Raw genomic sequence first — 144179 nt, forward strand, 5'->3', positions numbered from 1 at the left:
ATTATGGAACATCCACACATCTTATTACTTACAGCTAAGAAGAAATGAGTAAACTCTGTATACATCATTATGTGCACCTCTAGAAAATTTATTAAAGTAGCTGATTATAAAATTAACATGCACAAAGTATAAGAAAGCAATAAGTAAAAAAATCTCTGATGTGCTAACAATTATCTAAGAATGGAAGAACACTATAATATATTTTATAACTTTATAATTTAAAAATTCATGGAGAAAATATAAAGTTAAAAAAGTTATCCTTAAGTCAGAGAGGAAGAGAGAAAGATAGCGGGTAGAGAGTAGCTAAACTTATTTAGTAAAGTCTTTGTATACTTCACTCTGAGAGTTTAAATTGCTTACAAAACATCTCTAAGTTTTAGAACTGAGTTTAAAGAATTTATATCTAAAGTCATTTTCAAGTCTGGAAATTCTAACTCAACTTTTGTTAAAATAACATTAAATTATTTTCTACAGTTACTCATACATAACAGATATTTTGGCAAGTGTGAAAGCACAGTATATATGGACTATATTTGTCACTGTGATAGGTGCTCCCATTATATAGTGAAGAAGGAGATTGAGTCTGGTGGAAAGTTTCTCAGTTGAAAATCAGGTTATCAACCAAAACTAAAAAGAGTTCTTTAAAAATAAAAACCTCAAGGGACGCTTGGGTGGCTCAGTTGGTGAGGCATCCGACTTGATTTTGGTTGAGATCATGATCTTGGGGTCATGAGACTGAGCGCTTTATAGGGCTCTGTGCTGGGCATGGAACTTACTGGGGATTCTCTCTACCCACCCTTTGGTCTCTCAAAATGAATAAATAAACCAAAACTTCAATTGTTAATAATTATATAAGAAGATAAAAATATAGTTGAGCTTTATTCTCTTAATGGCTATCATCTCATTTATATAATCAAATACAAATATCCTGATATACCTCTCAGTTTGGCTTATCATTGAACTACTAATATGACTTTAACATACAATTGACTTTTTTCTAGCACTCATTATCATCTGACTAATAAATTAGTCATAAACAATTTTTTCTCTCTCCAACTGCCCCCTACTCTTCTTCCCTCCTTCCCTCTAGAATGTAAGCTCCATTAACACAGGGACTTGTTCATTCTTTTATCCTAGTATCTGGTTTCCATGTCTGTCATATACAAGTTGCCTAATAAATATTTTTAAATAAATGAATGTGTAAATGTTATGGTCAAAATTCTATCCAAGATTTGATATGGTCTTAGAGTGTTTGACCATGGGTATAAACCCAGGTTTATGATGAACAGCACAATCTCTAGGCTTTCTTTTTTTTTTTTTTTTAATCTCTAGGCTTTCAATGGCATTGGTATACATGAGATCAACAGCAGAATGTAGCGGCGAAAGAAAAGAGCCTCTGAAGTCCTTCACTCCACCTTCTCACAGAGCCTACTTTACTCACTTGTATAGAAAGATTCATGATAGTACCTATCTCATAAGGTTATTCCAGGTAAATAACCTATCACAGTATCTAGAATACAGTAGGTTCCCAGGAAATGTCTTATTCATACTTACATGCTGTGAAAAGAGATTAAGAAAGAAGACTGAAGGAATTTAATCCCTAACATCTAACTTCCGCAAGTCTCTGTCCTACTATTTTTCATACAGGTGATCATTGTTAAGTTGTTGAAATAATTTGAGCTTCAGTTTCAGATTCAATAGTATCTTCTGACTTTAACATTTGGCTGCTGGTACCTACATGTAAACATGGAAGAGATTTTTTTTCATAAAGAACACATCTCTGACTTCAAAATTCTTTCTCATTTTCCATTTTCCCCCAGCAATTCCCTTTCTTGTCTCTTCTGGTTGTGCTCATCTAAAATATGGGAGTCCAAAACCTATTATAGTTCTGGGAAATAATAAAAGTAGAATAAAGTCACTTATTGCCCCCAGAGAAAACACTTGATTTCTCCTTGAGGCAAAGTGCCATACTCTTCCCCACACTTCAGGCCTGCGAATGTGAAACTTGTACTTGAGTACAAGTCTCAGAAATACTACTATGCCCAGTATAGTCTGATAACCTTTCATTTTGTGTTTCATACATCCCTGGAAAAATAAAGTATTTTCTACTTGAGTGCAAGACTCGCCCGTCCTTAGATCCATCATTAAGCTCTTTTCCCAGGCAACTACTCCCACCCCATTAATATATCTTTCCTCTTTGTGAACATGGATTGTCTCCCCCCACAAATTTTTTTCCTTATATTGCCACTTTTCTAACTATATGACCTTCTTATTTGGTCCAGTTTATTGGTTTCCCTTCCCTTTGTACAGGTGTCTATACCCCTTTCATGGAGCATCACCGAGCTCAAATATAAATTCATACCCTAAAAAAAATCCCCCTTTATGCTTTGATCTTTCCTTAAAATATTTAATATATGTAAGACTGACATTTTCTAAGGTAGTTTACAGGTAATATGACAGTAAATTAAATGTTTTTTTAAAAGCTAAGCACTCTATTAAAAAAAATAAAAAAATAAAGCTGAGCCCTCTAGAACATAAATGAAAGTACTTATTCATGTTGTCATTTTGTAAGATTATATCTCTAGAAAAGCTTCCTATTTCAAGAACTAATCTTAAAATTACCTTTAAAAAAGCGTATAAACCAAATTTTTAAAAAATTCCATCTCCATACTCAAAGGCTAACCACCTTATTTTAAACCCAAAATAAAATGATATAAGCACAACACATAAATTTGCCCTAAACAACTTTTTTATTATGTTAGGAAATCAATCTTAACCTCAAAGAAGGAAGACTCTAACATTTGCACCTATATTAAAGGATACATTAATAACTATAAGAAAGCACAGTTCCAGGTCAGATTTTCTATCTAGATGAGATGGGCTGTTATTGATAATTCTGAAGGCTCCTAGCAGGGAATGTATGGAGAGATCAATTCTCATTTATATTTATATTCAAAACTGTTCCTGTAAACATTCAGAGTATACCTGACATATTGTACCCTTCTCAAAGTTTACCCATGCTATCCAGTATTTATTTACATTTAAGAAGGTATGTTAACGTATATGCAAGGAAGTATAAATCCTAGCTTTTGCTCTTGAGGTTCTTTAAACTTGCTTAAGAAAATAAGTTGATAGGTACTACAGAGACACCAGGATTTTAGGAATTTTCACTTATGCTGAGAAAAAGTCTAAAAATTCAAAATAGGACTATGCCTGGTTCCTTTAAGAATTAAAATTTTTTTATTAGGAGTGTATTATCAAATATGAGCTTGGAAGTGCTAGTTTGCCTGAATCAAAAGTCTTCCTGTCTGCCTAGACTCTTCCAAGAGAAGTGTGGTGAAAAGTAAAATTATAAGCTAAAAATAAAAGGAAAATAGTGTTAATCAAACATATGTACTCAGTTTTCCCCTCACAAATTTGTTTTTAGTAAAGTAAATTCTGGGATATTTTCCTCGCAGGATTTGGGAAGTACAGAGAGATTGGACAAGAGGTTTGGGGTTATACACATTGTCTTACCTCAAATTTTGTGCAATCTGTTCCCTGAAAAGAAGGAAAATTATATGAAGATCAGAAAGATCCAGAGTTAAAAACAACTTTAAAAATATATGTATTGTTTTCATTGTTCCTGTAGAAAACAGGCCATGGAAAAGACAAAAATAAAAAATAGGGCAAAATTATATTAACATATCTCTGAATCTTCAAATGGATGCACATGAAGACTACAATAGGTAATCCAAGGTAATGGTCAGAAATTACAGCCACAAAGAATACAAGTGTAACTTTATGGTTATCATAGAAGTTTGTTTTAGTTTTATATTAAAAGCAATAAGAAAAAAGAAATAAAAGAAAAATCTATGATAGTTTAATCCCATCAAAGCTCTGTGATAGTTTATATTTCTTTTTTAAAAATATTTTATTTATTTATTCATGAAGAGACACAGAAAGAGAGAGGCAGAGACACAGAGGGAGAAACAGGCTCCATGCAGGGAGTCCGATCTGGAACTCGATCCCGGGTCTCCAGGATCAGGCCCTAGGCTGAAGGCGGCACTAAAATGCTGAGCCACCTGGACTGTTCTATATATCTTTAAATCCTATTTCAAAACCCTAGTACCTTAATGTTAATATAAAAATATTGGCATTTAGACAATTTTACATTGTTATTTTACTAAAGGTCTTTAAGGGGAATATGACCAATCAGTTGTCAGGCACAAGTGCATTAAGTTCTGAAATACTCTGCTCCATATGCCTCAAATGCATCTAACCATTGAGTCTTCACCACTTTCCTACCAATCAGTTGTTACAGGATGTTTACTAAGGTTTTGCTGTATTCCATCACTGTGCCAGTCTGCATGGTTAAACAGGGCTAAAACAGCACCTTACAGTCAGTCAACAAATACTTATTAAACACGTCGTGTGTATCAGAGAGGTAAATGATCTAAATAGAGAGACAAGAAGGAGTATGGCAAGTACAAGGAACTATAAGTTGTTCAGTATTCGCAGGGAGCAAAGTGCAAATAGTGAGTACCCCAGAGATGAAGCTAAAATGATTTATCCTGAAGGACTGTATGTAACAGGAAATTCAACTTTATCCTATTAATAATGGGAAGCCAACAAACAAGATCAGTAGCAGCACAGTCAGATTTTCATTTCAACATCTCCTTTTGAAAGCACTGTGTAAGGTGAATGCATAGAGAGAAAGAGAGGGCAGTTAAGAATTTACTATTTAGGGGCGCCTTGCCTGGGTTGCTCAGTCAGTTAAGTGTTTGCCTTTGGCTCAGGTGATGATCACAGGGTCCTGGGATCAAGCCCCACATTGAGCCTCACATCAGGTTCTCTGCTCAGCAGGGAGCTTGCTTCTCCCTCTCCTGCTTGTGTGGTCTCTCTCTGTCAAATAAATAAATAAAAGATTTTCTTAAAATTTACTATTTAACTCTAAAGGAGTAATAAAAGCCTGAACTAGAAGACTGATAGCAAGAATGAGAAGCAATTTAAGGTAGACTCAGCAATCACTATCACTGAATATGGAGATAAAAAGGAGTGGGAGCAGGCTATGAATTTATTTGACAAATATTTATATCATGTTTACACATGCCAAAGACTCTTGTAAGTGCTTTTGTTAAAAATAACTCATGCAATACCCATACAAGCTCTATTAGGAGCTCAATTTTATAGATGACAACACTGGCTATCAGCCAGTTAAGTAAATTGTCCATAGTGGCAATGGCTTGTTTGTGGTGAAAATAGGATGTTACCAATAAAAGAGGCACCAGAGTTCACACTTTTAACCACTACATGCTGCCCATCTAGAATGGCTGCCAGGTTTCTCAGTTGGAAGACACAGGGAATGAATGAAACCAGTAAGAGAAGTATGTTTGTGTTGTATGGTGAAAATACTTTGGACATACGGCATTTCCAGTACCCATGAGTTGTTCAAGTGGAAAAGTCTATCAAACATTAGAATCTGAAGCCTTACATAAAGGTCAGAGCTGGAGATGCAAATTGATTGGGTCCATCAGTGTACAGGTTAAAATCAAAAGTGATTTGATATTACTTTGGAAAAGCATGTTGAGAAGGTTATTAGAGGGAATGCTTAAAAATACCAACATTTAAGGAACAAGTAGAGGAGGAAGGATGATTAAAGTAAATGAAATGGTATGATCAGAGTGATAGGATAATCAAGAAATAGAGTTGAGGAGAGACACTAAAGACTATCAGGAAGAGAAATTATGTAAGACTAAAAATGCTAGTAGGTAAGCTTTATGAAAGTCCCTAATGTCCTTAGAAATGAAGGCCAGATTTTTAAGTGTGAAAGAGTCCATGAGGCTATGAGAAAAGAAAGGAAAGGTAAAGGCAGGGCTTGGGTTAGAGATAAAAACATGAAAAAGTGCCATTTTAATGAGAATGGAATGGCCTGATTTTATTAACGCCAAATTAAGAGTCTTTTGTACAAAGGCAGATGTATAATGGTTTGAATGCAGAATTAACATGCTAGGAAAAAGCTGCCACCATTACTTTCTATGTGATCTGTGAAGCATGGAAGTTCAAAGAGGGAAAAAATGAGGAAATGAATTAAGAAAAAGGAAACAGAATAATGTATAGATAAGGATACAGGTTAATAAAGTTGGTTTAGGTGAATCATTAAAAGCTATGGTACAAAGGAATGATTTGCTCAAGGAATGATTTTAAGATTTATATGGCACCGACACATGTTCAGTAGATTGACAGAAAATAAAAGCAGAGAACAGTAAATATTTATAAAAGTCTAAACCAGTAGTTATGAAAGTGTGGTCTAGAGATTCCTGGGAGTCTCTAAGACTCTTTCAAGGGATCCATGAAGTCAAAACTGTCTTTAAAATAGGGCAGCCCTGGTGGCTCAGCAGTTTAGCGCTGCCTTCAGCCCAGGGTGTGATCCTGGAGACCTGGGATTGAGACCTGCGATCGAGTCCCACGCTGGGCTCTCTGCATGGAGCCTGCTTCTCCCTCTGCCTATGTCTCTGCCTCTCTGTGTCTCTCATGAATAAATTAAGAAAAAAACTTTTTAAAAAACTGTCTTTAAAATAACCCTAGAAAGTTATACTGCTTTTTCATTGTGTTGAAATTTACATCGATAGTACAAAAGAAATGATGTATTGAAACTACTGGCACTTTATGAGAAATCAAGGCAGTGACACAAAACTCTGTCACTGTAATTTTTCACAAATACACATTCACAGAAAGGAAAAAAGATTCATTTTCAAAAAGTCATTGATGGATCAATAAAAATAATTAATTTTATTAACTCTTGACCCTTGAGTACATGGCTTTTTGATATTTCAAATGATAAAATGGGGAGTACATATAAAGCATTTCTGCCACATATTAGAGTAGCACTTCTGTGATGTAAGAGTGACCTGAACTTTTCCATGGACTACTATTATATTTAAAATATGACTAAAGATAAACTACATGTATTCAGAATTATATATTTGATAAACATTTTCCTAAAGTTGAAGGAAGTGAGCCTGTCACTTCAAGGAAAACTGAAGATATTTCTTACCACTGAAAAAATCCAGTCTTTCAAGCAAAATTGGAAATTAGAAAAATTTGTCTTCCATTGCAGCTTGACAACATCAAAACAATCTGAAGAAATTTCCTATAATACCAGCAGTGACATTAACAAATGTGATTTTTTAATGTTATACAGTAGACTGTTACAGCATTTTGAAAATTGACATAACCCAGAAATTCAACATTTTTAAAATGATCAATACATGATTTACAAAATCATGCATGAGTAGCAGATCCATCTGAAGTGGAAGTTATGGGGCACCTGGGTGGCTCAGTTGGTTAAGCATCTGCTTTAGGCTCAGGTCATGATCTCAGGGTCCTGGGATGATCAAGCTCTGTTGGGGAGCCTGCTTCTCCCTCTCCCTCTGCCTGCCTCTCCCCCTGCTTGTTCTCTCTCTCTCTCAAATAAATAAATAAAATACTTTAAAAAATGGAAAATAAACCAATGGATTTTAATGTAACAGAACACATGAAAAAATCATTACTTCAATTTTCACATTCCAACTAATCTTTAAGTTAACTAGCACTTGTTAAGCTTGTGTTTGTATCAAAGAAAAATATCCACAATTATCTGTAAAGGCCACTGAAATATTCTTCCCCTTTCCAACTATGTATTTGTGTAAAGCTATAGCTTCTTCATGTCCTTCAACCAAACAACATAATGCAAATGATTGCATAAGGAAGCAGATATGAGAATCCAAATGTCTTCTTCTAAACCAGACATTAAAAATAATTGCATAATGTAAAACAATGTCACTCTCCTCATTAAATATTTTCTTACCTGGAAAATACAGTGTTTTTTTCCCTAAAAAAAAATGTTTACCTGGGGATCCCTGGGTGGCTCAGCGGTTTGGTGCCTGCCTTTGGTCCAGGGTGTGATCCTGGGGTTCCGGGATCAGGTTCCGTGGGCTCCCTGCATGGAACCTGCTTCTCCTCTGCCTGTGTTTCTGCCTCTCTTCTCTCTCTCTCTCTCTCTCTCTCTCTCTCTCTCTCTATGTCTATCATGAATAAATAAATAAAATCTTTAGGAAAAAAAAGTTTACCTATAATAAGTTTACTGTTGTTATCTTAAATGAATGAATAAATGCTTTTAAATGTTTTATCTTAATTTTTAACATTATAAATTGTGATAAAGGGATGCCTGGGTGGCTGTTGGGCATCTGCCTTTGGCTCAGGGCATGATCCCAGGATCCAGGATCAAGTGGCACATCAGGCTCCTGCGGGGAGCCTGTTTCTCCCTCTGCCTATGTCTCTGCCTCTCTCTCTGTGTGTGTGTCTCTCATGAATAAATAAATAAATCTAAAATAAATAAATAAATTGTGATAAAGTATAACCTAATAAACCAAAGTTTCTATGAATCCTCAATAATTTTTAAATGTGTAGAGTCCTAAGACAAAAAGAATCTGACAATTTTTTTTGTCTAAATATAAAGTGGTAAAAGACTATGATAGAGTAATGGCAGTCTTCTGTAACTGGAAATCAAAGAGAAAGACTCAAATAGAAATGAGGTTTCAGATTTTATGAAAGATATTTAGGCCTATGAATCATTAAACTATCTGCTTTTGTGAATTATTCAAAAGAGTTAACGGAGTTGGACTCATAGATATCATCTTCAAGTCCTTAAAGGAATCAGGCCCTTTAAGGTCAATTTTGTACGATTAAATATTGTGTAATATTTGTGTAACTCTTCTTGCTAGTCTTTAAGCCACATACAACAAGACATAAAATTCCAAAAAGTGAAGGATACTTTTACATGCAATGGATCATTACTCAGCCATAAAAAGGAATGAAACCTTGTCATTTGTGATAAAATGGGTGGACTTAGAGGGTTTTATGCTACATGAAATAAGTTGGAGAAAGACAAATGCTGCATGATTCACTTAGGTGTGTTCCATTAACAGTCAGTCTCCAAAAATCAGGAGTAAGCTATTAAAATATGTGTAGGATAATGGTAATTATATGAATAACTAAATAATATATACATTATATGTATATTTATATATTTTGAAATGAAGGAAGAAGAGTGGCTTTTAGCACTTGTCTAGAATCCATTCTATTACTAAATGCATTGCTTTGAAACATAGTTTTATGAAAAAATGTTTTATTTTAGGGATTTGATATCAATGTTAAATCTTGACTGGTAGGTAAGTTTTTCTTTTTTCAGAGAGAAAATCTAGGCTAAACAAGAAATACTAACAAAAAAGCAAATATTCCTATTATACAGATAACTTACTAAGGCTTAGGAAATTAAAGATTATATGGTTAGAATCGATGTTACATAAAATATTTAGGCATGTACTAAATTAACTTATGTATTTACATTTCACCTCCTTTTACAAGAGACCTGAGACTTAAGACCACTCTGGTAGATGAGACACCAGGGTAGCTCAGTCAGTGAAGTGGATGCCTCTGGCTCAGGTCATGATCTCAGGGTCCTGGAATCCAGGCCCACATCGGTCTCCCTGTTCTGTAGGGAGCCGCTTCTCCCCCTCCCCCCGGGCCTCCCCCCAAGTGCTCTCTCCCCCACTCTCTCTCAAATAAATAAATAAAGTCTTAAAAAAAAAAAAGACCACTCTGCTGGGAAACATGCAATTAGAAGAAAAAGGAGAACACCCCACAGGGCAACTAAGATATAATAGAATCTGGAACTTGAGGTCCTTTTACACTATATATTAAGTGGTATCAATTTTTTATTTCTATAACAGCTCTTCCCTGAGTTTCTCAAGGCTATCCTATGATATTTGAAATAGAAATTAAGTTTGTCCTACATTTCTCAAATTGTATATTGACTATATGGGAGATACTGAGATACAGATGTTAATATAATTTAAGGAAAGACTTGCATTGATGTTCAGAAAATTCTGCTTTCAAAACGGAAAAATAATTTCCTAATGAAACTTGAGAAAGAATAATAGAAAAGGAAAACATCAAATTTCAGTTAAAACTATATACTTGAAGCCAGAGTTCAAATATCTACTACCTAGAAAAATTGTATATTTATAAAATAGAATGAAAAACAAATGTTTCTAGAGAAGGACAATGGGAATTTTTAGTCTATGACAGTAATTCTAAGAGAAAAGTCCCATGATTTTTAATGACTTTATAATGTCAGTCCCATTATATATGTAGATATACTATGTATTTAATATTTAGAGAGCTAAAGAGCCTATGACACATTAAATACTGTGTAGTGATCAGACTTGCCCTCAGGAATCATATTATACATATTATACAGCCTCTTTTATAAAGCCAGGAGGATAATTGAATATATAAAGTAGGAAGTAGACATACAAAACTTGACAGAATCACAATTCCAGAAGATTTTGTTAGATTTGAATCATGAACTAGATCTAAGATGTAATTTAAAAATTAAAAATCTATTTGTTATACTCAGATCCCTCTAAACAACTATAAATTTGTGAGAGGAAAAATATAACTTACGAGGTATAAGAAGTCAGCTCCTGTGTTCAGAAATAATTAAATCTATCTTTTAAAACTCCAGCACCTGACCCACAGTAGGTCTTTAATAAGTATCTATTGAACTCTTTTGGATCATGTTTAGAGGATGCTATCAATACTAAACCTAAGGAATGTCAAGAAAGCATTGTGACTTCAAAAACAAAAATGTAATGGGATCTTCTAATACCTGTATTGTTAGAAAGAAAAGTTTATAATCTTTCTCAGTTTTTATTGGTCAGGTCAAACTTAGGGCACTGTTTTTAGCTCTAGAGCTGTACCTTAAGAACAGACATGCAGTACAATACAAGATGATAAAATAATAAAATTATATATATATATATAAAACAGACGTACAAACTATAATGTGAATAGAAAAAAGGGAAGGCTACTGAGAAAAGCCAAAACTACATTTTATAAAAAAAAGTTAATATTTAACTTGTGGAAAAGACTACTTAGCTATTTTCAAAAATATTAAATGGAATAATAAAAATAAGCTATCATTATTAAATAACTACTATTGTATATCTCATTTAATCCTGCTAACAGACTGATGAGGTATTATTAACATTTTTTTTACAAGAAAACTGTTAGTGAAATAAAGTTACATGTTCAAACTTATGCAGCTTAAAAGTTATAAATCCAAAACTCACAAAATGATATGAGTCCAAGGCCAGGGCTTATTACATTGTGCTTATTTGTCTTTCACATAAAGCAAGTTCTGTGTTTTCAAAAGACTAAATAATGCCAGAGACATTTCAGGTCCATGTGTGTGAATTGTATACTAGTTCATATGAGCATATGTGGTAAATGTTTTTTACTCATCCTTAGGAGATCTCTATGAACTTTTATCACTGAAATTATACCCTCTAGTGTAAAAGGATAAAAATAATATTAAATATTGGCAAAGTAACCTATGGAGTTTAATGGTGTTTACCTATGAGTTACCTGTTTTCAAGAAAATGATAATATTGGAATTAAACATTTTTTCAAGCTCCCTAAGCCACTCCTCTCCCTGTTCCCCAAGAGTGTTGCTTTCTACAACCAGCTGGGTATATCTAATATCAATCTTTATTGCTAAAAAATATATACCGGGCAGCCCTGGTGGCTCAGCGGTTTAGCACCACCTTCAGCCAGGGGTGTGATCCTGGAGACCTGGGATAGAGTCCCACATCAGGCTCCCTGCATGAAGCCTGCTTCTCCCTCTGCCTCTGTCTCTGCCTCTGTGTGTGTGTGTCTCTCTCGTGAATAAATAAATAAAATCTTTAAAATATATATACATAACACAAATACACACATACAGTTATGGGAATTACTTCAGGATTAGTATTAATTTACCAAAAAGCAAACAAATAAATAATAACAAAAATATCTTACCCCTGGTTGATTTACACATGTATTTCTAAAATAGAAATATTTAGGGTCTTGGAAGTTAGGTATCAAATTTAAAATGTATCAATATTCCTCAACCTTTTGTCAGCCACTCCAGTTCCAGATGTCTATGAAATTCCTCCTGGAATCTCTACACTGGAAAACAGACTGATATAATGCAAATGTTTGATTTTGACAACCTCCCACTGAGAAGCACATGTTCATGTAGCAATTCTGGCAATAAAAGAGATAATAAATAATTCTAAACGAATCTATGAGATCTAAGATGTGGGGGATCACCAATATCTTTCGTTGCTTTCCCAGATGCCACCACCCTCTGATTTCTATAACATGTTCTTGTGCCTTGTCCCCACCAGGGTAGAAATCAGTGTAACTAGAGCTTCTACTTTAAGAGAAATTGGGGACATATGGAGTAAAAGGAATAGATTTCCTAGACAAAAGTTTGCTTCTCACTTCTTTTTCAGAGAAAAGACCACGTTTGTTTTAAAAAGCTTTGTAGGTCTGAAAATTTTCATTTACTGATGTAAAAAAACACGGTTAGTTTTGTGTGGACATGAAGGACTGAGCTAAGGAGGACTAAGGAAAAGGAGTTTGTGAACCCTGTCCCGAATGATTTCAGCAGACTGGAGGGCTGGAGGCGCGCTGGGGTGTAAGGATTGTCCGGGTTGTACCAGGCCAATGTCTTTCCTTTCGTATTATACAGAGAAAACGGAGCTGGGAAAACAGACTGACGTCAGCCCCCTTTCTTATGTTTTCCTGCTGCCAAGAACTCACTCTCTGTCTCCCCCATCCCTTCCCCATTCTGCCGCTCCTTAGGTATGCTTGCACCGACGAGTGCCTTTTGGGAGACAGACCAACTCGTTGGATCGCTTTGCGCAAAATCCACCCCTTCTCTCTCCTCCCTCCCCTTCAGCCTCCGGATCCCGCACAGCCCTCCCTCCCCTCCCCACAGCGGTGTGGGGTTGAGGATGCATCTCTACTACTAAGGCGGAAGGGGGCTGCAAGCAGAAGATTATGTCAGATGCCCAGCTCTCCCCTTCTACCTGACGCTCCTCTCTGGCTGCACCAGGGCTGGTCTCTGTAAGAAATAGCAGGAACTGTGGCAGCGGCGAGAGGAGGCGGCCGAGACGCGTGGAACCTGAAAAAGTCTAGGTGCTCGCGTTCACCTCGTAGCGAAGTCCCAGACAGCCGTCAGCACCATGGACAGCAGCTCCGTCCCCACCAACGCCAGCAATTGCACTGATCCCTATACGCACGCTTCAAGTTGCTCCCCAGCACCTAGCCCGGGTTCCTGGGTCAACTTCTCCCACCTAGATGGCAACCTGTCCGACCCATGCGGTCCGAACCGCACCGAGCTGGGCGGGAGCGACAGCTCGTGCCCTCCGACCGGCAGCCCTTCCATGATCACGGCCATCACCATCATGGCCCTATACTCCATCGTGTGCGTGGTGGGTCTCTTCGGAAACTTCCTGGTCATGTATGTGATCGTCAGGTAAGGAAGGCGCCAGGGCTCCCACCAGAGACTTCAGCAGCTAATAGGGGCGTAAAGGGACACCTGATCCCCCAGGCAGCGTTTGGCGGGAGGATAAGAGAAGGGAGGTAAACAGGGGAGAATATGGGGGCGACGGTAGGTAGAGTGGTTGTTGTGAGTGCAAAAATCTACTTTTCTATTTTTCCCTCCATTGTTAAAGAACCAAAAATTTCAGAAACAGATAAGTTGCTTTAGTGGAAGATGTAAAGCTCTGCGGGGGGTGGGGGGATGTTCTGTCTTAGAGCTCACTTTCACTGAGCCAAGAGGGTTCTTGGACTCAGAATCCTACAGTCCCTTCCACAGGAGCTGTGGAAACAATAATTTGTGAATGATGGAAGAGAAATTCTAGTTAGTTTTCCTGATGAAGGGAAATCTCCTTTTCATGTCTGAAGTTGAACTTGAACATGCAACTTCCCTATCCCTGCTGGCTTCCAGGTACTTTGCTGCACCACAGCACCCCCCTCCATTCCCTTGTCACACTTGTCCTTGCCCCACTGTTCCTTCCATCCTGAGGCCACACTCATTGAGAAAGTTTTCTGTGGTAAACAGTGTTGCTTTGCAGGAACAAATATGACTGTTGTGTTGCCTAGACCATTTGGCAGTTGGCAGCTGCAGATCTGCTAGGGGAGTCACAAACTGAATTGAGAATAGATTAGTGTGGTTCAGGAGATCTGTAGGGCATGACTGTTTTCCAAATCCTCTGAAAGTGGGAACCAACTAGAAGTGACCTTAAACATCATAATTCTGGATTATAACTATCTTTAGGAACTTACAGTGGTTTCTCTGAAGGGAAAAAAGTGTCTTAATCAGTGAAATTTTTTGAAAAGAGTTTGTGGCTCATTTTCTTTCTACCTAGATACTCCAGGTTTATTTGGCAAAGAATGTGCAAGCTTTCAATATTAATTGAGATTAATGTAGATTGTGTTAGTGTTGGTGTGCATATTCAAATCCTACTTCTAATATGGAATACTATATATTCATTTTTGTTAAAGTAGAAAAATATTTTAACACTTTAAAATGGTTTCTAATTTGGGGTCTTCTTCCTACTACAGATTATATGTATGTAGTGAACATAGTATTTTCATATTTAGTTACAATATTCACTTCATCTATTCAGCAAGTACTGCAGGTTGTAATGGAGTTCCTTAATCATTTAACAATCATTTTTCCCCTTATGCTTTCCTGACCACGGTGCTGCAAGCTGCTTGTAATCGATTATTTCTCATATGTCTGATTTCCTTAATTAATAATTGTTAAAGAATAAAACTAATTTCTCTAATCTTTTGATGAGGAATAAGATAAGTAGTGTCTCTGAGAAAAGAGCACCATCTATTGAGAAGAAGGCTAACAACAGAAAGGAAAATGTAGGAAGGAAATCAATGGAGAATTTATTTTTGAAAACATTTACCGTGTATAATGAAATACAAAGACTCATATCAAAGATAAAAACCATGTCTCACATATTTACAGTTATGACAATAAAAATCATAATTAAAGGGTGACCTTATGAGAAGAAAATATATTTCTCATTTGTCCTAAGAAAATTCATAGAATCATAAGCTGATAGGGCTAGAAAGGACCCTAGAGTTTACCTATACCAGATGAGTAAACTGAGGCACAGAAAATATTAATGATTTCTTCAAGGATGGATAGTCATTAGTTCAATAACTGTATTAGTTCAATATAATATCTATCTTAGCCAGTATAATTTTCTTTTTATTAGAGTGGCAAATCATGATTTGAGTTAGTCCAACTAAAATAATAACAGAGTAGATTTAATTAGAAGTAATAATGTGGAAATAATAAAGTACCCTAAATTTATGTCTGAAATCCTGGAAAATAAATGATGAAGAGAAATTACCAAAGTGTGTAGAAATCCTGCTGTCTGAAACATAATCCTGTATTCCTTTTTATTGCTTCTTTTGGTATTTTCCTTCCTTGTTTTTTCTCCCTCCTAGTTTTATGCTTTTCTATAAAGAGAGTCAATAAAGCAGCAACTGGCTGTGAAATAAAAAGATTGGTCTTATTTCAGTGTTTAAGAGATTGCTGGTTGGGTGAGTTTATTTTAAAGGCATTACCTCTGACCTCTTAATGACTTGGAGGATAGTGACATTGCATCTTAGTGGGAACATGATATTATGCTTTTACTTCTCTGTACTGAAAGTTCTAACAAAATGCAGTATGATTTGAAAGGTCACCCAAACATATACCTATGGCACATTTGGTGTATAATTCCATACTTATGTAACCTTATGGTAATATGACAGTGACACAGAAAAATGAACAGTTTAGTGAACAATAAAGTGACGAAGAAAGCATTTGGAGATTGAGAATATATGTTTATTTAGCTTAGAATATTTAACTGGACTCCAAGCTGTGATGTTTTCACTACAAAATGATAGTTCAGAGATACTATTGCCTCTGTTTAAAAGATAAGTATAATGCTACATCTATTAAATTATTGAGGTGAAATGCTCACTTTCTGCTATTATTTAAAATTCAACAAATATTTTTGAATGGTCAAGTGCAGTTTATGGTCAAGTTACAGTTTTCTATCCAGATTAAGGTGATATTTATTAGAATGCTTTAATACCTCAAGTAAATTATGAATCTCAGATGACTATAGCAACCAAAACAACAAAGGTAACTGGTAATACAGATGCCATGATTAATACTTTTCTGCTCTGTGTCTCAACCCCATCATCATCATACCTTCATGAACAACATCATTAAATAGTATAAACTTAAATAGTATTCTTACACAGTGCTGTTCTAAGGAAATAAGGGAGGGAAAGAGATACCATCATATGATCTAAAGATTTAAAATCTAGATGTTAAATGATAAAAAATGTTGTAACTATTCATCACATGAAAACCTTTTCGATTTTAAAGAAAAAAATTACTTGCAAGATAATTATATAAAAATTACCACAGATTCTGAAAAGTATTGTGGTCAAATATTATAAAATGTTGCAATTATTTAAAAGGAGAGGACACTTTATTATTGTCAAGAATGTTTTCTAGGGGCACCTGACTGGCTCAGTGAGGAACATGCAACTCTTGATCTTGGGGTTGTGAGTTCAAGACCCATGTTGAGTGTGGAGATTACTCAAAAATCAAATCTTTAAAAAAAAAAGTTTTTTTAAAAAAATTAACCACAATGGTACACAAAGTTATGGCTACCAGGAATGTTTCACTTTTGAGAACACTTGACCAAATTGTAGAATTAACCATAAATATAAAAACTGATATCGTCCCACATGTATTTATTTTGGGAGATTTTTTTTCCAAAAAGACTTGTCCATATAGTCATGAACATGTTCTATGCACACATTGTTTAAAAAAAATAGAGAGAGTTGGAAACTGTTAGATCTTTATGAGCTGTGTAAACCATCCTTCCCATAAATTTTCAATGAATAGTGCCAAATGATACCTCCTTCATTTTTCAGATTATTTCTTAATTTGACTAGATGAATTCTCAATATGACTATCAGACCAGAGTATTTAAATATATGCAAGATGTTATTGTTATTTTTCTTTCACTAAAAGGTATCTCTGATTTTAAAGCCTTGCTCTATATACTAAATATTTGATTTGGGTTTAAATTACAAAATGATCAGTCATGCCTGATTGGAACAAAGCATAAGATTTTTTATTTCTTGTATAAGTAGCTGAGAAAATAAAGAATAACAATATTTTATCTAATTTAAGGTTATATATATATATGTATGTATCTACAAATACATATATACATGTAAATTAATTTCAATGCATATGCCCCTGAATATGGTCACTAGTAATTTTCATTAAAAGAATGTTTATTCACAAAGTTCAAATACTAATAAAGTTCATTTTCTTTTTTCAAAACGAAAATATTCTAGTGAGAGAATGGATTTAAAGGGGAAAAAAATCTTGCTAAATAAAATCTGTCCTTAACATAATGGTATACATGAAAACATTAGAATTTAATTGTATTCCTTTCCCTGCACAATGGAGAGCTTCTAGTGCCATCTATTACAATTTCAACTTTAACTACTATTTCCCATACAGGTGCTAATTCTGTCAGAATAGTCTTCTTCAGTGCATCCCAAAAACAAAAGTTGTTTTTCATTGCCTCTGTTGTAAGTTGTGTCTCTGACATTTGTATAGTGTTATCACTGAGTTTCTTTTATTTTTTTCCTTTCTTTTAGAATGAACTATCTTATATTTCATGAAATATTTTCAACATTAAGGAATGCATAGAGAGTAACAGAAAATCCTTCACCTTTAAAAATTATATATAATTATAATAATTATAAATACTTCTAGTAATATATATTATACATAATAATATATATTGTTTATATACAATATATAATTATAATACATACGTTATATAATTATATATTATACAAAATAATTATATATAATAATATGTAATTTATAAATCATATTACATATATATAATATATATAAGAAACTTCCTCTCTTCTCTATTACACTGTCTTCCAGAGACTATTACTATTGTAAATTCAGTGGTTTTCTCTATTCACATACATATTTTTAAACTTTTATTTCTGATGTGTTTCCACAAACAAAATATAATATTTAAATATGTTCTTCAAACTTAACATATTAAACATTTATATTTTACATTAATGTTAGCAAACACAATTTCGCTATTTTCACAGAGTTGTTCTAGTTCCAGCAGATCAATGATAGAAACAAGATGCAAAACAAAAAAATAACTCTCCTTAATATTTTAACTTTTCTCTTAATCTCTGTTAAAAATTATTGTAAATATTTCTTTGCAAGTATTTTCCTGAACTAATATTTTCATTAATACTTAACTGCAATATTTGGGGAAAAACTTCTGGCAACTGCTACAGTAAGTTAATCTGTTCATAAATAAAGCTTAGGTATAATTCCTGTACTTCTACAAAGGAAATAAAAGTAATTGGTTCCTGACTACTTCAATATGTCATTCAAGTGATAAGTGCTAACAGTACTTACTTTGTTCAGTATTTTGAATATCTTAGAGAACTTTTTATAAATAAAAATCGAAAATAGGGATCCCTGGGTGGTGCAGCGGTTTGGCGCCTGCTTTTGGCCCAGGGCGCGATCCTGGAGACCCGGGATCGAATCCCACGTCGGACTCCCGGTGCATGGAGCCTGCTTCTCCCTCTGCCTGTGTCTCTGCCTCTCTCTCTCTCTCTGTTACTATCATAAATAAATAAATAAAAATTTAAAAAAAATCGAAAATATTATTTCTTCTAATATTCCACTTTAGATATTAATTGAAATAAAATTATTTTGGTCAGCAGGTGCAGATATATTGGTTTCCATAAATAATGTAAAACAACATAACATTTTAAAATATTTTAATGATAAATACCAAGACTAAATGTTGTGTGAAATTTTAAAATATGAGAATTTCATATTTTTAACCTTCATAAAGTTTAATGTCTATGAACTAAAATAATGATTTATGACAGTAGTCTCCAAACTTGTTTATAGACATAGACATTTACTTCAAGAACTCGTAAGCCAATATATAAAAGAGATCAAAGGAGCAATTCAGGATTAATCACCTGCTGGGACCGAAGAGTGCTTCTCAACTGTCACCCCCATCCTAACCACCATGCTGTCCCCAAGGTACCTTCATGGAATTTCTAGAGCTCCCTCATGCAATAGTTTAAAGCAATGGTTTTCATATTGTTTCAGACCTATGTTGTATCTCACCTCTCATCCTGCAGCTCACCTTTTACTTCAGTGATTGGTATGGCAGTCAGTTTTGCCTGGATATAACTTATTAACTCTCCACCCGAGCTAGCTCCTCCCTTGCCTTCAGCCCTGGAACTTCTCTGATTCCACCACTCTCCACAGAAACCAGCCTGGTACTAACGATTCAGAAAGTGTGAGGAAGTTACCACCCCATGAAACAACCCTTGACTGAGAAAGTGAGAGACTGGACAAATAGTCCCCTAAGCTTCCTTCTACCCTTGAGTATACAGTTCCAAGAAGCAGACCACAAAACACATTAGAAGCTCTGGTCCACGTTGTGTCCATTTCAAGAACATTATTTTCTTTCTTTCCTATTTCACTTCCCCATTTCACTTTCTATTACCCCAAAATGATTCACCTTCATACCTCTACTTCAAAATGATACACCTTCACACCAATTTCTGTTATTTTATAATCAGCTACAATGTGTTGGCACAGTAAAATCTGACTAATAAATGAGGCTTTACATACTCATAGAGTACAGATTTTTCTTAATAATTAAAAGTTCTTCTGAAAAATTTGCATAAGTAACCCATATTAAAACAATGAAGACAGTTCATGAGTCAAGCTTCTCCTTTTATTTGTTTTCCTGCCTCAGTATTCAGGAAAGTCTTTAGTACATTGTTACTTAATGGACAGGGAGTAGGCAACAGTCATGTGTAGTGTTCAGATTACTTCTTGAGTTCAAAGTGATGGTGGCAGTAGACTCTGATATGTAAAAGAAATAAAGCCTCCTGTGCCTTCTAACAAATTATTGGAAGACAAAAACTACCACCCCCCTCTCCACTGATTACAAGTTGTATAATAACTATAAGAGTTCTTATAATAACTAGGCTCAAAAAAATTTCAGGATCCTCAAAAAGAGCTGAAACAACAGATACAAGAAACCTCATATAATGAGTTTGTTCTAGTATCTCCTTTTCCTTAGCCATCTGTTCTTCCTTCAGTCCACTTTATTTGTTTCCCCATTAATTCTTCAGGTGAGGGTCCTTGAACCAATATAGACATCTAGAATGGAAAAGTCACATGTAAAAAGAATTGCTTTAGCTCAGGACCCCAAAAGTCAATTGTGGCTAAACTTCAAATTGTTCTGTGCCTCATTCTTCTCATCTGTAAAATGTGAGAATTAAACTAAAAATCTTGGAGTACTTTCTAGTACTAAGAATTCCTATGGCAACTTCAAGGACTATTTCTCCATAATTTATGCAGCTATATTATGTAGAGACAAAAGTAATGATTTACCAAATTAAATACTCTTAGTTTCAATTCCATCTTACTCTCTTGGATTCTAAATAAGTTCAAATGGATTCTGTCAGAGAGAAAATGCTGAGCTGCCAGTTTTGTGTTGGTCAGTTTATACCATGAACCAAACTGAAATCAAGAATCAAGCCTTTATTCACTTATGAGAGTATAAGCAAGACAGGAAACAGGAAAACGGTATCATCCCCCTAGTGTTCCATTTTTTCCCACAGAAAGGCACCAGGTTACATGTATGAGTATAGATGTGGCAAGGGGAAAGAGAGTAATCATCTTGCTGTACAGAGAGCTCCAAACAAACATATTTCATGGACCTGGGTTGAGAAGGAGGGAGAGGTGAAGGGATAGGAATGGGAAAGTATTGAGTCAGAGAGGAGAGGAGTTTCTTCAAGAACTCCTGATGAGTTCTCAGAAGAGTCACCTGGAAATAACCCCATCAAGGGCTCCTCAATAAGGATGCTCCAAATGCAGGCAGGTGGACTAGCAATGCATATTCATCTAAGAGCATGGTTGTTGAGGTGGAAGAGGGGCATGAGTCCTTGATTACAGCTCCCTCCAGACTATGTACCAAGTATGTTGTGAGGAGGGCAGCTTCTCCCCATGAAGTCTGCCAGGTAAGCCTTTGTAATTGCCTACGGTTGGGCCTCAAAGATCACACATAGGTTTTTGCCTGAATTCAGACCTCTCAGATTCAGCTTAAACCCTGACACCTCACTCCTCTCCTCTCCACTTATCTTTCTCTTTCTTCCCATCTAACTCCTCTCTCTTCCTGCCCCCTCCCTCTTTCTCATTCTTTTTTTAATTCTTTAAAGATTGTTTTAATATTTTCTTTCAGAAATTAATTATATTCTAGATGTTACATTATAAAGTAGAGTGGATAGGGCTCTCATACATGATGAAACCCTGGATGGGTCTGAATGAGAGAGAGATTATTCAGTTCTGGATATAAGTTTCTGCTCAGACAAGAATATTGTCAAGTACAGTTGTATGTTTTTTTTTAATTCAATCATGAGTTATCTTATTAGTTATATATAAGCAGGTGTCCTAAAGTGATTTAAATGGTAATCATTCATACTTACTAAAAATTATTCTTTATAATTTAAATTAATGTACAAATAAATTAAACCTGGGGCACCTAGGTGGCCCAGTCAGTTAAGCATCCAACTTTTGGTTTGGGATCAGGTTGTGATCTCAGGGTCATGGGATCCAGCCCTGCATCAGGCTCCACACTGAGCATGGAGTCTGTTTGAGTTTCTCTCCCACTCCCTTTGCTCCTCCTGCTGGTGCTTATTCTCTAAATAAATCAATCTTTTTAAAAAATAAAAAAGGGGGCACCTGGGTGGAGCAGTTGGTTAAGCATCTACCTTCAGCTCAAGTCATGATCCCAGGATTCTGGGATCAACCCCCGCATCAGGCTCCCTGCTGCCTGTTGGGGAGTCTGCTTCTCCCTCTCTCTCTCTCTGCCCATCCCTCTGCATGTGCTCCCTCACGCTCTGTCTCTCTGTGTCAAATAAATAAATAAAATCTTTTAAAAATTAAAATAATAAAAAGAAATAAATCAAACCAACCTAATACATCCACTGTCTTCAAATATGCTACATATTAACTTTTTCTATAGCTTTTTCTTTACTTTTTCTATTTTCTCCTATCTACTTTTTCTATTGAAATCCTTCTTATTCTTTGAGTCTAAATTTATGTACTTAAGCCACGTACTTTTCTTTGCAGCCTCCCCATGGTACTTCTACAACCAAGTTCCCTAAAGTGTAACCCATGATAAAGTCTCCGATTGTGAAAAATCTGGGCATTTTCTCATGCCTTTACAAAATGTCACTTCATAATCCTTGAAGACTTGATGTACAACTCTCTGTGGTAACTAGGAAATTAGAATATCTCAACAGAACCATGCATCTTTGAAGTATTTTGCAATTCAAAGTTTTCAGCATTTCAAGTTTACCTCAAAGTATTCAGATGTAAATTATCATTCAGACAATCCTCTGAATTCACTGCTTTGTTCATGGGTATTTAGCTTTTGTAACTTTAGTCATGAAAATTGATCTGTAGCAATGGATTAATATCAACAGATCATAAATTCACACACATATACACAAATAAATAAATAAATAAATAAATTCACATACATACATAGATAGATTGATAGGTAATAGATATGTAAGTCCAAAAACTTTAAATAGGAAATAGATTGAACACTTATGATTGAAATACAGAAAGTAAAATTTTAAAGAGAAAAAAAATAAGAAGTGAATACAGTCAATTCTCATTATTCGTGGTAGTTATGTTCTATAAAGTCATTGTGATTAGTAAATTAGAGAAAACTGAATATTTGCCTCTATGGGAGATGCAGAGTTAGGTTTCTATGATCCTCTAGTCTCATTTTCATCAATTAATAAAAACATAACTATCTGTTATTTGTGGTTCTGTTTAAAGGCAACTATTTAAATGTATATTATTGATTCATTAACAATGAATGCATGATCAAGAGTATTATAATTAATGCCTGCATAAAGCACATCTAAGATATCTACTTTCTCCATCAGACATCACTACTGTCTTGTACTTAGAAACATCAGACAGTACTTCAGCACTCTATTTGGGATCCATTTTAAACAATGAGATCACACACAAAAAAAAACACCCACAAAAATGCTCTAAATGTTTCATTAAATAAGAGGATTCCCCTTTACCCACATCCTTGCCAAAATCTCTCATTTCCTGACTTGTTAATTTTATCCATTCTGACTGATATAAGGTGGTAGTTCATTGTGGTTTTCATTTGTATTCCCCTGATATGGAGTGATATTGAACATTTTTTCATGCATCTGCTGCCCATTTATGTCCTCTTTGGAGAAGTGTCTGTTTATGTCTCCTGCCATGTCTTGACCAGATTATTTGTTTCTTGAGTGTTGAGTGTGATAAGTTCTTTATAGGTTTTGGATACTAGCCCTTTATCTCATAAGACATTTGCAAATATCTTCTCCCATTCAGTAGAATGTCTTTTGGTTTTGTCAACTTTTCCTTTGCTGTGCAAAAGCATATCTTGTGAAGTCTCAATAGTTCATTTTTGCTTTTGTTTCTCTTGCCTTTGAAGACATGCTACACTGCTAGTGGGAATGCATACTAATAGAATCACTGTGGAAAAAAAAGTATGGAGGTTTGTCTAAAAGTTAAAAATAGAGCAATCCTATTGACCCAGTAATTATACTACCTGGTATTTACTGAAGGCTACGAACATAATGGTATGAAAGGACACTAGATAACATTATACAGTTATATAATTATATATAGCAGCCATGGTTATATATACAACAATATTATATATATATATATATATATTTCTCAGCCATCAAAAAGGATGAAATCTTACCATTTGCAATGACATGGATGGAACTAGAGGTATTATGCTAAGTGAAATAAGTCAATCATAGAAAGAGAATTATCATATGATTCCACTCATATGTGGAATTTATGAAACAAAATAGAGGATCATAGGGGAAGGGAGGGAAAAATAAAATAAGATAAAATCAGAGAGGGAGACAAACCATAAGAAACTCTTAACTGTAGGAAACAAAAGGAAGGTTGCTGTAGGGGAGGTGGGAGGAAGAATAGATTGGGTGGTATGCATTAAAGATGGCACTTGATGTAATGAGCACTGGGTATTATACGCAGGTGAATGAATCACTAAGCTCTACCTCTGAAAGCAATAATACACTATATGTTAATTCAATTTAAATTTAAAAAATAATTTAAAAATTTTAAAAATAATTAATAATTAAAAATAAATAAATAAATAAATAAATAAATAAATAAATAAATAATAGAAAAATAAATAGACCTCAGAAAGGAGACATTTCCAGTCTGAGAGCCAAAATGGGAGAGCAGAGTATTGCTTTGACCTCAGCTGAGAACTTGCCCATCAGTGTAACTCAAATTTTTCATCACTGTACGTATTTACAAATGACCACAAAAGCCCATGAGTATAGATTTTTAGGGTTAAAATAGATTTAGCATATAAGTTTGTTTGCAAATACAGAATCCACTTATAATAAGGATTGACTATAGATGCAAATGTTTTCTAAGGAAATATTTTAAAAACTGTATTTCCATTTTCATTTGTCTCCAGGTATCTTTCTTTTCTCCTTTGATTTCTCTGCTGACCAATTGGTTATTGAGTAGCATGTTACTTAATATCCACATATTTAATTTTTTTTCTAGTTTTTTTTTCCTGTAAATGATTTCTAGTTTCAAACCATTGTGGTCAGAAAATATACTTGATAATTATTTCAATCATTTTAAATTTATTGAGACTGTTTTGTTGCCTAACATATCTATCCTCAAGAATGTTCCATGTGCACTAGTATTCTACTGCTTTTGAATGGAATATTCTGTATGTATTTATTAAGTCCATCTGGTCTAATATATCATTTAAAGCTAATTTTTTCTTACTGATTTCTGTCTGAATGATCTATTCATTGATATAAGTGAAATAAAGTCACCTACTATTATTATATTGCTTCCATGCTCTCCTTTTTTTGTCTGTTAATATTTGCTTTATATATTTAGGTGTTCCTATGTTGAGTGCATAAATATTTACAACGTTGTATCCTCTTGTTGGATTGACCTCTTTATCATTATGTAATGCCCTTCTTTTTCTGTTACTTCAGTCTTTTTTAAAAGTCTATTTTTCCTGGTTTAGGTATAGCTACACCAACTTTCTTTTTGCTCCCATTTGCATGAGTCATTTTTTTTTATCTTTTTTTTTATTTATTTATTTATGATAGTCACAGAGAGAGAGAGAGAGAGAGAGAGAGAGGCAGAGACACAGGCAGAGGGAGAAGCAGGCTCCATGCACCGGGAGCCCGATGTGGGATTCGATCCCGGGTCTCCAGGATCCCGCCCTGGGCCAAAGGCAGGCGCCAAACCGCTGCGCCACCCAGGGATCCCCGAGTCATTTTTTTCCATCCCTTCACTTTCAGTCTCAGTATATCCTTTGATCTGAAGTGAGTCTCTCAGGCAGCCCAGGTAGCTCAGTGGTTTAGCACCGCCTTCAGCTGGAGGCCTGACCCTGGCGACCCAGATCAAGTCCCACCTCAGGCTCCCTGCATGGAGCCTGTTTCTCCCTCTTCCTGTGTCTTTGCCTCTCTCTCTGTGTGTGTCTCTCACGAATAAATAAAGTTCTTAAAAAAAATGAAGTGAATCTCCTATAGGCAACATAAAGATGAGTTTAATTTTCCTTATCCATTCAGCCACTCTATGTCTTTTGATTGGAAAATTTAATCTATCTACATTTAAAATAATTATTGATAGGCATATGCTTTTGCCAATGTAGTTGATTGTTTTCTGATTATTTTGTAATTCCTCTCTATTTCTTTTCTACTTGTTTCCCTTGTGATTTAGTGAGTTTCTCTAATGTTATGTCTATATTTTTTCTCACTTTTTATGGTGTATCTACTATAGATTTTTGCTTTGTGGCTCACATATTACATCCTAAATATTTAACAGTCTACTTCAAGCTAGTAGCATTTTAAGTCTGAGCATATTCTAAAAATTCTATATTTTTACTCTCCCCCTATGTGTACTGTTTTTAATACCACATTTTGCATCTTTTATTTTGCATATCCTTTAAGTATTATAATTATACTACTTTTTTTCTATTTACCTCCATGTTAGCTTTGTAAGTGGTTAATCTACTACATTTACTCTATATTTGCATTTACCAGTGAGATTTTTACTTTCATATATTCTCTTGTTACTAATTAGGGCATTTTCTTTTCAGCTTAAAGAAATATCTTTGACATTTCTTGTAAGGTCAGGTTAGCGTTGACAAACTCCTTGAGTATTTGTCTGGAGAACTCTTTATCTCTCCTTTGGTTCTGAATAATAACCTTGCTGGGTAGAATATTCTTGGTTGGAAGCTTCTTCTTGTCAGCACTTTGAACATATCATGCCACTCTCTTCTGGCCTGCAAAATTTCCACTGAGAAATAATTGATAGTCTTATGGGTGTTCCCTTGTATATAACAAGTTGTTTTTCTCCTGATGCTGTTATATTTCTTTATATATATTGTTGACATTCTAATTAAAATGTGTTTTAATGTGATCACTTTGGGTTCATCCTATTTGGAACTCTTTTTGCTTCCTGGACCTGGATGTCTATTTCCTTCACCAAGGAACTTTTCAGCCATTATTTCTTTAAAAAACTTTCTACCTCTTTCTCTCTCTTCTCCATCTGGGACCTCTGTATGCAGATATTATTTTTCTTGGTATATCCCATGGGTCCTCTAAACTGTTTTCACTTTGTTTATTTTTTTTCCTTTTACTTTAAACCTCTGATCAGATGATTTCCACTATCTTCCAGGTTGCTGATCCATTCTTCTTTTTCATCTAGTCTGCTGTTGCACCCCTCCAGTTTATTTTTCAGTTCAGTAATTGCATTCTTCAGCCCTATGACCTTTGTCTGATATCTTGTTATATTTTCTATATCTTTATTGAAGTTCTCGTTGTGTTCATCTATTCTTCCCCTAAGTTCGGTGAGAATTTTTATGACCATTACTTAGAACTTTTTATTGTGTAGATAACCTATCTTTATTTAATTAAGTTTTTTTGAGGTTTTTATCTTATTCTTTCATTTGCAACATATTCTTCTGTGTCTTCATTTTGCTCAGTTCTCTGTTTCTATTTATTAAATGAATAAATGCTGCCCTCAAGTCTTGAAAGAGTGCCTTGTATAGGAGATGAACTTTATCATTCAACCGTGGCCTTGGTTTTGGTTGTTTCTAAGACATCTTTGATTATCTAAGAAGTCTGATTTGCTTTTGATGAGCCCCAGTTTTTGACAGTGTGCCAAGACCTGTCAGTGTTCCAAAGGGATGGATCTCACATGGTGCCTCATTTTAGGCTAATTGCAAGCCAGATCATCAGATAGCAGCTTTTAAGATAGATAGATAGATAGATAGATAGATAGATGATAGATAGATAGATAGATAGATAGATAGATAGATAGATAGAGTCTTGTGGATCCGATCATAAATCTTGTTGACTTCTAGACCAGGAGATCTGGATGTGTCTCCTTACCAACATTTTCAAAAAATGTGGCTTTAGTCATTGTATAAGCTCATTTCAGGGATGCATCAGTGAGCTGTGGCAAGGCCAAGGGAGGGCTCTAATATGGTATATCCCTGCCCACAATCCCTGGGAACACATCTGTAGCATCTGGATCTGTGGCAAACCTGAAGTCTGCCCCTCAGGCTGAAGCTCCAGGACAAAATAAAGGCATTTTTTTCCATAAAGACTGGGAATGTGTGTCAGTCTGCTGTTTATGCATTACCCTAGAGATGGTAGCCTGCCAAGGACTGTCTCCCTGATTATTTCAGACCCATAAGGCACAGAAACAAAATCCTCATTGGTCACCAGAGCCCACCATTTAAGGGGCATGCCCTATGTGGGCTGTGCTTATCCATAACCTATAGTGAGGCAGACTGTGGTTGTGACACATGGAGACTGGAGCAAGAAGCCCACAGTTCAGGTGCAATGTGAGGTACTTGACTGCCCAGCTGTGGTGCATGAGGGCAAGTCACTCAGCAACTATGGTGTGGTGTGAAGGGATGGGGCACTCACACCGGACCTAGAAGGCCAGGAGACAAGTGTGAAAAATGATAACCACTAGCCCCAGTATCAATAAGGCAGAAGGTGAATGCAAAAATGGCACCTGCCAGCACCTCCATCCCTAGAGAGACTCCCAACAGGTTCTCACCTGTCTAGAAGATGCTTTAAGGTTAACAAATAAGTCTCCTCATATGGTTTAATCACCTTTCAAATTGTTGCTTTTGTACTGAGTTTCCATGTGAGTGGGTCTGTGCTGGCCCTATACCCTATGGTTCTCCAGGAGGCAGGCCCTTTTTGTTTTTAAGGCCAAACTCTTTGAGGGCTAATTTGGTGCACTTCCCATGGGTTAAGTTGCCTGGTTTGGGATACAAACCCCCCAATCCTTGGAGATAAGCTCTGTATTATGAGATCCCTCCTGACTGCAGGTCACCACACCTGGAGTGGGGTTTCTTGCAAGACCGTGTCTCTGCCTCTCCCACCCATATTGATGTGTTCTCTTTATCTTTTGTTGAGGAGTCAGCTAGCTAGTTCAGCTAGCTTTCAGGTCCTTTTCGGAGGTAATTGCTCCATATATAGCTGTGGGTTTGTTTTATTTGTGGGAGGAGGTGAGTTCAGGATCTTCCTATGCCACCCTCTTGAGCCCTCCTTCCCCTAGACAATTGGCAATATTCATTACCACCCTTAGCCAGTGATTAGGGAGTAAGTGCTTAGAAAATAGCATTGCTGGAAAGTTTCCCTCAATTGGACATGCTTTGTGGTTATCTTAAATCAGTGCAATTTTCTAGGCTTTCTCACAGTATTTTCATCTTCAACTATTTGAAGCTTTCAGGAAAAATTGAAACTGTCATCCATAAATTCATATTAACTTCTTAGCAAATACAAAATCTTCCCTCAAAGACACCTAAGGCTGCACACCAGACACTACACCCACCCCCATGCACCCAGCTGGTGACTGGCAGCTTCATTTCACTCACCCTCTCACTATGCCCTTTCAAGTACAAAAGCTCATTGCTTGGATTTTTTCTTTTCTTTTCTTTCTAATTTATGTAACTTGCTCATTTAAAAAAAATTGCTTTCTACAGTTTGCAAAGTTTACCTTGAAAGATGTTATCCCTTGGATTTTGGTATTCAGACTTGCTAGCCAGATAAAAAGAAACACCAGTTAGGCCAAACTATTCTGTGGTGTTTGTAATCCCATGGTTTCTTGTCCATGGTTTTGCTCAATGATTTTTTTTTCTCAATGATTTTCTAAAGATTCACGGAACTCTCTTGTCTGCCTGACACATATTTAATACAGTCCCCATATGTCTCCAAACTCTACGTTGAAGAGTTGTTCTCAGAGAAAACTTTCTGGCATGTACAGGAATTCTTTAGATTAGCCAGATAGCCACTGGGTATAAGTTTGCAAGGGCAGCAAAGTTGAGAGATTTAACTGGGTGATATACAGTCCAGCTAAAAAATTCTGTAGTTCCAAGAACCACTTATGTGAGAATTAGATCTATATTCTACTGAGAAACTCAGGTTAAAATAAATAATAACATGTGAGTTTCCTTCCAATTAACTCGTGGAACATTGGAACTATTGCATACATCTTTGCAAGATGCTTAGACATGTAGAAGAAGACCTCCCAAATCATCCATTCCAGTGGTGCTCAATCTTGGTTACACATCAGCACCACCTAGGAAGCCTTAAAAAAAAGGAAGCCCACCTCCAGCTAAGATCAAGGTTAATTAAATCAGAATCTCTGGGGGTGTTTTGGACATAGGCCTTTTAATGTCCAGCCAAGATTAAGAGGCACAGATCTGGTCCAACCTATTCATTTAATGTATGGGAAAACTGAAGCTTATTTGTCTAGGAGGCTTCAGGGGTTTGTACATATGCCTTAATTCTCTGAACTTTAAGAAGCTATTTATAGAGTAAGTAGTATGTTAAATTACCTCTCAGAAAAGCTAAAGCTTGAGGTGTTTTCAAAATTTCCTTAAAATTAACCAATTGGCTCTCTTCATTATAGGTATAGTGGAGTGGACAGAGTGCTGAACCTGGAATGAGAAGACTCATGTTTGAATATCTTCCCCTTGCCAATTAACATTCAGCATTCAACCTCCTTAAATCTTATTAGCTAACCTTTACTAAAGAAATAGTAACCATATTCAATCTCACATGGATTTTAGGCCCAAATTAGACAAGATATATAGAAGTGTGTGATAAACACTAAAAGTGCTATATGAGAGTAAAAAATTTTGTTTTTGTTCCTCTTGTACTGTGAATTCATCTTTCTTCCCACTAGGCTCACACCATGAGCATGTGGGATCTCAACAATCAGTCCTTTCCTTTCTCATAGGTCAAATATATTACCCACTATATTTTGAAATACAGTTTATCTTTTTGGAATCAGAATTTCTGCAGAGGCAAAGCAAGGCATTGCATGAGTGTCACTATTGTCATTCCTTTCTTCATTCCAATAAACTCCTTCCCAATGCTGGATCATTCCAAAATCATCTTGTTGATTATCATGATGATGCTAAGAAAATTTTAAAAACAGAGAAGTGCAATTTACTTGGTTCTTTATTGATAAGTCTTTTTACATTGTCCGTTGAATAAATTCAGTGGGTAAAAAATACGCAAACAAATTATTTTGAGAAGAAAATAGCTATTTTGTTACTTAAATTGGTATTATAGCCAAAGCATCTAAAGCAGAATTTAAGTCTAAATCCTGATTGCATGTGATGAAACTCCTCTTTAGTCAGCAGCATTGTTTATTTGAATTAGAAGAAATAATTTACAATAATGGTGTTCTCGAACACTAACTTTGGAAATTTAGACATTTAGAATTCCATCTCTGGGAAGAGAGTACTAGCTTCTTTTATGAGTCTGACTCACTAATCACAGTAAAATTGGTCAAAAAGGTGGAGTTCTTCATGATGAATGTATTAATGATACAGTGAGTTTGTATGTCTATTGCTAACACCTTCATAATGTATTTTTTCAGAACTTGCAAAGCAATGCCTGTAAATGTCCTAAGGGTAGTAAATTGTATAAACAAGCAACCACAGGTACAAAAACAATATCCATGGGACTTAGTGTCCCTGAGAATTAAGACTATTCCAAGTATAAAAGCTGTGAGAAACAAGATCAATGAAAGGGAAGGTCTTCTTTGTTTCTGAGCATTTATCCACTGAAACACTGGGTTCAGTGCCAATGAGAGATTGAGCATTTTGCGGGGGAGTATTAAATGTTAATTGGAAAATGCTGCCAGCAGTATAACCTGAACATCAGAACCTGATTGTGCCTGCCAAGAACAAGGGAAATTATTATAGACATTATAATTTCATACTTATCCAGCCCCCATTGCCTATGAAAAGGCAAACACATGAGTTGAATGAAATTAAGTATGAATGTGCTTCTGACGATGCTGGTGATGATCCAGGGCCACCAAAATAAGAGGTCGTGTTAAAATCAGACAGGGTAAATTGAAATCCCACAGTCTTTCCTTCTGAAAACAAAAGAAAGCTTATTTAACTTCTTCATAAAATAAACAAAACATATATATATATAATAAAGATTATACTTTATAATTTTAAGAGATCTTAATTTTTTTCATTACATTGGCTGATTTGAATTTCATAAAGTTTTTGCAACCATAAACAGGGAAAAAATTGTTAACTAGATTAATACTAAAGAGGATGAAATTAGGGCTCATGGATTTATTTGCTATGCTTGTGGGACACCAACCATGTAAAAAGAACTCTCCTAGGGACTCCAGATATATCAGTGAGAAAATTGATATAGTCTTCCCTGTCCCGAAAAGTACAGTCTAGTGGAGAAGAAAATTAAACCATTTCACCATTTGATAAATGCCAAGGATAGGACTATAACAACTAACCTATCTATGTTCTTCAACCTCACTATCAGGCAAACACTATTCCCAAGCTTATTAACAATCAATTAGTATAGTTCTTTATCACCAAGCCCAGCAATGTAGTAACTCCTGATTTGAGTGTTTATTCACTTTTCCAAATTTTTTAAAGTATTATTTATGTCTCAGAGACAAGATAGAGAAATGTGAGTGGACAGGGCCCCTGGTTAATTTAAGAAAACTATGAAAGAGAATCTTATTAACCATAATTTATAAGTATTTCTTTAAGCAGGTATTGTAAACATTTTACAAATAATAAGGACAGCGCAGTGGAACAATAGAGTCCTGAATGAATAGATTGCAGAGGAAGAAAAAAAATCTCAAGAATCATTGCTTTAGGAGATTCACTACTGTCACTGGACTATAACTATGGCCAGTCTCCTTCTGAATATCCTGTAACATGCACACAGGCAGTGGAAAGCTCAAACTGGAAGTCAGAAAGGAAGCTTCTGTTCTTTAAAATTACTATCTTTTTTGCGAAATTTAGGATATATGTTTCAAAGGAAAAATTGATGCCATCCTTTGAAAAGGATTATTTCTCTGAACAAAGCAGATATTTCCTGCATGAAAATAAATAGGTCACATTTCCACAAAAGACGTTACTACGTGAGTCGATGCCAAAAGTATACATTAAAATACATGAACCACACTAATGATCATTTCCACAAGAGTACTGTTTCCTCAACAATTTAGAAACTCGAAATAATAATACATGAACAAATGAATTAACATGCCATCTACACACTCTTGGTTTGATTGTCTCTTACAATATATATCTTGTATAAAGTTATATGCCTTCTGCTCTACCAAAAATTTAATTCTGGTACAGTGATAGAAATCATGCTTTGGTGTAATTGAGATGTTTTGTTCACATAGTTGTTTGAAGTTAAGCTTATACATAAAACATAATATACTAGTCAGCCTTCTAGCTAAAATAGATGATGTCATGAAACTTAACAAGCTAAAACATTCTGGAGAGATATAACTGGTATATAAAAAAGAAAGAATATAGTTGTGTCTTATTAGATTAATCATCGGTCAGGATGCATCTTTAGCACACATGAGAAATACTACAAACAATGTTAGTATAAGCAAAAGAGAAGTAACACTTTTATGAACATTTACCAGTATCTTATCAGAGAATAGTATCAGCCTCATTAAATTCAAAACCCACAAGCAGCATACCCATCCTTGTAGCTAACATTTGTTGAAAGTTACTACCCGTTAGACTCCATGTTAACAATCCTTAAATGAACCATTTTTTTAAATTTTCATCATTAAGCCATCTAAGGAAGTTACTAATTATATTCCAAGTTTTACAAAAGAGAAAAATAGAACTAAGAAAATGTATATAAGAAGTCCAGATTTGTCCAGCTAATAATGATAGAACCAAGATCTGAATCAAGATCTATATGATCCTAAAACTTAACTTTCAAAATTGTTATGTTTAATTGCATCAAGACAAGATTTTCAAGCCAGTTATGGAGGCTTCATCAGGATGGCTGATTAGTCTTTTATTCTACATCATATTTCCAACAGCATCTCCTAATTGACAAGCTAGTCATGATTTTCCCTTGGTGGATAGGCTGTGCCCCCATTGAAATGGAAATGAAGCAAAGAGAAAACTTGTGTCCTTAAGGGTCTAAATCTGGAGTTTCTCCTTAATATTGGGCTATGACACATTGAAGTGAACTTATACATTTGGACTAACTGAATCTAGGTCTCTGAGTCTACCTTTCAACAGAAAGCTTTCAACTGAAAGGTAGACTGATTAGTTCTGATTAATAGAATCCATTATTTGTGAAACTTTCAATTACAAAAACTCAATTGCGATCTAAAGATGTTGTCATATTGGGAACAGATCCCCAATAACATGATTTTATGCTGTGACAAGTGGATGCTAATAATTCAGAGCGACACACTGATCAGTTTGTATGCCAGACTCAGTGCTGACAGCTACAGATCAAGCTTGGCTTTGATCTGGTATCTAGCCAAACACCATGCCATTTTTATATTTCCATTTACATTAGTGATCCCTTCCTACATATTTGGAAAAAGGAAATATTCAATTTGGAAAATGTAAGCTCCTTGAGGATCAACTGTATATTTTTTCATTTTTTTATCCTGAAGCAAAAAGAGTAAGAATTGGTTATATGGTGCTAGTGTTGCTGGAATGTTTCAGTACATTGAATTGATTATACTGTTATATTAGTGCCAGATTTATTTCAATCCTCTAGATCTAAGTGTCCTGTTTCTGGTTTGTAAAAATAATAACTTTTGTGTCTTTGCTCCTCTGGGAGTTAATGGTTGAAATAAACTTAGAATTCCTAAAAGTAAAATTCTTATAAAAGTGGTAGCTACTCTTTAATATAGGAGCAAAGATACTTTCCAGGGTTGTTTTCCAAATTCAAGAAGAGAACTTGAGTCCATGCATTCTTCAGCTTCCTTCTTCCAACTCACTCTTCCAAAGAACCCAAATGGAATAAAGGCTGTAAGGAGATAATAGTGAATGAGAAAATTGAATATAGAAAAATTATTTCTAGAAGAATCTGAGAAGAATTTCTGCAAGGATACATAGGTCTTTATTCAGGATTTTGCTAAAGATTCACCTAATTAAATTCAAAAAAAAGCATTCTATTCCATGCTCTTATCTTCCTGGTGAGCAAAACACCAGATGGACAGGCTGGAGGCAAGTTAGCTGGAATTACTCCAGATGAAAGTAGCAAGGCATGTTGGTGCTACTCCAGAGAGCTTAAATAAAGTAAATAGAAATCTTCCCTTCTCACTAGTGGCTCTTACCTGTGACACTTTTTTTTTTTTTAACTCAAATGGCTTATGGGGCCACTTTTGAAAAGTATGGAAACCTACCCTGTCCAACTCCTATGCCAAATTCTTTCCATACACTCTACTTCCCATGCCATGAAAACAGGTATATGAAGTATCCCAGGAGATTACAAGTAAATGGAATTCTGCTTCTTGTATAAACATGATAGACCAAACACTGAAAAACATTAGAATTCTTAGCGAGATTTTTTTCCCCCTGAAAAGCCAATGGACTACACCTCTCCAGGAAAAGAAAGATGAGATGACAATACCCATAATAACAAAGGAAATTAGGAGTGGGGTTCTTCCTCAGGAAATGGAAAGAAATAAATTATAAGACAATGTATGATGAAGAAATCCAGATTCATCTTATTGATGTATCCACATGATGGACTAACCATTTCACAGACATTTAAAACTACAAAGTTTAGGTTAAGGAAAAGAAGTCAGAATTCACACAGAGAAAATAAACTGGCAATAAAATTTTGATAATTATTATCAGTAAAATTTGCCAACTTAAATGCATTTAACAGAATTTCTGGAAAGCATACATAATAGACTAATTGGAAAAACCATATTTACTTTTATTTCTAGAAAACAGATAATAGATCACTTATTTGGGGCCAACCCTCTACTAATCCCTTCCTACCACCATCAGAGACAAAATCCTCAGCAGCATAGATCAGGCATATGACTCCAAGAAACAAATTTGATATTTTCATGGATACTCCCCGGGTAATGAAACAAATTTTGAATAATTGCAACATTTCTGACACTAAATGAAGGTTAGATCTCCTCTCAACATTGCCACACCACCCCCACTTTGTCATAATATCTAACATACTAGTTGAAATCACTCAGTTCTGATACCTTACCAGACTGTAGATCCCTTCAAGGTAAGAGGGTCATGTCTCAGTTGATAACCATTACCTACCACAGAACTTGGTGAAAAGAAAAGTGAAAAGATGTTAAATTAATGGATGTTTGATTTAATATTGACACTTTGAGGATTTTATGGTTAAAAAGTAATTATGAAAATATAATAATCATACGATCCTCTCAATAGCTGCAGAAAAAGCATTTGACAAAGTGCAGCATCCATTCTTGATAAAAACCCTCAACAAAGCAGGGATAGAGGGAATATACCTCAACATAATAAAAGCCATATATGAAAGACCCACAGCTAATACCATCCTCAATAGGGAAAAATTGAGAACTTTCCCCTATAGTCAAGAAAAAGAAAGGGATGCCCACTCTCACCAATGTTATTTCAGCAATCAGACAACACAAAGAAATAAAAGGCATCCAAATCAGCAAGGGAGAAGTCAAATTTTATTCACAGATGACATGATACTCTAAGTAGTAAACCTGAAAGACTCCACCAAAAAATTGCTAGGCTGATACATAAATTTAGTAAAGTCACAGGATATAAAATCAATGTATAGAAATATGTGGCATTTCTATACACCAATAATGAAGTGGCAGAAAGAGAAATCAAGGAATCAATCCCATTTACAAATGCGCAAAAACCATAAGATACCTAAGAATAAACCTAACCAAAGAGGTAAAAGATCTGTAACCTGAAAACTATAGAACACTTATGAAAGAAGTTGAAGAGGACACAAAGAAATAGAAAGACATTCCAGGCCCATAAGTTGGAAGAACATGTGGATCCCTGCGTGACTGGGTGGTTTAGCGCCTGCCTTTGGCCCAGGGCCTGATCCTGGGCTCCCGGGATCAATTCCTGCATCAGGCTCCCTGCATGGAGCCTGCTTCTCCCTCTGCCTGTGTCTCTGCCTTTCTCTCTCTCTGTGTCTCTCTCATGAATAAATAAATAAAATCTTTAAAAAAAATAAGTTGGAAGAATTAATATTGTCAGAATATCTCTACTAACCAAAGCAATCTACACATTTAATGCAATCCTTATAAAAAATACCAACAGCATTTTTTATAGCTAAAACAAACAATTCTAAAATTTGTATGGAATCACAAAAGACACCAAATAGCCAAAGTAATCTTGGGGGGAGAAAAGCAAAGTTGGAGACATCACAGTTCCAGACTTCAAGTTATATTACAAAGCTATAGTGATCAAAACCATATGTCACTGGCACAAAAACAGACACATAGATCCATAGAACTGAACAGGAAACCCAGAAATAGTCCCACAACTATATGGCCAATTATTCATTGACAAAGCAGGAAAAATATCTAATGGAAAAAAAGACAGTCTCTTCAACAACTGGTGTTGAGAAAACTGGACAGCAACATACAAAAAAATGAAACTGGCTTACTTTCTTACACCATACACAAAAATAAGTTCAAAATGGATGAAAGACCTAAATGTGAGACAGGAAAACATCAAAATCCTAGCGGAGAATGCACCCAACCTCTTCAACATTGGCTATAGCAACTTCTTACTAGATATGTCTCTAGGGGCAAGGAAAACAAAGCAAAAAGAAACTATTGGGACTTCATCAAGATAAAATCAACAAAACTAAAAGCAACCTTCCGAATGGGAGAAGATACTTGTAAATGATATATCTGATAAAGGGGTTAGTATCCAAATCCACAAAGAACTGATCAAACTCAACACCCAAAAAACAAATAATCTAGTTAAAAAATGGGCAGAAGACATGAATAGACATTTTTCCAAAGAAGACATACAGATGGTTAACAGACTCATGAAAAGATGTTCACATTACTCATCATCAGGGACATACAAATCAAAACTGTGTATAGTGAGATACCACCTCACACCTGTCAGAATGGCTAAAATTAATGACATAGGAAGCAACAGATGTTGGCAAGGATGCCAAGAAAGGAAAACTTTCTTACACTATTGGCTGGAATACAAACTGGTGCAGTCACTTTAGAAAACAGTATGGAAGTTCTTCAGAAAGTTAAAAATAGAACTACCCTATAACACAGCAATTGTACTTCTAAGTATTTGCCCAAAGGATACAAAAATACTAATCTGAAGGGATTCATGCACCCCAATAGTAATAGCAGCATTATCAACAATAACCAAATTATGAAAAGAGCCCAAATGTCCATTAACTGATGAATAAATAAAGAAGATGTGGTATTGGTACACCTGGGTGAATCAGTGACTGAGCAAATGCCTTTGGCTCTGGTGGTGGTCCCAGGATCCTGGGATCAAGTCCCACATAGGATCCTGGCGAGGAGCCTACCTCTCCCTCTGCCTATGTCTCTGCCTCTCTCTGTGTGTCGCATGAATAAATAAACAAAATCTTTAAAAAAATAAGATGTGGTATATATATATATGTATATATATACATATATATATATAATCTTGCCATTTGCAAGACCCATTTCATATGGATGAAACTAAAATGTATTATGCTAAGCAAAATAAGTCAGTCAGAGAAAGACAACCACATGATTTCACTAATATGTGCAATTTAGGAAATGAAACAGATGAACATAGAGAAAGGGGGAAAAAAGAGAGAGGCAAACTATAAAATAGACTTTTAACTGTAGAGAACAAACTGAAGGTTGCTGGAAAAGTGGTGAGTGGAGGAGGGGTTAAATGGATGATGGATATTAAAGAATTCACTTGTGATGAGCACTGGATGTTCTATGTAAGTGATGAATCACAAAATTCTACTTCTGAAACTAATATTACACTACATGTTAACAAACAAAAGCTTAAAATAAAAAAATATATAATATACAAAAATAAATAAAGTTATTTTCATAAAAAAGAAAGTATAAATGTTTTCTATGAAAATTAAATGCATGCCTATAATTCTTCAGATGGTTCTATTTCATAACGTAAAGGCAAAGAAATGTGAAGTGTATAACTTTGATACAAAATTAGACTATTTAATATAACAAAACATTATGAGAATTTGTCTCTACATGTTAAGCTTATGATGATTTGTGTTTCACTTTTTATATTCTTCATATTTTTGCAATGGATATGTAATGGTATAATGAAGAAAAACACAATAGTATGAAAATAAAAGGAGAGAAATGTTTTTTAAAGTAATAGATGATCTTGAAAAGCAATTAAATATTCATCAGAAGGCTTTTTCACTAAAATACAAGTCGAGATCATGTTTGAAGTTTTCCTATTAAGAGTACAGTTACATATATTAATTTCTGACTAAAAATGTTGAGCGTGCCAAAGGAGTCCACTCCAATTTGGAAGACAACTCCATGGTGATTTAATAACTCTTATCATACCCTAAGTCTAAATGTTCACATTTTAAAAACTAATGGGACTTATTTGCCTTGCCAAATTACTGATTTATGAATCTTTTTTTTTCCTCCTAACAAGTGCTATTGAATTCTCCGCAGGGGAAGGGAAATACCTTCCAAAAAATCTCTCCGCCTGAAAATACTTAGGAAAAAAATCTCAATAAACTGACTTCTGTTTCCTAGAAAAATCCCAGGTCAGCATGATCATTAAGTTATAAAGAATTTATAATTCTTGGATGGAAAACTGTCATCATAAACAGACTACTTTACATAAGCAAAGATTTAGAGGAATTAATTTTATCACTTTTATTTCTCCTTCAGTTGGTCCTGAAAGAATTTGGACAGCTATTTTTGCAGGAATTAATTGAATGCCAAAATATTTACATATCAGCAGGTTCTATGACACATTAGAAGAGGTAGACAGGGAATGTTCATCAACAGTTTGACAAATGGAATTTGAAATTGAGTCTTTGTGTATCTTAATTAAATCTCTCTGTTGCAAAACTCAGGAGCAATGAGAACATTCTTATTTCAACTCCTTACACAGTATCTTGATGTATGATTCTCTCCAACATGCTATGCTGTTGTTAAACACTGGCAATAGTTATTTCTACAGGACACACACACACAAAGCCACATGCAAAACATCTAAATTATACAGGTGTTTTGTTTGTTGCTATGCAAACAAAACACCCAGGTATTTCAAATGTATAATGCTAGACAAGTTTTTCCCGGACACTGCTCCAAATTGTAGTTCTCTTTAAAATGGGGACCATAGTTGCTTCAGCTACCAATAACCATAGTTGTTCCAACTACCAATAGAACTTTTGTGAGCACTGGTTTACACAAATGTTATACAAATACGCAAATTTGTGTTACACAAATGCACAAATGTGTAAGTGTTTATAAACCTTACTGCACTTTTTAGAAGTTAGTATTTATTATATATATGGTTATATTGCATGATGTGTGTTGTAGCAGTGCCATGTAATAGTGAAGAGTAAACCATAATAGATATGGGCTTAAATTCTGCCTCTGCCACTGTTATTACTGAGCAAGTTATTTAACCTCCATGAACCTTGGTTTATTCATCTACAAAAAGAAGTGATAATATGCAACCCATAAATCTATTATGAAGATTGAGCAAGAAAATCCAAGTAAACTGCTTAGAGTAGGGCTCCCTTATCTGTGGCTTCACCTTCCAGAATTTCAATTACCAGTTCTCTAAAGGAAAATGACTCTTTTTCTAAAACAGCATCTGAAAAACAATAGACTAATGCTGTGTCACAATGTCTATCATTCACCTCACATCATCTCATCACACGGGCATTTTATCATCTCACATCAGCACAAGAAGGATAAGGACAGTACAATAAGACATTTTGATGGAGCGAGACCACACTCACATAACATTTTATTACAGTATATTTTTATAATCGCTCTATTTTATTATTAGTTATTGTGGTTAAAATCTTATTGTGCCTAATTTAAACATGAAGCTTTATCATAGGTATAGATGTATAAGAAAGAACGTAGTATACACAGGCTTTGATACTACCCATGGTTTCAGGCATCCTTGGGACTGTATCCCCTGCAGATAAGTGGGAATGCTGTATAGCAATGCCTGGCACAAAGCATTCAATAAATGTTCGCCATGGTTATAATAATTAAAAATAGCACATGTCACCATCATCATTTAATTTGTTCTAATGATAATTTTTAGAGGTATTATAATCACCTCTACAGTTTGTAAAAATTGAAGTTGGACCACCTGGCCAATATCACAAGACACAGCACTCAGAATGTGTTCTAATTCTAAACTGAGTGTTCTTCCTTCTAGATTAGGTGGGACCATTTTACTCCTAACTTGATGAAGAAGTTAAATTGGGGGAAAATTAACAAAATCAAAGTAATTTTAGTTATTCAGTGTTCTATGGGTTCACAGCATCTAAACGAGACTGGCCTTGCTCTTCAGAGTAAGTAAAGTTTGTATGAGAATTGCCAGGAATGCTTCTACCCTAAAAGGTAAGATTTTTGTTGCTTAATCTCCTAACACTTCAGATTTTAATTAAGGAAATATCAGATGGTCATTTTAAAGTCTGAAATATCTCTAGAAGATATTGAAAAGAAACACTATAAATACAAAACATATGTCTACAATTGAGCAAGTTTTTTGCTTCCATGACGCCAAGACCTAAAGACCACATTCAACTAGTACTTGAAGGAATGCAATACATAATAGGTGAAGAGAGTTACCTAGGGCATGGGGAGGATCCAGCTAATGGCTCAGTGCATGGTTGTGGGCTTGGAAAGAAGGGAGCATCCCTGAAAAGCATCCCTGAAAATCTTTTTTTCAGAAATTTTCAAAAGAAAATTTCTTTTCTTTTCTGAAAAGAAAGATGACATGGTATCCAATATAAACCACAACCACCTCCAATGCAGTACCATCTGGAAAAGTTTCTAACTGCTACAGACAGATATTAAATGAATACATTTGCCAAGGTTCCAGTGGTGCAGGCAGCTGTTGTAGCTACGATGCCCTCTAAGTAGCCTGTACCCATCTGTGGACATCACTGGAAAATTCCTAATGCTCCCTCCAATTGCTGATTGCTGTTGGCCCTGCTGGTGCTGATACAATGTCCTGAGCCAAGTACACTCTACTATCAATGCTCACCAGCTGAAAACCACGGGGAATACATCTGGAGCCAAACAAAATTTACATTTATTAAACTTGCTACAGTGAAAGAGACAGTACACCACAGGAACTTCAGTCCTTGCTTGATGATTTAAGATAGGATTCAAGGAGCATAGGTCTATCTGGACGGGGTGCTGTCTCAAAGCAAGAGTAATCTGATGTATGAGCATCAGATATTTTTTATCTAGGACACAGAATAAACAAAGTAGGGCTGGAGTCATTATTGAATAAGAAGCAGCAGTCAATGTTAACCAGGAGAGGTGAGATGTTTGGCATTTTTAAGCTGTGAGTGACCTGGGGTTTATCTCTGTTTAGTCATGTTTGTTTGTTACTTGTTTCCGTCTTGTTGCATTACAGCCATTAAGAGTTCTCCTATGATGTTAATATTCTATAGAATTATGTTCCCCCCCCCCAAAAAAAAAAACACAGCCTGGCTTTAGCAACTAGGCTAGCTCCCTGAAGGCTGGCAGAGACTTTTTCCTTCATATTCCTCAGCCTCTCTACCATTACATGTCATCCCTTGCTCTCCTCTGATGATAGAGGAGGGATAAAAATGGAGATCAATGTAGGAGTGATAAGATGACAATGAATGAGAAAGTATGATTTATTTCTATTTGGATAGAGAAAATTCCTTAAGAATATGAGATGAACAGGAATGTCACATTTAAAGAGATATCACAGTATGGGCAAAAGGTTTAGTCAAGAGAATTCATCATGTTGCTCAGGCAAGCAGACAGTAGAGTAGAGATTGAGTACAGTCCCTATACTCCAGAAGCTTACAGACCAAATGATAAAATAGCTAATTCTAATATAATTACCACATATGTTAAACAGCACTAAGATTTCATGTGCAAGCATGCAAAAGGTTGAAATTTATTCTCAAATTCATTAATAGAACAAGATTTGTCTTACTTGAATTTTCAAATATTTGTTGAGAGTAAATACCATAAAGGTTTCATTTTCAGATTGATTGAAAACAAGCACAGCACTCCACTCTCAGCCTCTAAACTCTAGAACAACTTTTAGAAATTTTTTTTTAAGATTTTATTTACTTATTCAAGAAACAGAGAGAGAGAGGTAGAGACACAGGCAGAGGGAGAAACCGGCTCCATGCAGGAAGCCCTATGCAGGACTCGATTCCTGGTCTCCAGGATCATGCCCTGGGCTGAAGGTGGCGCTAAACCGCTGAGCCACCCGGGCTGCCCTAGAAATTATTTTTTTTTAGCTTTTATGTATTTAAGTAATCTCTACACCCAACATGGGGTTCAAACTCACTACCTGGAGATCAACAGACAGATGCCCCAGAAATTATTTTTTAAATAGCATAAATTAGAGCAATATATTACTGAATAGACACAAATTTATGAAAATTATGGGAAAATTCTTGGTAGGCAATGTTGGATGTTTAAAGGAGCCTATAAAAAGCCATGCCTACTTACTTTGTCAATGTTTGAACCAACTGAGAGATAAGATGAAATGAATCAGTGAATGGAGAAAAAAATATCAGCTTTATTAGGACAATTACTTTGATGTATAATATGCAGTGTTAGTACTTTCCTAATTCTAAATTCAAAATGAAATACACTAACCCACTTAATCATAGTCCTGGACCACTGGTGACCTCCTCATTTGGACATCAAATTTTTAAAATTTACAATCTGAAGTAGTTAGATATAACATGCATTTCCTTTGAGCATCTGAGTCTCAAATAAGAGATAGGAGAAGGGGCAGAGCTATACGTATCCAATTTTTACCCTAAACATATAAACCAGATATGTCATTCTTCCTCCTTTTGAAACAAGTGAATGATGCTACAGATAGAGATTGAATGCTAGAGTCATTGGTGACTTTACTCATGAAATATGAATTCAGAAGAAAGAAGATTCTTTCACATTAGATAAACTAAAACACTGAACAAAAATCTGAGACAAAAAAAAAAAAACAGATAATCTGGGCTTTAGGTTGTGAAGGGCACCCCAGAGGGAATTTCATAACAGAGTGGATTTCCACAGTGTTGGCAGCCATGTTAGTTGACTTTTGTGTGTTTTCCAGGCCACAGACTAGGCAAAAGCAACAATGTCCACTTTAAAACTGACGCAGTGCTTGGGGAAGAGATATTAGGCTGTACCTGGGAGACCAGCAATGCTCTAAAAATTAGAAGGCAGCCACCAATGGACTACTTAAGCTCACCTCCACCAAAAGCTTTTTTAGAAAACTTTGGTAGAAGAGGCTCAGGAGCAGATTCCAACCTCTGCCCCCCAGCCAGACTGCACAGCAGAAGTGTGAACAATCTGCCAAGGGATATTTATTTCAAAGAGCCTCTCAAAATCAATAATCATCGTATTGTTAATGAATGACAGTGCCATGAAAGAGATGGTGTCTGGGGGACAACACAACAAGCAAAAGAATTTACACTCGAGGAAACCATTAAAAAGCAATCACACAAGGACTTTAAAATGTTAATATCTTCAGAGGAAGGAAAAAGAATAGTGTGCTCATGAAACAAGAAGAAGTAATTAGGAAATAAGAAATGGTTATTAATAAAAAAAGGATGGCCATTAAGGTCCCAAATAACCTGAGCTCAAATCCTCAAATCCAACTAGCAATTGCTAGTTGGGAGCCTCTAAGGCAATTTATTTAGCCACTCTATGTTTAGTTTTTGCACCTGTATAACGGAGATAATTATAATACCTACCTAATTATTTAATGTTTGTAAAGCACTCAAAGCAATACTGACACTTAAGTGTTCGTGAGATATAAAAACAAATTTGAAATCCTGAGATTAATGGCCATAATTTTTCATTCAAGACTCTGCGTGACCTAAAAAAAAGGAATGAAGGGAGGTGAAGAGTCTATCATTGAGCTGGAAGAACATAGTAAATGGGAGGAGTAGAGAGTGAAAAAGCAAATTAGGTACCAGAGGGAAGCCAGGATAGCTAAGATAACTCTGTTAGAAGCAGAGAACAGAAGGAATGGAAGAGAAGCCATATTTGAAGAAGTAATAGCCCTAAATTTCCCACGCCTAAAGAAAGTGATAAGATTTTAAACTGGAAGGGTTCTCTGAATGCTGAGCACAATAAATCTTTAAAAAAGAAATTCTCACATTGTAATGAAGTTCAAGAGCATAAAAGATGGAGGTAAAATTGCAAAGAAAGAGAGGAGGAAACAGTATGTTGTAAGGGAATAAAATCAGTCCTCATCAACACCTTTGGAGTAAAGAGAAAGATGATGGAATGGTGTTTCAAGATGAGTAAAAACTACTTTGAATGACAAACAAAACTAGATATTTTAGAGGTTGCATTCTATACATACGCTAGAAACATGTAATTTACCGATGTTGACATAAACAGTAAAATAACCCATTTCAAGCACTAAAATTGATCACATGAGCAATAGGAATGAGACAGAATAAGAGAAACTGTCATCTTATGAGATTTCTTCAAAAAGATTAAGTGTATTTTTTAAGCAACCAAATAAAATAAGCACTTTTGAGTGCCTACTATGAGCTTCATGGAAGAGTATTAAAACTCAAACTCTGACTCTAAGGGACTTTTTATTTGTTGGGGGGCGCGGGATATAGAGCAGTGAACAGATGAGGGGTTATCCCAGTTCTGTCACTCACTGGCTTTACAATCTTGGGTAAGACTGCCAATCTCTGAGCCTAGTTTGCTCATCTGTACAATGAGGATGATAAAGCCTGTCCCAACAATTTTGTAAATTTTTTGGTGCAATAACAGGCATGTGGCCAGTATTAATAAACGTTATTATTCTCATGTATGATACAGTAGCCAAATTTCCTCTCTCCAGGGGCTAGAGTTTTAGTTTTATTTTATTCTTTGTACTTTCCTGTACTATTTTATGTTTACATTAGGCATATATATTTTTAAGCTAAAAATGCATTCAAAAAATTTTTAATTATTGAAAGGAAATTTTATAGACAATTTTTAGTAGTCTCTGAAATAGAATGAAAGAGGCCTTTGTGAAAAATGTGCACACACACACACACACACACTAAAGGAAGTTAAAATTTGATACATCTAAGGGACCAAAACCCCACAAATAACATAAAGAGTAGCAGTCTGAGAGGAAATATTTGCAACATATATTTTTAACCTCTTGGAAATCAATAAGAAAGAGATAACCCAACAAAAATGTGCAAAAATGAAAACATGTTAATGGAATAGGCAATACAATTCATCGTGAAATATATGAAATGATTTTCAACCTCTAAAGTAATCAGTAAAGTGTTAACTAAAATTATAATGATATAGTATATATCATTCATAAGACTGATACATATTTTGAAGTTTTTTAACTCCAAATATGGGAAGAGACTGTCTCATGCTACAAGTGGTAGCACAGCCCCTTTGCCACATGATTAGGGAGGCACTCTCTCAACAGAAAACGTGCATTGTCCATGACCCAGCATACAAGCCCAGAGGCAGATTTGCACATGGGCATAAGGGGCTAAAACACAGAATATCCATACAGTCTTATTAATAATATCGAAGAAGTTAACAATACAAATGCCAATCAGCTAAAAGGATATGTAAAAAGAAGCGTTTTCATATGAAATACTGCTAGAAACAGTTTAAAAGAATGAATTAGGTCTCAGGTATTAAAATGGAGAGACCTCAAAATAATATTGCTGACTGAAAAACTACAGAAATTCAAAGATGGTACAGACAGCATGGTACTTCTTGAATTAAGAAAATAATGCAGCATTGCACATTTTCTCAGGGTACCTGTCTATGCATATAATTATTGTAAAAGCTTATAATAGACCAAAGCCATAAGAGTGCTTGGGGAAAAGACAGCCTTTTGATATTGGAGTTGAGACCTAAAGAGGTCTTTAGTTTTATCTGGAACTTGTGTATAATTTGTGTTATCATAAAGAAATTTGAATTAATTTAAAGATTGAAGAGAACAAAAGACAAGTTTGACACAATATCTGTTTTAAAGGGTAACGTGCTACAGAAGATAGCACAAATGCACAACTGCATGCAAACCATATTAACTGGAGAAGGAGAAGCAGGAAAAAGAAGAAAGAGGACGAAGGGGAAGAGAAGAAAGCAGAAAAACAACAGAAAGAGTAAGGACAAGAAGAGTGCATAGTAGTAGTAGAAGCCACACTGCAACAGTAGTCATTATGAGAAGAGTCTAGATCACACCATGAGAAGGGCAAGAGGCATTGTGAAGGATGGTGTTTAAATTGGGATTACTGGTGATATTTTATTCTAGGCTGATTTTAGTCTCATTTTCCATAGTCACACCCTACAACTATTCATCAACAACTCCAAAATCTTCCCCTTTAAGGACTCTTAGTCCCTTCAGACTATACTCTTAATTCAGACCCTGAATCTGGTGCTGCCTTAAAACTGAGCCTTCCCATCTGTCATTCTAACCACTTGTTTTGCAAACTACAAATCTCAGGTGGGTGCCCACCACTGCCAAACAAATGTTTCTTTGCTGAATTTACTTTCCTACTCTCCTCTCTGCCAGATCTCCCACCTTCCTTGCTCCCACCTTTGTTCATTGATGCCCCAGACTTTTACTTCATTTATTCATTTAACAAATATTTATTGTGTGCCTACACAGTAGAATTGAAGACAGTGAACATGAATTCTTTTTTTCTAGAAGCTTAGTGAAATAAAAAAACACAAATGGAAACTACAAAATAGAAAATGAGGTCAAGAGAAGGATTTTACTGGAAAAATATGAGCAAGCAAAAAAAGTCTTCAATGAGTCTGCAAGCCTTTTTGTATCTGTCCTCCTACATTTCTTCTTGCTGCTAGTAATAATCAAGAAGGGACCAACCACTCATGTGTGCTATGATTCCTATCTCCTTTCAGTTTCTCAAAGACATTGCCTGCACTAGTATCCCCTTTTTCCCCCGATACATGAAATTTCATTAAGACATGATTCCATAGCACACACACACACACACATTCTCTGATATATCAGATCAAGTTTTCTAAAAATCCTTTCTTGAACTCACACTCCTGTCTGTTCTGTACAGCACAACATCGCCAAAGTATTCTTACATCCTCTTCTCAATTTCTTCCCATTTGCTTTTTAAACTCTTATCTACATATCTTCCAGCCCCACCACTCCACTGCACTTGTCCAGACCATTAATAATGTGCATTTTGCTAAAGCCAACAAACATAATATCTCTGTCCTCATTTTATTTAAACTCTGCAGCATTTGATGAATTTGACCTACTACAGACTTCATGACATTCATTCCTTTCTTGGTCTCTTTAACCCCACTCTGGGTTTCCTCTTTAAATCCTGGCTATTCCTTACTTCTCCATCTTTATCAGGGCTTTAACCTGAGCCCTTTTCTCTTCCTTATACAGACTTTCTTCTCAAGTGGTCTTCCATGGCCCCAGGCTTATATACTACACAAATGTTAACTTCTCCCAAATTCACACTTTCAGTGTGTCTTCTCTTCTAGACTCCGTACTCCAACTATCTATTTAATTTTTTCACCAGATATCTAACAGGTATTTGGCAAAACAATAAACTAAAATGCTATCTATTCCTTTTCAATAATTCCTTTTTAATATTTAAAACCAAACTATGGGGCTGAACTTTATTTTCCCAGAGAAGAGGAGGCTATGAAAGAACCCAGGGAAGATGGAGAAAGTTAAGCTCTTGACTGTAAGTTCCATTATACAGTTTTGAAAGCCTTAGCTTTAAAATGCAACATAAGGTAGACAAAAAGGGAAAATGTTTTGAATGAACTCTAAAAGTTCAATCAATCACTCTGATTATAGAAAGCTCAGCCTAAAGAACTGGGAGAATAGAGTTTATATAATAAACCATAGATTAGGACAGAAAGGTAGCAAAAATTGTGATTTTCCTGACACACTGAGAGGAGAGAAAACTTTCTGGACTGGAGGAAGTCCATCTGAAAGTTAGGAAAAAGAGAACAGAAAGGTCAACTCTTTATTTGGGGCCCTACCCTTATCACTTGCCCACCTCACTATCTTACTCCAGGGACCAACTCATTATGGGAATATAAATCACAAATCTGTGAATATAAAACAGTAAAAGATTTGACTTCATAACTGGCTGGAATTCTGGAACAAGGTGCCTCACAGAACATCTCATGGTACAACTGGGTAGTGATGGTGGAATAAAATGGGCAAGGCAGAGAGAAGAACTGAGATAGTCTTGCATTATAGGGAGGAAATCCAAAAATAGGATGTAGGAGATTATTGGAATTGAGAATACTTGTGCCATCCAGAGGCACCCCTGCCACATGCAGTAAGTGAGCCCTCTAGTTAACTTGTGTGGCAGAAAGCCCAGGGCAGAAACCAGAGATATCACGGATTGAATCTCAGGAAGTGCCCTGTGTGTGGGAGCTGAGAAGTAGGCAGGGAGAGGCTCAAAATATGTGAGGTAGGGCTCAAAGCTCATATACTTTGGAATTTCAAATTCAAATTAATTATATTGAATTAAATTTAAATTAATTAGAAATTAAAACAAAGGGATACCTGGGTGGCTTAGTGGTTTAGCGTTTGCCTTTGGCTCAGGGCGTGATCCCAAGGTTCTGGGATGAGTCCTGCATTGGGCCCCCCACAGGGAGCCTCCTTCTCCCTCTGCCTATGTCTCTGCCTCTCTCTTTGTCTCTATCACGAATTAAAAAAAGAAAAAGAAAATAAATTAAAACAAATAATTATGTTGAAAAATCAATGAAAATACAATTTTTTTTAGGGACGCCTGGGTGGCTCAGTGGTTGAGCACCCGCCCCTGGCTCAGGGTGTGATCCCGTGGTCTCAGGATCGAGTTCCACATCAGTCTCCTTGCCTGGAGCCTGCTTCTCCCTCTGCCTATGTCTTTGCCTTTCTCTCTGTGTGTCTTTCATGAATAAATAAATAAAATCTTTTAAAAAATTTTTAAGCTGATAAATACCACAAACATCACAAAATCCATAATAATAATATTTTTATTAGTTATCCCCCTGCCATGCTTCTGTAATACTTTCCTAAATTTTAGGCTGTATAGTTTTTAAATGCTTCATCATTTTATACAACTTTGTATTATCATTTTCTACGGAAAAAAGAAAATTATTTTAATTTTCCTCTAGCACAGTTGATCAAAATTTATTTTTATTGATTCTTTAGAAAGATTTCTTTCCTTTACAGATTGATAGTGGAATTGTATAAATTTTCAAATTGTCAAATTTGGGGAAATATCTATCAAATTTCTTATGTGACCTATAAGATTTATCAGAAAAACATTTATCAAATAAGTAATATATGAGTTAATATGTTAGGATGCCTAAAATAAGCAATTTCACATATAGACATACTAATGGCTGTAGGACTGCTACAAATTCATGCTTTCAAAAGCAAGAATTCTGATAAATTCTATTTCAAACAATTGTCCTCAAGAGTTTTATTATCCCTGAATAATTGTATTTTGTACTTTACAATTAAATATAGTCATAATAGGAAAGAAATATTTAGATTGAATATTTATAAAAGTCAAACCCCCCTTACAAAAAAAGTATGTCTGGTGATTAAAAGACTTGTGCCCACATTCTAGCTCTGACATTTCAAAGCTCATTTCCTTCCCACTCATTCTGATGCATCCCCTGTAACACATTCATATTCTTTCTCTCTCTCTCTCCTTTTCCTTTATCTCCTTCTTTCTCTATCCTTTTCTGAAACATTGTCCTTCTCTGCCTTAACACTGTTCACATTTTGGATCTTACCATAAGATCTCATCCTCTTACATGATCAGAATTATCATCCAGAGGCTGATGATTTATAAATGAATTGCTCCAGCTGAAATTCAAATATAATCATTCTTCCTTTGTCCTACAACATAACAGGCTCAAAATCAAACTATCAATACCAAATTTGCTTTTCCTCTCTTCCTTCCCTGTTAGATAATGGTATTACCACCTGTCTATTCTTCAATACTAGAATTTGGGACCCATATTATGCCCTTCCTCCTTTATTTCCTATTTCTTGAAAGTAATTAAATCTGTTGATCCTTCTTCCTAATTATCTCAATTCACCATTTGTTACATCTTTTTAAGTGATGTTACTGATTATCTTGCAGTTGGTAATTGTGTAAGTCACTCTCACTACATTTGGGAAATATTGCATTTGAGAAGCCAATAGCAAGTGCAGATGTTCAAAAGAGAGCTGGAAAGGTAGCGATGGAACTTGAGAGAGAGGTTGTGTGTCAACTACATAGAATTGATAGAGGATTGTGAGAAAATAAAGCAAAAGATATGAACTCAGCTCTTCTTTAAAAACTATGATTCTATTATAACATTCAATATAATAAGAAAATGTCTCAAGATTTCCAAGATGTTCCCAGCATAATCATATTGAGAAGATTAAAAAGCTTTGCATGCCTACCATGTTTTAGCTAGTGAGCCAAATATTACTGGGGCAATGCTAATTGCTAGTGAGCCAATGTTTTAGCTAGTGAGCCAAATATTACTCTACAATGTTATCAGCAATGCACTCCCAGAAATGTACATAGCCCACATTATAGTACAGAAGACACATTGTACCTTTAGGTGAAGCCTAAGGAAATAGGGGGAAAAAATCCCACACATTTGTACATCTCTCCATGCTTTGGACTCTTCTACCATAAAACAAGGTGATCAGATAAACTGGTTTGGAAAGCCCCTATCAGTACCTACTTATCATTACATGACCTTTTTGGCCAAAGTTCTTTTCATTTTTTTTTAATAATAAATTAATTTTTATTTGTGTTCAATTTGCCAACATACAGAATAACACCAGTGCTCATCCCATCAAGTGCCCCCCTCAGTGCCCGTCACCCACTCACCCCCACCCCCCCGCCCTCCTCCCCTTCCACCACCCCTAGTTCATTTCCCAGAGTTAGGAGTCTTTATGTTCTGTCTCCCTTTCTGATATTTCCTACCCATTTCTTCTCCCTTCCCTTCTATTCCCTTTCACCAATATGAATGAGAACATACAATGTTTGTCCTTCTCCGATTGACTTACTTCACTCAGCATAATACCCTCCAGTTCCATCCACGTCGAAGCAAATGGTGGGTATTTGTCATTTCTAATGGCTGAGGAATATTCCATTGTATACATAAACCACATCTTCTTTATCCATTCATCTTTCGATGGACACCGAGGCTCCTTTCACAGTTTGGCTATTGTGGACATTGCTGCTATAAACATCGGGGTGCAGGTGTCCCGGCGTTTCATTGCATCTGTATCTTTGGGGTAAATCCCCAGCAGTGCAATTGCTGAGTCGTAGAGCAGATCTATTTTTAACTGTTTTTTTGTAATTTGACAATGAACTGACAGGAAAAAAAGAATATTCTCTCTTCACTTTTACTTTAAAAACTGTTGGTTCTCTAAAAAAAAAAAAAAAGTTTGGCTATCTTACTATATTAAAATAAAATAACCCACATCCTTCTTCCTATATTTAATTCCATTCAACAAGCATTTACTGGTGCCTATCTTGTGCTAAGTTCTGTGCTGAATGGATAAATCTTCTTTTTTATTTCTTTTAATTTTTCCATTTGTGTTATCTTTCATATTTTAGTTATAGTGAGCAATTATATGCACATCATCATCAAAAGTATAAATGAAGTCTTTGTTGTATTTGTTGTATTAAGTATAATAGGTAATAATTTTACAGGCAGACTATGCCTTCTAAAAATGTATAATCTATAGCATATGTTTGAGCTTCAGAAAGTAATTTTCTAATACTGGTATTGGTAGAATTGTTTTGTCATATATTGAAGTTGTGTTCTTCTCTTTTGTTCCTTCATTTTTAAATAAATACCTAGGGATATAGCATTATTTGAAATTGGTAGTAATGTACTTGATTATTTTTTATGTACAAAACTTTCAGATTCTAAAATAGAAGACATTTCTTTTTCTCTTAGACCTTCCAAATTTGAAATCTAAGATATTTCTAAGTTCTAAAAACTAGTTCTTTAAAATAAAAGCAAAGAATTGTTATCTATGAACCAAAAAGCTCTAGCTCTGAGGTAGATGTTCTCATGCTGTTTCTGAAGTCAGTGGTCTGAGATGAGATTTTCCTGCAAACAAAAATCTAAAGCTACAGACAAGAATATTTCAACCGGTTATACTGGTTAAATATATCAGTGGATTTAGCATAGTAATATTTTCTATGATATATAAACATTATTTATCACAGAATTTAGCATCAAGTAGGCAAGACATAATTTTATATAAATTTCTGATGAAATAAATGCTATTTATGTCCCAAAGTAAAATTTTCAGAAACAAAATAAAGCAGGAAATAAGCACTTCCAAAAAAGCATACCCCCCTCTCGCCCCCCCCCCCCAAAAATGGTTAAGCAAAATCTCTTGGCCATAATGGAAGTATCTCACTTTTTTCCTCTGACCAGAGGAGTAGTGCATTGACAGGTAGCCATGTATTCACTCCATCCTCCACTTCAGTTCCATTTCCATAAGGAGAACTTCAAGAATCTTACAAAAATGCATACAATAAAATAAGAGAAATAAAGATGAAAATAGGCAAAGAAGAAACCAATAGAGAATGAAATGATGAGATCAGCAGTAAAGATATGATAGAAATGTATTCATTTTTAATGTCATTAAGATTCTACACTGATTAAGAGGAAACACAGATTTTACTTTGATTTTTCCGAGCCACAAATGCAAAAATATAATCACTTATTCATTTCACATTTTCTATCTAAAAGGTCCATCAGTTCAATCTACTTCAAAAAAGCAGATTTTTCCCTTGCTCTGTGTGAAAGATATTTTTCTCACGAATTATCATTAATGGGAGGAGAATGAAACTAAGAATAAAAAGAGAGAACAAAAAATGAAGCGGGTGTGAATAAAGAGAGAGTAACACTCAACCGAAAAGTCCCTGATGGTCATCACATTCTGGTGACACAGAGACCGAAAAAGCCAATTAACCCCTGGAAGGAAGTTTCCTCTTTGTTTAATTTCCTATAAGCCTTTCTCTGTGCTTCTTTTTTGAGCCAAACTGGTAGGCAATAGTCACTTTCTTGTCCACAAGACTCAGAGGTCTGAGGTTTATTATTCTGTCCTTTTATAAGTATAAGCTATTAGAAATTTGGTCATCAAACACATAAAACTACTTTGAAATAATTGTAAGTGAAATATTTTAAAACATTCTAGATAGCAAAGTGAGTAATCCCCTGTTCCCACTTCCATTAATAGAGAACGTAACAGAAAATAACAAGTTAGTATGTGGTCTCTTTCTATGTTAATACTCAATGAGAGTATCATCACGGACTTTGACTTTGGTTCTTGTTTTAGATCTCAAATCTCTCTTTCTCTCTCTCTCTCTCTTTCACACATACACACACACACACACACACAAACACACACACGCTTGCCTGAAATATCAGAATGAAATGGACAATGAGAAATTTAAGTAGATAGTCATATGACCACTTTGCTCATTAATTAATAACTTATTTTCTCTATTAAAAGTGTGAATTTTTTATATGAGGGTGAGTAGACATAAAAGTCAGAGCAGATGGAAGAAAAGTATCTTTACAAGAAAAGTGCTAGAAAGGGTTCATTGAATCCTTACTAGATTAGGTATATTTCTACTTCACTGGGATTAGCAAACAGGAAAAAAGGGAGAAAAAAAATCCGTTTGGTAAAAACAAAGAGAGCAGAAAATTAGTTCAAAAAGAGGTGAAAGTCTTCTGCACATCCCAATTGGCTCTGCTGTGAATTTCTAGCAGAGCAATGTGAAGGGCTTGACATGGTACGAAACTGACAAACTGGATTCTAGAATATGTTCTTCCTCTTTTCAAGCTTCCTTGGTCATTTTTTTTCTGGCCAGAGACAAGGCCATCACAATTCAAAAATTAACTCAAATTAAACAATAACAACAAAAGGTTTGCAAAGCCCATTGGGTACACACAAGTAATTGATTCAGTGTGGCTTCATTTAACATAAGTTGGTCAAAATCAATGATGTTTTGGCAACTAGTAGTAATTGCAAAAATGACATCAAGAATGGGTCTGAAAATAAATAGGAATTCTTTCATAAACACAAAGAAAGGAAGGGCATTTATAAACAAAAAGTGTATATGAAATCCAGGAGAATATTTGAGATGCTAATGAAATGGAATTCATACTGCCTCTTCCCCCAACACAGCATCTAGAAGCTCCATAAATGGGTCAAACCCTGAAGGTCCTGAGAATATAATTTTTCAAAAATAATTATTGTATAGTTATATATTTGGATTTATATAGCAAATAAGCTACTCAACCACATAGAACAGACTTTAAAAAATACATACTAGGAAAATTTCAATGGAGATAATTAAAAAGAAAAAAATAGCTTGAGCCTCTGCCTAGAGGAAATGCCCCAATTCAGTGGGCATGATGAAACCAGTCAAGGTCAGAAAGACCCTGGGAGTTCAGGAGAGACACTCCAAGGAGATGCCATGTATCCCTCCTATGTCACTTTGTCCATTTTGTCACCAAATTCATTGATGGCACAGTAAGAAGGAATAGGCACAAAGGATGTTTTGAAACAGGCTTGTACAGTGTTAATATCCAGGGGCTCTACTCAGATCCACTCAGGTAAACTGAACAAGCAAGGATGGTCCTTCCTTTAGCTCACCTCTTCAGCATGTTTGCTAACACTGGTTTATATTCTTCTATGATTTACAGTGTGACTCTGATTGTTCATGTAACTTTTCTGGGGCAGCATTCATACCACTGCATCAGAACAGAACAGAATGAAAAGCCCGTGTTTGTTGGACTGTATGATCCCTTTTCTGATCAGACTGTCCCTTTAGATTAAAGCCTTTAGAGATATGCTAGAGGCAACTAGAATTCTCAAACCTTTGGTCTTGTATAATTGTCTGACATATATTTAGGAAATTGCTAAGCCCTCTTTTGTATGTTGCTGTGACTCAAAGTGTGAGTAATTGGGGTAAGAACATCGGCTATCTTTAGAGAAAGGCTCTTTGGATAAATTGAGAAAATTCAAACAGCTTTATTCCTGTAAAATGCCAATTGAAACAGCTTCTGTAGATATTCACTTTTCCTCTTGTGATGTAGGACCCTAGCCTAATTTTGTTTCACAAACATCTCGTCCCGGGGCAGGAAAATTTTTCAGCTGAAATAAACATATATCAATAAATACCTAGTGCTAAGATGAGCCTGAAGAAAAGGTTAAAGGTATGATGAGTCATAAAACTGACAGTAAAGAACCTAATTATTTAACATAATACACTCTTAAAGATAAGATGTGAAATGTAAGGTTAGCTGGGTGAGAAAGTGACTAATGTAGTTAGGCATGCTTTTATATCATGCAGATCTGTTATCAGTGGTGTAGCTAACACAGTTGAGGTTTTTTTTTTTCCTTCTTTGTGGGAGAAATTTATTTTTGTAAGTATCAAAAATTTTTAAACTTCTTGAGCATCCAAGTCACTTATTCTAAAATCTTTAAAGTCATACTTTTAATCTTGTTTTTATTTGTTTGTTGTTGGACTTTGGAGGATCTTGTCTAAACTAACCTTTTTATGTTTGCCACATTTAAAGTCCTCACTAAAATCAAATTGCTTTACCTCCTCAAGTTGATGACTTTCTCTACCTTTTCCTTTATAAATCTTTTAGAGGATTCAAACTTCTAAAGCAATTCAAAAGGCCCCAGATCTGACTTTCTGGCATTAATGCAACATCTGCAATTTTAACAGACAAGATGGGGCATCAGAATTTTAGAGCTCAAATAAACAATTCGAGCCTGTTGACCCTAAGAGGGTTCATGGAATCCTCCATTAAAACTGCAGCTTCCAAAAAAAAAAAAAAAAAACTGCAGCTTCCGGGGATCCCTGGGTGGCGCAGTGGTTTGGCACCTGCCTTTGGCCCAGGGAGCGATCCTGGAGACCCGGGATCGAATCCCACATCGGGCTCCCGGTGCATGGAGCCTGCTTCTCCCTCTGCCTGTGTCTCTGCCTCTCTCTCTCTCTCTCTCTCTCTGTGACTATCATAAATAAATAAATTTAAAAAAAAACTGCAGCTTCCCAGTGCTTATTGAAACCAAACAAACTTTCCTGAACACTGATTTAGGGCCCTAAAAAAATGAGTCCATAACACTACCTCCTCCAACCAACAGCCATCTTGGACTAAAAGAGTTAGCTTCTTAATTTCATGTGACTGAAAAATATACACATGCTAAAGTTTAAAGAGAATTTATTGCACCATGTAAACAAAAAGTCCAAAGCTCAGGTAGATGTTCCTCTCTTGCTCTCTTAAATTCACACCCTCTGTGTTGGATCCACTTTCAGACAGACCCTTCCAAGAACCTTACATTCTCTCAGGTTTAATTATCTAAAAATAGTTTATTCTTTCTCCAGAAGTCCCCCCCAAATCTTATTGGCTCTGGTTGAAACATGAGACCATCCCTGAACATTCATTCACCAAGGCCCCAATCACTTTACATGTTGATGCCTTAAACTAGTAATAGAGCCCAATATAAAACCTTCAGACTAAGAGTGGAAAAAGAGTGATTTCCCAGAGTGATAGTGAGTACTATTCCTAACATTAAGGCAAATAGATGTGGAATGTCAAATACCTCTCACAATTTGACAATACATTAGCAAGATATTCTTCCAACATCATATATAATTTATTAGCGTTGTCAATATACCTGCTTCTCTCTTCTAAATTCTAATTTCTGTGGCTTTGAAAACATAACACTCCTAGGTACTTACACAGGGGAAAGAAAACCATATGTTCATGCAAAGATATAATTAATGTTCATAACAGCTCATTTTCAGTATCTAAAAACTAGCTGCAACTCAATTGCCATTAATAGATGAGTAGATAAACAAGTTTAGCATATCCACACAATGATATCTATATCCATACTCAGTAATAATAATATCCATACTTACTAATAAAAAAGAATGCATTATTGACACATGCAACAAGATGTAGATGAATCTCAAAATAATTATGCAGAGTGTAAGAAGCTAGACAAAAAAAGAGTACACACTGAATGATTCTATTTACATAAAATTCTAGAAACTGAAAAGTAACCTAAAATGACAGAAAGCAGATCAAGATCAGGGGTCAAGGCAGGGAAGAGAATATGGAAAGATTAAGGACCTGCACAAGGAAACTTCTAGGGGTGATGGGTATGTTCATTATCTTGATCAAGAGTTGTCATTTTTTGCTGTAAAGGGTAAGATAGTAAATATTTTAGGCATTGAAGGCCACATGGTCTCTGTCACAACTACTTGACTCTGCCACTGCATCATCAAAACAGCTAAAGATAAGAAGTAATTAAGTGAATGCGAGTGTGTTCCAACCAAATAGGCAGCAGCCCAACCAGGTCTGCAGGCTGCAGTTTGCCAATTCCTGATCTTAATTAAGATGATTGTTCCGCAAGTGTGTACATATGTCAAAACTTATCAAATTGTACACTTTAATTACATGCCATTTATTGTATGTCAATTATGCCTCAATAAAGCTATTAAAAAATAAAAACAAAACAAACAGCCTTAGCTTCCTCGCCATGGATTGGATAAAGTTCAATCTTGCCACGGCATACAAATCCCTCCAAGAACCAGCCTCTGTGTTCCTACCGTTTCAGATTTGTTGCCATTCTCTGGTGGGATTTTACCTTTTGGGAGAGCCAAAACACATGCATTGAGCCATTTCAACTCATGACTTTGTTTAGGTGGTCTACCTATCTAGAAAAACCTACTCTTACCAATGTAAGATTAAACTTGCATATCTACCATTCCGAGATACTTTCCTTCTTCCCTTATCTTACCCCTTCTATTCCCTTCATTTCTTCCTTCTGCCACCATAATAATCTGTGTGTGTGTATACAGATATATGTTTACATGTGCATATAAACACACTTGCACCATTACATTGATATATATATATACAAACCCATTCTTGTATGATTACACTTTTCCATACTTTTAACTATATATATCTAAAATTTTCCTTTACATATTTAGAGTTAAAATGAATTATTATTCATTTTATAGTCATTTCATGAATATCAGTAAGACTTGGATATGTGACTGAGAGCTCTCTGTGTCTATTACATCTATCACAGTGCCTGGCACATTTTTTAAAACGTGATAAATCAGTATGGCAGCTGTTATTATAACGATTTTATAGATTATAAGACTGATAGGTAGAGAAACTGTACTTAGCTCATAGCAACATGGTTATAAGGAGCCAATCTAGTATTAGAAAAGAGTCCTTCCATATCTAATCTCAAGTGCTTCCACTAACTCTTGCAATATCTTTTATTATTGGAAGCTGATCTATATTTCACATTGGTCTTCTTCTGACTTTGCCACCACTCCTCCTTCATCTCCTAGATACACCAAAATGAAGACTGCTACCAACATCTACATTTTCAACCTTGCTCTAGCAGATGCCTTAGCAACCAGTACCCTGCCCTTCCAGAGTGTCAATTACCTAATGGGAACATGGCCATTTGGAACCATCCTCTGCAAGATTGTGATCTCCATAGATTACTATAATATGTTCACCAGCATCTTTACCCTCTGTACCATGAGTGTTGATCGCTACATCGCAGTCTGCCATCCCGTCAAGGCTCTGGATTTCCGTACTCCCCGCAATGCCAAAATAGTCAATGTTTGCAACTGGATCCTCTCTTCAGCCATTGGTTTGCCTGTAATGTTTATGGCAACAACAAAGTACAGGCATGGTAAGTTGCAGGAATAAGGGATAATGGACTTATAGACTGACATGCTGATAAAGTCATGAGCCAAGTATGGAGTGGTCCAACATATTAGATTGTAATTTGAGCGATTTTTTCTAGCAAAATGCCTTTGAATTTTTTGTAGTAGGAATTTTTCCCTAAATTTTAAGCCCACTAAACATGTTAAAGAAAATATAATCTAGTGTTTCCTGATTTCTCTGCATCATCAAAATGATAGGAAAATAAGAATATAGCTCTTCCAAGAGTAATTAGAACTTAAATTCCAAAAAACTTAGGTGGAGACTTGTTTTAAAATTTCAAGTGCCTGCCCATATGACAAATACATATTTCTAGTCCTCATATCAGAATGATGAACCACCCATCAAAAAGTGGAATGAAAATATCCATTAGCTTGTACCTCCTCTAGCCTTTGGACTGTAATTATATTTTTATGTCAACATAGACTCCACAGAGGATCTAGCTCACAGTGAAAAGTTCTACAATTATTGACTGAATGAAAGCTTAAAGTGATTAAAATGGAAAAAAAAATGAGATATTAAGGAAAAAAATCTAAAAACTAACTCCCCCTAAAAATCAACAGAGAGCTGAGTTTCTCCCTCAATTTCTTTAAACCTTCCATTGTTGACTTCCCTTAATGGGTTTAAGTTAGCTCTGGTCAAAGCTATAATGAGATGCTGTTGCTAATTCTTCCTTATAATTATTGTTTTCTAGGTTCCATAGATTGTACACTCACATTCTCTCACCCAACCTGGTACTGGGAAAACCTGCTGAAAATCTGCGTTTTCATCTTTGCCTTTATCATGCCTGTCCTCATCATTACAGTGTGTTATGGACTGATGATCTTACGCCTCAAGAGCGTCCGTATGCTCTCTGGCTCCAAAGAAAAAGACAGGAATCTGCGAAGAATCACCAGGATGGTGCTGGTAGTTGTGGCTGTGTTCATTGTCTGCTGGACTCCCATTCACATTTACGTCATCATTAAAGCCTTGATCACAATCCCAGAAACTACATTCCAGACTGTTTCCTGGCACTTCTGCATTGCTCTAGGTTACACAAACAGCTGCCTGAACCCAGTCCTTTATGCATTTCTGGATGAAAACTTCAAACGATGCTTCAGAGAGTTCTGTATCCCAACCTCCTCCACCTTTGAGCAACAAAACTCCACTCGAATCCGTCAGAACACTAGAGACCACCCCTCCACGGCCAATACAGTGGATAGGACTAACCATCAGGTATGCAGCTTCTAGAATTGGGCACACCTACTGGGGATGACATAAAAATTAGTTTGTACCAATCCAAAGTTTTAATCCATTAGAAGTGGATCCGTAACGAATGGATGGAGGTTCCTACCATGAGGACTGAGGGAGGAGAGGAGCAAAATTATGGTCATTGTGACAGAGAGATACTTCATTATATAATTTGTATATATTTAGTTATATAGAGAGATATGCCAACTAGAAATTCATCAAGCTGCTAAAAATCAGTATCTTCACAGCTGTTGCTTCTATGCAAAATTAATGATGTTAGCACATTGAGGAAGTGATGCTAAATTCTTCTCATTTTCTTTAATGTTATATGTTTCATGCATATCATTCCAATATCCCTGTCACTTCTCAAAAGTCAGTCCTGTTCTGGTTCTGTGGTTAAACAGAAAGGGTCATCACTTCATTCACTGTGGTGATGGGTGCCAGATGTTTCCAGCAAATCACTGTCATAGCAAAGGAAAAAAGACAAAAAAAAAAAAAAAAGCCAGCCTAACTTGTTCAGCCATCGGTTTGTCAATTTTTATACCTGAACTCTAGAGAGAACAGCAAACATATTACTTAATTATTAGAACTAACTCAGTTTTAGAACAGTCATCGCCAGTCAGGATTAATATGGTGAGGAGTGATGATTTTTTGTAAGATATATTCTTATGCACAGAGTACAGAGTGTGGCCTGCACCAAAGAGTCAAGATTTATACACGGTATGATCATCAGATGAGAATCAAAAAGAGAAAAAATTGTCTCTAAGTTCATATGACCTTGATAAGCCACTGATGATGCAAAATTTGGAATCCAACCTAGACGGTAAATTAAACATACACGTCACTACTAATATTAATTTAAATAAGTAAATTTGCAAATCATAGTGCCAACATCAGAAAATCACAGCCTCTGTAATTTTATAACACAGAATTCAAATTCCAACTTGCCGTGAAGGAAATCCTTGAGTCAGAGCCATCAACTTCATAGGGTCAGGGGCCAGGACTGTGAGAACAGATGCCTCCGTAAAAGTGACTAGGAAGCCTAACCAGAGGAGGCAGAGGGAAAGCCTTACAGTACAGAGCGGCTGCTTGCTCTCAGTTTTCTTTTCCCCATGCCTCACTCTGCTTCCCCCTATCCCCACTGCCGTGCCCCAGGCTCACCTAGGCTCACCCTTTCCTACTGACCACAGGCCTAGCCTAAGGAGGCCCAAATGATCATCCCTCCGGGATGCTAATCCTCACAGTGCTGATATTAATGCTGAAAGGAACTTGGGAACTTGGGCCTAGACAGTATAAGATAATGATGGCAGACCCACTGCCAACCAAAGGGAAATTACTAATTTACCATGTGTCCCTTCTAATTCCATTTCAGGCTGGGTAAAAGCCAGAAAGAAATGTTTTTCTACTCTGCTTCTTTTCTCTGTATTTTTTTCCACATCAAGCCCTCTAAACCTGCCTCTTCTACTAAACAGCTCTCCCCCTCAGCAGCTATCAAAGGCTTGTGAGTACCTTAAAACGGGTAGGGATCCAAATAGATTTCCTCCGACCTGAGGATAATACATTGCAGAATGCAATTTAAAACTCTCAATCCTAAACCAAGGTTAACACATTTTGCAGTGGAACAAAGTACTTCCGTTCAAGCACAGGGATGGAGCGCTATCAAGTATTGACTCTATCTCAGTCGGGGCGTGCCCCACCTTCCCTCTCTTGCGGGCACGCTGGGGTGTGGCTGTGGGTAGCCTTACCCAGGACCACTGCTGGGGCCTCTTGTCCCATCGAATCTTCTGAGCGTGCTTCCCTCACCTGCTCTCCGGGAAACACAGCTCCCAGCCTGCCTGGCGGAGAGCTTCTCCTGTTCAGCATGATTGTCCTGCAGTTGCCCCGACCCTGCTCTTGACTCCCGTCCAGATGCAGCATTTTCACATTAGTGTGGTTCCTGCATAGCCAGAGAGAGGAGAAAGGAAGCTAATTGAGGAAGCTCTGTTCTAAGTAACTAAAAGGTTTGCTTTAAAAATACATCCAATTAGGGCTTATCTTCATTGCTGCCTCTATGAAGCAGCGTCAGTGTCAGATAACAGCAGAAACACATTAGCCCTGGAATTGGCTGCTTTCCCAAAATGCCCAGCTGGGAGGGCTGGACAGAGAAGAGCCACTGCCAGGAAAAGAGGAAAAGACACTCTGACATATTTGAAAATTAAGATAAATCAAAGATCTCTTTCACTCATCTCCACTGATGTGTCATTGTTAGAATCAAGGCCGTTCCACAGACATCTGGAAGGAGACTTTGGTGAGAGTTTTGATAATGTATCAAAATAATGAAATTACTTGAAGGAAAAATCAGAGACTTTATGGCTGTGTCTATAGGACATAGTTGATCAATCATACAAATTCAGAATCTGACAGGTTTTGGGGGTTTTTTGTTCGTTTGTTTGTTCTTTCATGTTTTTTGTTTTTACACCATGAGCCATTCTTTTGGGAAACAAGGCTAATTGGATTTGCATGAACTTTTTAACTGCTTGTTTGGAGTTGGTGCTGTGGTAGATGTTTATGTCCTGCCTGTGTATTTGTATTTTCTCGAAGAAATATATTCTATATGTCACATTTCAAGCGCACTAGTCAACTTCATATTCTGCAGATCAGAGATCCAATATCAAACCTTCCCAGGGTGTCTGTATTCTGACAACTATACACTGAGACCATGTCCCTACAGCGCAAAATGAAGAGTTGGCAGTTATTAAGGTAATTTGATAAGCCATATGAGAAAATTCTGTGCCCAAAATAAATTTTGAATCATATTTACATAGTTAAGGGTTACTTGGTCAGCTTTTGCTATGTAACAAATCATTCCAAAACATAGTGGCTTAAAGCAACAATTTATGTAGTTTGTGCTTCCATATATGAGTAGTTTGAGCAGGTCTGGGCTAGAAGATTCTTCAGTCTTAGGTGGGCTCAATGCAGGGGCAGCAGCAGCTGCCAGAACTGCTGTCAGCTAGCCGGTCTGGGATGACCTCTGCAAGAATGGCAAGGTCCTGATGGAACCTCATCTTCCAGCATGTTAGCCCCTGCTTTCCTCATGGTGGTCACAAGTTCAAGGAGTAGAAAACAGACCTTACCTCTTGATGGTAGAAGCTGCAGTTATATTGCAAAGGGGTGTAGATATAGGGAGGGAAATCATTGTGGGCCCTTTTGCCAACTATCTACAGTAGGCGATGCTGCACTGGACAAGCATAGCTTCCTGAGGGCGTGAACCACATCTGCCTTGCTCCTTCTTCTTCTTCCAGTAGCTACCTAAACAGTGTCTGACATATTAATAAGTACTCTAAAAATATCTATTGAACGAGTGAATGATCAAAGGGCTCATGATATTTCAGGAGATATGGAGGACAGTAGGAATGACCCCTTTCTTATGTTACTAATTGATGACCTCAATGCTTACGTAACACTCTGCCATTATTCCAGGCTCACTCTTCAGTAACTGGAAAATATTCATGGAAGGGGTTCTTCGTTTTCTTTTCTTGAGTCCTCTGATCAAAAGTTCTACTGTCAAAAAAAAAAAAATTGTTACATGTGTGCTGGTCTTCTAATTTTATTTTTAGCAAGTGCTATTGATGAGCAGGCCAAGAACTGGATTCCAGGCCCTAAAGAGGTCTTGCTCTGGCTAAGTATAAAAATAAAATAAAATAAAATAAAATAAAATAAAATAAAATAAAATAAAATAAAATAAAATAAAATAAAAATGTCCTCCTCTCCTTTGTGCATTCTAGGACTCAGCTTCCTGCTCCAGCTGCAGGACTCCATGCCTGATTTATGGCCAGCTCATAGTCTTTATGACTTCTAGAGTTTATTAGGTAGACTCAGGCATAGACATTCATTTTCTATCTGCTGTACATGTAGCAGCCAGTGGTTGTCATGGGACTCCACCTTGCTTCAGAGCACTTTCCCCATTTGCTCAGATCAATTCAGATCAGCTCAGACCTGAGATGCTGACCACTCTAACTTGCCTTCACTGCTTCATGTCCCACCCTGATTTGCATTCCATAATGCATTTTTTATTTTGATACCAAGACTATGTCCTTTAATGTTTAACATTATATGGGAAAAGAAACAACTCTATTAGACAGTTGGATTATTATTTAAAGAGTTTGTATTAAACATAACTGTCATAATAATGCTATCTTACATTTGTATCACAGCACAGATTAAAAGTGCTTTCATGTGCACTATCACACTGGCTTCCTGTAACAACCCTGACGGGTAAACATAAACAAATAAATGCTCAGGGAGGCTCAATGGTTATAAAAGATCAAACCATCAATAAGAAGCAGAACCCCGAAAAAACACCTGGGCCTCTAGTATTAATCCAAAACTCTCCTTTGCTTCCTACACAATGCCACTTTATAGTCAAATATTATTACATGGTCTCAGCCAGAGGTTCTCAAATCTTATTATAAGTTTTGAGAAATTCCTCTAAGAAATTCTGGTTCACTGGGTCAAGGTCAAGGAAGGGTCCAAGAATCTGCATTTTGAATAAAACATGAAATTGAAACTGGTTAAAAGAAATTGATACTGGTTAAAGCTGTAACTTTATCCAAATGTATAAAAGTTACCGTTTTGTCTAATCTGACTACTATTTTAGTCAAGCTGATTGGTAAGAATGTTTTCACCAAATGAATCTTATATTTAGCAAAATAATGCAGCTATAGGTGGACAAAGCTTTAATTTTCTAATATAACTATCAATGAGTCTTTAGGGCATTGATAAAACTAATATTATGGTAACCTCTGCCAACTTCTTCTCATTGATATGACAAGTCCAGCTCTAAGCCCTGTGGTTACCATTTTTAAAGCATTTTCTTAGCATTTTAATCAAAGTACCATGTCAAGAAATTAGGAGATGCTTTGCAATTTTATTAACTACAAAGTTATATTATCCCCAGCTAAACTAAAAGCAGTAGCCTAATTTTTTAAATCAACCACATCACTCTCAAAAACTAGATCTTGATGTTTTTTTATAAAACATCTGTGGAGAGATCATTTGAGAAGGAAAAGCATTTCAATTCCATCACAAAAAGCCCCAAAGGAATAGTTCACAAAAATTACAGAGCTTGACCACATTAATGCATATTTTGTGAATAAAACAAAAATGGATATTCTTTCAACTAGAGGATTTAAAAGAAAATGGATCCAGTTATGAGTGTGTGTGTATGCACATATGTGCATGTGCATAATATTGGTGTGCCTCTTTATGCATGTGTAGTACTAGAGTATATTTATATTAAAAATGAATAGTATCTTTAATAAATAACAATAAGAATTTCATGTTTGTATAACTTGGCCATTATCTGGGAGGATAAAATATTATTTAACTGAAAATATGATTATTCACAGAAAATATTTGGCTTTAAGACTATTAGAAAATGTCACTTATTGACCAGTTTGTGTCCCAGTATAACTTATTTAGTCATATGCGGTATGAATTATTATCTCTACAGTTGAGAAAGCCAATGTTTACAGAATTACTTGCCCAAGGTCATATTTACAAAATTAGTGGCTGAGGAACAAATCCAATTGAATTTGAATCTATGTGCCCTACTGCCCCACCAGTTGGTTGTCACTCTTCTCCAATGGGTAGCTCCTAGAACTAAATTGTAGCATTTACATATGAACAATTCAAATTCCACAAGGTCTTTATGTAGGGCTTGTTTATATGTATTCATATCATATCTGTGTATAAAGATAAACATCTAGATGGATTAATGAATAACATGAGGAATTAGAAATTTAATAATGAGGATTTTGCTTATCATTCCATGAGTTATTTGAACTAAAATCTTTTGCAATCATTAAAGTCGTGTTGATTCTCACTAAAATGATAACATTTGCTTTTCCACAAGTTAAAATTTTTTCATTCATGTCAGAGAGGCTGAGTTAGCATTTTTATTTTTTTTTTAAGATTTTATTTATTTATTCATGAGAGACACACAGAGAAAGAGGCAGAGACACAGGCAGAGGAGAGAAGCAGGCTCCAAGCAGGGAGCCGGATGTGGGACCGGATCCTGGGACTCCAGGGTCCACGTCCTGGGCCAAAGGCAGGCGCTAAAACCACTGAGACACCCAGGGATCCCCCCTAGTTAACATTTTTATAAATTCACATTTATCCTACTAGAGAAGGCAGCTTGTTGGGTGGTGGTGCCAGAGGATACCAGGATGGGGAGAAGAGTGAATGCTGTAGTTGTCATGCTGTGCCTGTCCAACATGTGATGGAGCAAGCAACCTCTTCATCTTATACGAGTTCAGTTTTTTCAACTTGCATATAAGAGGGTTTTAAGCACAAGATTATATGTATATCAGAACCATACAGTGACTCTGAGGCATGAATTAGCTAACATTCTTCTTGAATGGAATTTTCTCATCTTTCAGGGAGGTTAAGTTTTAAAGATTAGATTACTAATTAATTACACAGCAGCAATTTTCCTGTGCTTGTTGTTTCAATTGATGTAACTGATAATATACAGCAACACATTCATCCTTTTAAAAAGTAACTTTAAATGAGATGTTACCTTATTCGGCTAACCTCAAGTGGGAGAATTGTTATTTTCCTAATTATTTAACATGAACAATTCTCACATTGAGCTTTCGTGTTTTGAGACAGGGTTGTGTTTATTTGTTATCTATATTTATTGCTGGGAGCTAAGTACAAAATGTAGATATTTTGCTCTTTTAAACTTTCTACAACTCATTTATTCTTCCTTCTACCTCTATGAATTTGAAATGCAGGTTACATAGTATTTTTTTTGCTTTTGTGTTTTTTTTCCTCATACCAAACAAACTGATCATCTGAATGAAGATGACCAATTACAAACCGGTCATTTAATTTTTGAATGTCATTCGAGTGCTATATCTTTGGGTAGGTTGCATAAATATTTGGATATCACTACCATTTTACAAATGACAAAAATTATTTTGGGGATGACATTATGAGAACTACAAGTTTCTAAAATAGAACATGTCTCAATTTTTTCCTTTCTAATAATATTTGCATAGAAATCAAGAACCTAGAGTCACAACTTTTGTTGCCCTTCTCCTTCTACACTAAGGAATTTCGTTCTTATATAATGGAGTTCCTGGCTTTGAAGTGAGTAGAAAGTGGGGTAAGGAGAAGCTACTAACAGGATTCATTTTTGGCGCTAAAAACTGTGATAGTACTTTTTCAAAACATGAATGGTTTTCATGATCCCAAAGATTATAATGCCAGTTCTCAAGACCTCATATGAGTTTGATCTTCTGCATTATCAGTTATGTATGCTGAAGGAATGAATACCCATAAATATTATTTTACTAACCATACCTGGGTGGGAGGTAATTTAAATTTAATTTAATGTTTGTTGCTTTATTGTTTGTGAATGAAAGGAATGAACTACTTTTCCTTCCATAATAACTGAACTTATTAGGAACATAAGCAAATAAAAAATTAGCTCCATATAGTTATCAAATATTAAAGATAAGCTGAAAGTTTCACTGCGATTTAAAATAATAGTTCTGTCAGTCCAAGAATGAATATGGGGGAAAATAATTCATATCATTTATCTATAAGCATAGTATTTATAAGGAAAGAAGAAAGGAAAGAAGGGACGGATGGAGATAAGAGTACATATTGTGTTTGAAATTAGCCACATTCTTCCTACTATTCTGTTTTCCATACAGATACCAGGAATCCTGGGGATGTCAGAATCTAGGAACTCTGTGAAGCTACCTAATTGTTTCCCCATTTTTTCTACCCATATTGTCAAATCTTCATAAAGATCAAAAGAGATAGGTAGACATAGAGATGATTCAGAATCACAAAATGTTAATGTGGTATGCTTAAGTCCCTAAAGCATAACAAATGGGGATGCCTGGGTGGCTCAGTGGTTGAGCATCTGCCATCAGCTCAGGTCATGATCCCGAGGTCTTGAGATTGAGTTCTGCATCAGGCTCCCTATAGGGAGCCTGCTTCTCCCCCTGCCTATGTCTCTGCTTCTTTCTCTGTATCTGTCATGAATAAATAAATAAAATCTTTTTAAAAAATCAAGCATAACAAATTAATAACTTTTGCTTATAGTGATGAAATATTTATCTCCAAGACACCTGATAGAAAAGCAAAAAAGTAAAGGCTATGGAAAATGGCATTAAGAAATAAGAATATTTTACTCAAGAAAAACCAAAGTATTAAAAAAAAAACCCTTAAGAAAATGCAGTGCATAGGGGATGTAGAAGGGAATGTAGTCATTATATATTTGGCATTATGAACACTTATTTAACCCATCCTACAGTTTACCAATTTAGCAAGAATATTTCACTCTTATTGTTCTTTCCTCTTCTCTGTCATGTTACCCAAAATGTCCTTATATTCAAAAATCCCCAAATATATATCAGTTCATTCAAATTCAAAACATCAACTTAAAAAATGCTTTCTCTGACCTACCCTTAGGAAATAGAAGAGATACATGTCACTCACAGAACTTTACCATGCTGTTTACCTTGGAGGCTTACAGTATGACTACCATATACATATGTCAAGCATATGCAAAATATTTACAATTCTTAGGTGATTGGAACTGGAAAGAAAACACTAAAGTTCATCCAGTCCAAACTGCCTTATCCTACAAATGAGGAGTATAGGCCAAATATGTACTTTTTAAATTTGTGCTTTTTTTCTAAATATAAAAGATGTTAGTGAGAATCTTTTCAAATATCTGGTTTTCAAGTACAGTTTAAGAAAACTTTTACGACTAAAGAAAAAGTCAGGTAATTTTATATTATTTATACTCTATGTAAATTTAATTTAAAAATTCAGGTAAGGAAACACTTTATAATTATGTAAAAATAGAAGATGTAATATAAAATCCTAAAAGTTTAGGTGGCTCATTTATTTTTCCAGATGCTACCACTGCCCAACTAAATGCTCCTAAGTAACTCCATCCAGCTTCAAATGCTACGTCTGTGAGAATGATGATAACTGTAGTAGGCAGCACTTAGTTTTGACTTGAATGTGATGAATTATAGGCCACATACTTTGCCAGGCAATTGGCTAACACTATTCTAAGCCACTCAATGAGGCTTTACACTTTTCATCTCCTTCCTTCTCTTTTCCCCAAGAAACTGAATTACAGCTCTTGTAAAGAAAATTCAAAAGGAATAAAATAAATGGTGCTGAAAGGAATCATAAGTTTGATCCTAGCCAAGGCTTCTCAACCTTGGCACTGATGACATTTTAGACCACCTAATTCTTGTTGCAGTAGACTGTGCATTGTAATGTTTAACAGCATCACTGGCCTCTGTCCACTAGATGCAAGCAGCACTCACTCATCCCTAGTTGTGACAGCCAAAATGTCTCCAGCCATTGCCAAATGTCCCCTAGGGTGAGAAGATGGGGGTGGATGTGGTGGGGGGAAGGAATATGCTGAGAACCACTGATCTAACCTGACAACCACATTTAATTGATGAAAAAAATTAGTTATGACGTCTTTAATATAGTCCTCGAAAGTAGGAGCTAGACCCCAGGTGTCCTATGAGATAACTGATTTCTCAAAAGAATGCTTCCTTCTGCACTGCTAACCAGTTGCAAAGATTAAGATTCAATATTAATGAAGATAAGAGGAAAGCACAATTCTTCAGTCATTATTTTATTTCAAGCTTCTCTTTCAGAGAAAAAAAAAAACTTCAGCCTAAAACATTATTGTTAAAGGGTACTGGGAAACTCAGAATGAGGTCAAGCCTCCTGGATATTGTGAAACATTAAGAGAACTTGTAAATGAAACGTAAATAATAACCTCAGAAGCAAAGAAGGATGGGAGACATTTCCTGGAAAACTGAGGGAAAGAAATAGAGTCACAGTTTTAATAGTAACTTTGTAGCAACTAAAGACCATATTGAATATTTAGCTTTGCATTAACTGTTTTTAGGACCTAGATCAAATCATTAAAACATACTTTGAGGACACTTAGAAAGGAAGCAATAACCTGTAGGAGGCAATATAAGCTCTCTAAGAATTTGTTATAGTAAAAGGAATCTTGTTTTCTTAGCAGACAGAGAAATCAGGTAAACACTGTATCAATAGTGTTTTTTGGCAAGAGATTTGACCAGTTCTTGGAGTGTTATAATACTATAGTATGTTTTAGTGATGGTTACTGATTATCTTGGCAGTTGGTAATTGTGTAAGTCAACTCTCACGTCGCATTTGGGAAATTACTTGCATTGCGAGTAAGCCAATAGCAAGTGCGCAGATGTTCGACAAGAGAGCTGGAAAGGTAGCCTGATGGAACTTGAGAGAGAGCGTTGTTGTTTCAACTACATAGAATTGATATAGGATTGTAGACGGAAAATAAAAGCATACAAGATATGAACTCGGCTCCTTTCTTTTAACAACTATGATATCTATTATAACTTCAATATAACTATAGAAAAATGTCTCCAGATTTCCAAGATGTTTTTCCCAGCATAATCAAATTTGAGAAGATAAAAAGCTTTGCAATGCCCTACCATGTTTAGCAGTGAGCCAAATATTCACGGGGCAATGGCATAATTGCTAGTGAGCCAATTCTTTTTTTAGCCTTAGTCGAGCACCAAATATTATACTACACGAATGTTATCATGCACATGCCCTCCCAGTGAAATTGTACATAATCCCGAAATTACAGGTACAGAAGTACACCGGTACCCTTTAGGTGAAGCCTCAAGAAATGAGGGGGAAAAAATCCACGACTTTGTTCATCTCTCCCTGCCTGTTGGACTCTCTATCCATAACACAACGGTGACCTGCAGATAAACTGGTTGGAAAGCCCCTATCATCACCTACCTTATCAGGTATACAATGACCACTCTTTTGCGGCCAAAGTATCGCTTTTCATTTTGCTTTTTTAATGAAGAAACTTCTAATTTTACTCTTGTGTTCAATTTGCCAAACATACAGAAACACCCAGTGCTTCTCCCATCAAGTGCCCCCTCAGTGCCCCGTTTCACCCCCACTCACGCGCCCACCCCTCCGCCCTCCCTCCCCTCCTTTCCACCACCCCTCAGTTCTTTCCCAGATTAGGGTCTTATGTCTTCTCTTTCTGATATTTTCCCTACCCCTTTCTTCTTCCCTTCTCCCTTCTATGTGTGCCGCTTTCACCACTCTGAATGAGAACTACACATGTGTTGGTCCTTCTCCGGATTGAACTTGCTTTCACTCAGCATATACCCTCCGTTTCATCCACGTCGAACCAATGGTGTGTACATTTGTCATTTCTAATGTTCTGACGCAATATCCATTGTATACATAACCACCATCTCTCTTATCCCATTCATTCTTTCGTGGACAACGAGGCTCCTGTCACAGTTTGGCTATTGTGGACATTCCTGCTATAAACATCGGGGTGCAGGTTCCCTCGTTTCATTGCATCTTTATCTTTGTGGGTAAATCCCCACAGTCGACAATCCCTGTTGGCCGACTCATCCGTACGAGGCAGATCCTATTTTTCCACTGTTTTTTTTTGTAATTTTGACAAATGCAACGACAGGAAAAAAAGAATACATTCTCCGTCTTCACTTTTACTTTAAAAAACCTAAAAACTGTTGGTGTTCTCGTAAAAAAAAAAAAAAAAGTTTGGCTATTCCTTACTATTATTAACATAAAATAAACCCAGCCTTCTTCCTATATGATCTGATACAATTCCATTCAACCCGCATTTCGGTGCTACGCTTGGTTCTAATGTTCTGTGCTGAAGTGGAATAAATCTTCTTTGTTTTATTTCTTTTTAATCCTTTTCCATTTTGTGTTTATCTTTTTCATATTTTAGTCTATACGTCGAGCAATTATCAACTGCACACTCATCAAATTTATAGAATGAAACTGCTTCTTGTGTTGTATTTTTTTGTATTAAGTATAAGTAGGTTATAATTGAGTTATTAGGCAGACTTAATTCTGACCTTTTCTTCAACAATGCTATAAATCTACTATCAAAATATTTTGGACAGCGTTCAAAATGTAATTTCTTAATACACTGGTCCAATTGGTAGAATTGTTTTGTCCAAGACATGTTGGAAGTTGTGTTCTTCTCTTTTGTTTATCCTTTCATTTTAATAACTCCTCGGTATAAGCATTATTTGAATGGTAGTTAATGTAGCTATGATTATTTTTAGTACAAAACTTCTTCAGAGTTCTACAGAAATAGAACGACATCTTGCCTCCTCTTCCTCTTGGAGACTCGTGGCACCCACTTCCAAATCTATGAAGACTCATAAGTATATTATCTAATTTGCCTACAAACATAGTTCTTTAAAAATAAAAGCAAAGAACTTGTTATCTATAAGTATACCACAACATAGCTCCTAGCCTCCTGAGTGAGTAAACTGCTGATCCTCATCGTCGCTGATTTTTTCCGAATGTCAGTGGTCTAGAGGACTGATATTTTTGCGCATGCAAACAAAACAATCGTAATCAGCTACATACAGTCAAGAAATATTCTCACAAGTGTGCCAACAGGCGATCCCACACCACGGTTATACTTCGTGTTTACAGATACGGCTAATCAGTCAGAGATACATATAGCATAGTATATCCTTATTACCTTATGATATCATAAACATATTTATGCACAGAATTTTCTAAGCCAATCAAGAGTAGGTGCGAATGCTGAGACACACATAACAGTTTGACTATAATAATACCGTTTGCTGCAGTGAAACCTAAGACAATGTCTGTATTCTGTAATTGACCCATAACGGTATATAATTCTTCCCAGAAACTAAAGACACAACATTACACCAAGCAACACAGGGTAACTAGCACTCAGCATCACTCATAAAAATGCATAAAATCCACCCTCTGGCAACCCATAGCCTCGCCCGCAACCCCTCCCCTCAAAAATGGGGTTAACGCCAAATCTCTTGGCCAGTTAATGTGTAAGTATCGTTCTCACGTTGTTTGCCTCCGGTACCGAGGATGTGAGTTGTCTTGACAGGTTAGCCATGTATTTCACGTACATCCTCCACTTCAGTTCCATTTCCGCCTACAGGAGAATCTTCAAGATCTTTATCAAAAATGTGCATACAATAAAGATAAGAGACAATAATATGAAATAGCAAAGAAGAACCACATATAAACCAGACAAATGATGGAGTCTATCACAGTACTAAGATATGTATACAGTGAATCTTTAATTCAATTTTGGTCAATGTCACTTAAGACTTCACACTGAATCTCTAATGATGAAGATAACACCGATTCTCATTACTTCTGATTGTTTTACCGAGCACGAATGCACAACAATATAATTCACGCTTATTCACTTTCACATTTTCGTTCTATCTTAAATGGGTCCATCAGTTCAATCTACTTCAAAAAAAGCAAGTATGTTCTCCCTTCCTCCTCTTGCTCTGGTGTGAAAGACTATTCCTTTCTCTCTTCACGAATTACTTCATTCATCGGTGGAGGAGAATGAAAGACTAAGGAATAACAATAGGAGAGAACAATAAAATGAAGCGGGGTGTGGAAATAAAGAGAGAGTACACGCAACCGGAAAAGTTCCCTGATGGTATCACATTCTGGTGACCCAGACGACCGAAAAAGCCAATTATCCCCTGGCTAGGACCAGTTTCCTCTTTTTGTTTAAATTTCTAAGAGCCTTTCTCTGTGCTCTTTTTTGAGCCCAAACTGTTGGCAATAGTGACTTTCTTTTTCTCCAAGACTCATAGGTGCTGAGGTTTATTATTCTTTCCTTTTATAAGTATAAGCTATTCGACATTTTGGTCATCACACACATACAACTACTTTTGAAATAATTGTAAGTTAAATATTTTAAACTTCTAGATAGCAAAGTGAGAATACCCCTTGTTCCCACTTCCATTAATAGAGAACGTAACAGAAAATACAAGTTAGTATGGTGGTCTCTTTTCTATGTTTAATACTCAATGAAGTATCATCACGGACATTTGACTTTGGTTCTTGTTTTAGATCTCAAATCTCTCTTTCTCTCATCTCCTCTCTTTTCACACATACCACCACACACACACACCAAAACCACAACTTTTGTTTATACTCTTGCCTAGTAATATCCATGAAGATGAAATGGACACCATGAAGGAAATTTAAGTACGATCAGTCATATGACCACGTTTTGCTCATATATTATACACACAACTTATTTTCTCTATTAATAGTGTGAATTTTTTATATGCAGGTGAGTAGACATAAAATCCTAGAAGCACGGATGGTGAAGAAAGTATCTTTTACAACGAAAAGTTGCCTCAGAAGGGTTCATTGAATACCTTACTAGATTACAGGTTATATTCTACTTCATGGGAGAAGCAAAAGGACAAAAGGAGAAAAAAAATCTCGTTGTACAAACAAAGAGAGCAGAACCATTTAGTTCACAAGATTAAGTCTTCTTGCAACATCCCAATTGCTCTGCTGTGAATTTCTAAGCCAAGCATATGTGAAGGCGGCTTGAATGGTACGAAACTGCAAACTGGATTCGTAGAATATGTTCTTTTCCTTTTTCAAGCTCCTCTTGGTACATTTTGTTTTCTCTGGCCAAACAGGCCATCAAACAATACTCGCAAAATTAACTTCAAATAAACATAAAACCAACAAAGGTTTGCAAGCCCATTGGTATCACACAAGTAATTGACTTCAGTGTGGCTTCATTTAACATAATTGGTTCAAAATCAATGATGTTTTCGGCAACTATAGTAAATTATGCAAAAATGACATCAAGGAAGGGTCTGAAATACATAGGAACTTCTTTCATAAACACAAAGAAAGGAATGGCATTATACACAAAAAGTGTAATTCAGTCCAGGAGAATATTTGAGATGCTAATGAAATGGAATTCATACTGCCTCTATATCTCCCCCAACACAGCATCTAGAAGCTCCATAAATGGGCTCAAACCTGAAGTCCCTGAGAAATATATTTTTCAAAAAGAAATAATCTATTGTATAGTATATATGGATTATATATAGCAAATCAGCTACTGCAACCACATAGACACAGACTTTAAAAAAATACATACGAGGAAAATGTCAATGGAGATATTAAAAAGAAAAAAATAGCTTGAGCCCTGCCTGAGGAATGCCCCTCATTCAGTGGGCATGATGAAACCAGTCAAGGATCAATAAGACCCTGGAGCTTCAGGAGAGACACTCCAAGGAGATGGCCAATGTATCCCTCCTATGTCCACTTTGTCCATTTGTCACCAAACATTCCTTGATAGGCACAGTAAGAAAGGAATAGGCACAAAGGATGTTTGAACAGGCTTGTACATGGTTAATAGCCAGGGGTCTCCCTACCTCAGATCCACTCAGTAAACTGAACCAGCAAGGATTGGTCCTTCCCTTTAGAGCTCACATCTTCAGCGCATGTTTGCTAACCTGCTTTTATATTGTCTTCTATATTTACAACTGTGACTCTATTGTTCATGTTAAGCTTTTCTGGTGCAGCATTCAACCCCGGCATCAAACAGAACAGAATGAAAGCCCGTGTTTTGTTGGACGTATGATCCCTTTCCTGATCAGACTGTCCCCTTAGTTAAGCCTTTAAGAGTATGCTAGAGGCAACTAGATTCCAAACCTTTGGTCTGTATAATTGTCTGACCATATATTAGGAAATGGCTAAGCCCCTCTTTTGAATGTTTCTGTGACTCAATTGTGGAGTAATTGGGGTAAGAACATCGGCTATCTTTAGAGAAAGGCTCTTTTGGATAATTGAGAAAATTCAAACAGCTTTATTATTCCTGTAAAATAAATGCCAATTGAAACAGCTTCTGTAAGATAGTCCCTTTTCCTCTTGTGATGTAGGCCCTAGCCAAATTTTTGTTTCACCAACATCTCGTCCCGGGGAGAAAATTTTTCAGCTTGAAAATAAACATATATCAATAAATCCCTAGTGCTAAATGAGCCTTGAAGAAAAGGTTAAAAGGTATGATGAGTCTAAAACTGACGTAAAACCTAAATTATTTAACATAACTACACTCTTAAATAATATGTGAAACTGTAAGGTACGCTGGTTGAGAAAGTGATAATGTGTTAGGCATGCTTTTAGGTAATCATACAATCTGTTATCTGGTGTAGCTAACACATTGGAGTTTTTTTTTTTTCCTTCCTTTGTGGGAAGAAATTTATTTTTGTAAGTATCAAGAATTTTTAAACTTCTTCGAGCTCCAGTTCACCTATTTCTAAAATCTTTAAGTCATCATACTTCTTAATCTTGTGTTTATTTTGTTTTGTTGTTGGAACTTTGGAGGATCTTGTCTACACCTACCTTTTATGTTTGCCACATTTAAGGTCCTCAACTAAAATTCAATTTTTGCCCTTTACCAGTCCTCAAAGTTGAATGACTTTCTCTTACCTTTTCCTTTATAAAATCCCTTTTAAGAGGATTCAACTTCTAAAGCAATTCAAAAGGCCCAGATCTGACCTTTCGGGCATTACGATGCAACATCTGCAATTGTTCACCAACAGACCCCAAAAAAGCAAAGACATGGGGCATCAGAATTTTAGAAGCTTCAAATAAAACCATCGAGCCTGTTTACCCTAAGAGGGGTCATGGAATCCTCCATTCCCAACTGCAGCTTCCAAAAAAAAAACAAAAAACTGGCATCTGCCGGGGATCCCTTGGCTGCGCAGTGGTTGGCACCTGCTTTGGGCCCAGGGAGCGATCCTGCTGACCCGGGAATCGAACATCCCACATCGGGTGCTCCCGGTGCAGGGAGCCTGCTTCTTCCCTCTGCCTGTGTCTCTGCCTCTCTCTCGATCCTTCCTCCCTCTGTTGACTATCATAATAAATAAAATTTTAAAAAAAAACTGCAGCTTCCCCCATGCTTATATGAAACCCAACAATGGCAACCTTTCCTGCACACTGATTTTAGGGCCCTAAAAAATGAGTCCATAACACTACCTTCGTGGGACCTCCTCCAACCACACCATCTTTGGACTAAAAGTTAGCTTCTTATTTCATGTGACTGAAAAATATACACATGCTAAAGTTAAGAGAATTTATTGCACCACCCCAATTGTTAAACCAAAAAGTCCAAAGCTCCGGTAAGATGTTCCTCTCTTCTCCTTAAATTCACACCCTCTGTGTTGGATCCACTTTCAACAGACCCTTCCAAGCACCCTTACTATTCTCATCATGTTTATATCGTTAAAAATAGTTTGTTTAATTATTCTGTCTCCAGAATTCCCCCCCAATCTTTATTGGCTCTGGTTAACATGATACCATCCCGAACATCTCATATTCACCAAGGGCCCAATGCGTGCTTACGTCGGGTGTTAAGTGATTTCGGGGACGCCTTAAACGTAGTTAATGAGAGCCCAATATAAAACCTTCAGACTAAGAATGGAAAAAGAGTGATTTCTCCAGCAGTTGATAGTTATACTATTCCTAACATTAAGGAAGCGCAAATAGATGTGGAAATGGTCACAATACCTCGCAAACAATTTGACAAACATTACAAGATATTCTTCCAACATCATATATAATTTATAGGCCCCCGTTTTTTTGTCAATTACCTTCTTCTTCTCTCTCTAAATCACTCTAATTTCTGTGGCTTTGAAAACAATAACACTCCTGGTAATTACACAGGGGAAAGAAAATCCATATGTTCATCAAAGATATAATTAATTTTCATGAACAGCTCAATTGTTTCAGTAGCTAAAAAACTACCTGCAACTCATTGCCATTATACGTGTCTGTGAGTAGATACAGTTTATAGCCTATCCCGGGACGAATGATATCTATATCCACTACTCATATAATAATATCCAACTTACTAATAAAAAATATGCATTAGACACATGCAAACAAGATGTAGCAATAATCGGTCAAAATATCTAGCAAGTGTAATAAGCTAGACAACAAACATAGTACGACACTGACTGATTCTATTTACATTAAATTCTAGTAACTGAAGTAACCTAAACTTGACCGAAACAGATCAAGATCAGTCCAAGAAGGCAGGGAAGAGAACTATGGGAAAGATTAAGGACGCCTGCACTAAGGAACTTCTAGGGGTGTGATGGGTATGTTTCATTATCTTGATCAGAGGTGTCATTTTTTGCTGTAAGGGTAGGATGTAAATATTTTAGAGGCATTGAAGGCCACATGGTCTCTTCACAACCTTGACACTCTGCCACTGCATCATGATCAAACAGCTAAAGATAAGAAGTAATTATTGAATGCTATGGTAGGTGTTTCACCAAATAGGCAGCGACATCCCAACCAGGTCTGCATGCTGCAGTTTGCAATTCCTGATCTTAATTAAGATGATTGTTCCGCAAGTGTGTACATATTTCAAAACTTACAAATTGTACCTTTTAATTACATGCCTTATTGTATGTCAATTATATGCCTCAATAAGCCTTTAAAAAATAAAAACAAAACAAACAGCCTTAGCTTCCTCGCCATGGATTGGAATAAGTTCAATCGTGCCACGGCATACACATCCCTCCAAGAACCAGCCTCTGTGTTCCTACCCTTTCAGATTGTTGCCATTCTCTGGTGGGATTTTAACCTTTTGGGAGAGCCAAAACACATGCAGTGAGCCATTTCAACTCATGACTTTGTTTTAAGGTGGCTACCTATCTAAAACAACTACTCTACCAATGTAAGATGAAACTTGCATATCTACCATTCCGAGATACTTTCCTTCTTCCTTATCTTACCCCTTCTATCCCTCATTCTTTTTCTTTTCCTTCTGCCACCATAATAATCTTGTGTGTGTGTATACAGATATATGTTTACATGTGGCATATAAACACATTTCTCCATTACATTGATATATATATATACAAACCCATTCTTGTATGATTACACTTTTCCATACTTTTAAACAGATATAGCTAAAATTTTCCTTTACATATTTAGAGTTAAAGAATTATTATTCATTTTATAGTCATTTCATGATATCAGACGACTTTTGGATATTGACCGGAGCGCTCTCTCTTTGCTATTACATCTATCACAGTGCTTGGCACATTTTTTTAAAACGTGTAAATCAGTATGGCAGCTTGTTATTAATAACGATTTATAGATTTATACGACTGATAGGTAGAGAAACTGTACTTAGCTCAAGCAAACGATTGTTATAAGGAGCCAATCTAGTCTTAGAAAAGAGTCCTTACCATATCTACTCTCAAGTGCTTCCATAACTCTTGCATATCTTTATTTTGGAAGCCTGATCTAATATTTCACATTGGTCTCTTCTGACTTGCCACCACTCTCCTCCTTCATCTCCTAGATCCAAATGAAGAGCTGCTACCACATCCTCATTTTTCACCTGCTCTAGCAGATTCCTTTAGCTACCAGTACCCTGTCCCTTCCCGATGTCAATTACCTATGGGAACATGCCATTTGGATGGAACCAGCCCTCTGCAAATTGTGATCTCCATAGATTACTATAATATTTCCCCATCATCTTTACCCTCTGTAAAACCATGAGTGTTTGATCGCTACATCTCAGTCTTGCCATCCGTCAAGGCTCTGGATTTCCTCTCCCCGCATGCCAAAATAGTCGCCAAATGTTTGCAACTGGATCCTCTCTTCAGCCAGTGTTTGCCTGTAAGTTTATGGCCACAACAAAGACAGGCTGGTAAGGTTCAGGAATAAGGGATAATGGACTTTAGACTGTAGCCGTGCTGCAAAAAAAGTCATGAGCCAAGTATGGAGGGGTCCAACTTTAAGATTGTAATTTGAGCGATTTTTTCTAGCAAAATCCTTTGGATTTTTTGTATATGAATTTTTCCCTAAATTTTAAGCCCAACAAACGTGTTAAAAGAATATAATCTAGTGTTTTCCTGATTTCTCTGCATCATCAAAATGAAGAAAATAAGAATATAAGCTCTTCCAATAATTAGAACTTAAATTCCAACAAACTTAGGTGGGACTTGTTTTAAAATTTCAAGTGCCTGCCCATATGACAAATACATATTTTCTAGTCCTCATATCCGAAATGATGAACCACCCATCAAAAAGGGAAGAAAAATATCCATAGCTTGGTAACCTCCTCTAGCCTTTGGACTGTAATATATTTTATGGTCAACATAGACTCCAAGAGGAATCTAGCTCACAGTGAAAAGTTCTACAATTATTGCTGAATGAAAGCTTAAAGTGATTAAAATGTAAAAAAAAATGAGATATTGGGCAAAAAATCTAAAAACTAACTCCCCCTAAAATCACGAGAGCTGAGTTTTTCCTCCTCATTTCTTTAACCTTCCATTGTGAACTTCCCTTAATGGGTTTAAGTTAGCTCTGGTCAAAGCTATAATGATGCTGTTGCTAATGTCTTCCTTATAATATTGTTTTCAGGTTTTCATAGATTGTAACACTCACATTCTCTCACACCCAACCTGGTACTGGGAAAACCTCTAAAATCTGCGTTTTCATCTTTGCCTTTATCATGCGTCCTCACATTCAGTGTGTTATGGACATGATCTTACGCCTCAAGACGTCCGTAGCTCTCGGGGCTCCAAAGAAAAAGACAGGATCTGCGAATAATCACCAGGATGGTGCTGGTAGTTGTGGCTGTGTCATTGTCTTGCTGGACCTCCTTCACATTTACGTCATCATTAAAACCTTGATCACAAGCCCAGAAACTACATTCCAGACTGTTGTCCTGGCACTTCTGCATTGCGCTAGGGTACACAAACAGCTGGCCTGAACCCCGTCTTTATTGCATTTCTGGAATGAAAAACCTTCAAACGATTCTTCAGAGAGTTCTTATCCCAACCTCCTCCACCCTTGGGCAACAAAACTCACTCGAATCTCGATCCGTCAGAACCTAGAGAACCAACCCCTCCCACGGCCAATACAGTGGATAGACTAACATCAAGTATGCAGCTTCTAGAATTGGGCACCCTACTGGGGATGACTAAAACTTAAGTTTGTATCCAATCCGGAAGTTTTTAATCCTTAGAAGTTGATCCGTAACGAATGGATGGAGGTTCCTAACCATAGGCTGGAGGGAGGAGAGGAGCAAAATTATGTCATCGTGACAGAGAATACTTCATTAATATAATTTGTATATATTTAGTTTTATAGAAGATATGCCAACTAGAAATTCATCAAGCTGTCTAAAAATCAGTATCTTCACACTGTTGCTTCTTGCAACATTAAAAATGATGTAGCACATTGAGTAAAGTGATGCTACATTGCTTCTCATTTTCTTTAATTTATAATGTTCATCATATCATTCCATATCCCTGTCACTTCTCAAAGTCAGTCCCTGTTCTGGTTTGTGTTACACAGAAAGGGTCATCACTTCATCACTTGGTGATGGGCCAGATGTTCAACAGCAAATCACTGTCATAGCAAAGGAAAAGACAAAAAAAAAAAAACAGGAGAAAAGGCCAGCCTAACTTGTTCATCCATCGGTTTGGTCAATTTTTTTATACCTAACTCTAGAGAGAAAGCAAACATATTACGTAATTATTAGAACTAACTCAGTTTTATACAGTCATTACCAGTCAGGATTAATATGGTGAGGAGTGTATTTTTTGTAAGATAATTTCTTATGCACAGAGTACAGAGTTTGGCCTGCACCAAGAGTCAGATTTATACACGGTATGATCATCAGATGAGAATCAAAAAAGAGAAAAATTGTCTCTAAGTTCATATGACCTTGATAAGCCATGCTGATGCCAAAATTTGGGAACCACCTAGACGGTAACTTAAACATGCCGTCCCTAACTAATATTAATTAAATAATAATTGCAAATCATAGTGCCAACTCAAAAATTACAACCGCTCTTTAATTTTATAACACAGATTCAAATTCCAACTTGCCGTGAATGAAATCCTTGAGTCAGAGCCATCAATTCATAGGGTCAGGGGCCAGGACTGTGAGAACAGATGCCTCCGTAAGTGACTCGGAACCTAACCAGAAGAGGCCAGAGGAAAGCCTTACAGTGACCAGATGCGCTGCTTGCTCTCAGTTGTCTTTTCCCCATCTCACTCTGCTTCCCCCTATTCCCCACGCCCGTGCCCCAGGCTCACCTCGGCCTCCCCCTTTTCTTACTGACCACAGGCCTAGCCTAAGGAGCCCCAAATATCATCCCCTCCGTGATGCTAATCCTCACAGTGCTGATATTAATGCTGAAAGGAACTTGGGAACTTGGGCCCCCCTAAAAAGACCGTAATAAGATATGATGGCAAGACCCACTGCCACCAAAGGGCAAATTACTCATTTACCTGTGTCCCTTCTAATTTCCATTTCATGCTGGGTAAAAGCCAGAAGAAATGTTTTGTTCCTATTCCTACTCTGCTTCTTTTCTCCTGTATTTTTTTTTCCACATCAAGCCCCTAAACTGCCCTCTTCTACTAAACAGCTCTCCCCTCAGCAGCTATCAAAGCTTTGTGATTCACCTTAAACGGGTAAGGGATCCGAATAGATTTCCTCCGACCTGAGGATAAACATTGCCAGATCAATTTAAAATCCTCCTCTCATCCTAAACCAAGTTAACAACATTTTGGCAGGGAATCAAGTACTCTTCCGTTCAACACATGGATGGAGCGCTATCAGTATTGACTCTATCTCAAGTCGGACGCGTGCCCCACCTTCCCTCTCTTGCGGGCACGCTGGGGGTGTGGCTTGTGGGTAGCCTTACCCGGGCCACTTGCTGGGGGGCCCTCTTGTCCCATCGAATGTTCTGAGCGTGCTTCCCTCACCTCTCTCCCGGAAACCAGCTCCCAGCCTGCCTGCGGAGAGCTTCTCCTGTTCACATGATTGTCCTGCAGTTGCCCCGACCCTGCTCTTGATCCCGTCCAGAATGCAGCATTTTCACATTAGTGTGGTTCCCTGCATAGCAAGAGAGAGAGAAAGGAGCTAATTGAGGAAGCTCTGTTTTCTAAGTAACTAAAAGGTTTCTTTAAAAAATACATCCAATTAGGCTTATCTTCTTTCTGCCTCTATGAGCAGCGTCAGTGTCAGATAACAGCAGAAACCACTTAAGCCCTGGAAAATTGGCTGCTTTCCCAAAATTCCCAGCTGGGAAGGCTGGACGAGAAATCCACTGCCAGGAAAATAGGAAAAGACCACTCTGAATAGTTGAAAATTAAAAAAATCAAAGATCTCTTTCTTCACCATCTCCACGATGTGTCATTGTTAGAATCAAGGCCGTTCCACAACATCTGAAGAGACTTTGGGAGAGTTTTTTGATAATGTATCAAAATAATGAACTTACTTGAAGAAAAATCAGAGCCTTAGGCTGTGTCTATAGACATAGTTGTCATCATACAATTCAGAAATCTGACAGGTTGGGGGTTTTTTGTTCGTTTGTTTGTTCTTTCATTCATGTTTTTGTTTTTACTCCATGAGCCATTCTTTTGGGAAACCAGGCTATTGTATTTGCATGAACTTTTAACTCTTGTTTGAGTTTGGTTTGCTGTGGTAGATGTTATGTCCGCCGTGGTATTTGTATTTTTCTTGAAGAAATATTTCTATATGTCACATTTTTCAAGCGCCCTAGTCAACTTCATAATTCTGCAGATCAGAGATCCAATATCAAATCCCTTCCCGGGGTGTCTGTAATTCTGACAACTATACCTGATACCTGTCCCTACAAGCGCAAAATGAAGAGTTGGCAGTTATAGGTAATTTGATAAGCCATATGGAAATTCTGTGCCCAAAATAAATTTGAATCATAGTTAGGCGATAGTTTAAGGGTGACTGTGGTTCCGCTTTTGCTATGTTGAACACATCACATCCAAAACATAGTGCTGTAAAGCAACAATTAATGTATGTTGTGCTGTTCCAATATATGATGTTTGAGCAGAGTGGCTGGGCTAGAAGAATTCTCAGTCTTAGGTGGGCTCAATGCAGGGGTGCAGCAGCGCTCCAGAACTGCTGTCCAGCTAGCCGGTCGGGATGACCTCTGCAAGAGGCAAGGTCCTGTGGAAACTCATCTTCCAGCATTTTAGCCCCTGCTTTCCTCATGTGGTCACAGTTCAAGGAGTAGAAAACAGACCTTACCTCTTGATGGTAGAAGCTGGCAGTTATTCTTGCAAAGGGTGTAGATATAGGGAGGGAATCATTGTGGGCCCTTTTTCCAACTATCTCAGTAAGGCGATGCGCACTGACAAGCATAGCTTCTGAGGGCGTGAACCACATCTGCCTTGCTCCTTCTTCTTCTTCCAGTAGGCTACCCTAAACAGTGTCGACATATTAAAACGTACTTCTAAATCTATTAACATTTAAATGAGTGAATGATTCAAAGGGCTCATGATATTTCAGGAGATATGGAGGACAGTAGGAATGACCCTTTTCTTATGTTACTAATTGATGACCTTCAATGCTTACGTACACGCTGCCTTTATTCCATGCTCACTCTTAAGTAACTGGAAAATATTCATGGAATGGGTTCTTTGTTTTTCTTTTCTGAGTCCTCTGACAAAAGTTCTACTGTCAAAAAAAACAAATTTGTTACATGTGTGCTGTCTTCTAATTTTATTTTTAGCAAGTGCTATTGATGAGGCAGCCAAGAACTGGATTCCCAGGCCCTAAAGAGGTCTTGCTCTGGCTAGTATAAAAAATAAAATAAAATAACATAAAATAAAATAAAATAAAATAAAATAATAAAATAAAATAAAAATGTCTCCTCTCCTTTGTGCATTCTAGGACTCAGCCTCCTGCTCCGCTGCAGGACTCCATGCCGTGATTTATGGCCAGCTCAATAGTCCTTTTATGAACTTCTAGAGTTTTATTAGGTAAGACTCAAGGCCTAGACATTCATTTCTATCTGCTACATGTAGCAGCCATGGGTTGTCATGGGACTCCACACCTTGCTTCAGAGCACTTTCCCTGTGCTCAGATCAATTAGATCAGCCAGACCTGAGATGCTGACCACTCTTAACTTCCTTCAACTGCTTCATGTCCAGCCATGATTTGCTTCCATAATGCATTTTTATTTTGAAAAAAAAAAAAAATTTAAAACCCCAAGACTATGTCCTTTTACTGTTTAACATATATTGGAAAAGAACAACTCTAATTAGACAGTTGGATTATTATTTTAAAGAGTTTGTATTAAACATAACTGTCCATAATATGCTATCTTATACTTTGTATCCACAGCACAGATTAAAAAGTGCTTTCATGTGCACTATCACACTGGCTTCCTATACACCCTGACGGTAACATAAACAATAAATGCTCAGGGAGGCTCATGTTATAAAAGATCAAACCATCAATAAAGCAGAACCACCGAAAAACACCTGGGCCTCGTAGTATTAAGCCAAAACTCCTCCTTTTGCTTTCCTCCAATTCCACTTTATAGTCAATATTATTAACATGGTCTCCCGCCAGAGGTTCTCAATCTTATTATAAGTTTTGAGAAATCTCTAATAAATTCCTGGTTTCACACTGCTGGGGTCAAGGTCAAAGGAAGGGTCCAAGAATCTGCATTTTGAATAAACATGAATTGAAAACTGGTAAAGCTGTAACTTTAATCGCAAATAGTATAAAGTTTCCCGTTTTGTCCTAATCTGACACTATTTTAGTCAATCTGATTTGGTATAATGTTTTCAAACCAAATGAATCTATATTTAGCAAAATAATGCAGCTATCGGTGGACAAAGCTTTATTCTAATATAACTATCAATGATTCTTTGAGGGCATTGATAAAATAACTATTATGGTACCTCCTGCCAACTCCTTCTCATTATTATGACAAGTCCAGCTCTAAGCCCTGTGGTTACCATTTTTAAGCATTTTCTTAGCAGTTTTCAATCAAAGTACCACATGTCAAGAAATTAGGAGATGCTTTGCATTTTATTAACTACAAAGTTATATTAATCCCCACTAAACTAAAAGGCAGTAGCCAATTTTTTAAAATCAACCACATCACTCTCAAAAACTAGATCTTGATTTTTTTTTTTTTATAAAACATCTGTGGAGAGATCATTTGAGAAGGAAAAGCATTTCAATTCCATCACAAAAGCCCCAAAGAGAATATTTGTCACAAAATTACAGAGCTTGACACATTAATGCATTTTTGTGAATTACAACAAGAAATGGATATCTTTCAACTAGAGGATTTAAAAGAAATGGATCCAGTTATGAGTGTGTGTGTATGCCCAATTGTGCAGTGCATAATATTGGTTGCCTCTTATGCATGTGTAGTACTAGAGTATATTTATATTCAAAAATGAATAGTAACTTTTAATAAATACAATCAGAATTTCATTGTTGTATAACTTGGCCATTAGTCTGGGAGGATACAATATTATTTAACTGAAAATAATGATTATTCACAGAAAAATATTTGGCTTTAAGACTATTAGAAATTCACACACTTATGACCCAGTTGTGTCCCGTATACCGTAATTTAGTCATATGGCGGTATGAATTTTATCTCTAAGCAGTTGAGAAAGGCCAAGTTTTTACAGAATTAACTTGCCCAGGTCATATTTCAAAATTAGTGGGGGGGGGGGCTGAGACCAAATCCAATTGAATTTGAATCTATGTGCCCTACTGCCCCCCCACCAGTTGGTGTCACGCTTCTCCATGTTAAAGCTCCTAGAACTAAATTGTAGCATTTACATATGAAAACAATTCAAAAAAAAAAAAAAAAAGAAAAACCCAGAAATAAACAGAAATCGCGCCACAAATTTGTCTTTCATTATCTTCGTTTTTGGGGGGTCGCGGACAGTTTGCCTGTCCTCTCCTCTCTATTCTTTAGTATTGCAGTCCCGTCCCTTCGGCCGCCCGTCTCTCATATGGGGATGGGTTCTTCCTTCCGTCTAACCCACTGTCTTCCTTTCTCCGGCTTTTCCTACCTGTCTATTGGAATCGAGTCATTTTTGCTTACTAGCCGGGATGTGAGCCCGGCTCTCTGTGTTATGTATCGTCATGGATTTGGTGGGTGGAGGGGGGCACTGCGGGGGGTGCGCGTTGCACCCGATCGGTTTGATAGTTTATGTGCCAAGAGGTGGGATCATTAAAGTCGTGTTGATTTCCTCACTAAAATGATAACATTTGCTTTTTCCCACAAGTTAAAAGAGATTTTTCATTCATGTCAGAAGAGTCTAGTTACATTTTTTGATTTGTTTTTTTAAGATTTGTTATTTATTTATTTCATGAGAACACAAGGCAGATAAATAGGCAATACACAGGCAGATGGGATAAGCATGCTCCAAGCAGGGAGTCCGGATGTGTTACCAGCTGGATCTGGTTACTCTCCCAGTGTCACGTCCCTGGGCCCAACGGCAGGCGCTAAACCCCTGAGACCACCCAGGGATCCCCCCTAGTTAACATTTTTATAAATCACTTATCCTACTAGAGAAGGCAGCTTTGTTTTGGGTGGTGGTGCAGAGGAATACATGATGGGGGAAGAGTGAATGCGGTAGTTGTCATGCCGTGGGTTCTGTGTCAACATGTGATGGAGCAACTCTTCATCTGATACGATTTCGTTTTTCAACTTTGCATATAAGAGGGTTAATCACAAATTATTATGATATCAGAACCATACAGTGGGAAACTCTGAGGCATTAATTAAGCTACATTCTTCTTGAATGAATTGTCTCATCTTTCAGTGAGGTTAAGTTTAAAGATAGATTAACAATATAATTAAACAGCACATTTTCCGTGCTTGTTGTTATCATTGGATTGTAGACTGATAATATACATCGGAACACTTCAATCTTTTAAAAAGTAACTTTACATGAATGTTACTTAGTCGGTCGGGCAACCCAATGGAGAATTGTTATTTTCCTATAATTTACCATGAACAATGCAGGTCACTTGAGCTTCGTTTTTTTGAGACAGGTTTGTGTTATTTGTTATCTATCTTTATTGCTGGGAGCTAAGTACAAATTATATTTGCTCTTTTAACTTTCTCAACTCATTTTATTCTTCCCCCCCTTCTACCTCTATGAATTTGAAATGCAGTGTCCATAGTATTGTTTTGCTTTTGTGTTTTTTTTTCCTTTTTTTCCTCATACCAAACAACTGATCATCTGAAGAGCTACCAATTACAAACCGGCGTTCATGTAATTTTTGAATGTCATTCGTTGCTATATATCTTTGGGTAGGTTGCAATAAATATTTGGATATCCTATAACCATTTTACAAATGACAACAATTATTTTGGGGATGACATTATGAGAAACTACAAGTTTCTAAAATAAACAGTCCTCAATTTTCCTTTCTAATAATTATTTTTGCCTAGAAATCAAGAACCTAGAGTCACACAACTGTTGTGTGCCCTTCTCCTTCTACACTAAGGAATTGCGTTCTTAATATAATGGAGTTCCTGGCCTGAAGGTGAGTATAAATGGGTAAGGAGAAGCTACAACAGGATTCATTTTTGTCGCTAAAAACTGTGCTTCGGTACTTTTTTTCAAAACAATTTGTTTTCATGATCCCAAGATTATAATGTCCATTCTCAAGACCTCATATGAGTTTGAAATCTTCTGCATTAATCAGTTATGTATGCTGAAGGACTGAATAACCCTAAATATTATTTTACTAACCATACCTGTGGGTGGTAATTTAAATTTAATTTAATGTGGTTTTGCTTTATTGTTGTGATTTGAAAAGAATGACCTACTTTTTCCCGGTCCATAATAACTGACTTAATTAGGACATAAAGCAATAAAACATTAGCTCCATCTAGTTTTATCAACTATTAAGATAAGCCTGAAAGTTTTCATCACTGCGTTTAAAATAATAGTTCTGTCAGCCAAGAATGAATATGGGGGAAAATAATTCATATCTTATCTATAATAGCATAGTAATTATAAGGAAGAGCAAGGAAAGAATGGAACGGATTGGAGATAAAGAGTACATATTTGGGGCTGAACTTTATTTTCCCAGAGAAGAGGAGGCTATGAAAGAACCCAGGGAAGATGGAGAAAGTTAAGCTCTTGACTGTAAGTTCCATTATACAGTTTTGAAAGCCTTAGCTTTAAAGCAACATAAGGTAGACAAAAAGGGAAAATGTTTGAATGAACTCTAAAAGTTCAATCAATCACTCTGATTATAGAAAGCTCAGCCTAAAGAACTGAGAAGGAGAATAGAGTTTATATAATAAACCATAGATTGGACAGAAAGGTAGCAAAAATTGTGATTTCCTGACACACTGAGAGGAGAGAAAACTTTCTGGACTGGAGGAAGTCCATCTGAAAGTTAGGAAAAAGAGAACAGAAAGGTCAACTCTTTATTTGGGGCCCTCCTACCCTTATCACTTGCCCACCTCACTATCTTACTCCAGGGACCAACTCATTATGGGAATATAAATCACAAATCTGTGAATATAAAACAGTAAAAGATTTGACTTCATAACTGGCTGGAATTCTGGAACAAGGTGCCTCACAGAACATCTCATGGTACAACTGGGTAGTGATGGTGGAATAAAATGGGCAAGGCAGAGAGAAGAACTGAGATAGTCTTGCATTGGGGGGAAGGAAATCCAAAAATAGGATGTAGGAGATTATTGGAATTGAGAATACTTGTGCCATCCAGAGGCACCCCTGCCACATGCAGTAAGTGAGCCCTCTAGTTAACTTGTGTGGCAGAAAGCCCAGGGCAGAAACCAGAGATATCACGGATTGAATCTCAGGAAGTGCCCTGTGGTGGGAGCTGAGAAGTAGGCAGGGAGAGGCTCAAAATATGTGAGGTAGGGCTCAAAGCTCATATACTTTGGAATTTCAAATTCAAATTAATTATATTGAATTAAATTTAAATTAATTAGAAATTAAAACAAAGGGATACCTGGGTGGCTTAGTGGTTTAGCGTTTGCCTTTGGCTCAGGGCGTGATCCCAAGGTTCTGGGATGAGTCCTGCATTGGGCCCCACAGGGAGCCTCCTTCTCCCTCTGCCTATGTCTCTGCCTCTCTCTTTGTCTCTATCACGAATTAAAAAAAGAAAAAGAAAATAAATTAAAACAAATAATTATGTTGAAAAATCAATGAAAATACAATTTTTTTTAGGGACGCCTGGGTGGCTCAGTGGTTGAGCACCCGCCCCTGGCTCGGGGTGTGATCCCGTGGTCTCAGGATCGAGTTCCACATCAGTCTCCTTGCCTGGAGCCTGCTTCTCCCTCTGCCTATGTCTTTGCCTTTCTCTCTGTGTGTCTTTCATGAATAAATAAATAAAATCTTTTAAAAAATTTTTAAGCTGATAAATACCACAAACATCACAAAATCCATAATAATAATATTTTTATTAGTTATCCCCCTGCCATGCTTCTGTAATACTTTCCTAAATTTTAGGCTGTATAGTTTTTAAATGCTTCATCATTTTATACAACTTTGTATTATCATTTTCTACGGAAAAAAGAAAATTATTTTAATTTTCCTCTAGCACAGTTGATCAAAATTTATTTTTATTGATTCTTTAGAAAGATTTCTTTCCTTTACAGATTGATAGTGGAATTGTATAAATTTTCAAATTGTCAAATTTGGGGAAATATCTATCAAATTTCTTATGTGACCTATAAGATTTATCAGAAAAACATTTATCAAATAAGTAATATATGAGTTAATATGTTAGGATGCCTAAAATAAGCAATTTCACATATAGACATACTAATGGCTGTAGGACTGCTACAAATTCATGCTTTCAAAAGCAAGAATTCTGATAAATTCTATTTCAAACAATTGTCCTCAAGAGTTTTATTATCCCTGAATAATTGTATTTTGTACTTTACAATTAAATATAGTCATAATAGGAAAGAAATATTTAGATTGAATATTTATAAAAGTCAAACCCCCCTTACAAAAAAAGTATGTCTGGTGATTAAAAGACTTGTGCCCACATTCTAGCTCTGACATTTCAAAGCTCATTTCCTTCCCACTCATTCTGATGCATCCCCTGTAACACATTCATATTCTTTCTCTCTCTCTCTCCTTTTCCTTTATCTCCTTCTTTCTCTATCCTTTTCTGAAACATTGTCCTTCTCTGCCTTAACACTGTTCACATTTTGGATCTTACCATAAGATCTCATCCTCTTACATGATCAGAATTATCATCCAGAGGCTGATGATTTATAAATGAATTGCTCCAGCTGAAATTCAAATATAATCATTCTTCCTTTGTCCTACAACATAACAGGCTCAAAATCAAACTATCAATACCAAATTTGCTTTTCCTCTCTTCCTTCCCTGTTAGATAATGGTATTACCACCTGTCTATTCTTCAATACTAGAATTTGGGACCCATATTATGCCCTTCCTCCTTTATTTCCTATTTCTTGAAAGTAATTAAATCTGTTGATCCTTCTTCCTAATTATCTCAATTCACCATTTGTTACATCTTTTTAAGTGATGTTACTGATTATCTTGCAGTTGGTAATTGTGTAAGTCACTCTCACTACATTTGGGAAATATTGCATTTGAGAAGCCAATAGCAAGTGCAGATGTTCAAAAGAGAGCTGGAAAGGTAGCGATGGAACTTGAGAGAGAGGTTGTGTGTCAACTACATAGAATTGATAGAGGATTGTGAGAAAATAAAGCAAAAGATATGAACTCAGCTCTTCTTTAAAAACTATGATTCTATTATAACATTCAATATAATAAGAAAATGTCTCAAGATTTCCAAGATGTTCCCAGCATAATCATATTGAGAAGATTAAAAAGCTTTGCATGCCTACCATGTTTTAGCTAGTGAGCCAAATATTACTGGGGCAATGCTAATTGCTAGTGAGCCAATGTTTTAGCTAGTGAGCCAAATATTACTCTACAATGTTATCAGCAATGCACTCCCAGAAATGTACATAGCCCACATTATAGTACAGAAGACACATTGTACCTTTAGGTGAAGCCTAAGGAAATAGGGGGAAAAAATCCCACACATTTGTACATCTCTCCATGCTTTGGACTCTTCTACCATAAAACAAGGTGATCAGATAAACTGGTTTGGAAAGCCCCTATCAGTACCTACTTATCATTACATGACCTTTTTGGCCAAAGTTCTTTTCATTTTTTTTTAATAATAAATTAATTTTTATTTGTGTTCAATTTGCCAACATACAGAATAACACCAGTGCTCATCCCATCAAGTGCCCCCCTCAGTGCCCGTCACCCACTCACCCCCACCCCCCGCCCTCCTCCCCTTCCACCACCCCTAGTTCATTTCCCAGAGTTAGGAGTCTTTATGTTCTGTCTCCCTTTCTGATATTTCCTACCCATTTCTTCTCCCTTCCCTTCTATTCCCTTTCACCAATATGAATGAGAACATACAATGTTTGTCCTTCTCCGATTGACTTACTTCACTCAGCATAATACCCTCCAGTTCCATCCACGTCGAAGCAAATGGTGGGTATTTGTCATTTCTAATGGCTGAGGAATATTCCATTGTATACATAAACCACATCTTCTTTATCCATTCATCTTTCGATGGACACCGAGGCTCCTTTCACAGTTTGGCTATTGTGGACATTGCTGCTATAAACATCGGGGTGCAGGTGTCCCGGCGTTTCATTGCATCTGTATCTTTGGGGTAAATCCCCAGCAGTGCAATTGCTGAGTCGTAGAGCAGATCTATTTTTAACTGTTTTTTTGTAATTTGACAATGAACTGACAGGAAAAAAAGAATATTCTCTCTTCACTTTTACTTTAAAAACTGTTGGTTCTCTAAAAAAAAAAAAAAAGTTTGGCTATCTTACTATATTAAAATAAAATAACCCACATCCTTCTTCCTATATTTAATTCCATTCAACAAGCATTTACTGGTGCCTATCTTGTGCTAAGTTCTGTGCTGAATGGATAAATCTTCTTTTTTATTTCTTTTAATTTTTCCATTTGTGTTATCTTTCATATTTTAGTTATAGTGAGCAATTATATGCACATCATCATCAAAAGTATAAATGAAGTCTTTGTTGTATTTGTTGTATTAAGTATAATAGGTAATAATTTTAGGCAGACTATGCCTTCTAAAAATGTATAATCTATAGCATATGTTTGAGCTTCAGAAAGTAATTTTCTAATACTGGTATTGGTAGAATTGTTTTGTCATATATTGAAGTTGTGTTCTTCTCTTTTGTTCCTTCATTTTTAAATAAATACCTAGGGATATAGCATTATTTGAAATTGGTAGTAATGTACTTGATTATTTTTTATGTACAAAACTTTCAGATTCTAAAATAGAAGACATTTCTTTTTCTCTTAGACCTTCCAAATTTGAAATCTAAGATATTTCTAAGTTCTAAAAACTAGTTCTTTAAAATAAAAGCAAAGAATTGTTATCTATGAACCAAAAAGCTCTAGCTCTGAGGTAGATGTTCTCATGCTGTTTCTGAAGTCAGTGGTCTGAGATGAGATTTTCCTGCAAACAAAAATCTAAAGCTACAGACAAGAATATTTCAACCGGTTATACTGGTTAAATATATCAGTGGATTTAGCATAGTAATATTTTCTATGATATATAAACATTATTTATCACAGAATTTAGCATCAAGTAGGCAAGACATAATTTTATATAAATTTCTGATGAAATAAATGCTATTTATGTCCCAAAGTAAAATTTTCAGAAACAAAATAAAGCAGGAAATAAGCACTTCCAAAAAAGCATACCCCCCTCTCCCCCCCCCCCAAAAATGGTTAAGCAAAATCTCTTGGCCATAATGGAAGTATCTCACTTTTTTCCTCTGACCAGAGGAGTAGTGCATTGACAGGTAGCCATGTATTCACTCCATCCTCCACTTCAGTTCCATTTCCATAAGGAGAACTTCAAGAATCTTACAAAAATGCATACAATAAAATAAGAGAAATAAAGATGAAAATAGGCAAAGAAGAAACCAATAGAGAATGAAATGATGAGATCAGCAGTAAAGATATGATAGAAATGTATTCATTTTTAATGTCATTAAGATTCTACACTGATTAAGAGGAAACACAGATTTTACTTTGATTTTTCCGAGCCACAAATGCAAAAATATAATCACTTATTCATTTCACATTTTCTATCTAAAAGGTCCATCAGTTCAATCTACTTCAAAAAAGCAGATTTTTCCCTTGCTCTGTGTGAAAGATATTTTTCTCACGAATTATCATTAATGGGAGGAGAATGAAACTAAGAATAAAAAGAGAGAACAAAAAATGAAGCGGGTGTGAATAAAGAGAGAGTAACACTCAACCGAAAAGTCCCTGATGGTCATCACATTCTGGTGACACAGAGACCGAAAAAGCCAATTAACCCCTGGAAGGAAGTTTCCTCTTTGTTTAATTTCCTATAAGCCTTTCTCTGTGCTTCTTTTTTGAGCCAAACTGGTAGGCAATAGTCACTTTCTTGTCCACAAGACTCAGAGGTCTGAGGTTTATTATTCTGTCCTTTTATAAGTATAAGCTATTAGAAATTTGGTCATCAAACACATAAAACTACTTTGAAATAATTGTAAGTGAAATATTTTAAAACATTCTAGATAGCAAAGTGAGTAATCCCCTGTTCCCACTTCCATTAATAGAGAACGTAACAGAAAATAACAAGTTAGTATGTGGTCTCTTTCTATGTTAATACTCAATGAGAGTATCATCACGGACTTTGACTTTGGTTCTTGTTTTAGATCTCAAATCTCTCTTTCTCTCTCTCTCTCTCTTTCACACATACACACACACACACACACACACAAACACACACGCTTGCCTGAAATATCAGAATGAAATGGACAATGAGAAATTTAAGTAGATAGTCATATGACCACTTTGCTCATTAATTAATAACTTATTTTCTCTATTAAAAGTGTGAATTTTTTATATGAGGGTGAGTAGACATAAAAGTCAGAGCAGATGGAAGAAAAGTATCTTTACAAGAAAAGTGCTAGAAAGGGTTCATTGAATCCTTACTAGATTAGGTATATTTCTACTTCACTGGGATTAGCAAACAGGAAAAAAGGGAGAAAAAAAATCCGTTTGGTAAAAACAAAGAGAGCAGAAAATTAGTTCAAAAAGAGGTGAAAGTCTTCTGCACATCCCAATTGGCTCTGCTGTGAATTTCTAGCAGAGCAATGTGAAGGGCTTGACATGGTACGAAACTGACAAACTGGATTCTAGAATATGTTCTTCCTCTTTTCAAGCTTCCTTGGTCATTTTTTTTCTGGCCAGAGACAAGGCCATCACAATTCAAAAATTAACTCAAATTAAACAATAACAACAAAAGGTTTGCAAAGCCCATTGGGTACACACAAGTAATTGATTCAGTGTGGCTTCATTTAACATAAGTTGGTCAAAATCAATGATGTTTTGGCAACTAGTAGTAATTGCAAAAATGACATCAAGAATGGGTCTGAAAATAAATAGGAATTCTTTCATAAACACAAAGAAAGGAAGGGCATTTATAAACAAAAAGTGTATATGAAATCCAGGAGAATATTTGAGATGCTAATGAAATGGAATTCATACTGCCTCTTCCCCCAACACAGCATCTAGAAGCTCCATAAATGGGTCAAACCCTGAAGGTCCTGAGAATATAATTTTTCAAAAATAATTATTGTATAGTTATATATTTGGATTTATATAGCAAATAAGCTACTCAACCACATAGAACAGACTTTAAAAAATACATACTAGGAAAATTTCAATGGAGATAATTAAAAAGAAAAAAATAGCTTGAGCCTCTGCCTAGAGGAAATGCCCCAATTCAGTGGGCATGATGAAACCAGTCAAGGTCAGAAAGACCCTGGGAGTTCAGGAGAGACACTCCAAGGAGATGCCATGTATCCCTCCTATGTCACTTTGTCCATTTTGTCACCAAATTCATTGATGGCACAGTAAGAAGGAATAGGCACAAAGGATGTTTTGAAACAGGCTTGTACATGTTAATATCCAGGGGCTCTACTCAGATCCACTCAGGTAAAACTGAACAAGCAAGGATGGTCCTTCCTTTAGCTCACCTCTTCAGCATGTTTGCTAACACTGGTTATATTCTTCTATGATTTACAGTGTGACTCTGATTGTTCATTGTAACTTTTCTGGGGCAGCATTCATACCACTGCATCAGAACAGAACAGAATGAAAAGCCCGTGTTGTTGGACTGTATGATCCCTTTTCTGATCAGACTGTCCCTTAGATTAAAGCCTTTAGAGATATGCTAGAGGCAACTAGAATTCTCAAACCTTTGGTCTTGTATAATTGTCTGACATATATTTAGGAAATTGCTAAGCCTCTTTGTATGTTGCTGTGACTCAAAGTGTGAGTAATTGGGGTAAGAACATCGGCTATCTTTAGAGAAAGGCTCTTTGGATAAATTGAGAAAATTCAAACAGCTTTATTCCTGTAAATGCCAATTGAAACAGCTTCTGTAGATATTCACTTTTCCTCTTGTGATGTAGGACCCTAGCCTAATTTGTTTCACAAACTCTCGTCCCGGGGGAGGAAAATTTTTCAGCTGAAATAAACATATATCAATAAATACCTAGTGCTAAGATGAGCCTGAAGAAAAGGTTAAAGGTATGATGAGTCATAAAACTGACAGTAAAGAACCTAATTATTTAACATAATACACTCTTAAAGATAAGATGTGAAATGTAAGGTTAGCTGGGTGAGAAAGTGACTAATGTAGTTAGGCATGCTTTATATCATACAGATCTGTTATCAGTGGTGTAGCTAACACAGTTGAGGTTTTTTTTTTTCCTTCTTTGTGGGAGAAATTTATTTTTGTAAGTATCAAAAATTTTTAAACTTCTTGAGCATCCAAGTCACTTATTCTAAAATCTTTAAAGTCATACTTTTAATCTTGTTTTTATTTGTTTGTTGTTGGACTTTGGAGGATCTTGTCTAAACTAACCTTTTTATGTTTGCCACATTTAAAGTCCTCACTAAAATCAAATTGCTTTACCTCCTCAAGTTGATGACTTTCTCTACCTTTTCCTTTATAAATCTTTTAGAGGATTCAAACTTCTAAAGCAATTCAAAAGGCCCCAGATCTGACTTTCTGGCATTAATGCAACATCTGCAATTTTAACAGACAAGATGGGGCATCAGAATTTTAGAGCTCAAATAACAATTCGAGCCTGTTGACCCTAAGAGGGTTCATGGAATCCTCCATTAAAACTGCAGCTTCCAAAAAAAAAAAAAAAAACTGCAGCTTCCGGGGATCCCTGGGTGGCGCAGTGGTTTGGCACCTGCCTTGGCCCAGGGAGCGATCCTGGAGACCCGGGATCGAATCCCACATCGGGCTCTCCCGGTGCATGGAGCCTGCTTCTTCCCTCTGCCTGTGTCTCTGCCTCTCTCTCTCTCTCTCTCTCTCTGTGACTATCATAAATAAATAAATTTAAAAAAAAAACTGCAGCTTCCCAGTGCTTATTGAAACCAAACAAACTTTCCTGAACACTGATTTAGGGCCCTAAAAAAATGAGTCCATACACTACCTCCTCCAACCAACAGCCATCTTGGACTAAAAGAGTTAGCTTCTTAATTTCATGTGACTGAAAAATATACACATGCTAAAGTTTAAAGAGAATTTATTGCACCATGTAAACAAAAAGTCCAAAGCTCAGGTAGATGTTCCTCTCTTGCTCTCTTAAATTCACACCCTCTGTGTTGGATCCACTTCAGACAGACCCTTCCAAGAACCTTACATTCTCTCAGGTTTAATTATCTAAAAATAGTTTATTCTTTCTCCAGAAGTCCCCCCCAAATCTTATTGGCTCTGGTTGAAACATGAGACCATCCCTGAACATTCATTCACCAAGGCCCCAATCACTTTACATGTTGATGCCTTAAACTAGTAATAGAGCCCAATATAAAACCTTCAGACTAAGAGTGGAAAAAGAGTGATTTCCCAGAGTGATAGTGAGTACTATTCCTAACATTAAGGCAAATAGATGTGGAATGTCAAATACCTCTCACAATTTGACAATACATTAGCAAGATATTCTTCCAACATCATATATAATTTATTAGCGTTGTCAATATACCTGCTTCTCTCTTCTAAATTCTAATTTCTGTGGCTTTGAAAACATAACACTCCTAGGTACTTACACAGGGGAAAGAAAACCATATGTTCATGCAAAGATATAATTAATGTTCATAACAGCTCATTTTCAGTATCTAAAAACTAGCTGCAACTCAATTGCCATTAATAGATGAGTAGATAAACAAGTTTAGCATATCCACACAATGATATCTATATCCATACTCAGTAATAATAATATCCATACTTACTAATAAAAAAGAATGCATTATTGACACATGCAACAAGATGTAGATGAATCTCAAAATAATTATGCAGAGTGTAAGAAGCTAGACAAAAAAAGAGTACACACTGAATGATTCTATTTACATAAAATTCTAGAAACTGAAAAGTAACCTAAAATGACAGAAAGCAGATCAAGATCAGGGGTCAAGGCAGGGAAGAGAATATGGAAAGATTAAGGACCTGCATAAGGAAACTTCTAGGGGTGATGGGTATGTTCATTATCTTGATCAAGAGTTGTCATTTTTTGCTGTAAAGGGTAAGATAGTAAATATTTTAGGCATTGAAGGCCACATGGTCTCTGTCACAACTACTTGACTCTGCCACTGCATCATCAAAACAGCTAAAGATAAGAAGTAATTAAGTGAATGCGAGTGTGTTCCAACCAAATAGGCAGCAGCCCAACCAGGTCTGCAGGCTGCAGTTTGCCAATTCCTGATCTTAATTAAGATGATTGTTCCGCAAGTGTGTACATATGTCAAAACTTATCAAATTGTACACTTTAATTACATGCCATTTATTGTATGTCAATTATGCCTCAATAAAGCTATTAAAAAATAAAAACAAAACAAACAGCCTTAGCTTCCTCGCCATGGATTGGATAAAGTTCAATCTTGCCACGGCATACAAATCCCTCCAAGAACCAGCCTCTGTGTTCCTACCCTTTCAGATTTGTTGCCATTCTCTGGTGGGATTTTACCTTTTGGGAGAGCCAAAACACATGCATTGAGCCATTTCAACTCATGACTTGTTTAGGTGGTCTACCTATCTAGAAAAACCTACTCTTACCAATGTAAGATTAAACTTGCATATCTACCATTCCGAGATACTTTCCTTCTTCCCTTATCTTACCCCTTCTATTCCCTTCATTTCTTCCTTCTGCCACCATAATAATCTGTGTGTGTGTATACAGATATATGTTTACATGTGCATATAAACACATTTCTCCATTACATTGATATATATATATACAAACCCATTCTTGTATGATTACACTTTTCCATACTTTTAACTATATATATCTAAAATTTCCTTTACATATTTAGAGTTAAAATGAATTATTATTCATTTTATAGTCATTTCATGAATATCAGTAAGACTTGGATATGTGACTGAGAGCTCTCTGTGTCTATTACATCTATCACAGTGCTTGGCACATTTTTTAAAACGTGATAAATCAGTATGGCAGCTGTTATTATAACGATTTTATAGATTATAAGACTGATAGGTAGAGAAACTGTACTTAGCTCATAGCAACATGGTTATAAGGAGCCAATCTAGTATTAGAAAAGAGTCCTTCCATATCTAATCTCAAGTGCTTCCACTAACTCTTGCAATATCTTTTATTATTGGAAGCTGATCTATATTTCACATTGGTCTTCTTCTGACTTTGCCACCACTCCTCCTTCATCTCCTAGATACACCAAAATGAAGACTGCTACCAACATCTACATTTTCAACCTTGCTCTAGCAGATGCCTTAGCAACCAGTACCCTGCCCTTCCAGAGTGTCAATTACCTAATGGGAACATGGCCATTTGGAACCATCCTCTGCAGATTGTGATCTCCATAGATTACTATAATATGTTCACCAGCATCTTTACCCTCTGTACCATGAGTGTTGATCGCTACATCGCAGTCTGCCATCCCGTCAAGGCTCTGGATTTCCGTACTCCCCGCAATGCCAAAATAGTCAATGTTTGCAACTGGATCCTCTCTTCAGCCATTGGTTTGCCTGTAATGTTTATGGCAACAACAAAGTACAGGCATGGTAAGTTGCAGGAATAAGGGATAATGGACTTATAGACTGACATGCTGATAAAGTCATGAGCCAAGTATGGAGTGGTCCAACATATTAGATTGTAATTTGAGCGATTTTTTCTAGCAAAATGCCTTTGAATTTTTTGTAGTAGGAATTTTTCCCTAAATTTTAAGCCCACTAAACATGTTAAAGAAAATATAATCTAGTGTTTCCTGATTTCTCTGCATCATCAAAATGATAGGAAAATAAGAATATAGCTCTTCCAAGAGTAATTAGAACTTAAATTCCAAAAAACTTAGGTGGAGACTTGTTTTAAAATTTCAAGTGCCTGCCCATATGACAAATACATATTTCTAGTCCTCATATCAGAATGATGAACCACCCATCAAAAAGTGGAATGAAAATATCCATTAGCTTGTACCTCCTCTAGCCTTTGGACTGTAATTATATTTTTATGTCAACATAGACTCCACAGAGGATCTAGCTCACAGTGAAAAGTTCTACAATTATTGACTGAATGAAAGCTTAAAGTGATTAAAATGGAAAAAAAATGAGATATTAAGGAAAAAAATCTAAAAACTAACTCCCCCTAAAAATCAACAGAGAGCTGAGTTTCTCCCTCAATTTCTTTAAACCTTCCATTGTTGACTTCCCTTAATGGGTTTAAGTTAGCTCTGGTCAAAGCTATAATGAGATGCTGTTGCTAATTCTTCCTTATAATTATTGTTTTCTAGGTTCCATAGATTGTACACTCACATTCTCTCACCCAACCTGGTACTGGGAAAACCTGCTGAAAATCTGCGTTTTCATCTTTGCCTTTATCATGCCTGTCCTCATCATTACAGTGTGTTATGGACTGATGATCTTACGCCTCAAGAGCGTCCGTATGCTCTCTGGCTCCAAAGAAAAAGACAGGAATCTGCGAAGAATCACCAGGATGGTGCTGGTAGTTGTGGCTGTGTTCATTGTCTGCTGGACTCCCATTCACATTTACGTCATCATTAAAGCCTTGATCACAATCCCAGAAACTACATTCCAGACTGTTTCCTGGCACTTCTGCATTGCTCTAGGTTACACAAACAGCTGCCTGAACCCAGTCCTTTATGCATTTCTGGATGAAAACTTCAAACGATGCTTCAGAGAGTTCTGTATCCCAACCTCCTCCACCATTGAGCAACAAAACTCCACTCGAATCCGTCAGAACACTAGAGACCACCCCTCCACGGCCAATACAGTGGATAGGACTAACCATCAGGTATGCAGCTTCTAGAATTGGGCACACCTACTGGGGATGACATAAAAATTAGTTTGTACCAATCCAAAGTTTTAATCCATTAGAAGTGGATCCGTAACGAATGGATGGAGGTTCCTACCATGAGGACTGAGGGAGGAGAGGAGCAAAATTATGGTCATTGTGACAGAGAGATACTTCATTATATAATTTGTATATATTTAGTTATATAGAGAGATATGCCAACTAGAAATTCATCAAGCTGCTAAAAATCAGTATCTTCACAGCTGTTGCTTCTATGCAAAATTAATGATGTTAGCACATTGAGGAAGTGATGCTAAATTCTTCTCATTTTCTTTAATGTTATATGTTTCATGCATATCATTCCAATATCCCTGTCACTTCTCAAAAGTCAGTCCTGTTCTGGTTCTGTGGTTAAACAGAAAGGGTCATCACTTCATTCACTGTGGTGATGGGTGCCAGATGTTTCCAGCAAATCACTGTCATAGCAAAGGAAAAAAGACAAAAAAAAAAAAAAAAAAAAAAAGCCAGCCTAACTTGTTCAGCCATCGGTTTGTCAATTTTTATACCTGAACTCTAGAGAGAACAGCAAACATATTACTTAATTATTAGAACTAACTCAGTTTTAGAACAGTCATTACCAGTCAGGATTAATATGGTGAGGAGTGATGATTTTTTGTAAGATATATTCTTATGCACAGAGTACAGAGTGTGGCCTGCACCAAAGAGTCAAGATTTATACACGGTATGATCATCAGATGAGAATCAAAAAGAGAAAAAATTGTCTCTAAGTTCATATGACCTTGATAAGCCACTGATGATGCAAAATTTGGAATCCAACCTAGACGGTAAATTAAACATGCACGTCACTACTAATATTAATTTAAATAAGTAAATTTGCAAATCATAGTGCCAACATCAGAAAATCACAGCCTCTGTAATTTTATAACACAGAATTCAAATTCCAACTTGCCGTGAAGGAAATCCTTGAGTCAGAGCCATCAACTTCATAGGGTCAGGGGCCAGGACTGTGAGAACAGATGCCTCCGTAAAAGTGACTAGGAAGCCTAACCAGAGGAGGCAGAGGGAAAGCCTTACAGTACAGAGCGGCTGCTTGCTCTCAGTTTTCTTTTCCCCATGCCTCACTCTGCTTCCCCCTATCCCCACTGCCGTGCCCCAGGCTCACCTAGGCTCACCCTTTCCTACTGACCACAGGCCTAGCCTAAGGAGGCCCAAATGATCATCCCTCCGGGATGCTAATCCTCACAGTGCTGATATTAATGCTGAAAGGAACTTGGGAACTTGGGCCCCCTAGACAGTATAAGATAATGATGGCAGACCCACTGCCAACCAAAGGGAAATTACTAATTTACCATGTGTCCCTTCTAATTCCATTTCAGGCTGGGTAAAAGCCAGAAAGAAATGTTTTTCTACTCTGCTTCTTTTCTCTGTATTTTTTTTCCACATCAAGCCCTCTAAACCTGCCTCTTCTACTAAACAGCTCTCCCCCTCAGCAGCTATCAAAGGCTTGTGAGTACCTTAAAACGGGTAGGGATCCAAATAGATTTCCTCCGACCTGAGGATAATACATTGCAGAATGCAATTTAAAACTCTCAATCCTAAACCAAGGTTAACACATTTTGCAGTGGAACAAAGTACTTCCGTTCAAGCACAGGGATGGAGCGCTATCAAGTATTGACTCTATCTCAGTCGGGGCGTGCCCCACCTTCCCTCTCTTGCGGGCACGCTGGGGTGTGGCTGTGGGTAGCCTTACCCAGGACCACTGCTGGGGCCTCTTGTCCCATCGAATCTTCTGAGCGTGCTTCCCTCACCTGCTCTCCGGGAAACACAGCTCCCAGCCTGCCTGGCGGAGAGCTTCTCCTGTTCAGCATGATTGTCCTGCAGTTGCCCCGACCCTGCTCTTGACTCCCGTCCAGATGCAGCATTTTCACATTAGTGTGGTTCCTGCATAGCCAGAGAGAGGAGAAAGGAAGCTAATTGAGGAAGCTCTGTTCTAAGTAACTAAAAGGTTTGCTTTAAAAATACATCCAATTAGGGCTTATCTTCATTGCTGCCTCTATGAAGCAGCGTCAGTGTCAGATAACAGCAGAAACACATTAGCCCTGGAATTGGCTGCTTTCCCAAAATGCCCAGCTGGGAGGGCTGGACAGAGAAGAGCCACTGCCAGGAAAAGAGGAAAAGACACTCTGACATATTTGAAAATTAAGATAAATCAAAGATCTCTTTCACTCATCTCCACTGATGTGTCATTGTTAGAATCAAGGCCGTTCCACAGACATCTGGAAGGAGACTTTGGTGAGAGTTTTGATAATGTATCAAAATAATGAAATTACTTGAAGGAAAAATCAGAGACTTTATGGCTGTGTCTATAGGACATAGTTGATCAATCATACAAATTCAGAATCTGACAGGTTTTGGGGGTTTTTTGTTCGTTTGTTTGTTCTTTCATGTTTTTTGTTTTTACACCATGAGCCATTCTTTTGGGAAACAAGGCTAATTGGATTTGCATGAACTTTTTAACTGCTTGTTTGGAGTTGGTGCTGTGGTAGATGTTTATGTCCTGCCTGTGTATTTGTATTTTCTTGAAGAAATATATTCTATATGTCACATTTCAAGCGCACTAGTCAACTTCATATTCTGCAGATCAGAGATCCAATATCAAACCTTCCCAGGGTGTCTGTATTCTGACAACTATACACTGAGACCATGTCCCTACAGCGCAAAATGAAGAGTTGGCAGTTATTAAGGTAATTTGATAAGCCATATGAGAAAATTCTGTGCCCAAAATAAATTTTGAATCATATTTACATAGTTAAGGGTTACTTGGTCAGCTTTTGCTATGTAACAAATCACTCCAAAACATAGTGGCTTAAAGCAACAATTTATGTAGTTTGTGCTTCCATATATGAGTAGTTTGAGCAGGTCTGGGCTAGAAGATTCTTCAGTCTTAGGTGGGCTCAATGCAGGGGCAGCAGCAGCTGCCAGAACTGCTGTCAGCTAGCCGGTCTGGGATGACCTCTGCAAGAATGGCAAGGTCCTGATGGAACCTCATCTTCCAGCATGTTAGCCCCTGCTTTCCTCATGGTGGTCACAAGTTCAAGGAGTAGAAAACAGACCTTACCTCTTGATGGTAGAAGCTGCAGTTATATTGCAAAGGGGTGTAGATATAGGGAGGGAAATCATTGTGGGCCCTTTTGCCAACTATCTACAGTAGGCGATGCTGCACTGGACAAGCATAGCTTCCTGAGGGCGTGAACCACATCTGCCTTGCTCCTTCTTCTTCTTCCAGTAGCTACCTAAACAGTGTCTGACATATTAAAAAGTACTCTAAAAATATCTATTAAATGAGTGAATGATCAAAGGGCTCATGATATTTCAGGAGATATGGAGGACAGTAGGAATGACCCTTTTCTTATGTTACTAATTGATGACCTCAATGCTTACGTAACACTCTGCCATTATTCCAGGCTCACTCTTCAGTAACTGGAAAATATTCATGGAAGGGGTTCTTTGTTTTCTTTTCTTGAGTCCTCTGATCAAAAGTTCTACTGTCAAAAAAAAAAAATTGTTACATGTGTGCTGGTCTTCTAATTTTATTTTTAGCAAGTGCTATTGATGAGCAGGCCAAGAACTGGATTCCAGGCCCTAAAGAGGTCTTGCTCTGGCTAAGTATAAAAAATAAAATAAAATAAAATAAAATAAAATAAAATAAAATAAAATAAAATAAAATAAAATAAAAATGTCCTCCTCTCCTTTGTGCATTCTAGGACTCAGCCTCCTGCTCCAGCTGCAGGACTCCATGCCTGATTTATGGCCAGCTCATAGTCTTTATGACTTCTAGAGTTTTATTAGGTAGACTCAGGCATAGACATTCATTTTCTATCTGCTGTACATGTAGCAGCCAGTGGTTGTCATGGGACTCCACCTTGCTTCAGAGCACTTTCCCCATTTGCTCAGATCAATTCAGATCAGCTCAGACCTGAGATGCTGACCACTCTAACCTGCCTTCACTGCTTCATGTCCCACCCTGATTTGCATTCCATAATGCATTTTTTATTTTGATACCAAGACTATGTCCTTTAATGTTTAACATATATGGGAAAAGAAACAACTCTATTAGACAGTTGGATTATTATTTAAAGAGTTTGTATTAAACATAACTGTCATAATAATGCTATCTTACATTTGTATCACAGCACAGATTAAAAGTGCTTTCATGTGCACTATCACACTGGCTTCCTATAACAACCCTGACGGGTAAACATAAACAAATAAATGCTCAGGGAGGCTCAATGGTTATAAAAGATCAAACCATCAATAAGAAGCAGAACCCCGAAAAACACCTGGGCCTCTAGTATTAATCCAAAACTCTCCTTTGCTTTCCTACACAATGCCACTTTATAGTCAAATATTATTACATGGTCTCAGCCAGAGGTTCTCAAATCTTATTATAAGTTTTGAGAAATTCCTCTAAGAAATTCTGGTTCACTGGGTCAAGGTCAAGGAAGGGTCCAAGAATCTGCATTTTGAATAAAACATGAAATTGAAAACTGGTTAAAGCTGTAACTTTATCCAAATAGTATAAAAGTTACCGTTTTGTCTAATCTGACTACTATTTTAGTCAAGCTGATTGGTAAGAATGTTTTCACCAAATGAATCTTATATTTAGCAAAATAATGCAGCTATAGGTGGACAAAGCTTTAATTTTCTAATATAACTATCAATGAGTCTTTAGGGCATTGATAAAACTAATATTATGGTACCTCCTGCCAACTTCTTCTCATTGATATGACAAGTCCAGCTCTAAGCCCTGTGGTTACCATTTTTAAAGCATTTTCTTAGCATTTTAATCAAAGTACCATGTCAAGAAATTAGGAGATGCTTTGCAATTTTATTAACTACAAAGTTATATTATCCCCAGCTAAACTAAAAGCAGTAGCCTAATTTTTTAAATCAACCACATCACTCTCAAAAACTAGATCTTGATGTTTTTTTATAAAACATCTGTGGAGAGATCATTTGAGAAGGAAAAGCATTTCAATTCCATCACAAAAGCCCCAAAGAGAATAGTTCACAAAATTACAGAGCTTGACCACATTAATGCATATTTTGTGAATAAAACAAAAATGGATATTCTTTCAACTAGAGGATTTAAAAGAAAATGGATCCAGTTATGAGTGTGTGTGTATGCACATATGTGCATGTGCATAATATTGGTGTGCCTCTTTATGCATGTGTAGTACTAGAGTATATTTATATTAAAAATGAATAGTATCTTTAATAAATAACAATAAGAATTTCATGTTTGTATAACTTGGCCATTATCTGGGAGGATAAAATATTATTTAACTGAAAATATGATTATTCACAGAAAATATTTGGCTTTAAGACTATTAGAAATGTCACTTATTGACCAGTTTGTGTCCCGTATAACTTATTTAGTCATATGCGGTATGAATTATTATCTCTACAGTTGAGAAAGCCAATGTTTACAGAATTAACTTGCCCAAGGTCATATTTACAAAATTAGTGGCTGAGGAACAAATCCAATTGAATTTGAATCTATGTGCCCTACTGCCCACCAGTTGGTTGTCACTCTTCTCCAATGGTAGCTCCTAGAACTAAATTGTAGCATTTACATATGAACAATTCAAATTCCACAAGGTCTTTATGTAGGCTTGTTTATATGTATTCATATCATATCTGTGTATAAAGATAAACATCTAGATGGATTAATGAATAACATGAGGAATTAGAAATTTAATAATGAGGATTTTGCTTATCATTCCATGAGTTATTTGAACTAAAATCTTTTGCAATCATTAAAGTCGTGTTGATTCTCACTAAAATGATAACATTTGCTTTTCCACAAGTTAAAATTTTTCATTCATGTCAGAGAGGCTGAGTTAGCATTTTTATTTTTTTTTTAAGATTTTATTTATTTATTCATGAGAGACACACAGAGAAAGAGGCAGAGACACAGGCAGAGGGAGAAGCAGGCTCCAAGCAGGGAGCCGGATGTGGGACCGGATCCTGGGACTCCAGGGTCACGTCCTGGGCCAAAGGCAGGCGCTAAACCACTGAGACACCCAGGGATCCCCCCTAGTTAACATTTTTATAAATCACATTTATCCTACTAGAGAAGGCAGCTTGTTGGGTGGTGGTGCCAGAGGATACCAGGATGGGGAGAAGAGTGAATGCTGTAGTTGTCATGCTGTGCCTGTCCAACATGTGATGGAGCAACCTCTTCATCTTATACGAGTTCAGTTTTTTCAACTTGCATATAAGAGGGTTTAAGCACAAGATTATTATGTATATCAGAACCATACAGTGAACTCTGAGGCATGAATTAGCTAACATTCTTCTTGAATGAATTTTCTCATCTTTCAGGGAGGTTAAGTTTTAAAGATTAGATTAACTAATATAATTACAGCAGCATTTTCCTGTGCTTGTTGTTTCAATTGATGTAACTGATAATATACAGCAACACATTCATCTTTTAAAAAGTAACTTTAAATGAGATGTTACTTATTCGGCTAACCTCAAGTGGAGAATTGTTATTTTCCTAATTATTTAACATGAACAATTCTCACATTGAGCTTTCGTGTTTTGAGACAGGTTGTGTTTATTTGTTATCTATATTTATTGCTGGGAGCTAAGTACAAAATGTAGATATTTTGCTCTTTTAACTTTCTACAACTCATTTATTCTTCCTTCTACCTCTATGAATTTGAAATGCAGTTACATAGTATTTTTTTGCTTTTGTGTTTTTTTTCCTCATACCAAACAAACTGATCATCTGAATGAAGATGACCAATTACAAACCGGTCATTTAATTTTTGAATGTCATTCGAGTGCTATATCTTTGGGTAGGTTGCAATAAATATTTGGATATCACTACCATTTTACAAATGACAAAAATTATTTTGGGGATGACATTATGAGAACTACAAGTTTCTAAAATAGAACATGTCTCAATTTTTCCTTTCTAATAATTATTTGCATAGAAATCAAGAACCTAGAGTCACAACTTTTGTTGCCCTTCTCCTTCTACACTAAGGAATTTCTTTCTTATATAATGGAGTTCCTGGCTTTGAAGTGAGTAGAAAGTGGGTAAGGAGAAGCTACTAACAGGATTCATTTTTGGCGCTAAAAACTGTGATAGTACTTTTTCAAAACATGAATGGTTTTCATGATCCCAAAGATTATAATGCCAGTTCTCAAGACCTCATATGAGTTTGATCTTCTGCATTATCAGTTATGTATGCTGAAGGAATGAATACCCATAAATATTATTTTACTAACCATACCTGGGTGGGAGGTAAGTTTAAATTTAATTTAATGTTTGTTGCTTTATTGTTTGTGAATGAAAGGAAATGAACTACTTTTTCCTTCCATAATAACTGAACTTATTAGGAACATAAGCAAATAAAAAATTAGCTCCATATAGTTATCAAATATTAAAGATAAGCTGAAACGTTTCACTGCGATTTAAAATAATAGTTCTGTCAGTCCAAGAATGAATTATGGGGGAAAATAATTCATATCATTTATCTATAAAGCATAGTATTTATAAGGAAAGAAGAAAGGAAAGAAGGGACGGATGGAGATAAAGAGTACATATTGTGTTTGAAATTAGCCACATTCTTCCTACTATTCTGTTTTCCATACAGATACCAGGAATCCTGGGGATGTCAGATATCTAGGAACTCTGTGAAGCTACCTAATTGTTTCCCCATTTTTTCTACCCATATTGTCAAATCTTCATAAAGATCAAAAGAGATAGGTAGACATAGAGATGATTCAGAATCACAAAATGTTAATGTGGTATGCTTAAGTCCCTAAAGCATAACAAATGGGGATGCCTGGGTGGCTCAGTGGTTGAGCATCTGCCATCAGCTCAGGTCATGATCCCGAGGTCTTGAGATTGAGTTCTGCATCAGGCTCCCTATAGGGAGCCTGCTTCTCCCCCTGCCTATGTCTCTGCTTTCTTTCTCTGTATCTGTCATGAATAAATAAATAAAATCTTTTTAAAAAATCAAGCATAACAAATTAATAACTTTTGCTTATAGTGATGAAATATTTATCTCCAAGACACCTGATAGAAAAGCAAAAAAGTAAAGGCTATGGAAAATGGCATTAAGAAATAAGAATATTTTACTCAAGAAAAACCAAAGTATTAAAAAAAAAAACCCTTAAGAAAATGCAGTGCATAGGGGATGTAGAAGGGAATGTAGTCATTATATATTTGGCATTATGAACACTTATTTAACCCATCCTACAGTTTACCAATTTAGCAAGAATATTTCACTCTTATTGTTCTTTCCTCTTCTCTGTCATGTTACCCAAAATGTCCTTATATTCAAAAATCCCCAAATATATATCAGTTCATTCAAATTCAAAACATCAACTTAAAAAATGCTTTCTCTGACCTACCCTTAGGAAATAGAAGAGATACATGTCACTCACAGAACTTTACCATGCTGTTTACCTTGGAGGCTTACAGTATGACTACCATATACATATGTCAAGCATATGCAAAATATTTACAATTCTTAGGTGATTGGAACTGGAAAGAAAACACTAAAGTTCATCCAGTCCAAACTGCCTTATCCTACAAATGAGGAGTATAGGCCAAATATGTACTTTTTAAATTTGTGCTTTTTTTCTAAATATAAAAGATGTTAGTGAGAATCTTTTCAAATATCTGGTTTTCAAGTACAGTTTAAGAAAACTTTTACGACTAAAGAAAAAGTCAGGTAATTTTATATTATTTATACTCTATGTAAATTTAATTTAAAAATTCAGGTAAGGAAACACTTTATAATTATGTAAAAATAGAAGATGTAATATAAAATCCTAAAAGTTTAGGTGGCTCATTTATTTTTCCAGATGCTACCACTGCCCAACTAAATGCTCCTAAGTAACTCCAGCTTCAAATGCTACGTCTGTGAGAATGATGATAACTGTAGTAGGCAGCACTTAGTTTTGACTTGAATGTGATGAATTATAGGCCACATACTTTGCCAGGCAATTGGCTAACACTATTCTAAGCCACTCAATGAGGCTTTACACTTTTCATCTCCTTCCTTCTCTTTTCCCCAAGAAACTGAATTACAGCTCTTGTAAAGAAAATTCAAAAGGAATAAAATAATGGTGCTGAAAGGAATCATAAGTTTGATCCTAGCCAAGGCTTCTCAACCTTGGCACTGATGACATTTTAGACCACCTAATTCTTGTTGCGGTAGACTGTGCATTGTAATGTTTAACAGCATCACTGGCCTCTGTCCACTAGATGCAAGCAGCACTCACTCATCCCTAGTTGTGACAGCCAAAATGTCTCCAGCCATTGCCAAATGTCCCCTAGGGTGAGAAGATGGGGGTGGATGTGGTGGGGGGAAGGAATATGCTGAGAACCACTGATCTAACCTGACAACCACATTTAATTGATGAAAAAAATTAGTTATGACGTCTTTAATATAGTCCCCGAAAGTAGGAGCTAGACCCCAGGTGTCCTATGAGATAACTGATTTCTCAAAAGAATGCTTCCTTCTGCACTGCTAACCAGTTGCAAAGATTAAGATTCAATATTAATGAAGATAAGAGGAAAGCACAATTCTTCAGTCATTATTTTATTTCAAGCTTCTCTTTCAGAGAAAAAAAAAAAACTTCAGCCTAAAACATTATTGTTAAAGGGTACTGGGAAACTCAGAATGAGGTCAAGCCTCCTGGATATTGTGAAACATTAAGAGAACTTGTAAATGAAACGTAAATAATAACCTCAGAAGCAAAGAAGGATGGGAGACATTTCCTGGAAAACTGAGGGAAAGAAATAGAGTCACAGTTTTAATAGTAACTTTGTAGCAACTAAAGACCATATTGAATATTTAGCTTTGCATTAACTGTTTTTAGGACCTAGATCAAATCATTAAAACATACTTTGAGGACACTTAGAAAGGAAGCAATAACCTGTAGGAGGCAATATAAGCTCTCTAAGAATTTGTTATAGTAAAAGGAATCTTGTTTTCTTAGCAGACAGAGAAATCAGGTAAACACTGTATCAATAGTGTTTTTTGGCAAGAGATTTGACCAGTTCTTGGAGTGTTATAATACTATAGTATGTTGAATTATGATCTGGATATAATGGTATAATGGGATATGCTTATAAGTTTTGACAGATTCCCATCTTATGAGTCCCAATCAATGAAGGAATGCTGAATAACCTGAAGTGATAGGATAAAGAAACAAATATACTAGAAAAAATAAGCAAAAACTATAGCTATAGTAGTTACTAGAGAAAAATTTTAGTCAAAAAATCTACCTATAGACACACAGAATGTGAGTGATAGCAGAAATGAAAAAAAGTCATATTAAAAAAAAGTCATAGATTTTATTTCATGGATCAACAATAGGATACAGGAAAGAAAGAAAGAAAGAAAGAAAGAAAGAAAGAAAGAAAGAAAGAAAGAAAGAAAGAAAGGAAGGAAGGAAGGAAGGAAGGAAGGAAGGAAGGAAGAAAGAAAGAAAGAAAGAAAGAAAGAAAGAAAGAAAAGAAAAGAAAAGAAAAGAAAAGAAAAGAAAAGAAAAGAAAAGAAAAGAAAAGAAAAGAAAAGAAAAGAAAAGAAAAGAAAGATAGATAGATATAGGCCATCCCAACTATTGTATTAGAGATAATCATATCCACAGAAGTCTAGTGACTAGAGCCTAAGAAATGTTAGCTTTACTCTAATACATCACATTCTTCAGAAATGAAATAAGCAAATTGCAATGTGTTCAGAGATGAGCAACTGAGAAGATGAAAGAAGTTAAAATTCTTCAACATGACAAATCGTTGAAGTAACTGCACATAGTTACCTGAGAAATAGAAGACTCAGAGAGGATGAAATAGTTCTCTTCATATACCTGAAGGGATGTGAAGAGGGAATTGGACTTATTCAGTACAATTCCACTAATTAAAGCCAACAGGTGAAGCTACAGGAAAGGGATCGTAATATAACCAAAGAAAGACATTTCTAAAGCCTTGAGATACAAGAACTCCCTTGTCACTGGAGGTCTTGAATGTTCAAGCATCAGAATTTTGCCTCTACAAAAGGGAATATGGCCAGAATTCAGGTGTTAAGATTTGATGTCTAAGGAATCAGAACTAATGACTTTCTAAGAAGGATCTTACAGCACACTACTAAATAAAATGTTAATATGAAAAAAATAGCTCTTAGACAAATCTTTAGAAATGTTGCATGTCTTATTTTGGTCATGGGAATTGATGCTGTGTATTAACATTGTAAAGGCATTGAAAAGTCCTACTACACGTGTGTGTGTGTGTGTGTGTGTGTGTGTGTTTGTGCTACATTTCCTTTTATATACATATTTGCATTTTGTTTTTTAAGCTGAAGTTCTCAAACTTATCTGAATACAGGCCCAGTGTTTCAAAGGTGTTCTGTTTGGGTTTTCACTTTTGTTGTGCTTTGTTTTGAAATTTGCCACTTTCTGGTTATGATCCTCAAGGGGGAGAAACGTCTATGTAGCTTTGGAATATGTTTCCACTGATCTAAACTACACTTTGCTAAGAATAAGTCTCATAGTTGGCACATTCTTTTGTTTTGAGGAAAATAGGTTTCTTTTTAAAAATCATCTATGCTCAACGGTGAGATACATGCCAAAAAAGTTGAGTAATTATAATCTTTCTTGTGAAAGAATGCAAGACTGGAAGCTAAAGAGCCTGAGTTTGGTGATGGTTGCTGATAACTAGCGGTGTGAGCTTGGCATCCTATGCCAGTGGCTGTGCAGGAGATCTTCCCAAGCAGGACATCAGCAGTATCTTCTAAGTGCCAAAAAATTAGGGCTCCTTTCTGGGTTTGATTGATCACTTCAATCAGACTCTGGGGACTAACTTCTAGTAAATTACAAAAGTAACCACCAAAGCTTCCTTTTGTGAGAGAAAAGATGTATTATACTGAACAAAATAAATACGCAGTTAGAGGAGACGGAAGTATATGGCCCATCGAGTCTGAATCCTTTGAACTACCAGACTATTTCACATTTCCTTGAATTCTCCTCTACCAAAGTTTGACCCCTTGTCATGCTCTAGATCCCAATATGTCTATTTAAGCAAAGGAGCTTAGAAAAAGAGATGGTTCTATATTACTGAGGCAAATGGAGAGTTTTGCCTATTAGGCATCAGCTCTCAGTTTTCTGTGTGGCTTTGTTTTAATGATGCTGTAAAAATGACAGTTTGAAGCCTATTGCTGGCTAAAACTCTGATCAGCTTCAAAAGTACCCAACTTTGTTTCTAGCTTCAATCGCAACTTCAGATGACATCAAAAGAAAGAGAAAACAGAAGTAGAAAAAAGTGCCTGCAAAAAAAGAAAAATAAGAATATTGAACTATCTTTCCTCAACCAATATGCAGGCATGTCACTTCACCTCTCAAGACTTCAATTTATTTCCACAGAATGGTGAAATTGGTTAAAAAAGAAAAATCTGTTAAATTTCCTTCAGGGTTAGGCAACACACTCCAATCATTGTGTGGATAGAGATTAAAAGTGCCTCAGTTAGAATAATCCAAAAGCTTTTCAAAACTTTATTGTTCAAAATAGGCTAAAAAACAGTTCAAGATAGGTATTTGCTATTTGACTTCCTGAAAAAAAAAAAAACAGTTCAAAAGTTGTTGACAAAATTGGAAAATTGATGGTAGATTAAAATAGTGTATCGATATCAAATGTCAAATTTACTGAAATTTATAATGGTACTGTAGTCATGTCAGGAAAAAAGGCCAGACTTAGGAAGTGGCAGGAAGTTACGGGTTTCTAAGAAAGCAAGCAGGTTTGGCACCACTCCATGGGTACCAAAAATACACATTGTGACTCAATGGACCAGAGAAAACAATTTGTCCCCCATAGCATTACAAACTGCAGGAGTATCAGCACAGAAGCCCTGACTCCCAGTCCCTGTGTCCCAGGGTGCAACACAATGGGACCAGATTGTCACTATGCACATAGTGGTTGCAACCAATGGAAAAGCCTAGAGCTAGGGGTTCAGCACGTTTTGTAGCAAGCAATAAGCAAACCAATCCTCTCACCAAGGAGCAAGCAATCACAAAATGGTGATGCTGTAGTTCTCATGAGGTCAGGCAATGAAGGTTCTCAATTGACTGTGACCCTAGGAAGAATTCAGAGTCAGAAGATAGGCCTTGTAACACAGTTCAGTTAGCAAGAATGTGTAGGGATGCTTAGAGGACTGTCCTTCCCAGTAATTCACCTGTCAGCTCAACACATTTTTGGCTGAACTCAATTTTTATATGCCAACCCATAGCAATTTGGATTAGATATTCTGACAGGAGCTAGAACCAAATCTGTCCTATTCATTTCAGTCAATATTTGATTAGACTTATTATCCACAGAATCCCATCCACAGGATGTGGTCAATCTCTAGTATTGACCTCAGCCATGCATCCCAGTATCTATATTCAACTGAGTAAGTGCCGGAGAAGACTAACAGGTCTTATTTCCAATAACCATTCAGCTTTTTTCTTATAGTATGCATGAATTGTACCACCGTAGTGTTGATATCAATTCAAACACAACAAATTAATTCAATCATATCAAAAAGAATGTAGTCTAAGCCCAATCGTTGATCCATTTACAATCAGGGAGTTTAGCCTGACTTGTTGATCTCCTATGGCTTGTTCCAACTCATTGGCTATGATAGCTAAAGTAAAGGGTAGGTTCCTGACTACAATGTGGAATCTGATGGCAGGGGACAATATTCACATTACTACGTATATTCTATGTCAGAATATATGCAATTATATATATTATATTCTCTCCCCTTTACCTTTCTCTCCTACCCCCATTGTGTCCTTCTTAGGGTATAAAGCCTCTGATCTCCCCTGGAAACAAAAATACCTTACCTCATCCCAGTGTCCCTTATCCTTAAAGGTTTTCAAATCTTGATACAGAAATGCAAGGTGAAGCAGTAGAGGTTCTGAGGACTCAATTTGCTATAAGGCAGACACATGGCTTCCTAGTTCCTCATTAGTGGGAGACTGGTCTCCACAAAGAAATCTGGCTCTAGAGAGGCATGCAGAATTTTATTTGTATGAGCTACTAACTGCCTCCATGTGGCCCATCATAGCCTTATATCTGGACCACATTTCTTTGGTGATTATTCCATCAGCCTCTACTTTGGGACCCCCCATTTTAAGAAGCATATTCACATTGCCTTACAGTTTGAAGGACATTAGATGTTCCCATCCTGACCTTTGCCTTAGATTGCAGAGACTGCCTGGTTTGGAGAGTGCTATCTCTGTCCTGGGCCTCTAATGGCCCTAAGTCTGCACAGCTTCCAGCACAAGGTCTTCCAAAAAAAAAAAAAAAGAAGAAGAAGGAAGAAAGGAGGATGAAAAAAAGAAAGAAAGAAAGAAAAGAAAGAAAGAAAGAAAGAAAGAAAGAAAGAAAGAAAGAAAGAAAGAAGAAAGAAGAAAGAAAGGAAGAAAGAAAGAAAGAAAGAAAGAAAGAAAGAAAGAAAGAAAGAAAAAAGAAGAAAGAAAGAAATAAAGAAAGAAAGAAAGAAAGAAAGAAAGAAGAAAGAAAAAGAAAGAAAGAGAAAGAAAGAAAGAAAGAAAGAAAGAAAGAAAGAAAGAAAGAAATAGTAGAATGTTCCACTTTGCAGAGAAGGGGGTAATCTTAAAGTAAAGTGAACCAGTTGTTCTCTGGATGCGGGATCATAATCAGGCTGTCATTCTGTTCAGTGTAGAAGAAGTATAAAACAGCCTCAGCCTTTGAGTAGCTTTCTCTATAGAGTTTCATGGGATTGTATTGGCCTCAAGAAAGTCTCCCTTGCTTGGTCATAATGTGATCATTGAAACAGAAATACACAATAGTAAACTTCATTGTGTGGCATGATTCTGTCCCAGTTCAATTATCTGCACACTGGCTTCAGGCATGAGATCTCCTGTAAGAAGACATTAAGTGCTTTGTTCACTTTGTATCCTCCCTACTCCTTCATCAGCCACATGGCTAACACCTTTTTGGCCTGTTGATCAAAGCACTCCTGGACATCCTTCTTTTCCCTCTCACTGTGGGTCTATATCTTAGTGTTCATTATGGAGACATTTGCCATGTAGAAGTTTCTAGTCTTGACTTACAGCTGGTGAAGTTGTGCTTTCCTCCCTAGTGGTGGTCAGAGTGCTCTCTTAGTCTCCTAGTCCATAGGAGAGCAAGCAACCACCATGGTACCATGTGGGCAGTTGGTTAGACTTGTGTCCTCACTACTCAGCCCCCATCCATTGACTTAAGTCACATTCATCAACAAGAAGACAGGGGTGGACCAATTACTCCCTGTCTTTTGGTACCACCTTGGCCAGAACATTTACTACTAGCTCCCAAAGAGTTTCTTCATATTCTGAAACCCAGTCCATGAGCCCGCCTTCTCTCTTCCAAAAAGTTATTGTCTATCTTGACATCCTGCTAGTGGTGCCAGCAGGTGGTGGTTCTTTGGGAAGAACCTCTTAGAAGATGGCAAGAAGTAACCAGACTCCAAAGGAGTCCATCTCCAAAGACTACAAAGGAGATGATTGAGCAAGCAAGCAGGTTGTCTTACCACAACTCTTGAGGTGCGAAAAGTAGACCAAAGGTCAGACAGTTTGGTACTCACAGCACAGGAATAACAGGAGCTTTAGCTTAGCAGTGCCTCTTTTGCCTCCAAATCCCACAGGGCAGTGTGATGAGACCAGATGGTGGCTGCACACACAATGGGTTGTGTCACAGTTAAGGAACCCAGAGCTGAAGTCTCAGCCCCTTTGGGGCCAAGCGGTAAACAAACCTTCCTAGGAACAGGCACTTCACACAGCAATCGATGCTGTGGTCACCTTGGCCTAACTAATTGCCTATGTGACCCCCTGTAGAAACTGTTCCAGGCCTGAGGACATGAAGCCTTGCAGTTTGGCACAGTCAGCAAGGATGCACTGGAAACCCAGGGCCATGGTAGACTGCCTCTCCAAATGGTGATTCTGATCTTTCTATTCCTTATTTTTAGGAAATATATAATGAAATATATAGTGAAATGTGTAATGATAAAAAGTCAACTGACTATCAAATGGTTCGGTGAGATCATGTGTGTGTGTCTGTGTGTAGAAGAGAGAAAAAAAAGGATAGAAAACAAATGATAAAACAAATGGGATAAAATGTTGATAACAGGTAAGTCTGGGTAAAGTATACACAAATGTTCTTTGTGCTATTCTCATTCCTGCACTTTTCCTGAAGTGTGAAATATACCAAAATAAACTTAAGGGAAAAGCCCTCTCACGCCTTGACGCTGACTCTGTAAACACCTCCTTTCCTTCTCACCAAAAACTATAGTAAAAATGACAGCAATTATTACTTGCTAATTATAAAACTTGTTTCTTTCCTACAATTTTCCTCCCATATTTGAAAATATCAGGCCACGTTTTTATGTGTGGGAACAAACATGTTATTGCTCAAAAAAGTAGCTAGCTTTACAGTATATGCTGGCTTTACAGTGGAAGTGCAGGTGATAAAATCTGTGTGCTTCAAATCAGTTGCTTCAGGGAAAAAATCCATTAATTTTGAGAATTGGGTGAAAAATTAAAATGTCTTCACCTAGAAATGAAGAACATGAAAGGTATTGCAAAGAGAGACACTACTTTTCTTTTGAAATTTTTGTCAAGCCATGAATAATTTGAGGAGAAAGAAGGAGAAAGAGGGTCAAGAACAGAGGGAGATAAGGGATTTGGATTAAAATGTATTTTTTCAAGGAAGCCATCAGTAATATCCCTTTGATGACTACTGTATAATTCTCATTGTATACAAACGCAATAGTATATTCATAATGATCCAAGAGATTATTCATAATGACCCAAGAGATTAAGTAATGTCTTGACACTTAGAAAAAGCTCTGAGGGTTGCAGGTAAAAGAATACTGAGGGTTCTCAGGACAGTTCTGACATACAGAAGATGCCTGATAAATGTGACTGCAACCCAATTTGAAACGCTCAGTGACTTTGCTCTTTCTTCTTTCAGCTAGAAAATCTGGAAGCAGAAACTTCTCCATTGCCCTAAGTGGGTCTCATGCCATTCAGATCCTCACTGAGCTCAGAAGCCACCATCTATATGGAAGCAGGTCACTGCAAGAACATGTGGGAAGCTCCAGTTTCCTAGGAAAGCATCTGCTCCAGAGTCATCCAAACTCAATCCTCTGTGGCCACTCCACTCTGCACATGAGAAGGACATCTCAACTAAGTGTTGGGAAGGAAAGGATTATACTACACTGAAGAGTCCAGTTTGTGTACATAAGCATGAGGAAGATGCCCAATGGAACCAAAATATACCATGGTATGTGAATTGAGGTCATCATAGAAGATTACCATTCCATGTATAATATTTTTTTCCAAGCAAATATTTATAATCTCATTAGAGGAAAACCATCAATTGTTAAACTCAGCATGGTGACATGTAAAGTAAGTGCTACCTCCGATCAAAGGAACTTGTGTGGGAAGTCAGGACTTTACTTAGTCTTCTTTAAGAAATACTTTATTCTGTTATTACTTTTAATGTTAATCTTCAAATTATAACACGTAAGACATCATTTCCACCTTCATTTCTTGGTTTTGTATTCTTTTTAAAATAACATCTCTTATCTAGCTCCATGATTGCAAGGGAAGAAATTAACATGAAAGGTAATCTGAAACACAGCAATGTGTCAGCTGCAGAAAGATGGATTCTTGTGCATTGCAGGTACTTCCCGAGAGTCTCAATGGGAGATTGTCCATTCTTAGGCTTTCAGTTGTTTGCTCCCTAGTTTTAACGGTGCAATTCTCTTCTTTTGTAGAAGTATTCATATAAGGTAATAGTGGATCATTGAGCTCATCACTTCATCTATGGAGGAAGTCCAGCATTAAAATGTACTGACTTCATTTTGCAGTCGTTTCTCCATACTACACACTCCCTTTGCATATTCTTTTATCTTTTTTTTAAACTCTGCTCAGAGTACTTATGCTTTTGGAATCAATGTGATAAAATGACAGATTTTTGCTGTTGATTTTCAGAACAGGCTAAACCTTCTTAAAAATAAGGATCCAATAAGCTTAATCTCAAAACAGAAAGAATCAAATGGCCATAGATAAAAGTGGTTAATCTTCTTTTCAATCCTGTGGAGTTACTTGGACATGAAATACTAACAATGAATATTTTCCTGAAGATTGTGTTTATATAATGTCATCATCAATATGTTGGTCTTTTTGATCTTTGCTAAATGTCAGGATTTCCTTTATAAAATGTCGGTCTTCTAAGCAATTTCTGTAAGATAAGTCTCCTCTTTGACTGGTTTTCTATGGTATAAAATATGGTAAAGATTTGGCAATCACTCATTTTACTCGATCTATGTAGGCAGTCAAGTCAGACGGTCCATGCATAAAAGCCCTCCACATTGAACTCTTGTCCATGTTGATTAAATGAGTCATGTACATATTTATCTATGAAGACATAGTAGACAACAGAGTGCCAACTTCCCTTTCTAAGTCTGCAAGCTGCCAGTAGATTCAACATTAAAATTTGTATCCATTCTTCAGTATAATAAGGCACAAATATGTACCGGACATCCAAAGGCAATGTTTCAGGAAGACAGCTGTCTTGGATCAGAATAACTAAATTTACCATCTCAGATCCAGTTGGCTGTCATTATGTGAACCCAATACATGTATTCACTGAATGAGAAAAAAACAAAAGCCAAGATATTTCATCTTGAATATTGAAGTCTTATATTTGCCTCTAATAATCTCTATTTCACAAATATATGTCCCAGAATGGATATACATCATCTTTAATGTTTTTCTGATCAAAGTAACTAAAACCAGAGCCTTAAAAAGTTTTAGAATGTTAAATAAATGCATTTGTGAATAAATACATATATGCATATATACACTATTAAAGCTTCCACAAGGAAAACGATAATTCAAATGAAACATAATAAAGGAGAATGAAATATCTGCATGTAAGTCAAGGGGGAGGAAAATTCTTGCCTTTAATGGGCTGTAATAATAGTTCTCTCAAGAGATGACGTAGTGCTACTTTCTGCTCATTAAGGATGATTCTCAACAATCATTATTTCTGCCTAATGACCAGCTCTTAGTTAAAACATTCTACAGTAAATAATAAATATGTTTTCCATATTTTTCATTCAAAACCATCATCACAAATTTGCTAGATCTGTCTTGCTGGTCTGTGGCAAATAGGGAAGTGCCAGCCCTGACTTAATCAGATGAGCTAAAGATCCTTATGAAATCTGTGTATAAAAAAAAAGAAAGAAAGAAATCTGTGTATAAAGAAAATGTAATGTTCTGTTTTATTCTTCCTTCTCATTTCTCCTTCATATCCTTATGGACAGAATTTCTTCTGGTTTGGCATTCCAGGGAAGCAGATTGTAGATGTAAACTAAGGGGAAGAAATAGTAGCCTTAGCTTCTCAACTTTTCTACACATGCCCCTACCATGGCTGTGAGATACAGCCACAAACACTATCCTTTTCATAAAAATATCCACCAGTAGGAAATAGGTGTCTTCAGGAATCCTCACTGCCATTGCAAAAGCATCAAAATTTTTGCCTAGATTCTCAACATAATTTTTTTTTCTCGTGAGCCACCTTACTTGGGGAAGGGGAAGAGATAGGAACAAATGCAAACCTTCATCAGTGCCTTGGTCTAACCATTGTATTTTTCCTGGTAGGAGATGCTTCAGGATCATGGTGATGGAATATAGCATCCAGATTTTATTTAAGATCACTGCCATTAGGACATCAGAGCCTAAAGTGACAAGTCAGTTAAAGAGTATATAGCTTTGTGACCTCCAGCCAAGAGTCAGTTGAATTTAATTAGAAATAATGCTAACCCAGTTGTTGCTCACCACTGAGATCAAACTAAAACCACAAGTAAGTATATACGTTGCAAGTTGTAAGCAAAACCAAATGGTAAAAGCTTAGTGTGCTATGGTCCATGGCAAATATTCAAGCTCTTGTCATGTAATGCCTCAGCATTTTTTAAAGGAGTCAGCAGAAAAGTCAAGTTCAGTTTAACTTACCCAATATTATTGTGTCCTAGACAGTTGAGTTACAAATGTAAGGACCATTGACAATGAGTTTTAGAATTATGAAAAATGGATTGAGGGTGGGCTGAAAGTGCATCCTGTAACAAAGTACTTTTCAAACATTAAATAGCTGCATACACATTTTAAAGGAATTTTAAAAGCTCAGAAAAAAATAAAATTGAATCTATCAATCTTTGAAAGCATGCCTTGACTCAAATATATGAAAAGATGATTCTAGACCTTGGTCATATATTCAAAGAGAGATCAATTTTTCTGGGGTTCTTCCCATCACATATTTAATGCGAATTTAGTAATATACTTTTTCAACTCACTTTGCATTTCCTATTACTTTGTGTGAAGTGAGAATTCCATTTAAATCTGCACTTGAAATTTTACCTAAACTTTATAAAATTACAGAGGAAACTGGGACAATTACTGCTTTCTCTGCTCTTTGAGAGAGATTCAGGTTTGTATTTCATAGCTGACACATCTGGAAACCAGTGCTTAGAGCTCTAATGTCTCCAGACCCCTGACCTCACACATTGAAAAAACAGCCCTTTGACTTCATGTGGTATAAGGGGTGAACTCCTTCCTTGTCTCCCAACCTTCAGAAACTTAGCGAAGTCTCTGACCCATTCACATCCAAAAGAGTGTCCCAATCTGCTTGAAGACAAAATAAAACAATAGATTAAGATGTTCATAGAGTATACCCCCAGATCTGAAACAGTGCAGAAGGTTTACTATTTATTTGGAAAAAGTGAATTAAGAATCAAGTGGAATCATAAGGGGTAAGGAGTTTACTCATTTTTATCATTCTACCATCAGAATTACTTGGCATCATACTTCACTACCATTCAGAAGAACTGGTTGGCATTATTACCCTTTATACACAGAGATTACCTCTAAAAAGTGTGCATTTTGTAGAGCAGGTAGTGATCTATTCAAAGCTGCAACTGTTCTTTAAAATATATTAGACCAGAAACAGGACCTGCAGAAACCACGGTTGAATGCAAACAAGTTTTATAGCTTTGTGTTTCAGTAAAACCTCTATATACGTGTAGAAAGAGCACAAAGCAGTCTTCTACAGTATAAATGTTGCCCAAAATGAACCATAATAGCCCCAAATGTTTCAATGTAAGCATAGATATGCTTTTATTTTTCAGATGATGTATCTTCAGTTATGATTTTTAAAGAATGGTAATATTAATATACATCATAAGGGGAGATAATATTTTGCAGACACTGAATTGGCCTTCTATACATCTCAGTGATTGCACACTTCAATGAGTGGCCATTCAGAGCTATCTCATGAGTCAAACAGAGTTTCCTTCTCCCCCTACAATTTATGTAAATCGAAACCAGGACAACTGAAAAAAAAAAGTTTATTGCTTAAGTTTCAACTAATAGTGCCTCATTCTTAGTGATGTGTGCATTGCCTATAAAGAATAAATGTATATTTGTCTTATGGTTTCAGAGAAAGAACATAGAGGTCTCTTTGGAGACAGCAAAGAAAATTCATCTTAGTATTGTCACATGCCCTGTACTAAGCATGTTTAGCAAAAAATTCTTCAGGAAAAGATGTATTTTAACATTACCTACAACTTCCTTCTTCTTACTTTGCTATTTGATCTTTGAAAGAACCTAAATCTTGAGAACAGGCTATCATATTTACTTCCAGTTCTCTTAAAAGACATTTCTGTTGTCTTCCTTCTAATACATAAATGTTTTGTTCAATTAGCCTTACCCACTAACGTTAGAAAGTTTTTAATGAATACACAGGGTTACAAAATGCCAAATGGAAATGAGAGAAGTGATACACACAAGGGAGATGCAAGAGGAGAAAAGGAGGGAATAGAGGGGATACTATGTTCCTGAAAGCCTAAGTGAAATTGAACACAGTCATATACACTGAACAACATAAGTGAGCTTTCTGAATATCATTACAGTAAAACCTTTAATTAACAATTCCCAGAGAAAAGGGAGAGGAAATCACATTCGTGTGATCTAATGACTGAGATTTTACAGTCCATAGTGGAGAACAATGCAGATAAACTACTGAGAAAAACAATTATTTTTCCCCATTTTGAGGAGGGAAGCAATGTCCCAACAGTATATGATATATGCAAAATTTATATGTCTCATAGGCTCTCTTTTCTCTGGTTCTCTCAGAGATGGACTTCTGAGATGCAGAGATACTCTTCACATTCCATATCTTGTCGTAGCCATAATGTCACCACCCCACACTGCTATGACATCAAAACAACCAAGCCTAGAGATCAGTTGGTGCCTCTTCTGGTCTGTAGATTTGACTTCTACGGATACTCCCAGTTCTGAGTTAGGAAGGGCCAGTCACAGGCATACAATCTTTATTATGCCCTCCAAAGGTCTCTAATCTGAGATTACCCTATGAATCCACTGGTATTTGCATGCCATATTAGAGTTTTTACTTTCCCAAAATAAGACAATGCAATTTGCATGAAATTTCCATTATACAGCACACCATTGAGATGCAGTATTAATTTCTACAGTTTTCCTGGCAGAGTAGCATATGTGATTTTTTTCTTGCCATGGTCAAGATATCATGCTCTAAAATCAGTGGACATTATTGCCTAATGAATCTGACTACCAGAGACTTTCAAAAGAGAAGAGTTCTCATTTATAAAGTAAATTAGGATAAAATGGTCAGTCAGATATTTCAGAATGCCTATTCCTTATTTGTCAAAACTCTTTGAAGTTTTTTTGTTTGTTGATTGTCCGGTTGGTTGGTTTGGGGATTTGTTGTTGTCATTGGCTTATTTTTTGTTGCTATTCAAAATTTTTGACTTCTCCCTGGGATATTTGTCATCATATACATGCATGCTCCCCAATTTTCTCTACTTAGTGCGTTTCCCTTTGTAATGACCAGTGTAGGAGGTCATCATTGCCAGAATAAAGTGGAAAACTGAGACATATCTTTGCTCATGGCTTGCCATCATGCTGGGCCACCTACATTCTCCATTTCATCAACTAATGTCCTTCTTCTCTGTATCATTTTGATGCTAGAACCAATCAGAATTCAATCTCTAATATACTGACTAGCACAAGAAACCTATCAGCTGATTCTTTCTTTGCATCTCTGCAGGCGGTAAACCTGCTTCCTATTGCCTGCTCTTGCCTCTGCAGGAGTCCATTCAAAAAACAGAAAAATAACAAGGCCTTCCTGTTACTCTCTTTGGCTGTGAGACAATTTGTTCCCATCTGCCCCCAGGCTCACCCAGCACTCTGACTCAGTGGGAAGCTGCTACTGATCATTGCTGTATTAACTCAAAACTCATTTGCCTTATGGAAATTCATGGCCCTTATTTCTCAAGAGAGTGGAGAAAACCAATAGGCCTCCTACCCAGAGAAGCACTTTCCATGTAAGCTACTACATCTATATAAATTAGGTTCAAATAGCATCAGGTTATTTTCAAGATTTATAAACTCAATATTGCAAATCATAGGAGCTGGCAAATAATTCTTAGGATCCCCTTGCTGCCTGTTAATCAATCACATAACTTCTACATAGATTGGGGGTTGTGGAATAACAATAATAAGGAAATCTTGTATTTACATCAAAAACTGCCCCATTGATTTTTGTTTGTTTTAATAAATTTCATCCATTTACTGGGAATGGGAGGGGGGTTAATGTTGATTACACAATTTCTTTTTCACTTTTATTATGAAATCCTTCCTATTCTAAGAATGAAATAAATCTTACCATATCCAAATTCAAAAACCAAATGTATACAATTTCTGTTAAGGCTGGTGATCCATTTATTGTAAGTAATGTTCACTACAACATAATTCCAGTCAAATCTAAAACCAGGGATAATCCATTGAAGTTACTTGCACCAGGATGTAGCTTGGCCCATAAACATGGATATGCACCTAAAAATGTGAGCACCTCTTTTGAAGTATCATTTTCTCATAACAAACCTGAAGCTTCCAGTAGGAAATTGGGAGATCAATTTGGTTCCTTTTCTTATTGCCCCTGAAGACCATTGATGTGATCATGCTAGTTGTTTCTCACTGAAAAGTAAAGACACCACTGGGGTGGGGGGGGGGGGCAGGGAGCCACCCTATATACTTCATGCAGAACTGAGGGAGAGGAGAGGGGAATCCACTGAATAGTAACTGCCAGGTAACTGACCATGCTGCTTCCGGCATAAATGTCAAAGCCAGAAGTCTTTCTTCTGGCTCTGGTTTTGCACAGTACACAGATGTCTTTGTAAATAGTAGGAAATTAATATTAGATTGGATCCATAAACTCATTTTGACTCTGTTATGTTGGAATAATCTCAACCTCTAACTGTATTTTGTAATATTTTAAAGTCTAAGAAGCTCTTCTTAACATTTTATGATTTGGAGACTCCTACAAACAAAAAACAATTTGAGTTTGACCGCCCACTGTTTGAGAAAATCCATAATGGAAAAACTAAAATGTCAATAATGCTTTTAGATGTGTATTTTATTTCATAAGAACATCTACATTCACTTGGAAAAAAAGTTTTATACATATTCTCAAATATATATATATATTTCATCCATTCATATATATACATTCATATATATATATATTTCATTCATGGCCTGACAAACATGTGACTTTCCAAACTTCTGGGAATAGTTCTGCAGCCTCTTGAAGATCAGAGGAACCTGTGATTCTCAGAATGTCTGGGTTTGGATGAAGTTTCTGTGATCAATCAGGTGCTTTGCATTATATAGTATGTTTGAAAATAACTATCACAGATACACACACACATGTAGAAAAATGGAGCCTTGAAAATTACATGGTAATTGTCATCAAAATGAAAAGCAGTCAATGCAATAAAATGTATCAAGACCTTAGCTCTTTATTGGGAAGGTCCAGAATCAATAAATTACTTGCAAGCTCTTTTACATTTATACTCTGGAGAGTATAAATGTAAAATGGAGAAAATACATTCTCCATTTAAATCTTAATTTGAACTTCAAATTATGCTTTTATCTTTACCCAAATAATTAATTTCACTGAAAAATTTGAATGGTCACAAATACAGAATTCATAAAATTCAAAAGTACAATTTATAATTTAGTATTTCCACCATAAAAATATCTGCCATATGAATATAAAAATATACACTCCCATTAATTTAATGGGAATTTAAAAAAGAAATGCCAGTTTCCACTAACACAGCCTTCTCTTGGCAATACATTTTCTGAATTTTTCATCTACTTAATAATAATTCTGGAAACTTAAAACAAGTGATCTTGCTGCTTTTATTTAATTATGTTAAATGAAAAAAATTGCAAATGGAATTTTAAAATATTAGAAAATCTGTTCTATAAAATATAACAAATAGATGAGTTTCCTCAAAGTGTGAATCTAGGCATTAGGTGCTCTGTCACTTGTCATTAAATTTTTTGTAACATTAATGACACATTTTTGTTTTTCAAAGATAATTTCCATTAGAAAAGAGAAGGGATGCTGCATGCTTTTGATTATATTTGAAATTCAGATAACTAAAAACACTTAGTTTTAAAAAGACACACATGTTTCCATGGGAAAAATCAAAATATTATTTTTAAAATGTTTAATTAGATTCTCTGTGGTTGATTTAGCACAAATATTTTTATACAGATTCTTGCCCACACTACCCACAAACTACTTTTTCCCCAGCGATAGAAATGTCAGCAGAATTATAGTTTCTTTTTTTCTATAGTTTGAAGTAAAACCTAACTCAAGCAATCAACTCTCTAAGCATTGATTTTGTTCTCATGGCTCCCATTCAGGGGTCTGAGAGAAAAGCAGAATCGATCCTTTTCCTTGAATGTATTGGGGATGCAAAGAGAGAAACAGATCCGCTGCTCTGCATATGGATTCAGCTTCTATGCAGCTTATATCCAAATGGCTGATTATACAAATGCCAACTGGTAGCATAAAAAGAAAAGTCCAGAATGGTTCATATTTTACAGATTTTCTAGCTAAGTAAATTAAAGCATGACCACATCATTAGAAAAACAGGATGAAGTCCATAGATTTAACAATGAGCACAACATGCTTCCTGTTTATTTTTAAGAAATTCCCTGTATCTGTCCTTACCACAATAAGTCAAAAATATTGACCAAAGTATGTGTATTTCACCTACATGGCCCTGCCAGCAAAACAGAGACAAATTAATACAGTTGACCATCGAACAACATGGATTTGAACCCCATAGGTTCACTTTTAAGTGAAGATTTTTTTATAATTTCAGTCTAGTCCTATAAATGTAATTTTTCTTCTTTATGATTTTCTAATAACATTTTCTTTTCTCTAGTTTATTTTATTGTAAGAATACTGTACATAATATGTGTAACATGCAAAATATGTTAGTTGACTGTTTATGCTGATCGTATGGCTTCCGGTTAACGCTAGGCTAGAAGTAGTTCAGCTTTTGGGGGAGTCGACAGTTTTATGCAGCTTTTCAACTGCATGGTCAGGGGTGATCAGTGCTCCCACCCCCCACGTTGTTCAAGGATCAACTGTATATTGTTGGTTGTGGTAACACTAAAGAGAAATGTTTAAAAATACACAACATTTTTTTTTCATGTTGATGGTCTGGTAGGTGTTTCTTCAGTTTTTTTAAGGTTTGGGGTTTTTTTTTTTGGTTTTAATTAATGTGTTGGTCCCATCATAATGTCTTTTTAATTGTAGGAAAATTAATATTTTCACTTGCAGTAAAGACTAAGCTATCATTTTACACTTTATGCACATTTCCAGGTAGGAGAAGATGGTCAGCTCTAGCTTTCAAAAGAATGAACTGCCAGATAACAGTGATCTCACGTGCAGATCAAAATGTTGACTTGTACATCAAACAGTGAGCACATCAGTAAATTATGTTTGCCTTATTCTTATTTAACTGTTGAAGATAGTTGTATGTAAAAATATAAACTTTTGACTGTATTACTCTTATTGTGCATTGGTTATTATACATAACCATTTGGGGCTATATTGTGATTTTCTTGCATGTAATGTACAATGATATATATGTCTAATAAAGAAAATCTGTTAGTGATATATAGATTCTCCTCTTGTCTTTCTCATTTACACATGATAACTTACCTGTTTAAAAAGAATATTCTCCAAGTGAATGTTGTACCATAGATAAGGAGCCCAAGAATTGACTAACAGATGACTTTGATAACTATTTTTTTAAGTTTTTATTTAAATTTCAGTTAGTTAACATACAGTGTAATATTAGTTTCAGGTGTACAATATAACGATTCAACATCTCCATACAATACCTGGTGCCCATCAAGCAAGTGCACTCCATAATCCCCATCACCTGTTTCACCCACTCTCTCACCCTCCTCCCCTCTGGCAACCACCAGTTTGTTCTCTATAGTTAAGAGTCTGTTTCTTGGTTTGCCTCTCTCTCTTTTTACCCCCTTTGCTTGTTTGTTTGTTTCTTTTAAGATTTTATTTATTTATTCATGACAGTCACAGAGTGAGGCAGAGATGTAGGCAGAGGGAGGAGCAGGCTCCACACAGGGAACCCAATGTGGGACTGGATTCCGGGACCGCGGGATCATGCCCTGAGCCAAAGGCAGACGTTCAATCACTGATCCACCCAGGCGTCCCTGTTTGTTTGTTTTATTTCTTAAATTCCACATATGAGTGAAATCATATGATATTTGTCTATCTCTGACTTATTTCACTTAGCATAAAACTCTCTAGCTCCATCTACATTGTTGCAAATGGCAAGATTCCATTCCTTTTTATGCCTGAATAATATTCCATTATGTGAGTTTATTTTATATATATATATATATATATATATATATATATATATATATATATATATGTATGTGGGTGTATGCATATATGTATATGTTTGCTTTATTCACTCATTAGTCTGTGGGCGCTTGGGCTCTTTCCATAATTTGGCTACCATAGAAATGCTGCTATAATCATTGGGGCTCATGTATCCGTTCAAATTAGTATTTTTATATTCTCTGGGTAAATACTTAGTAGTGCAATTACTGGATCATAGCATAGTTCTATTTTTAACTTTTTGAGGAAATTCCATAGTTTTCCACAGTGACTGCACCAGTTTACCTTCTCATCAACATTGCAAGAGGGTTCCCTTTTCTCCACATCCTTACCAACACTAGTTGTTTCTTGTGTTGTTGATTGTAGCCATTCTGACAGGTGTGAATTGATATTTCATTGTAGTTTTGATTTGTTTGTCCCTGATGATGACTGATGTTAAGCATCTGTACGTCTTCCTTGGAAGAATGTATATTCATCTCTTCTGCCCAGTTTTTAATTGGAACATTTGGTTTTGGGGTGTTGAGTTTTACAAGTTCTTTGTAGATTTTGGATAATAATCCTTTATCAGATATGTAATTTGCAAATACCTTCTCCCATTCCAAAGGTTGCCTTTTAGTTTTTTTCAATTGTTTCCTTCACTGTACAGAAGTTTGCATTTTGATGAAGTTCCAACAGTTTATTTTTGCTTTTATTTCCCTTGTCTCAGGAGACATATTTAGCAAGAAATTGCTAGATGTTCAAAGAGTTTGCTTCCTGTGTTCTCCTCTAAGATTTTTATAGTTTCAAGTCTTATATTTAAGTCTTTCATCCATTTTGAATTTACTTTTGTGTTTGGTGTAAGAAAGTGGTCCAGCTTCCTTTTTTTACATATTACTGTCTAGCTTATTGAAGGGACTGTCTTTTTCCCACTGGATATTCTTTCCTTCTTTGTCAACAATTAATTGACCATATATTTATGGATTCATTTCTGGGTTTCTATTCTGTCCTATTTATCTATGTGTCTACTTTTGTGCCAGTACCATATAGTTTTGATCGCTACAACTTTGTAATATAACTTGAAGTCCAGAATTGTGATGCCTCCAGCTTTGCTTTGCTTTTTCAAGGTTACTTTGGTTATTCAGGGTCTTCCATAGTCCTATACAAATATCAGGATTGTTTTTTCCAGCACCGAAAAATATCATTGGCATTTTGATAGGGATTGCATTAAATCTGAATAGTGCTTTGGGTAATATAGACTTTAACGATATTTGTTTTTCCAATTCATGAACATGGAATATCTTTCCATTTCTTTGTGTCATCTTCAATTTCTTTTATCAGTGTTTTATAGTTTTCAGAGTACAGTTCTTTCACTTCTTTAGCTAGATTTTTTTCCTAGATATCTTATTATTTTTGGTGCAATTGTAAATGGGATTGTCTCCTTAGTTTCTCTTTCTTTCTTTCTTTTTTTTTTTTTTTTAGTTTCTCTTTCTGATGCTTCATTATTGGTGTGTAGACATGCAACAGATTTCTGTACACTGATTTTTGTATCCTGCAATTTTGCTTCATTTATCAGTTCTAGCAGTTTTTTGGTGGAGTCTTTCTGGTTTTCTATACTGAATAAGTACTTTAAAATAATTTAAATACATGGACTTTGTCTCTTCTACTGTTTCTGTTTTTAAAACCAAAGTGTACCTAAACTTTAACAATGATGACTCTTCCATTTAGAATTGCTAGTCTAACTGTATAGAGAATTAAAAAAAAATCCTCTGCTGTAAAGTTCATTGTTGAAAATAAATGTAGGTACCTTCACTTCTAGTCTACTTTTCAAAAATGAATTTGATATCTTAAGTGGTGAAATTCTTTGCAAGAGACAAGAAACTCAATAGGGTAAATTTTGGAGCATACTTTAAGTTGTTAGGTATGATTTTTTGAATGGGGAAGCTGTCACCACACAAAAACACTATGACAAGAAAAATTATTTTAAAATAATGTTGGATAACTGAAGATTACATATTTTAAAAAGATATAAACATGAACCTTTTGAAAATAAAAACCTTGGTCCAAATCCCAATATATGCAAATGTCTTCTCCGCCTAGTATTACCACATGAATTTCCTGAAGCACAGCTTTGTTCCTCTGCTCAAAACCTCTGAATAGTGTTCTAGGACCTAACTTTAAAATCTAATGCTTTCCTATGATATCCAGATTCTCTGCACTTTGTGTGAATATACCACAATTTATTCTTCCATTCTGCTATTAATGGATAGTTGGGTTATTTCCAGTCTTAAGCTGTCATAAACAATATTTATATGTCTATGTTTTCTGCACATATACAAATCAATTTCTTTCAGTACATACTTGAGGATGGAATTGCTTAGTAAACATATCAAAAGATTTTCTAAATTGACTTCATTATATTACTCTCCCTCCAGCAGTGTGTGAGAGACTTTCAGTACTACATATCCTTGCTAATATTTCATCTTGTCATTTTTAAACAATTCTAGCCATCTTGGTTGTATATAATAATATCTTATCAGGGGTTTAAGTTGCATTTCTTTGATAATAATTATGTTGAGCATCTTATCATACCCTCATTGATATTTGCAAATTCTCTTTTGTGAAATGCCTATATAAGTTTGTTTGACTATTCTTTATTGAGTTGTATGTCATTTTCTGTTGTTTTGTAGTTCTTTACATTCTGTGAATATGAGTTTTTATTGGATATATTTATTGAAAGTATCTTTTCCCATTTTAGGTCTTGATCTTTTACTTTTTCACAGGTATGTTTGGATGAATGAAAGTTCTAGACTTCAATATACTCATACACTCTAACTTATCAATGAAGGTGGTTTTTACATCCTGATTAAGCATCTTTGCTGACTACAAAATGAAGAAGACATTCTCCTATACTGTTTTCTAGAATCTTTTACCTTTTGCAGTCCATAATCCTTTCGTAATACACAATTATTTATGGATGAAATCAAGAAGGCTTTTCCATATGGACATTCAACTAACCAACCACCATTTATTGAAAATACGGGATCCCCTCTGCTTTGTAGTATACATATGCTATAACTCAGGTAACCTTATATATCTGGGTCTGTTTCTCTTTAATCCATTCCATTGGTCTAGTGACACTGTTTTACATACAGAAATTTTGTAAGGAGTCTTGATTATCTAATCCATAAGCCCTCTATCTTTGTTCTTTGCTCTCAAGATTGATTTTGCTATTCTTGGCCCTTTGCTTTTCCATATGTTTTAGAATCAGCTTGTTGATTTCTACAGAAAAGGTCAAAGAGATTTTGATTAATACAAAGTATTGTATTAATACTTAGGAAGGACCTGTGACTGGGGCATAGGGTTTGAGAGCTGAACAATGGAAGCAGCCTTAAGTTTGACTGAAACTAAATTTTAAAGGACTTTGAATGTTATTAAGGAATGTATGATTTATTCAGTGGACAGTGGGGAGCCAGCAGAGATCTTTAAGATCTCTGACTTAAGCAGGAAAGTCAGATGATTAGATTTGTATTTTTGAAAGATCACTAGGAGGCAGCATCCATGCCCAACTCCAACCACCTAAATTCCCAGATACTTTCCTTAAAAGTAGAGTTATATTTATATTCAGGTGCTAGGCAATGGATGATTCCCCCACCCCCGAACCTCAAGGCAGAGAAGTTGTTCCATGTTTAGAGTTGGGGTGGGGAGAGGCATCCCCACATGCTAGAGCAAGCATAGCCAGCAATGTGCCCCTTTCCCATGTACCAACTTTCAGTCCAAAGCTTGTTTTGGGAATCAGCAGAGTGTCACCCTCTCAGCCAGCTCATGTCTGCAGGAAAGACGTGTAGTTCTCTGGAATATCAAGATGATGAGAGAAGATACAATGGTTCTGTACTGGAGTTGTACCCAACTGACCCACCCATCCCCCTACATTCTCCATCTGCCTTCCTCTAACCCCTGAAAGAGACAGGGAACACAGTCAGCACTAAAAGTGCTGGACATAGAACACATATAGTAACCACACTGTGTACAATAAAACGCACAAAAAACCGCAACTTGTTAAAAGATCTTCATCCATGACTCAGACTCCTTTCATTCCAACTTCTGATCCAGACTGCAAGAGCAATCAAACAGTCCTACAAAAGTACAGACAGTTCTCTCCCAGAAACTGGCTGACTGAGCAGCTTATTTTAAAATTTGTATGCATTTTTAGGACAATAGTCAAAGAAACATGCTATTGGAAAAGAGGAAACAAGAATTGTAGTTAACCCACTTATCAGAAATAGATGACAGGAACTGTCTATTTAAATTAGATTTCATGTTGAGAAGAGAAGATCTCCGAGTCCTTCTTTGTTTCTCTCTCATTTCCTACACCATCATGGGACTTTCAGTCTGGTGGCCATCTGAGACTTGGACCATTTGTGTAGATCAGATCTATAGTCCGCATCCTGACAAAGCTTTGTTCACTGTGGGTATCATGGATTACTTGGAGCTGTCTTTTGCAAAAGCAAACTAGACCAAATTAACTAGAAATCTATGAGAATAGATGTCTTCTCTTACTAAGTCTGTGTACCCATCCTAAGGAATATTGACAGATTTCATCTCTATCCAGATCTAGTGGGATCTTTAGTTAGTTTTTTTTTTTTTTAATTTGATCATCTCCCTAGTGACAGGCTCCATGTAAGTGTATAAAAACTAAACCAGCCACAGTGCCCAAGCTCTCTGAGCTACCTGGCGTTTTCATCCAGGCCTCTAGAGCCTCTCAGTCTCATCAAGGAGACACAGAGGCTCCCAACAATGAGCAGTAGAGGGCCTCCGTTTACAATTTTCCTAGTGCAACCCCAATGCTGGCAGTAAGATCTTCCACTGAAACTAGACCAACTCTTTCTTAGAGGAAAAATCAAAGTAGACATATATTAAAATCACAAGCTAGAAAGAAAATTGAAAGAATTTGATATTGAATATTATTACCTAAAGAAGCACCAATGTAAATGTAATAGAAAAATTCAAAACTTCCTTGGACTTTTCTTCTTTTCAGTATTGAGTATTTTCACTCTTTTGATTTGCATATGGAAGGCAGATAAACCATTGTCTTATGAGTGTTTAGAGATTTTAAAGACATAATGCAGCTCTGCCCATCCAGAAAGCCTGAGACATATCTCAGGGAGGCCTGATTGGTTATATGGATAGCTGAATGAATGTGTCGGTTTAGGGCTATCATAAAAAAAAAGTAAGAAGCCATATCAAAAGGAGCACGTGCACAATATCCTACCTGTGTCATAACTTGTTATTAGTGCTGTTTTCCTGCCCTGCTATTTCTTCACCTCTGTTACCACTCCCTCACTCCTCCCATTCCTGACTGCACCAGAGCCCCATTTTGAGGCTAATAGTTAATATAAAATTCAACGCTCTGCCTAAGGTACAGGAGAGAAGAAGAATTAAGACGAAGCCCTATGGAAATTTATGATATTCAGCTCTTCTTGATTCTTCTATAAAACAAAGGTATCAAATTTCCACAGAATAATGTGGCAACTAATGGCAACTAATGCTAGATATAGCCAACTGCAAGCTAAGCTCACCTGTACACCTCATGCCCACCTTACACTCCCTCTCTACATTGACGAAGGGACTTCATGTTAACCTCTTGACCCCTTTTCTGAGCCTCTTCCCTCACTGGCCCTACATCCCAGTAAACAGTCACCAAGGCACAATGTGAAATGAAGGCACAACAAAAATTTACAGTTCCTGAAGTCCAAATACATGGAGAATGCAATGGAAACTAGCAGGCATTTTCCATGATTTACCCATATAATGTGGGTAGACTTCGAAGGATTCGAAGACTAGAAGCTAGACTTCGAAGGATTCCAACCTGTTCACTTGCCATGGAAGGGTGAATGAGTGAAGCAAGCAGAGTAGTAGTTAGTTGCCCACACCTACCCCCGCTACTAGTTTGGAATGTAAAGTGCCTTTAAAGAACACTTGCTTCCTAATCCTGTCACTGACAATGACGATGTAAAGGGATATTGTGAACATTTCTCAAAACCAAACTATCTACAGTTTTTCTACTAAGTGCTTTATAGTTATTATTGCATTTAATCAGCACAATACCTTAACAAGTAGTACTACTAGCATCCCATTTTACAAATGAAGTAATCAAGACTGAGAGATTATATTCTCCATAAAACCCCGGTAGTAAGTTATTTCAAAACTATGCTCTTAACTTCCACATTGTACTACTTCTTTCAAAAATTATTCCCCAAGCATATAGGTGACATGCAAATGAAATATAAATAAAAGTCCATAATTAGAAAAACAGAGCTCAAGGTGAGCTTATGGTAAAGAGAAGATTACAGCTGTGTACACTGATAAAAAGAAAGGATAGATAGGAATATGTTTACTATTTAAAAATATATCTGTTCTCTCAAACATGCTTATTTTCCTTGGCATGACTTAGGCAACATCAACAAATTATTTTATGATTAAATAAAGAAATAAGCCTTTATATTCTCAGTTCTTGATGCCAGTAATTTTCTTTTCTAATGATAGAAATATTTTTTTCTATAATTTGGACAGAGGAAGTTAAACAGAAATTAATCACCAAGTGCTCCACATGTGGAGTAGAGGGGGTTATTGGAAATTCAAAAGAGAAGATTCTGGTCTGTTGACCATCTTACGACAATTATCTTACGGATCCAAATGGAGATGTATGGTCTTTATACATAAGACAGAGAATGATACAGATTCAGTCATCAGTTATATAATACACGTTTTATGCGCCATGAGAGTGAAAGAAGAAAAACCACTCCAGCCAAGTTAGCCTGGAAAAGTGGGATGAAGGAAGGAAGTATAGAATGAAAAATCAGGTGAGTAGGATAATGAGGGACATTAGAGGCAGAGAGATTCACAGGAGGGATTCACACAAGAAAAGGAATGACTCTTGGTAAAAACATGGCAACAGACCCAAAATGGAGTTGTTTTTGCTAAGCCACACGTCACCAATGGAACCTTAATTACAGTTTCAGCTTTACTAGAAATGGAATCTTCAGAAATGGAATCTTCAACCAATCAGGAATCTCCTGGCCAGCACTAGTAGGCAATCTTCCTGATGGACCCCTGCCCTCCCCCATAAGGAAAGAAACCTACAACTCAACAACCTGCCATGTTGCCTAATACCACTTCCTTGTTCCTGCTTCCTGGTCCCTGTTGCCTGTAAAATCTCTCATGGAGTATAGCTCTTTCAAGCACTTTTCTATCTGCTACATTGGACACTGCCTGATTCATGAATTGCTGAATAAAGCCAATAAGATGTTTACTCAGTTGAATTTTGGTTGTTAGCACTGAAGACACAGAGTTGGGTTGAGACTCATGTCTCTGCCGAAGGGCCCCAGAATTCATGAATAGCATGTGGTATTCACTTCTTCGAAATTTTCATTCAGAACAATACTAAGTGCTAGACAAGAGAGATAGAAAGACACCATCTTCATCTTCATGGGGCTCTGATCCCAACGTAAAACAAAACAAAACAAGAAATTAAAGCAACATCTGTAATCGTGTAGCATGTCATTAAAATTCTGAACTTTAGAGCCACACTAATCAGGTTGAAGACCTTGGCTCTCTGCTCACTGGTGTATCTTTAACCTCTCTGAGTCTGTTTCTGCCACTATAAAGTCACTAATAACTGAAATGAGGATCAAAGTCGACAGCTTACAGAAAGCTTTCAGTAAAAACAAAAAAGACAGGTACATAGTTTTTAATATTAATATTTTAGAATGCCTTCATATAGAAGTGATTCTCATCCCAGTTATTGACATAGGTAACATGATTGTTTTAAAAGATGCCAATGCCTGGGCCCCAACCCACAAGAATTATATCAGTTAAGGGTATCTAGTGGTGGGACCTGATAATCAGGACTTTTGACAAGTTCCCCAGGTAATTCTCACATGTCTGCCTTTGGGTTGAACACACAGAAGGGATAAGGCAGCGGGGGCAGACAGCCAAGGTGGATGTGCTGGGACTGATGATTCCTGACCTGTACAGTAGGTACGAAGAGAGAAAAACTCTCTAAAAGCCTGATATATGAAGGGAGCCAGTTTAGATTTCTTAAGTCTAAGTCAACATGACTGTGTAGAAACTTTATTCAAACCAAAAGCCTGATTTAGAGCCCACCACGCATACATTGTACATCTGTTTTGTGAATGAGTAGCCTAAAGAAAAACCATCTTATCCTTGAGATATCAATCAACATTCCAACTCCCTGCATTCCTTTGTGATGAAACTTCTGACTCCTGCCTATATGCTCATCGGTAATCCATAATCTTTTGAGCTTTTACAAGATATAAAAGTATCTAACCCTGTAAAAACAAAAACAAAAACAAAAACAAAAAAAACCTGTTCATTCTCCAGAGTATCTTCTTCCCTGTGACGGATATGTTTCCTGGGCAGCTATCCTAACTTGAGTTCAAATAAAACTTTCTTCCTTACTTTTAGAGATTCTGAAAAGTTTGCTCATTTTGTGCTAACAGGTATCAGAATCCAGCAGAAAAGATGGGAAGAGGACCAGGTGCACACCACATGTTGGAGAGGTCAAGAGCAATCCTCTGGGGACTTAAACATGGTTCCCCTTTATGATACATCTCAAACTCCTTGAGTTCTCCCCTTACAATCTCTTGTCTTTTTAACTGTAGGTTGAAAGAACAGTTAAACAACTGCAGTGGAAGGGACACGAATCAGCAGTAATACCTTTTGAGTGGTCCCATGTTCCCATTCACTCTGACCATGATCACTTCCTCCAATCTGGTCACTGGCATGTCAAAAAGAGTCCCTAATGTGGGGGTTACTGAGACATCCTTTTTAATATAGAATTGTCCTTAAAGAAAGGAAGAGAATGACTATGGTTGCAGCTGGCTATTACATATTTTCAGAGAAGCAATCAGGGTGAATGATCCTGATTGCTTAAAGACCCAGGCAAGTGTGTGGCCACTTACATCAGCCCCTATCGCCTGGCTTGCTAAAAATTTAATCAAATGCTCTTCATTTTCTCCACTGTAAATGAAAGGAAAGACATGATCTGCAGACCAAAATGACCAGAAACAACGAGCATGAGATCCCACTACTCACATTTTAAATTTCACCCTGATCAGCCTAGCCCAAAAGAAGAAGAGGAAGCACGTGTGCAGACTCCAGTAGTGACACATACCCCATTTGTATACCCTCTGTGCTGACAGGGGGCCTGAAACATTGATATGCAAGTCATTCTCCGGATGAGTCAGTTTTCTTCTCAAAGCAATTAGCAATTACCAGCATTTATTCAGTGAGCAGGATTCAGGCAGACAGACACTGACAGTCCGTCATTATCACAACAAAAGAACCACAGCTTTTATCCTCCCCAAAGGAAGTAAGACTTTAAGAACTCTAACTTTCGAGCTCTCGCTTTCTTCCGAGACCTATGATTTATTGCATCATCAACCTTAAAATAATATAAAGCTCAGTCATTTATTTATGAAGACCTGCTTATAGATAGATGCCCCTTCCAAGAATCACATGCCGCCCCAGAAAACTCTGAGACTATTAAATATAGATTTAATAGCTCAACCCACAGAGGGCGCCATCTCCACACTCATCACCATTGATTACCTTCTGAGCCCACCCTTTCTGCAAACCTCCTGCAGACTGCTTCCACTTTGTCACACTCTTAACAACACAGCTGCTCTTATAATGTAATCAAATCAATCATTATTTGCCACATTCCTATTATAAGACAGTACTAGACACTGTAGAAGCAAGAATGAGCAAATGATGCAGGTAGAGCCGCAGAGCCTAAGTAATGGAGCCAAAGCCAAACTGGAATGGAAAGCAATCCACTTCCAGCTCTTACTGGATGCACAATTTTGAGCAAACCATTTACCACTCTGAACTTTAGTATAGTTTCCTCATTTATCAGAAGGATAAAACCTACCTTACATAAAAGAGATAGTTTATATAAAGCACATTGCCTTACACACAATATGTAGGCAACATATATTAGTGTCAGAAGTTACCAGCTTGTCCCAGCTTTTACCAGCTGGTAAGTATAAATATTCTGATAATCAGCTCTACCCCCTAAGTCTTAGCCTGCACCCCCCAGTCCATCATGGCTGAGAGTTCAGCCCTTTCCATTAATTACTTCTCTATTCCCTCAGAAGTTTTGAATGGAGTGGAGGTGATGGAATTCCTTGCAGCCCTCACCCACAGAACTTCAGACAACAAGGCTAGAATTCCAGCCCTATTGTCTGACATTCCATACTCTTGGGCTGCAGCACTACAAAGCATTCCCAGTCTACAAGCCTCCATTATTGCTTTGTCTTGGACCTCTCATGACCAAATTCCCATGTAGACCTGTAGTGCTATGGATTTCTTTTCCCAGGATACTTGGGCACTTGAATTGCAGAGAAAATGCAAAAAGCCTAATCCTCACTCACTCTGAACCAGGAATCTGGGACCATGCATAGGTCATTTATTCAGGCTTGTTTCTACAGTATCTAATTTTGGCTTATTTCTATGCTACACTCAAGTGCTATAATTTCTCATCTGGATTCCATATCTCTCATGAAGGCATTTTCAAGTGGAGATAGTAGCTCAAACTGATGCTTCTTTGAGGGGACAGGTGCTAGAAACTCCTATTCCACTGTCTTGCTAATGTCTTTCCCATTGTCTGAACTTTGATAGGAATTTCATTAAACTTGTGTATCAGAGGACCTGGGTGGCTCAGTCGGTTAAGTGTTTGCCTTCGGCTGTCATGATCCCAGGGTCCTGGGATCAAGTCCTGCATTGGGCTTCCTGCTCAGCAGTGAGCTTGCTTCTCCCTCTCCCCCTCTCTTTGTGTGTGTGTGTGCACTCTCTCTCCTAAATAAATAAATAAAATCTTTTAAAACACCTATCAATTTGGGGAGAATTGACCTCTTTACTGTGTTGAGACTTCTAACTTCTGAATAAGGTATGTCTCTCCAGTTATTTAGATTTATTTATTCAATACATTTAATTTAATGTATTTATTCAATACATTTGGTTTCTTTCTTCAATATTTTGTAGTTTATAGCATAGAAATCCTATATATTTTTGTCAGATTAACACCTAAGTATTGCACTTTTTTGAGTGATTCTAGATGGTATTCTATTTTTAATTTTAGTATCCATTGCAAATATATGGAAATACAACAGATTTTTGCGTGTGTGCATTTACCCTAAGTCCTGTGATTTTGCTGAACTCCCTTATTAGTTCCAGGAGGTTTCTGTTTGCTTTTTTGGCTTTTTATTTTTTTAAGATTCCTTGGGACTTTCTACACAAACAATCATATCATCTGCAAACAGGGGAAGTAGTATTTTTCCCTTGTGATCTGTATGACTTTTATTTCTTTCTCTTGTCTGATTGCACTGGCTAGAACTTCCAGATTCATGATGAATAAGAGTGGTGAAAGTGAACATCTTTGTCTTTTTCCCAGTCTTGGATGGAAAGCACTCAGTGTTTCACAGTATAATGTTAGCTATAGTTTTTTGGTATATATGCTTTAACAAGTTGAGAAAGTTCCCACCTATTCTTTAATTTTTTGAGAATTTTATTATAAATAGATGTTGAATTTGTCAAATGAACTTTCTGTATCAATTAATATAATCATGTGATTCTCCTTTAGCTTGTTGGTATGGTAAATAACTTGACTGATTTAAATGTTGAATCAGCCTTGCATTCCCAGAATAAACTCCACTTGGTCATAGTACATACTTATTTTTATATATTGCTGAGCTTTATTATTTTAAGAATTTTTGGATCTATATTTATGAGGGACATTGGTCTGCTTTTTTTCTCCTGACTTTATCTGGTTTGGGTACCAGTGTAATAGTAGCTTCAGAGAGCAATCTGTCCCCTCCAACCTTTGGCCCTCTCTGCCAAACTTCTATTTTTATAGTTCCACAAGCCCTGTTACTCCTCTTGCTCATCTTGTGGTCCTGCAATCCATCAATTAGGTATGACCTCATCTCGACCCCAACTGTGGACCAGTTCTTTTTCATGTTTCTTTAAGTTCTGTTCAATTAGATAGTAACTTCAAATTTCCTAAACCTACTCTGCCCAGACTAGAGAATCTCCAGCCACAATAACAGAGTCTCATTTCTAACATAGCAAAAGAATTGGTCATTAATATATACATACACATGGCTGTATGTATATGCATATAAATGCCCCAGGTATGATACATGTTCAATAAAAGAAGTTAATATTTATTTTGGTTACTTTTTTACAGGAAGCCCAACTGCTTGTTTCATTAATACATCTTGTATTTTTCTGACTTCATGCTGTCCCTTTGTGTCTCACACTAGCATTTTTAGTTCCTCTCTCACTCTTGTTCCATCTCTATCTCAAGATTCAGTGCAAACTTCATCTCCCCCATGAAGCCCTTCTTGACCACTCCAGCACACAGTTCTCTCTTCTTCTTCTGCACTTTTTATAATTATTGTCTGTGATACACATCCAACAATGAATTTATTCTTCTCCAGGATAGGAGGTAAAAATTCATAAGAATGAATAAAAACTGTCTTCACTTGTATAAACCATTGGAAAGGGAAGTTTGAGTAAACCACCAGGAGCATCTTTTGAAGAGGTAAATGAATTGCACTTGAGTCTAGGAGGGCCTGATGACCTACTAGTAAGCATTCATTAACTGTTTCCATTTCCAGAAAAACTGAAGAAGTGTACTTTTTCCTATTTTTTCCAATAAAATACAACTAATATTGAAAACAGGAAAACAATAAAGTTAATAAAATTAAAAACTATCTGTGAAAAGATCCATAAAATTGACAAATGTCTAGCAAGATTAACAAAGGAAAAAAGAAAGGATATAGACTACCAATATCAGGAATAAAACAGGAGTTATCAGACCCTGCAGACATCAAAATATACTAAGGAGATATTATAAACAACACAAACAAATTTGCCAACATAGATAAAATGAACCAATTTCTTAAAAATCATAAACTAACACAACTTGTCCAATATGAAATAATTTGTATACCCTGTATTAAAGGAAATAGAATTTGTTATTTAAAAATTCCCCAAAAAAGATATCTTGAAGCCTAAATAGTTTCACTACAGAATTATACTAAACTTTTAGGGAATAATTAACACAAACTCTACATGATATCTTCCAGAAAATAGAAGAGAATATTTTCCAATTTGATTAGCTATTATTACTATAAATATAAGTTGATTAAATTGTCCAGTGCAAAGACAGAGCATCTAGTATGGAAAAAATAGGATCCAAATTTTTGATATCTACAAGAGATTCACTTCGAGTTTAAGGATGTAGCTTTAGCAACATAGTTGAAAGTGAAGGGATGTAAAAAGATATTCCATGCAAGTGGTAACCAAAAGAAAGCATGTGTGGCTATACTTACATCAGACAAAATAGACTTTAAGTTAAAAACTGTCAAAAGAGACAAAGGCCAATATATAATGAAAAAAGTTCAACCCATCAAGAGGGTATAAAAATTGTAATATATATGCCCCCCAAATTGCTTTATAACAAAATGTCATAAACTGGGAGACTTACAAACAACAGAAATTTTTTCCCACAGTTCTAGATGCCGAAAGTTAAAGTTCAGTGAATGAGCAGGATTCAGGTGAGAGTCCTCTTCCCAGGTGCAGACTCCTGACTTCTTGTTTTATCATCACAGAGTGGGAAGAGAGTGAGCTACCCTACTCTGGACTCTTCTTAGAAGAGCATTAATCCCACTCATGAGGGCTATCCATATTTATGACTTCATTACCTCCCAAGGATGCCACCTCCTGGTATCACCACATTGGGGATTAGATTTCAACTTATTGTGAAGGGGCACCAACATTCAGTCCTTAATAGTGATGTTATGTGGGACCCCATACATAGATAGGACATTCTGTGAGCCCCTAAATGATAGTGTTGGCTGAGAAACTATAGAAAGGGAAATCCTAAAATGGATGCTCTTTAATGGGTATTAACATTTATTACAAAGGTCAAATCTTCACATATTATGCCCACTTTTATGAGTAGATTCTCAAGTTTCTCCCCCAGACCTCCTTGTCCTTGATGTTCCTTGGGCCACTTCTCTCTCCACACAAAGTGGATGATCTGGTGCATTGCCTGAAGTTCACACTCTTGGGAGGTTTTCCGCTCACCAGTGGCTTTTAGAGTTGCCCATAAGTGAAGCTGTAAAGGTACTAACAGTCATTTGTGGCTTGAATTTACACATCAACTCAACTCATTAATGACCCGAGTGCTGGCATTTTTCTCCTCTACCTGACAGAGAACTCCCCCATGAGATCAAATGTGTGAACTGAATGCAATAGTGAGAAGTGGCTCAAGTATCACTTTTTCATGGAATTTCCTATTCTCTCTGGAGCTGCTAAAGCCGTCTTGCGT

General features: G+C 36.4%; 2 protein-coding genes and 1 pseudogene across 3 annotated transcripts; all 3 read left to right on the top strand.

The window, feature by feature from the left end:
- The first annotated feature begins 12862 nt into the window (after nt 1–12862).
- Nucleotides 12863–63377, top strand: LOC119875961 (mu-type opioid receptor). 2 transcript variants are annotated; one of them, XM_038526370.1, is made up of 5 exons: nt 13055–13387; nt 59083–59435; nt 60162–60682; nt 60735–60743; nt 62395–62436. In XM_038526370.1, the coding sequence occupies exons 1-5, from the start codon at nt 13095–13097 to the stop codon at nt 62434–62436; spliced, it is 1218 nt and encodes a 405-aa protein (XP_038382298.1). In that variant the 5' UTR covers nt 13055–13094. The 2 variants fall into 2 exon arrangements, with proteins under 2 accessions (XP_038382299.1, XP_038382298.1); XM_038526371.1 differs by lacking the exons at nt 60735–60743; nt 62395–62436 and adding an exon at nt 63333–63377 and having other exon boundaries at nt 12863–13387.
- A 7943-nt stretch (nt 63378–71320) lies between these two features.
- Nucleotides 71321–81498, top strand: LOC119875905 (annotated as a pseudogene).
- Nucleotides 81499–100249: 18751 nt separating this feature from the next.
- OPRM1 (opioid receptor mu 1) lies at nt 100250–118948 on the top strand (the record flags this gene model as incomplete). The annotated part of the gene is given in 5 exon segments (NM_001314122.1): nt 100250–100251; nt 100254–100390; nt 100393–100607; nt 101333–101853; nt 118910–118948. Coding segments are annotated over 5 exon segments (914 nt in total), but the record flags the coding sequence as incomplete, so codon positions are not given.
- Between the last annotated feature and the right edge of the window lie 25231 nt (nt 118949–144179).

Source organism: Canis lupus, chromosome 1 (assembly GCF_011100685.1).
Source record: "Canis lupus familiaris isolate Mischka breed German Shepherd chromosome 1, alternate assembly UU_Cfam_GSD_1.0, whole genome shotgun sequence".
In the NCBI taxonomy this organism is placed as follows: Eukaryota; Metazoa; Chordata; class Mammalia; order Carnivora; family Canidae; genus Canis; species Canis lupus.

Bases quoted from the DNA above. Each gene is read 5' to 3' on its own strand.
- LOC119875961 (XM_038526370.1), top strand. From the start codon at position 13,095: ATGGACAGCAGCTCCGTCCCCACCAACGCCAGCAATTGCACTGATCCC. The intron at 13,388-59,082 runs GTAAGGAAGGCG...TTCATCTCCTAG, and splicing joins GTCATGTATGTGATCGTCAG to ATACACCAAAATGAAGACTG. The intron at 59,436-60,161 runs GTAAGTTGCAGG...ATTGTTTTCTAG, and splicing joins AACAACAAAGTACAGGCATG to GTTCCATAGATTGTACACTC.